The sequence below is a fragment of the Lissotriton vulgaris genome, chromosome 1_1 (genome assembly GCF_964263255.1).
Source record: "Lissotriton vulgaris chromosome 1_1, aLisVul1.2, whole genome shotgun sequence".
Lineage (NCBI taxonomy): Eukaryota > Metazoa > Chordata > Amphibia > Caudata > Salamandridae > Lissotriton > Lissotriton vulgaris.
In genome coordinates this window covers 1,782,902,028-1,783,046,206 of record NC_141685.1, presented here as the reverse complement: position 1 = coordinate 1,783,046,206, position 144,179 = coordinate 1,782,902,028, and positions in this window count along the sequence as shown.

Sequence of the window (144,179 nt, the reverse complement as noted above, 5' to 3'; positions counted from 1 at the left end):
CTGTTCATGGCCTTGGTCTGTTGGCGCATGTACTGCCGTTCCCTGGCACGCTGGAGATGTTCCCTATCAAGCTTGTCGGAGAGGACCCCCATGTAGGTAGAAATGTCAGAGATGCCCTGTGCTATCAGGTCCAGGCTAGTAGCCATTTGGGTAATGCCCTTGTCCATGTTGGACATTGTTGCGCTCAAACCGCGCACCTGCCGCTGCATGGCTTGCAGCGATTTGGCCTGCTGCCGTTGCACCTTCACCATCGTGCCCTCCAGCCCACAGAACACTCTCTGACAATCCTGGCCCTCCCCACCATCACGTGCCCTCCTGCCAAGGACAGTAGTGCGCGCTGAGCCTGCAGACATAGTAGGTCTTGGCCTGTCAGGCACTGGCGCACTCTTCTGGCGGACATCTTCCTCATCCTCTGAATCAGAGGTCTGCAGAATCCTCTGCGGGGGCTCCACCTGGCTACTTTCCCCTCCCGGCATGGGCGTGTTTGTGAGGTCTGGAGACCCAAACAACAGAGGGGACATTGGGATTGGTGTAAAGGGTGGGTCTGGTGATGAGGGGTCCTGGGTAGGGTCGTCTCCACCTTCTCCTGCGCTGTGACGATGTTTCCTTTTTTCTTTCTCCCCTCTTTTAGATGGTGCTGCCCTCTCCTCCCTCGGCGGTGCAGAACTGCGTGACGACTCTCCTGTGGAATGAAATTGACATAGTGTCAATGCTGTAGTTTGACTGTGTGTTTTTCTTAATTAAATGGTCTGCACACCTTTGCACAGTCCACATTGCTTGTTTGGGGATGTGTGTGGCATGCCTTGCTGAGTCTTGTGTGGTGTACTTTGCTTCTGTGTGTACATGACTACGTCTACCATGATGCATTGCAGCAATAATTTCTGACCTCTCGTGCTGTGTCATGTGTGTACACAGTGGGGAGCAGGGTTGGGATAGGTGGGGGTGCATGTGGGTACATGCCTCTTACCTTGTTTTTTGGCTGATTTCGCTGTGCTGTCCAGGTCTCCAATCCCATGGATGCATTCAGACTCCATGGTGGATGCAACTTGCTCCTCAATTGGTGTGAGTTTTGGGGCTTTGGCCCTGCCACCTCCTGTCAAACCAGCATCCTTTTTCTGTCCTGCTATCTTCTTCTTGGTGACTATACGCAGGTCATACTACCGTTTCTTGATGTCCTCAATGTCCCGGTGGGTGACTCCTATGGCATTCACTTTGCCCTGAATTGCTAGCCAGATGTTACGCTTCACAGTCTCTGAAACATGCAGAGACTGCCTCCCAAATATTTGGCTGTAGTGGCTGACAATCTCATCCACAGCCACCTGTAGTTCCTCTGGGCTGAACTTCTGCTTCCTTTTCCTCTCAGCAGCTTCCTTCTGGCCTTCCTGAGCCTCCATTCTCTCAGTCTGCTTGCCTCTGGATGCTGTGCTCCTCTCTCCTCTGCAGATTTGATTGTTCAGTTGATTTCCACCTGCATGGGTGTGGCCACTCCCAGGTACTGGGGTGGAGTGCCTCTCTCTCATTGGTTGGATTCACAGGGCCTTGGCTGTGGGGTGTGTAGGCTCTCCCTGATTGGTTGACAGGCTCCCATGGCATCTTTCAAACTCCCAAATCAGTATTTACCGATTCGGTAAATTCCGAGTCGGTGAAATCCGAATCGGAATTTTCCGAGTCGGTGATTCCCATTCATTCCTATGGGCAATGTGGCCCATGGGTTTGCTTGGGTTTCACCGACTCGGATTTTACCGACTCGGTCAATTCCGATTCGGTAATTAATGATTTGGCTTACCGAGTCATACCGAGTCGGTAACTTTTACCGAATTTTTAGCTACATACCATTTACCGATTGGGGAATACCGATTCGGTATGAGTCGGTATTTTCCATGCGGTAAATGGAAATTACTTACATCTGGCCCTAAGTGAGGTAATTTGGCTCAGACAAATGTTGTGTGAGAACCTGGTAACTGTGAGATTGCACTGGATAAAACAGTGGGAGCTGACCCTTAAAGAAATTTGTAAGGAAGGCCGTCATTAATGTTTAATGTACTCTGTTAAAAGGCCATACACTGGTAAGTTGAATTTTTTTTAAAAATTATTTTAATCCTGAGCCACCAACTCCTGCTGCCAGCCTGTCAGCTCTCCTGGTTACAACTGTCTCCCACGAGAAGCTACGATGGTGGTAGAACAGGCAAGCACATGCACAATCTTTAAATCATTACAACACATCCCCTTTACAGGGAAAAAAGAAGAAAGGAAAGAAAGAGTAAGAGAAGAGACTAAAAGAGAAAGAATAGGGACTTTATAGAGTTAACACATGTACTAAAATAGTTCAAAACATTAGAGTAAAACATGGTACTAAAACAGTTCAAAACAATACAAGAGAAATCAATATATTTCATAGTCTTCATACCTCTTAGGAAAACATTGAGACCTTGGAAAAGATGGCGGAGAACTTGACCTGGTGGGCAAACTTGAATCAGGTGAGACATCTGGGCATAAGGTAAATTTAATAGATCTAATATGGATCATAGATCCCTTGTCAGACCCCATCAGCACTGTACCGTGTGCTTGGTCAGACCACCATCTAATCACAGGTCAGAGGAAGATCAACCTTGTAGGGAATAGACAGAGAACCGGGTGGAAAATGGAAAGAAGATGGAATCACATCAATCAGGAAGAGTTGGTGGGACACCTGTTAAACTCAACAGAGTTAAATATAGCCAATGAGAATGTTGAGGCTGGTAGTCAAAAATTACTTGACAAACTGAAGAATGCCATTGATGCTGTTGCTCCAGCAAAAAAGGTGAAATGGGTGGTTAGAGGGATGGGAGCTCCCAGGTTTGATGAAACTCTAAGAGCTAAGAAACAGGCGCTCCGTAAGGTGGAGAGAGCCTGGAGGAGGGATTATAATATCAACACCCGTAACCTATATGTGCAGGAACTGGCACATTAATAAAGGCCATATTAGCTCGTAAAGCAGAATTGTTTGAGAATAGAATAACGACAGCCCGGGTTCCACAGAAAGAAATTTTTAAAGTACTGTAGGAATTGAGAAACATCAAAGAGCAGAAACCTGAGTTCTCCCAGGAAGACTGCCAGAATTTTCAGGACTTCTTTACAAGGAAAATTGAAGACCTCCAGGGTGAAATCTCCCAGGCGCAAAGGTTTGAATGTCCATTATATATTACGCAGGATCCCCCTGATGTACACCATTCTATAAATACACTACCCTTGATTACCAAGGAGACGCTGGTTAGCTTGGCAGAGAGAGTAAACTCTGGCTCTTAGGCAGATCCCTGCCCGCCCAGTGTTTTTAAGCTTGCGATGTCAGGAATTGAAGAGGATGCACTTACCCTCTTCAATAGATCCCTAGAGATGGGACAGGTCCCGGTTTCCTTTAAAGAGGCCAGGCTGATCCCGCTTCTTAAGAAGCCAGGGGCTGATGTTAAAAATCACAAAAACTATAGGCCCATCTCCCAACTACCTTTCCTGGCTAAAATGATTGAGCAGCATGTTTTGATTCATCTTTCAAAACATTTGGAGACCAACGCCCTGTTAGAGCAAAATTAGGCTGGCTTTCGAAAACATCACAGCACGGAGCTGGTGATGGTATCCATCCTAGACAAACTAAGATGTAGACTGACAAAAAGATCCCGGGGGCCCTGGTGCTCTTAGACCTCTCAGCAGCGTTTGACATGGTGAATTACAACCTACTGCTGAAGCGCATGAGAGATCTGGGCATCGGGGGGGACCGCGCTGGGCTGGCTAACATCATTCCTGCAGGGAAGATCGCAGAGGGTCTCTACACCAGCAGCGATAACATGTGGAGTGCCGCAGGGATCTGCCCTCTTACCGCTCCTTTTTAATATATACCTACAGCCACTGATTTCTGCTCTAAATCAACTGGAATGTCAAATTTACAACTACGCCGACGACACACAGATTATCATACAAATTGAGGAGTCACCTGGTACCCAGGCTAGGTTACATAACATCTTAAAATTCAAGAGTAACTGGATGTCTTCCAACTCCTTGAAGATCAATCCAGAGAAGACCGAAGTATTGCCCATTACCACCTCGGGCAACCCTTAGAACGATCTTCTCTGGCCTCAGGAGTTGGGTAGGACTCCGATACCAGCGAGAGTGGTGAAAAGCCTGGGCATCCACATTGATGGTAATCTATCCATGAAAAATCAAGTGTCGTCGGTGGTTGGCACATGCGTTGGCCTCCTAAGACAACTTCGGAAAATCTTTCCAATGCTCTCATTCCCCACGCGAAGGACGGTGGTGTCCGCAATGATTTTAGGACGTCTGGACTACGGGAATGCCCTTAATGTTGGGCTCCCCCAGCAACAACTCTTGAGATTGCAAATAGTGATGAATGATGCAGCTAGATTGATCTTTGGAAAACCCGGAAACACCCATGCCTCTCCTCTTTTACGTCAATTACATTGGCTTCCTATCAGGCAGAGGATTTTATTCAAAGGTCTGTGCATCACTCATTAAGCGGTTTACGGCAATGCGCCTAACTATATCAAAGCCAGACTGGTGCAGTACACCCCTAGAAGGACCCTGCGCTCATCTGAGGACACTCTTCTGGTAAGCCCGCGCTATCGTTTAACCACCCTCGGTGGACGGGCCTTCTCAACCACTCTTCCAGCAGCCTGGAACAAGTTACCATCAGACCTCAGGAAGGAACCAAATTTATTGCCTTTCAGGCGATTATTAAAAACGGTGCTCTTTCGAGAAGCGTGGGGTGTGATATAACTCCATTGTCTGCTCTCTGAAAGGATTAGTTTGTCAAGTACAAGCGCTTAGAGACCAATCGGTGATAATGCGCTATACAAATGTAATAAATAAATAAATAAAATTTAGACTTGTCACCTTGGAACCTAACACGACCAGACATGCTCCACTTACCACTATTATGAACTGTAACTACATTCTTATAAACAGATGTAATGAAAAATGGGTCCATAAACTGAGTGACTCTCTTCCTATGCCACCATTGTTTCTTAATAAGTACCCACTCCCAACCTTCCATGTTGTGGTTTTGGTAGATTTCTTGAAATCAATCCTCTCTTTGTACCTATTTTGATAGAACTTGATTTTATCATTCACCTCCTCCATTTGCAAGATAGGACCTTCAATGAGAAGTAACCACCCAGAATTGAGTTTGGATAATACAACCTCCCTGGCAACACTCGGAAAGGAGATTTCTGTAGAATGGTATTGATGGCAGTGCGATGATCCCACCAATTGTCCCACAGGCCACCCTTGAGAGAAACCTTTATTTCAATTGCTCTATGAACACATGCTTTGACAACTCTGTTCATGCACTCCGCAAGCCAATCCTTGTCGCTAGTGTTAAAAGGCCATACACTGGTAAGTTTCAAAATAATGTATTTCTTTTATTCCTGTGCCACCAACTCCTGCTGCCAGCCTGCCGGCTATCCTGATTACAACTGTCTCCCACAAGACCCTACCATGGAGATAGAACAGGCTGGCACAAGCACATTCTTTAAATCATTACAACACACTCACCTTATGCATTGTTATTCTTTTAAGAATTCAAAACATTTAGGCTAACTCTGTCATACATGCAAGAGATCTCTGACTAAACTAATTCTAATTTAGTATATTTCAAATCTCTCTGCTGTTGTCCTCCTCTTTGTGAACAGTTTATGCTATGTTATATTATGTCATGTCGTGGCATATTATGCTATGTTATGTTATATTATGTCATGTCATGTCATGTCTTGTCATGCTATGTTAGGTTTGGTTAGGTTACTTTGTGTTATGTTACTTTATACCACGTTATTTTATGTTTTATGTGATGTTACTTAGATTGTTTAGTGCTTGTAAGAAATTGAGGGAGTAGAGAACCTACCTCAAATAATAATCACAATCTTTGAAAGGGTGAATCACTAAAGTCACTAAATAAACCTGCGCTTAACCCTCTGGTAGCTTCACAAAAAGCAGTCAAGTTTAACTTAGAGGAAATCTGTAAAGTACTTATGTAATATTCAAACAACAATATAGTAAAAACACAATTCAAGGAAAATCCCAAACCAGTTTAGAAATACGGAGAATATTTAAAATGACACCAAATCAACAAAAATCCAATAAGTAAAACCAGAGATATGAATTTTTAAAGTTTGAATTAAAAAGGGTGTCAAAAAGCCGAGCCAACTGTGGTTATCTGGTCACAATAGACTTGTTTAAAGTCAAAAGTTGAGGCTGACTCTGCTTAGGTCCTGGCGAAGCCTTCTATCTATCTATCTATCTATCTATCTATCTATCTATCTATCTATCTATCTATCTATCTATCTATCTATCTATCTATCTATCTATCTATCTATCTATCTATCTATCTATCTATCTATCTATCTATCAATGGATAGATAGATAGACAAATAAAAGCCATTTTCCAGCCCATAACTCTGCATCTTGCTCCAAAGGAATGTCGGACTGGCTAAAACAACAAGAAGATCAGGTACAAATAATTCAAAATAAGCAGTGAATGAATAAAAAGTTGAATACGTTGAAAGAAGAGACAACAACAAAAAAACAAACAGAGTTTATATGTGACATGGAGAATTATGAAACAGGAAGATATCTAAATTTCAATAAGTAATTTTAAGGGCATCAAATGCAGCCTAAACAGAAAAGAAACAAAGAAATGCATGATGATATTACATTGGACAAAGGCTCGGACACTGTTAAAGAGAGTGACACATCAGAAACAGGAGAAACCAGTACATCGGAAGGAGGAAAACAATAATAAATCTTTTAAGCTCAATTTAGCATTTTGAGATGAGGGCAGAACCTACAACAACATTCAGTAAAAAGTAAGGTTGATCATGAGGGGCTGGTAGAAGTTAGAGAGGACAAAGGAGAAATGCAGATGGAAATGAGAAGGACTTGGATCAAAGATTGCCCCCTGTAAACACTTAATTTCAGAGTCCGAAGTCCAACAAAAACAATGAGCATGGTAAATAGCACAATAATGCTAAACAACTTAATACTTGAGAACTTAATGTACTTATATGATTTATCTTTCTGTCCTATCACAAGGTTCAATTATAAACAAACAGAAATTGATTTTCTTCAGTGGTAAGAACGTGAATGATTAATTGGGGTGGATGGTAGATACCCACAAGTAATAACATCACTAATCTGTTAGGCCCAATGGAAGGTTTGAATAATTTGGTAACCATGGCAAACAGGCTTGACTTGAAGAAAGTTTGTAAAGCATTTAGACATACCAAATCAGGTAAAAAAGTCAAAGAAACAACACAATACAAATCTCCCTCCAATTTATAAAAAGAGAACATTTTAACAAGTAAAATGAAACCAAAGCAACACACATCTAATAAGTGGAACTAGTAAGAAGAATATTTAAAGATTTAAATGAAAATAGTGCCAAGAAAAATAAAGCATCCAATGTAGAGACTGGGTTCAAGGTACAATATCAGGTTGACTGCAATAGAGAGTGAAAGTCTGGAAATCAAAAAGTAGAATAAGATTCTGAGTTCCATTCCAGGAAGGGACTTTGTCACTTTTTTTAAACAAAGTGGTGAAAGTTCTTCACAATTCCAAAGCAGTCACTTTTAAAAAGAGAAAAATCATCCCTTCCCGGATCGCTATTGAAACTTTAGCTGCCCAGAACAGAATGGGACTTAGCTTTCTGCGATCGGTGCAGTTTCCACACTTCATTAAGGTCAAGCACTGGTTGAGAAGCTACAGTCAGGCTAATCCAAACCAGCATTTTTAGACTCCTCCGTCATCATCAAACTATTTCCCCAATTAATATCCCTTTTCAGAATTTGTTTCTTCAAATCCGCTATCACTGCCTTATATTTGTCAGCCAAATCTGGTGATCATGCATTGTTAAGACCCACTCTAGGTGGTTCCTGTATTGGTCATGACACAGCCACCTTATATTCTAACCACAAGTCTACTGGGTCAACAATTTCAAACAACAAATTCAAATCTGTCCACAACATTGGAGAGAATTGTGTTAATTTATGCGCCTCATCATATCATTTAGATGGGTCTTTCCTCAACTTTGGACGATTATGCGCAAAGGCACACAAATCCAACCTTGTCCAAAGAACATGCACCAGATTTCCTCTGTGTACTTCTGTCAAAGGAAACTTAGCCTCTGTACCTTTTCCTCCTTTCGAATCACTTGCTATGCTTTTCCAGTTTTTGCCTCACTTTTCTTCATCTTCATATTATTTACAGTTCCTTTTTCCTTTTTTTCTCAATATTTTTTCAATCGCTCCAGTCCTATGTTTTATCGATCAAATGTTTGATGTTGGCTCATAATGTAATGAGTCCCATCTCTTTAATTAAGTCAGGATTATATCCATTTGTTTGACATTTTTCATCCACCTAATATAATTGCTAATTTTTCCAATTTGTAATGTGCTTTATTAGCACATCTCTCTGATTCTTTGATCAACTTTCTTATTTCATCAGCATTGTAGGTCTACATTACCCTGAAGCATCTCTCCAAAGTCTATCTTCAGAATGCTAATGCAAACTTCAAGTGGTGCTTTTATCACCACTGTCTCTGTAATTTGCTCCATGCTACTAGTGCTAGGCACAACAACTATAACTGAGGTCTCTAACAAGGCACTTGGTGCAACTCCAGTAACAGGCTGCACTGCCACCGTATCTCCTCCTTTATCAACCCCAATCGTAGTCAGAGTTGGGGTCTTGAAATAAACAATTCACTAAGAAATGTGTCATCATCATCATTATCTGTCTCTTCTCCATCTTTCTTCTCTTTTGTCTTACCTTTTTTTCCTTGCTCGCTTTCCATAGCAATAGCAGAAAACGTCTTAACCGGTTCCATTTTATGCACTCTCCATGCCTTCTCTACACTGTCCAGCTATGATTCTAGCAACCCCTATAGGATTTTTAAATAGATCTATCCTTCTTCTCTCTCTCCTTTTTGGTTGCCATATGGTCCCATATATTAAGCACTTCAAACGGTGTAGTTCATCGTACAGGGCTCATTTAATACATATTCTGTCTCAAGGATTCTAATTTTGCCAAATTTGGTGCACCCTCCATTGGAAAGTGCAATTTTTCAAAGTGTGCTGTATACGTATTCTGTTCAGGGTTCCACACACATGTACAATACCCAATCTCTTCCATCATCTCAAATGCTGACGCGCCCACTTTCAGGATTTTTTGGCCCTTTAAGCTTTTCCTCTTTCTTAAGTTTGAGTTCAGTAAATACTTCTCCCATGTTTATACTTATCAAAAATCCAAAATACAGCGTTATGACCAATACAAATGCAGCTCCCTGGCTGAATTGCCAATCACAGTGAACAGGAAACCAACTTCAGAATCACAATAAACCTTAGAAAATCAATAAACTCCTTGTGTATTTACTCTTGAAAGGAAAATTAAAGCAGTATTTCACATAGAGTACTCTAAACCAAGAGGAAAAGAAGAAACTGAATTCTGAGGTGAACAACAGAAAACAAATACTAGCAAAAGAAGATTGATTCTCAAAACAATCCAAACCACCCACTAGGCAAAACTTTTGACCAGCAGACTTCTACCTCCTGAGTTAATGTACTTTACCATGTGCACTCAGGGAAAGCACAGTGGCCCACATGCATCAAGCATTTTTGTAGTCGCAAACGGTGCGATTACTTAAAATCGGCCGTTTGCGAATGCAAAAGTGCTTTTTGGGATGCATGAAGCAATTTTAGAATTCGCAACATTGTTGCGAGTTCTAAAATTGCGGGTGCTTTTAAGAAGTCGCAGATGTGCGACTTCTTAAAAGCAATGCATCATTACTTTGACAAGTGGAAATTCGCAATTAGGGTTCCAAATTTACCGAGTGGTTGAACCACTCGGTAAATTTGGAAAAAGTGTTTAAAATGCTTTAAATGTTTTTTTTTCAACATTCGGTATTTCTTTGGAATTCGGTAAAAATTGCGATTTTTACCGAATCACAAAGAAATACCGAAAACAAGCACTGGCGTTGCCAATAGGTCTCGCAGTAGGAAAGTTGGAGCTATTGGTTTTGTAAATGACAAAGCCCTTTATGTTTTTTAAATGAAAACAAAAAAAAGGCATCGTTATTTGCAATTGTAATAGCTCCAACCTTCCTACTGCGAGACCTATTGGCAACGCCAGTGCTTGTTGTTCACTGCGGCAAATGCCTCATTTCTACTGATGGAAAAGATGCACTTAAAGTGCTCTGTTTCTGATGTGCATTTTTTTGCGGTTTTCTACAGCGTGAACTTGAAGGCATCAGAGCGCTTTACTCGAGCACCAGTTTCGTTACAGGCGGACACATTTTTGGGCATTGGGAAATTAAGTGATCTACCCAGAATCACAGGATGTTCAAACATTAGCCTTATGCCAGACTCTAAAGTTGTTCCCCACCTTTAGAGACGGCCCTCCAGCCCTTAAAGCCACAACCTAATTGCGTTACACCATAGCTTCCAGCAATATTTCCATGCTAAGAATTCAAATATCATAAAGCTGATTTTGTGAAACGGATGAGCATACTAATTTAACCGTATCGCCAGAAGCAGTATTTAGGTGCCTGCCATGCGATCAGTAACTCTGCCAAGATGGAGCGTCAGCGTCACTCAGAAAACTCCAGTCCGCTTGCTTAAAACTGGGCGTCACCTACCGACCACAAGAAGGTCGGCTAAAAAAACAAGATGGGCATTTAGATATCGGGAGCACTGTACAATAGCAGAAGTCTAGCACAAGCTTCTTCAAATTGTTGGTATTCCTGTCGCATTGGCTAAGATCATGCAATTCGTCGCCACTGATGAACAATGCAGTGCTCCATGAAAGATACATTAATCTATATAACAAGAGGGGAGCTGGGTAGAGGGTGGATTGTTGAAATAACTAGGAAGACAGTGGGTGAGGGGTGAGGGGGGAGGCAGGAGTGTTGCAGGGGGCGAGAGGAGGCTGCGTGTGAAAGAAAAGGCATAGGGGAGGAGAAGCCTCAGAGCGCACGCTGGGCGAAGCCCTTAGATGTGCTGTGAGCGGCCGGGAAAGTGAATAATTAGGGGAGGAGCATCCAGCTTTGCTAGTAGTATCAGTGAGGGACCCCGGCGCCGGTGTGGGGGGAGTTGTAGATTTTGTAATTTTTGTGACCGACAAGAAGAAGCAGATATGGTGCCACTGAGAAAGCCACCGAAGTTCCTTTGCAAGAGTTTTACAACAAAGCAGGAAACAAATTAACGTGGCATGGCGCCAGTGGCAAGTTGAACACATGCTGTTTTACAACAGCGGATGCTAGCACGTGTTTATGAGCGTGTTTGCAAGATAACCTAGTCAATGGAAGAAGGCAGCAGAGGAATTGTTGTAATTTTAGAAAGCATAGGTACGGAATTGTAGTTTAATAAGAAGCTTAACAGGGTTAGAAGACACAGACATAAAAAAATTATATAACGGAAGGGTAACCGGGAGGGTAGAGCACCCTGTGATTAACTTGTAATTTAATGGGGAACAGCAGAGGCAGACGATAGAGGCTCGTAGTTGTAATTTGATGGGGAACATGGCATAATAAACTATAGGTATATAGCTGTGGAAAATTGTTAAGGGACTTGTGGAGAAGTAAAAATGTTTGCAAATGCAACATAATATGGACGGTGTTAAAATAGCAATGCTGTTAGTGACAATGGACATTAAGGGCATATAATTGCAGCACGATAAAAGTGTTGTCCATAATTAAGCGGAGTGAACGGGGCTGTAGCTACATAGAAATAGTGCAGTGTTGAAATAGACAGACACTATGCTGTATGTAAATTTGATTGGTGGCTGGGCTAAACTGAAGGGATGTAAGGGCTAAGTGCGGTACGAGTAATAACAGTTTTAGAGTGTAGAGGTTATGTGTATTGCTAAAGTAAATATAATATTATTAAAAAGCACGCAAAAAGATTGTGCTTCCGTAAAAAAAAAGCACCAGTAAGTAAAGTAAAGAGCAGAAATGTTTTCGACAATCGCATTCATTCAGCTTCTTTTTTTATTGAAACACTTGAGTGGCTCGGTCTGATTTCAGGGAGCTCTGGGCAACACCTGTGAAGGCTCGTGTGTATGTGTTCTATTTATAACATATCTGTGGGTTCAGTAATAAGGTGCGGGTGCTTCTAGAGAATCTGCAGCCGCCCGATAGATCCAATTGTTTTTGCAATTTAGCGCGTGGATGCAATTGTAGCAGGAGAATGATGTAATGTGCCTCGAAGTCCATTTTAGCTGCGTCATTGATTAAAGAAAGGCGTGTGTCTTTTTCCTCCTCTGCCCAGGACAGCTCATAGGTGGACACAGGCTCCTGCACTCCACTGACAGGGTGGACTCACTCACGGGTCTGTGGAGACTGGTGGAGGAGGGGGGGAGAGGGAAGAACAGGAAGGGGGGGCGAGAAGTGAAGGATTGTGGGGAGAGAAAGGGGGAGGGGGCTCTAAGGGTGAGAGTAAAGGGGGAGCTGAGAACCCCACAGAAAAAGAGGGATAATGAGGTGTAGTGGGAAGAGACAGGGAGACAATGGGGGAGACTTGATGAGAGAGTGAGTGACATGACGCAAAGGAGAGAGAAGAGAGTAAAGAAAAGTCACAGGCTGAGCTGCCTTCGCTTCGACGTGCATACACTGCATGGGGGCTGTAATGGCAGAGCCAAGGGCGGGGCGCTGTAATTGGAAGAAGTGACACAGCAAGGCAAGAAGGCAAGAAGAGGGAGAGGGGACATACAGCGAGAGAGAGGAGACAAAATAATTGTAAACTTAGAAAACAAGGCTGTGATTGCGTGGAGAGAGAGGGGAGGTGCTGGTGTGGGAGGGGGAGGCTGTGATTGCATGGAGAGAGAGGGGAGGTGCTGGTGTGGGAGGGGGGAGGTGCTGGTGTGGGAGGGGGAGGCTGTGATTGCGTGGAGAGAGAGGGGAGGTGCTGGTGTGGGAGGGGGGAGGTGCTGGTGTGGGAGGGGTAGGCTGTGATTGCGTGGAGAGAGAGGGGAGGTGCTGGTGTGGGAGGGGTGAGTTGCTGGTGTGGGAGGAGTGCTGCTAGATGAGGAGAAGCCTGATGCCAGATGGGGGCGGGAGAGGCTGGGCTTGCATGCGATGCGCGTGCATGTTCGCGTGAACTTCATGAAAACCGTGGGGCTGAAAGCCCTTTGGTTTGAAGAGAAAATAGCCGACTTGAATTCTCCCCATTTCCCATTCCTGCGGAATGGTAAAGGCGAGACCTAAAAATGATGCATAGCATTTTGCACTTCTTAATTTGCGATTCCTTATTTTTCGCAAATTAAGAAATGCAAAATGACACAATGATGCATGTGGGCCAGTAACCCAGAATTAATCCCTTGACCTGGAAAAAGAAACTTATTGAAACAGAATCGCTATCAATGTATAAGCGTTGCCTCAGCTTTAAACACCACAATACAGAAAAGGTAATAATATCTCAAGATTTTAGTTTTTTAAATAAAAATCCAATAACCTAACATATTTAACTTTCTCTAAATAATATCAAATGTGTTCAACAGTATGAAAAATACATCAAAACAGTGATAAACCCACCAATTCAAGCAACAATCATAATTGTGTAGCCCAAAAACTCACCACGGAAACAGAAATCAAACTTCACAGGACACAGTTAATCATGCACTCCAAACTCATTCAGGACGGCATGGTAATACAGTTGGTCACCTCAGCAGGGGATCCAACACTGGGAAACTGGCAAAAATGTCCAACAATTTTTTCCTTGCATTTGGGCATTAAAGACCAAATACTCTCTAAAAATCTTTTGGGAACCCTTAAAAGAGGAGGTGCTCTAATTCTACCCATCCACTGCTACCACCTTTGTGGGAGCTGAACCCCAATAATCATCTAAACCCCAATGATCTATCACCCAATTTACCATATTATTTCAGCTTCTGAAATCCGTGATTGAGCTAGCTGTTAGTGACTGCACTCCTCATCAGGTAAAGCACATTTTTAGGAGAGTTGAATGGAATAAATATATTTAACACATAAAGGACTGAGTTATAGATCACAAATAGGCACAAGATTTTTTTTACAGAAAAATGAAAGATGACTCAATAGAGAATAGGCAAATATTGTCATTTAATGGTCAGAGCAAAACTACTGGGAAATACATTCAAAATCCTAAAGCTTATTTAGTCATTATTTTACACAAACAAAGTGTCTGAAGAGTACTGAGAGTTCAATAGAACACTGAAAATAGCTAAGTACCCCCATCTATGACAATAAGAGAATAAAGCTCACGGAAAAAGTATGGGCCAAAATAATGATCTCCTCCAAAATACAATAAGTCAGAAGGATTTATTGCAAAACCACATATTTTATTAATAGATTCTGCAAATTCGCAATTCCATGATTATGGTTAGGGCCGCGTTTGACAAATCAGAAACACCATAATAATTAAAAACATGCAATTATTTAAACATTAACCCATTTCCTCAGGTAAAAAAAATTGTCAATTGCTTCCTCAGCCAGTGCACTTCAGAAATGTATAACACAAATGAAATATTTCTTGAACCATAGCTCATTATATTCATGGCTTCTGATACACTTCCAGCAGAAGTGGGTGCTTCATGGAAGCCTCATTCAGAATACACACTTTCTAACATAATATCATACACTACTGATACATTTATGGCATCTGCTTGCCTCTTTGATGAACAAGAGGAGAAATGGATTTGTAGGGAGTCACTGATTGGGAGGGGAAAGAGCTGGAGTATGCTGAATAGAACACAAAAAGGCAGCACTCAGTTTAACATTAATGGTGTTTAACACGAACATATGACGTAATTATTCATAGCATAATCAAGACTTCTATGTGACCCAACATTTAGTTTCTGAAGCAACCTCACAACTTATTTAGTTAGAACTATATGCATCATTAAAACTAAAGCATATAAAAAGAATTCTTACAATATTTGCACATTTTACATATTTTGATAAGTGCTACGACAATGGCTGCTTGAGAAGAAAAACTCATGAAAATGTTGAACCCTAGCTCCGCTGGCACCGAGGGAAACCTAGCAAACCTATACATTTTTAAAAACTAGACACCCAGGGGAATCCTGGATGGGGTGACTTGTCTGGCTCTTACCAGGTTATGTTACCCAGGATCCCTTGCAAACCTCAAAATGTGTCTAAAAAACAGATTTTCCTGACATTTCTGTGGTGTAAAGTTCTGTAATCCGTGTGGATCCACAAAATTCCATGCATTGGAGATATGGTTGCAGACCATATCTCCAATGTTGTAACATGGATCAGAATTTCTGTGTTTATCAGCTTGTTTTTTCATTAAAGTCTTATAGTTATTTAAATATGTTTTGGCTTTTTTTAAATGTCCAGTACATTTTGCAAACAATCAGTGACTGCAGATATAAGGGAATACTCTACAGAAATTGGCAACGCCTTTAGATGACATCCATATAAGAAGTAAAACGGGTTACAATGTGTTGCAGAATGAACACTGTTCCTATAAATTAACTCTGCTAATGGCAAGGCCTTATCTCATTCACTAGTAATGTCAGCCATTAGGCAATGTATGGTCTGAAGTAGTGTCTGATTTGCCCTTTCCGTTTACCCATCAGTTTCTGGATGAAAGGCTGTAGATAGGGCTATTTCCATTTTTAGGTTTTTACAGAGTGCTTTCTAAAATCTAGACATGAACTGACTGCCACGTTTGAAAATAATCTTAGATGGCAGGCAATGCAAACAGACAATATTAGTCATAAAACGTTACTAAATTCAACTGAAGTTGGTATTTTATGCAATAGAACGAAATGTGCCGTTTTTGACAGATTATCTACAACTACAAGGATTGTAGTGTACCCATTGGCTACTGGTAAATTAGTAATAAAGTCTACACTAATAGAATGCCATGGGCTTGGGGAAATAGGTAAAGGTTGTAATAACCCTGTTGGTGCTTTATGTAAAGAGTTATTTCTAGCACAAATGGGATAAGATTCTATGTAGTTTTGAACATCTTTAGACAAGTAGGACCACCAAAATAGTTTCTTACAAATATCTAAGGTCTTTTGATATCCAGGATGACCTGCTAAGGCTGAATCATGATTTTATGTTAACACTTTATTTTGCAATTCGGTAGTTGGTACGAATAAAATACTATTATGGTAGAACTTGTCCTGAATTGTGTTTTTTGCAATTTCTAAACATTCCTGAACATTTAATGTGTCGTATCAAAGTCATGAAACTTTGTTGTACAATAGGTGCTACAATTTTGTTAGGAGGAATAATAGGAGGGATTTCCATCTCTTTCTTTAAGTCAGCTGTATGCCCATAACGTGACAGAATATCTAATTGGATTTGTTTTGAGCCTGGCCTGTGAGTAATGAGAAAGTCAAATGGGCTAAAGAAATGTAACCATTGCATTTGACGAGGTGTAAGTGCTTTGACAGAAAGGAAGAATAGCATATTCTTGTGATCACTAAAAATTGTCACAGGCTATTGAGTACCCATTAAAAGATGTTGCCACTCTGTAAAGACTAGTTTCATTGCTAGTAGCTCCCTCTAAGCCACTGTATAGTCCTGCTCAGCAGGAAGTCATTTTTTGAAGCAAAATGATACAGAATGTAATTGCCCATCCTGTGAATCCCTCTGGGAAAAAACTCCTCCCACTGCAACCGGTGACGCATCCGCTTCCACAAAGAAAGGGAGCTCAGGATCAGGATGCCTCAGTAACGGTGCTGAAGTAAATTTTTCTTTAAATCTGGTGAAAACTTGAGCTGCCTTGTCTGTCCAAGAAAGAGCCTGTCCTTTTTGCAACAGTTTAGTGATAGGCGCAACAGTTTCTGCAAACTGAGGGATAATACGCCTTTAAAAGTTGGCGAATCCCAACACTTTTTGTACTTCCTTAACAGACATCGATTCTGACCTATCCTATATGACACTCCCTTTCTTTGGATCCATCATTATGTCAGCTGGTGATAAACAATACCATAAAAATTGTACAGTATCAGTATTAAATATTCACTTCTCTAATTTCGCCAACAGGTGGTTTTCTTGTAATTTTTTCAACACTGCCTTCACGTGCTGCACATGTTCTTCTTTATTTTTTTAATAAATGAGAATGTCATCTCTGTACACTATTACACAGATGTCTAGAAACTCGCTTAGGCCCTCATTAATAAAATATTGAAAGTCCACAGGGGCATTACCCAGACCAAAGGACATGCATTGTATTTGATTAAACCAAACTTGGCTCTAAATGCTGTCTTCTACTCATCATGCTCTTTGACCTGTATAAGATGATAATCCCCTCGAAGGTCCAACTTTAGTGTACACAGTGGAATGACGCAGCTGGTCAAGTAAGATTGGGATCAATGGTAAGGGATACTTACTTTAAATAGTGGCTATATTCAACTTACAATAGTCAATGCACGCTCTTAAGCCACCATCCCTTTTTGGGATGAAAAATAGCGGCGAAGAAACGGGGGACATAGCATTTCGGATAAAGCCTAGGGCCAATAGAGCATCCAAATAACTTCATATGTTTGGTGTTTCTTCCTCTGAAAGAGCATACACTCTACTACTGGGAAGAGGAGCTCCTGTGATTAAATCTATACAACAATCGTATGATCTACGTGGGGGTAGAGTAGTAGCTTTTACAGGGTCAAAAATGACTTTAAACTCCTGATATTTATTAGGTATAGTAGGAGAAGGTGTTGTGGTGGTGGCGCCATGTAATATCGTCATGGAGTCAATGTGTGCTTCCTGGTAACAATGTGAACGGCAATGTAAAGAGTCTAAAGTCACTGTTCTTAAATCCCAATGAATTTTAGGATTGTGCACCATCAACCACGGTACACCTAAAATAAGTCCAAAGGTGGGTGTGTCTATGAGGACAAAGCCTATTATTTCTCCGTGACCATTCTGACAGACCATAGTGATGGGACAAGTCTGATTGGTTATTAATCCAGATGACAATGCAAAACCGTCAACAGCACAAACTGGTTCTAGTTGTGCCTTAGATTCTGAGAAAATATGCAATTGTTGTGCTAATCGGATATCTAGGAAGTTTCCTGTCACTCCTGAGTCTAAAAGAACTGGAACCGAATGTCTGATTTGTGTACTTTAAATCAATATCACTTGCATGATGAAATGTCTGGGTATGTCCCTTTATCTCTCTCCCTCTTTCCATCTCCCTTTATACCTGTTACTCTCTCTATTTTGGTCTTGCTTTGTGTCTCTCTCCCTTTGCGCCTGTTCCTGTTCCTCTCTTTGTCATTCTGTGCCCATTATTGTCCTTGTCCCTTCTCTGTCATTCTGACCTTCTTTATGTTCCCCTGTGCCTATTAACTTCTTCAAAAAAGAAGTGCCCCTTCTTTATTAGGAGCTGGGGGCCTCGAAGGCCTTACACTAGTGTACAGTGCATAAGGACGGACAATGTCTCATATAAAGTTAAGGAAATTGGAGTAGATATGTACCATTTCTCACCTTACCCAAGGGACAAAAGGGGTTTATAATTTAACTCTCTCCTGATGTTTGTAAGCATTGGGAGAGGTCAAAAAAGAATGCTTGGCAATGGAGTTGTTATTTCACAGCTCTTCCCTGCTTGATAGTTATGGGGTATTATTGACCTTAAGCCATCTTGCCTAAGTGTGGGGGGGTTTGTTTTCTAACCACTTCTGTTGTGACCAAGGGAGTGGGTAGTTTATGGCCTCATCACTTCCCCAAGCCAGTCCTTGCTCACCAGAATTGAATAACCTGCCCACCAAATGTAATGTATATGACCAATATTTACAAAAGAAAGATCATCTAACCACACAAACTTACTAAATAACAAGATATATTCAAAGAAAGATATTATATAGTATCCATTGTTGTTGATTGGGAATTATATTGGTAAAGGAATATGTCATGTCACCAGTGGATGGGTTATGTCACTTTTGATGTCATCAGTCTTATCAAATATCACTGAGTTGGGTACCGAAGAAGTGCACTCCAAAGATTGGTTGGCTGGCCTCTTGTGTGGCTACAGGGGCACAACAAGCTTCCAGGGACCTTCTCTGAAACTGCTTAGCTGACCAACACCAACAGGACCTGCCAGAGCACCGCTGCTGTCCTCTGCCAGGAATGACTTTTGATCCCCAAGAGGTCCTGGAACCGTGTCTGGCTGGCATCAGAGTGTACTCCTCCTGCTGAAAAACTATAGAGATGATGTAAATCCAGAGGTTGAGGGCTCTTTGTCATGCAAGCAAGCTTCTCATGTTAGCACTGATCATGGTTTCTTCCACCAACATGAAGTTCTGATGGTGACCTGCTCTTTGCGTCAAACAGTGACACCCTGCATCAACCTCTAATGGGAATCTCCAGCGTTAATTGCTCCTCGCTCCTACATCGAACTCCTTGTGGCCCTCGCCAATGAGATGATCCTGCTGAGACTCATTGCATGGATTTGGGCTTTGAGAAGGCAAACTCTTCACCCAGACATAGCTGATCCCTGTATCTAACTTAAGGTCTATCACGAGTGGCCTGAATTTGTGACTATAATCCGGTCCAACACGAGCAGAGAGCCAGGAGTTGCACATTTTGCTTCTAGTTACTATTGTTACATTAGACTTTAAAAATTCATACCTCTGGTACTTCTTCCTGCATTTTTGCTGTTTCAGTGTCATTTTATTTATTAAAATGTACTATCTTATTGTAAATTGGTTTGGGATTTTTATTGCTATGTTTCCTCTCTATTACTGCTTGAGTTCTGCATAAATACTATACAAATTGCCTCTAAGTTAAGCCTGATTGCTTTTTGCCAAGCTACCAGAGTGTTAAATACAGGTTTATTCAGTTACTTTTAAGTATTACCCAAGGACTGTGTTGAATAACTGAGCAGGGCTTCAACCACTCTTAACTAATACCCAATTTCTTACATCAAAAAGGATACATTCCAGGAAATTCCAAACTGACCAATGGCAACTGAATGCCCCCAAAGGCTCTTTTAGGAATAGGACTTATACTTTTTTCTTTACTTGTATACTTCCAGGCTTCAGCAGAACCAATCTACTTGGTGTATCCGACATGGGCTAAACTGTGGTCTGCCTCAAATTGTGCATGAGTTTCAGTCTACAGTGATCATTGACTACATGAAAGGAAGTAGAGGACTCGTCAGGTAAGTCAAAGTTCCTGTATTGAAGTCCAAAGTAAGCGACTGGTCTGAGCAGTCACCAACACCAAGTGCTGCTCCTGACCATTCCAAATGCCACCATTCTAACATGGAGCCCATAGACATGGTGCCATGTGCTAGTATTGAAAGATACAGAACCCAACCCAACTATTGGTGCTTTGGTTTTTTCGGCTCTATTTTTACTTGTCTTTGGATATAAATATCTCTGGTTCCCCTTTTGTATTTTTGTTGTTTTGGTGTAATTTTTGTAATATAGCAATTATTATTTAAGTGAAATTTGCTTTGACAAGAATATCTGAATAAATGTGTCCATGTTAGTTGCTCTTAATCTGGAACTTTAGTTACATTTACTCACTTAGAATGAACCAAGACTAGTAGTATAGGCATGGATTTGTTTTTTGAATGAGAGTATGGAAATGAATTCAATGTCCCTTGTGACATGGATACATGGGTAAGGCTAACATAGCGCTTTGTACATAATTAAAACAGTGGTGCATACTATGCCTTTAAATTATGTGATGTGGCAACTGGACACGGGAGCCTGTGTTCTAATTTTACTAAATGATTGCACTTTGTGAACAATGCAACTGGTGATATGCAATTAGATATTGCCTTAGAGCAGTTGCCAGTTGCTGTTTTTAGCCACATTTGTCTGAATTGATGCCCTGGAAAATGTGTGCATTGAACTCTATTTGGCCACTTCTAAACAAAAGGGAAGTACAGAAACTTCAGTTGATCAAAAGCAAAGCTGCAAAACTTTGTATTGATATCAGAAGAGCAAAATACATAAATTTCACTGAGAAGGCTCTCCATTTACTGTAAGTGGCGTAGACAATTACGTTACAAGCTCTTTGTGGTGCATACAAAGTTTACAAAGGCATTACTCTGGAATATTAATTAAAATAGATCCGCCTTACAAGTCATGTTGCAATCTCATTAATCTGCCAACAAAATCAAGGACTATAAAGTACAAAAGGAAAATTCGACAGGAAGCCGGGTCATCGTCACCAAAATTCTGTTATGTTCTTACCAGGCAACTCACTTTTACAAGAGCTATGTAGATAGAACGCTTCAATTAAGCCTTCCAACTGTTATCTGAAGATGCTGGAATGCTTCTGCCCTGCCACTTACAAGGCATCCAGCCTGCAATGAACCCCAGGGCCCCTCCCATAGCCCCAGCAGGACCATCACAAAGTTCTACCAATGCAGACACTGACAGAGCAATGAGGACATTGATGGACCGAATGTTGCCATTGCTGGAAACAATTTTAGCCTTCCTAAATGGCTAAAAACGATATGCTGACATACAGCCACTACCAAAATAAAAATAAAATCAATATATTTGGTTGTGACTGTGCCATCAGAGCAAAGCTGTTTGAGCTTTTAAATTAAGCACATTTAATTGAGAATAAATCACTATATAAATTAACTCTCAACCAAGAAAAAAATAAAGGTTGACCGTCATATAAGTTCCAACTTAAAGGGCCTGATTATGAGTTGAGGCTTTATTTATTGCCTGGATAAATAATGATACCACGGGGTACCTTATGCAATAAATAACGCCTATTATGAGGTTATGGGGAATGGCATGCAGATTTTGGTTTTTAGTGCTGCAAAATCCGCATGACACAATAAATATCTTATGTTTTCCTCTGGTAAATTTCTGCAGGTTTGATCTACCGAATGAATGTTGGGTTATTTAATGTATCCGATAATTATCGGATGCATCAAATAAAATCACACATAATTTAACATTTCACCCACAATTAGGTCCCAAGTGTGGAACATTGTGAGAAGCCTTGCCAGTTTTCTTTAAATGAGGTGTAAGAGTCTTATGCCATAGCGTTTACTTTCAGCATGAAAATCAGAACTGAATTTTTAAGCCTTTTAACATTTTCATTTTGACTGGACTTTGCAGGCTACCTTATGATGAACTCACACATATACAAGATGCCATTTGTGGATTGTGAAAAAAGTGTGAATGTACTACTATCAATGATTGCTACTATCTTTAAATGATTAATTAGTGTGACCTCTTGCATTCTGCTTCTATGTACTCACATGTTTTTGTTCTCACTTTCTATAATGTTGCCACCCATAAATAGCAAAGTGCCTGCTTTCCATCATTCTAATAGTTAAATGATGACACCACTATATAATTGAAACAGCAACAAAGGTCACCTTGATGGTCCTTCGTCCGCTAGAAAGTAGCTCACGGCACCACTGTTGCTTGATGTGACAGAGCGTCTGTCTGGCAGCAATTTTTATATATTTATCATAAAACTGCCTCCTCAGAGGCCAGCAATATACAGTTTACTTAAAAAATATAGTTTAAAATTAGTTATACACTCTCATAATATCAAGAATGCTTTGAAAATATAAAAAGCTGATAGAATATTTGACCGTTTCATTATTAAATAGGAAATATATTGCCTCCTGAGGAGTCACTTAAGCATCTTAGTCTAATAAATCTTCTTCCCTAGATTCTATTTCTGGTGTGGAACATTCACAAAGAGAAGACAGTCGACTGGAATATCCTATTGAAAAATTCTTCGATGCAAACGTGTTAATAATTTTTAAACAGCGTTTAGGAAGCAGACATGTGTAGGTCACATGTTAAAATGTTGACCACTGAAACACTATGCAATCAAAATATTGTAGGTAAATATCGATTTACTAGTCTTAACTTCACATTTATGTATCTTAGTCATACATATATTTCACTAAAAAAACAAAGGTTGAAGTGAAGGGCTGAAATGAGATAAAAACGAATGTTTAAAAAATAAAATTCACCAGTTCTAGTTTACTGAGCCAACTATAAATTGTGCCCCTGCTAATGGCCTCACATATTACATCACTCATGACAATCAAATGACATTATTGATAACATTGGTGATGACATCTCAAATGACATCACTGAAAATATCACCATAGTATTAAACTGCTTAAAGTCGCTGAGTGAACAACTGTGGGTGTATAGCAAGGAAATAGAGTACGTCCTTGAGGCTAGTGAAGCTGTGCATGCTCAAAGTTACATGGTGTACAGTCTGCAAATCACTAGTGTTTTGGATGCAATTAATACTCCATGTTAAACAAGGTAAAGGCTGAACACCTGTGAAATGTGTTACAGAGTATTATTTCAAAGTAGAATATTCGTTAACTTCAAAGCCTATTGCAAAAAAATAGAAAGTAACCCCAAAGGTTTCTATTGACAATAGATTACTAAGCAGTGTATATCTAGGCACATCCCCATGTTAAACTGTTGTAACATAGTGCTATAGGCAAATTCAGTTTAAAGGAGATGTTTATATGGTGTGGAAGTTTATTTTCAGAGCTTTGTAAAAACGTTTGATTCATTGTAGACGAGTCAATAAAGTAGAAATAGAGATGTCACACTTATAAGTGTTGTAAGGAAGTGACCTTGGGTTACCCAGCACATCTTTCTAAATTTTACTTTTTGTGTATGGACCCTGAACACTGGGGCACTTCTGTCCAGCAACCAGTGTATTCTCTCTGCCCCTTAAAAACATGTACAATTAGCTAATTCCTGATTAGCATATGTAAAGTACTTATTAGTCCCTTGTTTATGGTACACATGGTTTGTAAGTTTAATGTCACTAATGGATTGCAGCACCACTCACTAAATGACAATTGAAAACATGACTCCAGATCTAAAACTGTAGCTTAGCTACGCTGTTTTATAGTTGCCATTTTGACTGTTAAAAACACCTTTTTAGCAGACTTAAACCTTCCTTTATATATTGTTAGGTCACCTCTACCAGCCCTGAGAAAGGGTGCATAGTATTAAAATGTAGGGCATTTGTATTTACTGCTTTTAGGTGTTCTTAGAAGTGAAAAAAGCCCCAAACCCATTTTCACTGTAGCAAGGCTGGCTGTGCCTTAGAAAACACTGGGTTCCCCTATTTCACTTACTAAAGTTTATTTCAGAGGGACGCTAGCTAGAAGAATTACTCAAACAGCCATTTGTATAGTTAAATAACGTCCAACTTAAAGCCAAAGTGGAATTTTGTCTAACTATTTCAGAAATATTGACGTTAGAATGTCACAATTTTTCTGTCTAAAGCCTCCTGTAGCTTTTTGAAAGTTCATCCTCAGCTACCGTTTGGCAGCTTGATTGCCTTCAGCCAGGAGGAGTGACTGTCTCCTAGGAAGAGGAACAGAAGGGCCACTATGTGAGAGAAGGTGTGGCCTATTCCTGACAGAATGCCCTGTCACAGGCAGATGTAACTCACACCAAGACCTGCCATGTCCCATTGTCCAGGTAGTCAGGATGGTACCAAATCTAATGGGGTGGGGTGGCTGTTTCAGAACTAGTTTCAGGGGAAGTTTCTCATTTCCCAAGAATTATCTCTGGGGTGTGCCAGAGTTCTGCCAAGGTGGAAAAAAGATTATGTATGTTGGATATTTACAGAGTAGTGCATTGTGGGATTGTTTAGAGATACCCCACAGGACATGATGTCAAAGTGGGTAGAGTTGCCTTTGGGAAAATTTCCTTATTGATCAGAGAGTCTCCCCCCATCCATAAGCTAGTGGGGGCATACATGTGGTACCCTTGGGTAACTTCTTCAGAACACCTCTGGACCTATGGAAGACAGAAGAGTGGACTCCAAGGGCTAACTGGCTAGCCCTCTCTTAATATCCAGAAACACAAAAACTGAAAGAAGTACAAGCCTCTTCTGAGCCCAGATGACCAGCTCCAACTGGATTTGCCCTGATCCCTGCTTGTGACTTCTGGGGGATTGAGTCCTAACCCCCAAGTGGTGCACAAAAGGTCTTCATCTGGACCGACGCCAAGCGGCACCCCCCTGAGGACGATACATTCCTGGACTTGATCTTCGAATTTTGCCCACTTGGAGTTTTTTTGACTTTGATGTTGAAAGCCTTGAACTCCCTGCAAATGCCAAGGCCCCAAGATGGCTGCTGTTGAAAAGACTCTCTTCACATTCAGCTGACACTCTGACCCACTGATGACCTCATTGACAAGGATCTTCTCCTATAAAAAAACTAAATCTGAAGGTAACCTTTCCACCAGACCAAATCTGGCCCCTGTATACAATCCACGCTCCATCATAGTCAGTCTGATCTTTTAACTATGACCTGATATAGCTCTACTAAATACCCATTGTAGGAAGGTGGAATCTGACTATATGGTTACCCCCTCTTTTTTCCTGGTGTTTTGCTGGTTTTTTACTTAGTTGGCCTGGGACCCTGCTATTCAGGGCCCCAGACTGTCGGCTTTCTCTATAAAATGGACTCCTTGTACTTTAGGTAGGTCCCAGATTGGTTACTGGGTCACCCTTGTGAGTCCATGTATAGTGTACCATAGGTACCCAGGGCAAAGGTGCACCTTAGGCCTACCAGGGGCTGCAGCATGTATTGTGCCACCCCTGGTTTGCCTTCCAAACTGACACCACAGGTCTGTTCACACAGTCTGGGTAAGGTGGTGTAATCACCCCTCATTTAGATATAGTATACCTATATCTACCTTTATATATAGACACATATACACCTATAAGCCACTCCTATGTTAGGCCTCGACAATCCTGGAGGCAGAGTGCTTTGTTTTATGTGAGAGAGTGCCCCAGCATGAGCTGAGCCCCTCTGCAGCTTTTGGAACCATCTCCTTATAGCTGTTCTATGATATAGCCATACCATATTGAGGTAATAGAAATTTTCAGGTAGCTAATGTGTCCCCCACTCGCACCCTATCCATGCACCCATGTTCCTTGTATGTTGTGTAACTTCTTTTCCGTACCTGCTAGAAAGACGCATATGCTTTTGCGTCCATTCTTAACATGTCAGCTATCCAGTTCTGCAAGAAAATCCCGTTAATTAGGCTTCTAGGCCTATGGTGCCAACGTCTTTACATGGTACACTTTTGAATCTCGCACACATTTTCTCCATGTTTCCTGGCTCAGTCGAGCTAGGCCCTTAATTGAAGCCCCGAGTCTCATCTCTCCTGTCTCTGATAGCTGTATGCATCCCTGACCTCTGCCTTACTTCCTGCCCGGCAAAGCGGTGCCCGGCTCGGCCTGGCCTGCCTGCCAAAATCGTATTTTGCCTACAGTTATCTGCTCAGCCTCCTCGAAAACACATTCCAGTCTAGTGAAATAGGTAAACATATTCCCGGCTACAGAGCAAAGGGCCCGGCCTTCCTGTCCTCCTTGCAAGTGATTTACTGAACCCGTTACCATGGTAGGCCCATGGCCCCGCGCTTTGCACCAAGACACGTATGCACGCACTAGCATTCAGTATTGAACGGCCTCTGCCCGAGAGACCTTTTACTTCAGACACTACATCCTCCAAACATGAGATACCAGATATGCTATAGGTACAGGTTGCCCTGACATCCCAGACACCAGTCTTCTCTACTAGTGCTAAAGTCAAAGCCCCCTGTTCTCCCCAGTTACACGTCATGCTCAGTTGAGCGCGCATATAGGTCATAAGTTTCTGCTGATCCTGCAAACTTTCTCTTTGCATCCTCCCACTTGTGACGTTTCTTGTGACGTTTCTCTGACATGTACAGTGCACGCCCATGTGTACGCCTTTTTACACGCCTTCTGTTACGCACATGTGTTCTTATCTCTCTCTTTTCACCTGTTACGCCTACTGCATTCATTTCAATTATACTGTTTTACTATATATAATGTGTAATGCTAATAAAACGTTGAATGTCCCTTCCTGAACCTTAGTGGTGATGGAACATGATATCCTGCAACTCGAGTCGCATAATTAAAGCCCGTATGACTCAGATACCACGGACTCTGCCTCTCATTTGATTGAGCTGTCCTTTATTGATTATTAATTATATGGAAAAATGATACGGTGAAATTATTTACCACATAATCTGGCGCCCGAATAGGGACCCCCCCTTCCCCACTCGCCGGCGATGTTACGCAGGCTTTGACCCCTTCTACAGCCGCGACGGAAACCATGCACGCCTGCGGGTTTTCCTGCTATCTCCCTCGGGCCCACGGAGGAGACGGAGACTGCGGTCCGGCATCCAGACGAGGCGGTGAGGAATGCGGAGGATCCCGACCAGAGCCCCAAGTCAAGAGAGCAAGGTCCGAGGTATCTGGAGGCCCACCTGTTCCGAAGCGCATGCGTGGTAGCGTGATGCGTAGCAGCCAGACGTCATAGCAGTCCAGTCCAGTCCAGTCCAGTTTCTGAGGCCTTCAGTTTATTGCTTCCCGGTGAGTACCGTTGTTGGGAACGCATCTAGACGGGTTCATTAATTTGTGCCCGGTCAAGACAGGTCTGGGTACACAGACCTGGTCCAGACGTGTTCACTTAGGTGAATACGGTCCGACGTGTCTCTTTATGGGACCAGTATTGTCTGTACTGTTTTAGCAGTGCATCTAGTTATCCAGTATTCTAGTATTGCATCTCGAGATTTTCAGAATATTGTGTTTTTTATGTAGCAGGTAATTTCAGTCTGACATGTTTCAATGTGTTTTAATGTCGTGGTATGAATGATTGTTTGCTATTCATTACTGTGTTTACTGTGCTCACGTTCAAACCAGTTCGAAAATGCCACTGTTCTCAAAATTACGTCAGATAGGAACTAGGAAAGGGATACTCGAAGAAGCAGTTCCCGTCCCACCTAGGGACACTCCTGGACATTTTATGTAAAATAAGCATGGCTTAGATGCCATACTGTATCTAGATTTATGGGTGGACTATACCAAGGGTCTAGAAGAGAAGTATAGATGGCCTGTCTCAGGGACATGGGATGCTGATTGCATCATGAGAGTAGAAGAAGCATTGTGGAAAAAGAAAGCCAGACAATCCCAGAAAGATGCCATAGAATTGTGGCGTAAAGAATCGCATAGAAGAACAGAGAAAGCAATCAGAAAAGCAGAGAAAAGTAGAGAAGAATCTGAAAAAGCCAGAGAAAAAGAGTTACTAGAAGAAGGAGAACGAGTCAGAATAGAACAACAAGACAGACAAAGAAATGCCCTTATTACAGGACTGTATCCAGTTCTTGCCGAGGGCCTGCCCAAGGCGACCCCGGAAGTACCCCGTAACTTGCCACTACCATTGGTTCCGACTAAACTTCGTCACAAACAGACCGCAGCAGACATTTTCCTTTCTTCCTATTTAGATGATGTAGCTCCAGCATATACTAATGTACGCGTACCACCAACTAATAATGCACAGCAACCTCTCCCGCCTGTTCAAAACGTACAGCAGCCTGCTCCGTCTGTTCATTCCACTGTTCAAGCCACGACCCCTCCATGTCTCCAAGACGCGCTTCCCGCGCCTGTTGTCACTTCCCCTACTGCTGCTGCTACTGTTACTGTTCCCCCTACTATTGGTCCTCACAATCCTTTTGCGACTGCTGCAACCCAGAGTCCACCCCCAGTACATATGCCTCCTATACCCGCTATGACATCAGCAGCTTCAACCCAGTCAGTTCACGCCCTCGCTTCCGCTTCAGGAGGTGCCGTAGGAGGTCACCTTCACACCCCGCCACAAGTGAAACGAACGACGCTTAGAGAGTTAGCATTACAGCGTACCCCCAAAGCAGCGACTTTCCAATCCCTTAAACAGTACCTTACTGATTATAGATATGACCCAGTACCTGGCGAAGAAGAGATGATGTTATTCTCGATACGTTTACGACGTGTTACGAACTATCTGATTCTTTTACCAGAAATGACTAACCATCTAGACAATATATATCATTTTATTAGAACGGGGGAGAGACCAGAATGCATTCGAGAGGCCATGGCACATCAAAAGGTTGAGACACAAAAAATGATCTTACGGTTTCTGATAAATTGTTTGATAAGGGAACGAGATCGGCCAGGTACAAGCAGAGAAGAGATGGACATACTGATAAATTGGAGTAACAACATAGCTGATGGTAAACATGAAAATTGCATAGAAGCCATGTACAGAAAGATCCGTAAAGAAATTGTAATTATACACGAAAAAGCAAATGCGGCTAGGGAGGCCGAGACAGACAAGAATGAGTCCTCAGAGGAGGAAGAAATAGATAATCCAGTAGAAGACAGCCAAGGGATGATAGCGTACGTAGGTAGAGCGAGACTTCCTAAACAGTATTCTTTTGACAGACCTTTTGACAGACCCATCCGTCTAGAAAATAAGAAACGTTTCCTTTCCCCCATACCAGAACAATGTTCTCTTGAACATGTATTTCACGAAACCGATAAAATACTGAAAGAAAGAATAGGTTACCATGAACTTAGTATAATGCGTGATCAGGAACTAGCACGGTCAGCAGTCCAATGGGCTGGAAATGAAAGCATATATAAAGATGATTCAGTAGCGCAAACATTTTTGAGTCTTACCCCAGACGAACAGCGACTAGCTGGTATGTACATGATCCAACATCTCATTACACTATATGAAAGTCAGCATTCTGATCCAGGTCCACTATATAGTTTACTGGAAGAATTACTCCTAAAAAGATGGAGAGGCCTAGGTACTGATTTAATTAATACCATTCTAGAACAACTTCACAAATACAGAACTTTCCTGACTCCACATTTTGTTTCTGTTCCACCCCCAGTAAGACAACCCTTTCACATAGACAGACAGAATCCCTTACGAGAAGTTCATCCCGTCCAGATTCCAGGGGGTGCGCTTCAACGCGTATTCGTATACACACCCTTAAGCAAAATGGAATTATTGGAAATGAAGAAAATAGTGCCAAGTCATGATAAAGATCCGGCAGGCTTTCACCGTGAATTAAAAGACATGTTACTCATGGGAGACTATACGTATCCCGACATTCTTAAAATGTTAAAAGTACTATTGCCAGCCGGTATTTACGAGAAACTTAAAGAGAAAGAATGGGAGGTGGGAGATAAAAAGATTATCTGGACTGAATTAGAGGACGAAGAAAATACACGTATTCCAGGTACTGGTCTCGGGACCAAAACTAAAGCATTACCAGGATTACTAGTACAGGTTTTGCCTAGGTTATTGACAGTTAAAAAGGAAGACTGGGATGCAATCTCAGCCTGCAAACAGAAATAAGACGAAGACACTAGTGATTTTTATTCTAGATTCGAGAAATGTTTCATTATTAATAGTGGCCTGAAAACAAGTGGCGAGTCATATCCACATCTTTTTGTGACCAAATTAGTCGAGAATTCTTTACCCCAGGTTAAAAACAGAGTATTGAAAGTCGAAAGCACATGGCAAGCAAATACCCCTTCCCAAATGTTACAAATGTTACAGTATCACCAGAATAGAATTAGAGAGGAACACGATCATGAACAGAGACGTATGAAAGATACGAAAATGAAAGTACTAGTTGCCCAGTCCGTCCCAGCAGATGGTCAGAAGAGGGGTAACACACAGACTAGTCATTCTGCAGCTCCTTTTAAAGGGAATTGCAATTATTGTAAACAGCCAGGTCACTTCATAAATGAATGTGCCGTTCTAAGACACAATATTGCTACAGGCAAAACGAAAGAAAGACCGCGTCCGCCTAGACCAGAACACGTTCCACAGAATATACCACAGAATACGCAACCTCCCCAGAATGTACAACAACAGACAGTAGCTGTACCCCAGCCCCAACCTATTGCCGCAACGCAACATGTCACACAGCAAATGTACCAGTATGCACAGTCCGATTACCCCGATTATCAGCAGTATACATGAAACAGCCTAGAGAGGGAGGTTGGCTTGCCCCTTATCGAGGTTCCTGTAGATCAAGATGGTCCCTATGTACATAGTCAGGTATTAGGGAAAGACAGAAAAATTTTGATTGACACAGGGGCGAGCAGAACTACCATTAGTCATGACGAGGTTCCAGGGGCACCCCTCTCAGGCTCACAGAATGTTTCCCTTGGATTTTCAGGAAAGCCTATTGTTAACGAAGTATCAAAGCCAGTTCCCCTTGCAGTTGGTCCATTGTCCCGTACTACGGATCTGTTACTTACGAAATCATGTCCTGAAAACTTGCTTGGTATTAAAACGTTAAAAGCTCTAGGAGCAGTAATATGTTGTTCTCCGGAAGGAGTGAGATTATTCTTACGTGACTTTAAGGGTCATTATGTGTTGAGAGATTTTGATCCGAGATTGAAAAATGTTCCACAGCATTTATGGGCGCAAGGTCCAACTGATGTAGGTTGTATGCACATTACTCCCTATCGTGTCACACTCAAGCAAGGTGTTGTACTGCCCTGAATCCGACAATACAAATTGCCCCCCGAGGCTGTAGCAGCCTTACTGAAAATTATTGACGAACTCATTGCCCAAGGAGTAGTTGTAGAAACTGACTCCAATGTATGTAATTCTCCAATCATTCCGATTCTTAAACGAACTGATCCAAATGCACCTCCAGTCTACAGATTGGTGATTGACCTTCGAGAACTCAATAAATGTATAATACCACAGTACCCAGTAGTCCCAGATATTTCGTCACTATTGACTGCCATTGATTCCGAAGCTGCGTTCTTTACTGTAATCGATCTCAAGAACGCCTTCTTTAGTGTCCCCATTCATCCCGATAGCCAGTACCTTTTCGGGTTCTGTTTAAATGGCCGAAGCTTCAAATTTGCACGTGCACCTCAAGGGTTCACGGAAAGTCCTAGCATTTACAGCCAAGCACTGAAAAGACAACTAGACAGTATTCACATGCCTACTGACACTGCTCTACTGCAATATGTTGACGACTTGTTAATTACAGCACGGACCGAACGTGACTGCGAACGCGCGTCACTGACAGTCTTGTATTTTCTGGCCGAAAAGGGGCATAAAGTGTCCCCTTTGAAGCTGCAATTCTGTGCCCAGCAAGTGGTATACCTTGGACACTTGCTGTCCAAGAGGGGTAGACAGTTGACACCAGATCGTATCCAGTTAATTGCACATCTGCCACAACCCAAGACACAAAAGGAAGTACGGGCCTTCATTGGCCTCACTTCTTACTGCAGACAATGGATTCCTCAGTATGCATATCTAGCCAAACCACTCATACAGTTGATAACACAGGAGGCAGCGACTTCGACTGTCCTCCCTTGGACTCAGGAACATACACAAGCTTTTAATGACTTGAAGAAAGCTTTATGTCAAGCACCAGTTTTAGCGACACCATGTTACAGCAAACCTTTTACACTTTTTGTCACAGAACGCGATGGCACAGCATTATCTGTTCTCACACAAGATCAAGCAGGACACCACAAGCCTTGTGCTTATTTTTCTAGTACATTGGATCCAGTAGCCCAGGCTCTGCCTGCGTGCTTAAAGTCAGTTGCAGCAACAGCTCTAGCTGTCAGACAAAGCGATTCAATAGTGTTAGGACATCCCTTGACAGTACAGGTTCCACACTCCGTGGAAGTTCTTCTGAACCGAACCCAGATTCAACACTTGACTATAGCACGACTGACAGGTTATGAACTGACACTGTTCCAGCCACACATAGAAATCAGACGTTGCAACATACTCAACCCTGCCACATTGTTACCCTCGAGTACAATTGATCCAGCACCACATGACTGTGTGGAAGTCATTAATACCGTGACAAAGCCCGACAAGACTTGACAGACATTGCATTGCCCAACCCAGGCCTGACGCTTTACGTGGATGGTTCATGTATGAGAATAAGCACAGGGGAGTTAGTGGCCGCATATGCAGTGACCACTGAAACTGAAGTCATAGAAACACATCGTATTGACACATTATCTGCTCAAGCAGCAGAGCTCATCGCTCTGACCCAAGCTTGTATACTAGCCTAGAACAAGAAAGTAAACATATACACAGACTCACAGTACGCATTCGGAGTCGTTCACGACTTCGGTGTCCTTTGGGAGGAGAGAGTTTTTTTAACTTCTCACGGTGCCAAGATCCAACACGGTCCCCTCATTCAAGCCCTGTTAGAAGCAATACACTTGCCTACAACCATAGCCATTATGAAGTGCAAAGCACATACTAAAGTCACCGACACTATTTCCCAGGGTAACGACCTGGCAGATCGAACAGCCAAACTCACAGCTCAGACAGACATACCGACTGACATGACAAAGACTGAAGTAACTTCACTGACACATTGCCTGACAGTTAAGGATCCCACACTAGAAGTACTCGACATACAGACACATGCAACCCCAGATGAAATCAAGAAATGGACTGAACAAGGAGGGATCCAGACAGATCAGGGATGGATGACGTAGGGAAGAGCCACATGGTTCCTCCCCGACTCTATGGTTCAAGTTATCATTAATACAGCACATAGTCCAGCACACTTAGGAGAGAAAGCTATGTTAGATAGTTTACAGAATCTTTGGTTCAACAAACATTTACGAGCAGCAGCGAAACAGAAAGTGCATACTTGCATGATCTGTTGTCAGTTCAATCCAGGCAAAGGTATTCCCGTGGAACAAGGTGGATTTCATCCTCCTGACCATCCTTTTGAAGTCCTCCAGATGGATTATATCCAGATGGACAGATGCCGAGGATTCAAGTATGTCCTCGTAGTCGTATGTGCTCTTACCCGATGGACAGAAGCATATCCAGTCCCCGATTACACTGCTGTAACAACTGCCAAACAGCTGGTCCGTGAATTTTTCCCACGATATGGTTTGCCCCGTGTCGTGTATTCTGATAATGGACAGCCATTCTCGTCCGAGCTTATGAAACAGGTATCACTCCTGTTAGGTTACCAGTGGATGTTCCACTGCGTACGACACCCAGAAGCCGCCGGTCTCGTTGAGAGACATAATCAAACCCTGAAAACATGCCTAGCAAAAGTCTGTGCAGAAAAAGGTGTAGATTGGATAGTAGCCCTGCCAGTTGCCCTCTTTTACATGTGAATGGTAGCCCATTGCAGAACAGGATTGTCCCCGTATGAGATTATTTTTGGTCGTCCCCCGAATATGTGGGGTACGCCTATGCCCCGAAAGATCACAGATGTTGAAAGTAACATGCTGACAGATTACTTGGCTTCCTTGATGTCTGCACTACAATCTTGTCGTTCACAGGTCGCGGCTGCTTTCCCAGACAACACCCAAGTAAAACCGCATGAAGTCGTTCCAGGAGAATACGTGTACGTGAGAAACTTCGACAGAACAAGTCCGCTGGAACCCAGATGGAAGCAGCCAAAGCTGGTGTTGATGAGACCGAGGACCGCCGTAAAGCTGGAAGGTCGCAAGGGATGGCTGCACTCCAGTCATATTAAGAAATTTCACGGACTGTGTCCAGAGACTTCGATTAAGGACTGCCCCCTTTCAGACACTGACTCTAAACTCCCCCTGCTAGAGAAAACTCCTCAACAGGAGTATCGTTCCAAGTTAAGGTCTAGTAAGTCAGACAGCGTTTAATTGTTTAAGTCCCCCTCGGGTGAAGCGGTTAGACAGGTTTCTGACATGTATAAGATAGACCCAAGTAGTCAGAGAGATAGGCGTAGCGAAAAGAGAAAACAGTATTGTAAAAGTTTGCACAGCAGATGCGTCATCGCATTAATTTTCATGTTTCTCCTGAGTCTTACGATCATATGCATAAGTTTAATGTTACATGTTTTCTTTCCTCTTGATTCTCATGTACATGCTTCCTCTAATGACACTGTAGAGCACACTTTTAGTGACCTGCCTCCCCACGAATTATCCTATCGTCTAGCAATGCACAACAATACATTTATCCGTATGTTACATCATTCTCACCAGACCAGCAATGCCACCAATTGCTGGGTATGTGGCCGACTCCCTCCCTATCAGAAGTACAAGGGAGCTCTGCCCCTCTTTCCTTATCCGTTCACACATAATGGTTCGTGTGGTGCATGGTTTACTTTAATGTCTTCCCTAGATAGTAAGTCCAAGGTTTCCCAAGGCAATTGGATATGGGGGAACCTGAATACAGTTATGAATAAAATGTGTTTCCCAGACCAAGAAGGTCTTCCCCAAAGGACAGGGACCGATCTAGAAAATGAAGTGTATGGATTAGGTAATTTTACACTTAACCTCATGATCCTGAATGTGCAGTCTGAGACTAATTCGGACTTGCCGTTTATTACAGTTTTGCCAGTGAAAGGCAATTATGCGTCAGAAAGAATGGTTCAGTACATCTAGGACACAGTGATTGTAATACTGTGGTCGAATTCAGTGATAAAGGAAAGTCTACTTTCAAAGCTTCCCGCCATTCTTATTTTATATGTGGTCAGACAGCCTATGTATGTCTGCCATTAGATTGGGATGGGAAGTGTTATATTGCGTTCCTATTGCCACCTGTTTTCCTAGCCCCGCCTGATTATCATCGAAATCCACACCTTGTACATGTGAGCCATAAGAGAGACCTTCCTCCCGTTATTGATTATTCTGAATCAGCATGGAATCAGTATAAGGATTATATTAAAGGATACTTCTGGTTCATAGGTCCTGTCCAAAATAGTAAGATAATTCGAAGATTGACCAGAACTTTGGAAGCAGTAGTGAATGAGACTACTTTTGATTTAGGTAACTTGACCGAGGAGCAGTCTGCTATGAGACTTGTTGTTCTTCAAAATCGCCTTGTCCTTGACGTCATCCTGGCAGATAGGGGCGGGGCTTGTAGAGTCATCGGATCCAGTTGTTGCGTGTTTATTCCTAATAACGCGCCATCCGTGTATAAGGCCATAACTCGGCTTCATGAAATTGCTCACCTGATACACCAGAATCCAGGCTCCTGGACTTGGTCCGGTTGGCTCTGGAGTGTGATATCCGCCTGCGGATGGAAATTGTTATCATTCCTAGGAATAATATTGGTCATAGTATTCAGTTGTTGTCTCTGTCTGCAATGTGGGCCAGCGATTTGCGGCTTGTGCACCACAGCTTGTATTCCCCGTCCAAGTACACGTTCCCGTTCCTGAATAAAGAAAGAAGAACAAATGATGCTTTACGAACAGATAGATGGTCTCATGAATATAGATATATCCTAAAGAGTGTAGTAGGGTCCAAGTAGGGAATGAGGTAATAGAAATTTTCAGGTAGCTAATGTGTCCCCCACTCGCACCCTATCCATGCACCCATGTTCCTTGTATGTTGTGTAACTTCTTTTCCGTACCTGCTAGAAAGACGCATATGCTTTTGCGTCCATCCTTAACATGTCAGCTATCCAGTTCTGCAAGAAAATCCCGTTAATTAGGCTTCTAGGCCTATGGTGCCAACGTCTTTACATGGTACACTTTTGAATCTCGCACACGTTTTCTCCATGTTTCCTGGCTCAGTCGAGCTAGGCCCTTAATTGAGGCCCCGAGTCTCATCTCTCCTGTCTCTGAAAGCTGTATGCATCCCTGACCTCTGCCTTACTTCCTGCCCGGCGAAGCGGTGCCCGGCTCGGCCTGGCCTGTCTGCCAAAATCGTATTTTGCCTACAGTTATCTGCTCAGCCTCCTCGAAAACACATTCCAGTCTAGTGAAATAGGTAAACATATTCCCGGCTACAGAGCAAAGGGCCCGGCCTTCCTGTCCTCCTTGCAAGTCATTTACTGAACCCGTTATCATGGTAGGCCCATGGCCCGCGCTTTGCACCAAGACACGTATGCACGCACTAGCATTCAGTATTGAACGGCCTCTGCCCGAGAGACCTTTTACTTCAGACACTACATCCTCCAAACATGAGATACCAGATATGCTATAGGTACAGGTTGCCCTGACATCCCAGACACCAGTCTTCTCTACTAGTGCTAAAGTCAAAGCCCCCTGTTCTCCCCAGTTACACGTCATGCTCAGTTGCGCGCGCATATAGGTCATAAGTTTCTAATGATCCTGCAAACTTTCTCTTTGCATCCTCCCACTTGTGACGTTTCTTGTGACGTTTCTCTGACATGTACAGTGCACGCCCATGTGTACGCCTTTTTACACGCCTTCTGTTACGCACATGTGTTCTTATCTCTCTCTTTTCACCTGTTACGCCTACTGCATTCATTTAAATTATACTGTTTTACTATATATAATGTGTAATGCTAATAAAACGTTGAATGTCCCTTCCTGAACCTTAGTGGTGATGGAACATGATATCCTGCAACTCGAGTCGCATAATTAAAGCCCGTATGACTCAGATACCACGGACTCTGCCTCTCATTCGATTGAGCTGTCCTTTATTGATTATTAATTATATGGAAAAATGATACTGTAAAATTATTTACCACAATATACTCTTAAGTGCATTATAATCCTCACGGTTAATGCTAACTTTGGTTTGGTTTTATCAAAACATGTCGTGTAAGGTGTCAAACACTTTGGAATACTAGCGCCAGCCAATTCTGGCAGCGGGGGTAGCATTCCACCATTCTAGAGGGAGAATACATGTAGTTACTGCTTTACCCGGTTAAAGGTAAACAGAGCCTCTGCATCACAAAATGGATTCCGCTGCCACAGACACGAGTCTGACCTCCTTCTGCTGGACAAAACTCCGGCAGCGGAGGCCTGGACAATAGCTTTCCTCCCCAGACAGGGTTTTGTGTATTGGGTTAGGGAGGGCTGCATCAGCAGATGCTTTTTCAGACACTGCCTGGGGCACACAAGGTACTCCATGCATAGCCCTGTTCAAACCAGTTGCTGGGGCACTCCAGCCCTGCTCTGGCGCGAAACTGGACAAAGGGAAAGGGGTGTAACCACACCCTTCTCAGGTCCACCAATAAGAGGAACCTAGTCAGATAATCCAGCCCCCATCCTTAGTATAAGTGTAGGAGCTGTGTCCCTGGGACTTTAGATTATCCTGGATGAATCTTTGAAAGACATATCTTGGACCTTCAACATTCCATTCTGACTGGAAGACGTTAGACATCTCCCTTGTGGTCAAGGAGTGAACACGCTGTGCAAACAGGTACCAACAGCAACTTCACTGGTCTGCAGTTTCAAGGCTCCTGTCAGAACCCAAAGACTCTGTGACACAAGAACTGGACTTCCAGACTTCTCTGACACCAACCCACATCCAGAGCAAAGCTGAGACCCGTGGCAGACACGAGTGATGTGGGACTAGACATCTTGGACATACTGCATTTTGCTCTCTGCACTCCTTTCCTGAAGCATCAGTAAGTTGTGCATTGGGATATGAGAAGACCCATCCTCGAGCACCATTTGCACCGAAGCCCAGGCCCCCACACTCTGTGAGGGTCCCGTGAGCCCCGTCTTTGCATTTGAGCTTGATGCGTCTACCTGGTTCCTTTCCCGTTGACTAGTGAGCCCCCTGAAGAGGCCATATTGAATCTAACTTGCTTTCCTCGTTGCTCCAGGCTTGCTACAGCTTCTCTGAAAAGGAGGAGCACCACAGACCTTGCTGGTCTGCAACAGAGCCAATCTTGACATCCTGCGTGGGTTGTGGTTGCCAAGACTTGTTGGGTCCAATCTGGATACCAACATAGCAGTCATCTAGATCCATTGTGGGACAGTTTGAATCCAGCGCCTGGTCATCGTCGATGCCTCCTGGACCTCGTGGCTGAAGAGACAAACTCACCTTCTTCACCTTCAAGTACCCAACATCACCTGGTTCCTTCCTGGTACCTTCCTGGTCACTGGCTAGTGACCCAGACTCTGTCCCCTCTGCTTTCAGGTTCTTCACATCACCGATCCACCCTTGGATCCACCCGGACACTTTTCCTCTGGTCGCCTGCAGCACTTCTTTGCAGCTCTCTATAGAAACGACGACGAAACCCGACATGAAAAGACACCTATGCACCCTGCTTCCCTGGGTGAGGTAACACGAGTACTCTGGTGCTCTCGTGCTCTTGACTCTCGAACTCTCTAGTTTAAAAGGGTTCCATCCTAGTCCATCCGGAAGTGTCCTTAAATTGCATATTTGTAACTTCTTCGTTTCCCATAGAAAGTCAATGGTAACCCGCGTCTGTGTTTAGACACTGCACGCGTCTCCCGTGGGCCTCCTACTTCCTAACCTTTGGTTGTTTAGTGTAGGCCCAAGGCCTGCTTTCGAACTCTAATGTGGTACTTATACCACTTTCTTAGTATATGGTTTGTGAGGCCCCTAGGGCATAACGTATACTGGGCAACCTATTGTATATTAACTGTGTGACTTGTATTGTATTTTGACCTCTGACCTCATAAAAAGTGCAGAGGGGTTGTGCTTAGATTAAATACATATATATTTTATATATACCTTGTGTGGTGTCCTTTCATTTGGTATTCAAGGGATTATATATGGCAAAACAACTTGCTTAACTCGCCTACTGAAGTCTTAGCCTGAAGACCGCTGGTTCATGCTACCACTAGGATAGCTTTCTATAAGGTTGACTTTACAACCACCATCAATAAGGGTCGATTAGACTGGTGCGAGGTGCTCACTAGAACTAGTGGACATCATATGCAACACTTACAAAATAAAAAAATATTATGACTGGAAGATGTCATCAGTAAAGTCTTCAATGAATTCATTTGAGATGTCATTTATATATCATGAGTGATGTAACGTGAGGTGATTAGTAGTGCATTGCACGGGTGCATGTTATAGTTAGCTGAGTAAACTACAACTGGTGAATTTCAGTGTCTTTACGTTTTTAAATGATAGTTTTTAATCTAATTTCAACTTCTAACAATAAAGTGATATTTTGGGCCTGCATCCAACCCCCTGTTGGCAGCCAAGTCCCATTGTCAGCCCACATTTATTTGTATTATTTAGTTTTTACGCTGGTTCTAGTTTCAGTTCCATACCTAAAACCCTCATAACCTCATTTTTAAAATGAGTTCCACCTTTTGATTGGCAGGCCCTAGCTAAAGATCAACTCCCCCGGTTATAGCTTGCCTACAGTAAGTGCATCAATATGCCTTGTTGGGTACTCTTCAATTCATTTACTGAACAAAGTAATGATCAATGAGATCTATCTAAGACCTTTGGAAGCTAGCTGTTCACCAAAATCTACTGGTAGCCTTGTGAATGGACATTCTGATTTGACTACATGACTCATAGTCACTTGTGTTTCCTACATATCCTGGCTTGCTGATAGATTCCACACCTTTGATGTAGGTTTACAGTTAAATTTCTAAAATGAGAATTAAATTAACACTTTTTGAATGTGACTAAAAACCTATCACTTCCAGCATATCTATTTCCCATCTGCAGTAACATTCACTCTGACAACACAAACCTTCTATCAGCTGACCGCCACAAATCATCTCTAACTTGTGAAAATTCCACTTTTCATGTTTCTTTTCATCACCTGACATCTCCCTTTGCAGGCCTCAGTTCATCCAAAGGTTGAACTAACATTGACAAAAAGTTATTTAAATGTTCTGCTTTTTTTCCAGAATTCTCAACCAGTTCTAATGTAATGTTATTCTTAAAAATCATTAAGTTTGAAAATATTAATATCCATAACTTCTGTCTCACTCTGCGAAGACAGCCCAGGCTTTGGATCCTCTCTCCTTACATTTGGCTTGCCTGCTCCCACTTCTTGCACTTGCGTGAATCTAATTATACGGCATGGTCTTGCATCAAACCACAATCTATTAGCTCATCCTCTCTGTCAGAATCACTCTAATTCTCTTCCTTTTCATCCTTTTTCTCATTTTTATTGTTATTGTCTTTTGTTCTCTTTTTGTCTGAATGACCAGCAATCGAAAGAAACACATTCATAGTTGCCAGCACATTCTGTTACCACGCCATCTTCCATAATTTAAACAGTTAACATCTTTACCGATCTAACCTGTCAGCATTTTCTTATGTGCTTTCTCATTCACCACATAATCTCATTCATGCAGTGCTTCTAATTGTGCAGGGTTCATATGTGGCTTAATTTCGAATCAAACCTACCATTCACAGGCAAGTGTATTTTTTGTTATCTTTTACAACAATTTTACACCATTCTTTAAGCATAAACACGTATGTACACCATGATCCAGTAGCATTTCATGAGAGGGTACACGAATGGGTGTATTGCCTTTCCTCTGTAAGCAGGAATCTTTAACTTATCCAGGACTGCACCCATAGGAATCACAACCAAGCTTCACAATAAGTGTAAGAATCACAAAACACTATCAATCATACCAAAGATGATTTTTCGAACAGTGACAACTCACACTAAGAGTACGGGTATCTATCGTCACTCACGGATCAAACACCACTGTTCAGGATTAGCACTCATTCACAACTAGATAACTAAGGATTCTATAAATTTCAATTTACACCCTGGCTCCATGCCTTTATTCAGCTGAAAGTGTTATACTTAACTTGAGTTTACATAAAATCATAATATCTTTTTATCAAAAAATGCATAACTTTATACAGTGTTTGCAGATTGCAGGTCTGCAGTTCATACAACACATTACAATGTAATACAGTACAACTTCAAATTTGCGATGCATGCCTATAACCCAATTCCATTGATATAATGTGAAAACACAAATGAAATCACCAAATCACTTTACACTATTACAAGACAATATACACCTCTTTTAACCCCTTGGGCGCGGCCGTGATTCTGCGCCTGTGCAGGCGATTTAGAGAGTGGGCGGGTTCATGACGGCCCCCAGCCGTCATCAGCACACGAGTATCGTGATGCATGAAGGCCGGGGTCCGTCATCAGCATGGAAGGGGTTAATAATCACCCCTCAACAATATCTAAGGCAATCCAGCAATATTCCAAACGACTCCAGAGTTCTAATAATTTTGACTGTCAGAAATTTTCCACTAGTCTAATTAATGAATGTAAATTATGTTAATTACATTAATTAACACAGTGCCTACATTCTCCCCTGGAATTCTGTTGATGCTCCAATTAAGGATCAAGTCGTAGAAGACTAAGCTCAATAACATTAAATAAAACCTGTACAAAACAAGAATTCAAGTATAAACCATTAAGGTTTATTCAAAATTTGAATCATTTGGATCAGTATAGAGGGCAAAAAGTAATTCATTAAACAATGGGGAATTAGCAGTCATAATAAGTCAAAATCAAATAATGCAAGAGAATTAACATATGGTGAAATCCTAAAGCAATGGCAACAAGAACCAATAGATAGTGAAGCAAGAGGACTGACATACACACGGCCTCAAAAGCAAGTGCAAAAAGCTCTGGCACATCCCCCTAAAAAACTATCTGGTCTGACAGTGTTGGACTAGCACTATTACAAGACACAGACCAATGAACATTCAGATACATTCAATACATTCAATAAGATACATCTAGCAAACATCTACTGTAAGGCACATTATTGAAGGATGTGTCTACAGAATATAAAGGAGATGGCAGTGGGTTTCAGAGGGTAGCCAACATTTTCTGTAGTGAGAACTACTTCTGATCAATGAAAATCATCATGAGCTACTGAAGGCTAAGCAACTCACACTTTGTTACCAGATGCCCCCACACCCAGTTTATTTGACTTTAAGCCGAATATCCGTAAAGCCAGATGCCATGGTTTGAATAATATACACTGACTTGGGCACTAAGACAGGGCTTCCATGTGTGTCAGTGAGAGCGTGGTCTTTGGGGTTGTGTGAACATGTGTGCATATGTATGGGATATATGTGACTGAGAGACTGTGTCATATGTACTTGTGGCACAGGATAAACATTTCACCATATTTGGCACTGTACACGTAAAACACATATGGATAAATTTAAAGTGCAGAAACATGTTCTACAAAAATGTTCAGCATATGGAAAAAATGTCTGCACTTTAAATTTCTTCAACTCAAAATAATGGCTGTATTTTCCACTTATACATATGGCACTGAATCAAAAAAATTAAACAAAAGTGTAAACTTTCCATAAAACTCATCATTTACATTTTCTACCATTTCCAAGTGTCACATTTACAAACACCAAACATCTTGCTCACAGTGTCCTATAGAGATGGTGCCATATCTGTTACAGAAAAATACATTTGTTTAAATGGGAGAAATTTTAAGTGAATAAACATACTTCATAAAACATTAAGAAGTGTTTGGCTTAATTGTAAGTAGAGAAAGATAATAATACTTAGGGGCCCATTAGGATGGCGGGCGGACACCGTAGCACCACCACGGAAAGGCTTGTTTCCACCCCCATGCTAATATGGATGGCGGTGTCTAGCAGACACTGCCACCATATTAAACCCTTTTCCGCCAGGCGACTTGTCGACAGGGCGGAAAAGCGGCAGGGAGTTTTCCCGGCCGCCGCAGTACTCCCGCCATACTAATGTGGCGGGGGAAATAGGTGGCGGGCGGGGACTCCTAAATGTTTCATAGAAAAGGCTTTCTTCATTTTACATTTATTTATATTATTCAGCAATAAAAATGGCACAGTGTATATTTGCCCCCTGGGAGCAGAAGGCCTGCTTCTTTTAAATACTTTAAAATGGAAGAAAATTCAAATGAAGAGGCAATAACTAAGGTAACTTTTCATAATAATATGTTCCCACTTAAAAGCATTCATAAATATCATTTTGATCTCACACTCCAATATTGAGAAGGACATTTACTTCAGTGCTTCAGTTCTTCACCTCTGTGACCCAGCCTGGCCCATATATCTGACTAAGCACTGCTCATTATCATTCTCTGCCATCTGCAGCCTGATGATAATAATGTAAAGTAAACACAGCATTTCCTTAATGTGAAAAGAGAAATGTGCCCCTGCACTTATTTAAGAATGAACACAAGGCTGCCAGCTACTTTAAAGGTGTTTGGGGGCTTCTGGTAGCTCACTGGTTGGAGACACATGACTTAGGTAACTTAACAAACAATAATACCTTCAGTGAATAAAAGGTTATTTTGTTCAAGCTTAGGAAAAGACCTTGAATATTGCAACATGGAGGAACATCCTGGACATAACTTTCTTTTGGGGAAGGCATATTAATGGGCGGGGGAAGATGATGGGCTAAGCTCGTCACTGAGAGTTCTACCTTCTCCCTTCGTCCTCGCGGCTCACCTGTGGACACCAAGTGAGCCACTCTAGCGGTGCCGACCGACCACCACCTTCTGCCTGCTTTCTGCCCACGATTTCCCTGAGATTGGGATTTTGATCCAGACTTTCACCACGCATGTGGCAGCTCCTTGGATGTGGGAACCGCAGGCTTCTGACACCGGTCTGGTTCTTCTGCTCAGCTCCCTCAGCTGTGGTAGTAGCCCCCCATCCTCTCACTATCATTGAATCTTCTTTTTTAAGTTCAAAAGAATTTTATTTGATAATAATAAAAAAGAGAAAAACAGGTGTCAAAACAGAATACAATGGAATACAAAGTTAAAGACTCTTAAGCAAAAAAAAGAACATAAGTATATAATGCATTTGCAATAAGAAAGAAATTTGGGTACAAAGTGAAAAATAAGGAAGAGATATAGGAAAAATACATGAGCGTAAAATATGGCAATCATAAAAACATTGGGAAAAGTTAAGAGAGTGATACAGTGAAGGATAAATGGAATGTATCGAGCGATTAAGGGGGTTTGGGAACTTCTTGTTGTGGAGGCAGAGGATGAAACAAACGTTTACTGCAAGAGTCCAAATAAAGTGTAACTGGAGTCCATAAGTCCATGCGTTTGACAGCCAAACATGCCGGGAAAACATGAGTGGTATCGAGTCTGTGGTTATGGCAGACATTAAACCACCATGCTTTGAAAGAGATTTTGGAGAAATCCTTCCAGTTAACTGTTAATTGTTGGAAAGCAGCAGCAAGTAAAAGGTCAACAATCTGGGGTTTTAAGTCAACATCATCCCAGCAAGGGGAAAGGCTACCCATAAAAATATGTGTGTGGGAGAAAAGGATAGAAGTATGGAAAATCACATTAAGTTGAGCCCAAACCTGTAACCAAAAACTACGAACATGAGTACATAAAAATAACATGTGGAATAAGTCAGCTTGTGGAGATGAGCAAGACCAGCATGTGTGAGGAGTGTTAGGAAAGCGTTTGTGTAGGTCAGAGGGTGTGAAGAGGAGTCTATTATAAATAAAAAATAAAGTCTGAGTGAGTGTTGCTGCTCTTGAAGATTTGCGGAGTTTGGTCCAGATTTTGTCCCAGAAGAGAACTAACCAAGAGACAGACAAGTCATGCTCCCAGGACTCCTCGACTTTGGATTTAGGTCTTGGAGTCTCACTAGCTTGAAGGTATTTATAAATAGCAGTAGCTTTTGGTGTAGTGCGTAAGAAGGAGTGGAGTGAGGAAGTGGGTGTGGATGAGGGAGAAGGAGGGTTGGGTTGAGTGAGGAGATCATATATCAATAAAACTGCGTTTTTAAGCGAGTGATATTTGCGTGCGAAGGAGGTGGGTAAGTCATAAAGGATGCGAAGTTCATGAAAAGACAAAAAAGAGGAGTTGGAAAAAAGTTGGGAAATCCATTGCAGACCTCGAGTGTGCCAAGATTTCCAGAAAAAGGGTCTGTCCCGGATGGGTAAGGAGGTGTTATGGCATATGGGGGAGGATAGGAAATCGGCAATAGTGGTAGGGGGTGAATGAGAGGAGGAGAGGAGTATTTTTGTGGTAAACTTATGAATCGGGGTAGAAACAGATGCAGGTTTGCGAGAGAAGGAGAGGTATTCGGAAAAAGAGAAGGGAGATAGAAGGAGGCGTTCAAGTTTGGCCCATAATGGACATGGGGTGTCAGGATCTTGGAGCCAAAAAGAGGCTTGTCTTAATTGGAACGCCTTGTGATAGGCTGGGAAATCAGGGAAGTTAACCCCACCCTCTGATTTAGGACGAATCAAGCGCGCCAAGGACATTCGTGGTTTCTTTTTGTTCCAGAGAAAGGAGATTAGAATGGAGTTGATCTGTTTGAAAAATTTGGATGGGATAGGGACCGGAATATTAGAGAGCGTGTATAAAACAATGGGAGATAGCATAATTTTTATAGTGTCTAGACGGCCCCACCAGGAGAGGTAAAGAGGATGCCATTTGGACGTGAGATCTGTCAATTTTTTAATACATTTGGACATACACAGGGAAACAGTATCTGGGATGGTGGGGGCAACATGCATTCCAAGGTACTTGATATGGGAAGGTTTCCATGTGAAGTTGGAGGCGGCAAAATCTGGCTTGAATGTAAATTTGGTTAAAGGAAGGATCTCGCATTTGTCAATATTAAGTTTGTAACCAGAGATTTGGGAATAAGCATGGACTTCGGTAAGAAAAGCAGGAATGGAGACAGAGGGGTTGGAGACAAATAACAGAATGTCATCCGCATAAGCAGCTAGTTTGATGTGGGAATCTGATAGTTGGTAACCATGGATGGAGGGGTTTTGACGAAGCTTGGAGAGGAAGGGTTCTAAAGCCAAGTTAAAAAGAAAGGGGGATAGGGGACATCCTTGACGAACACCTCTTTTTAAATCAAAAAATGAAGAAATTTGACCATTGGCACAAACCGCTGCGCGTGGGTTAGAATAAAGCAGTGAAATTAAAGACGTAAAAACAGGGCCAAAACCGAACCATTGGAGGGTATGAAACAAATAAGTCCACTCAACCCTATCAAACGCTTTTTCAGCGTCCAAAGCAATGGCCGCAAGAGGGTGAGGTAAAGGGCGGGATTTAGAGAGAATGTTAAATAGGAGTCTGGTGTTATCAGTAATAAATCGGCCTTTGACAAAGCCGGACTGTTCTTCACCCAATAAGTCTGGAAGAAGAAGGTCGAGTCGAGCTGCAAGAGATTTTGCAAAATTTTTGTAATCAATATTGACCAGAGAAATCGGCCTGTAATTTTTGCAGTATTGAGGATCCTTCCCCTCCTTGGGTATGAGGGAGATATGAGCGTCTGAAAAGGAGCCGGAGGAGGAACCCAAGGAAAGGAAGGTGCCAATAAGGGAATGGAGTCTGGGTATAAGAAGCTTTGAAAAGTGGAGAAAGAATTCTACCGTGAAGCCGTCGGGCCCAGGGGCTTTGTCTTTTTGGAGGGTTTGAAGTGCTTTGAGTAATTCTTGTTGGGATATATCGTGTTCTAATTGAGAAAGGTCAAGTGGAAAATGTGATGGTTTTTGTATGGTGGAGAAAAATGTGTCTAGTGAGTGGGAAGATGGTTGAGTTTCAGAAGAATATAAGGTCTTGTAGAAAGTAGAGAATACAGTGAGAATGTCTGCGTCTGTGTGTTTAAGGTTCAAGTCAGTGTCGTAGATAGATTCAATGTTTAGTTTGTTGTGTTTCACCTTTAGATAATTGGCTAAGATCTTGCCAGCCTTATTTTTGCCCCCATAGAACTTGGCACTAGATTTTAATAAATATAATGATGCATCATCAGTAGATTTTTTGTTAAATTTCATCTTAGAGCTGATAAGGGCGGTTAGAGTTTGCTGTGAGCGGGAGGTAAAATAAGAATGCTCCAATTTCCTAATATCTAGAAGGATGGTTTTAGTAGCTTCTCGAGCAGCTCTACGTTTTTTAGCAACAAAGCCAATGATAAAGTCCCTCGCTGTCGCTTTAAAAGCATCCCAAATAGTATGTTTGGGAACAGGAGAGTTATCGTTTAGGGCAAAGAATTCATGGGAGAAAGAGGTGAAGGCGGTAGTAAATTTGGGGTCTAGGAGAAGAGAATTGTTGAAACGCCAACGTTTAGGGCCTGTTGATTTGGGTAAGAGATCCAATTGAACTAATGTAGGGGCATGGTCAGAAAGTAAAATTGGACCTATTTCTGCATAAGAGAGAGTTTGGGCAATATTGTGGGTAACAAAAATGTAATCGATTCGAGATTGGGAATGATGACATGGGGAGTAGAAAGTAAATTCTTGGAGATTCGGATTACAAAGACGCCAAGCATCGGTGAGTTTATGTTGGGAGATGGTTTGGGAGAAGGATTTGTGAGGTTTGTTAGGAATGAAATGTGCTTTGGAGTTCCTGTCTAAAAAGGGATCCAAGGGCTGATTGCAGTCTCCCGCTAAAATAAAATTATCATCAATGAATCTGGTGACATGCTGGGAAAATGAATGCCAGAAAGTGGGATCACCAGTGGTAGGGGCATATACATTTAGAAGAGAAATTGGAACATTCTTAATAGAGAGTTTAACATAAGTCCAACGGCCCTCAGTATCCGACTCTTGAGCAATCATAGAAGGAGAAAGAGCTTTGTGACATAGAATAGCAACTTCATTGCGTTTACCATCCCCAGGGGAGAAATAAACATCACCCACCCAGCTTCTTTTCAACTTAACAGATTCTTCAGCAGACAAATGGGTTTCTTGTAAAAAAGCAATGTCCACATTTAAACGCGAAAGATGAGACAAGATTCTTTGTCGTTTGATAGGTGAGTTGACGCCCTTAACATTCCAAGTGATTATTTTAAGAGACATATCATATCAAAGAAGAAGAAAAAAAAGAAAAGCAGAAGAAGATAATAAAAAAGTACAGAAAAAAGAAGATGCTGAAAAAATGAGAAGGTAGTCCAGGGACATATCATATCGAAGAAAAAGAAGAGAACAAAAGAGAGAGAAGGGGGTGCAAAGGTGACCAAAAGAATTGAAAAGCCAAGAAGAATAAGAGAGTCGATAAAAAGCAGTGCAGTATAATAGAGAGTAAAAGGATGAGGGAAGAAGAAATAGGGTGAGGAAAAGAAAAGTAGAAGCGAGTTGTGTAGAGGAGAGGATAAGGTAGTCCAAGAAGTAGGCAGAATAATAGATATAAGACAACAATAGAAGAGTATTCGAGAACCAAGAAGAAGAGACACCTGTGAAACAGAGAAAATTGGGAGACGTAAAAGCAAAAAAGATACAAGGAGGAAAGTGAACAACTGGGAGGAAAGGGAAAACATACTTACGAAGGGTAGAGATGGGGAGGATTGATCACCAGGGGAAGGGTACGCGAGGAGATGAATGAGGGGGGAGCGCCAGGCAAAGGAAGCAAGCGTCCAATGCAAACGAACCAACAGGTCGGGGGAATGACGCCAAACATATGGTAAAACCTGCAAGGAGAAGGGAGGGAAGACAATAATGAATGAGACGAATGAGAGAGGGTGAGAACAAGACAATAATGAGTAGCAAAAAGGTACGCAAACAGGCGGCAGTGAACAATACTAAATAATGAACAGGGAGAGAAGAAATATGAAGGGGAATGAGGGGGAGAACAGGGGAACATGAGAACAGGAGCCGCCTGAAAACATAACAAGAACAAGCAAAAAGACATTCAACCATGCACGACAAGCATGCAGATTAACTGAAATTGCAAATCTTTAACACGCAGAAATCATGGCGGAAAAGCTGACGATGAGCTAGAGAAGTCCATATCAGAGGCTTGAGTTGCATTCAAAAAGCTTCGTAGGCGAACAGGATATGTCGTAGTTTTGTTGTTGTAGGTCACTCGGAATAGGCATGGGTGGAAAAGACCGTATCTGGCTCCAATGGCACGAAGTTCTGGTCGCATGTCCAAGAAGGCCTTGCGTCGAGTAGCTGTAGCTCTTGCATAATCCTGTGCAAAGAAAAGGTTAGAGCCTGACCATTGCAATCGAGGTGAGGCACGGGCCGCTGAAATAACTTTGAGGAGGTCAGTGTATTCTAAGAAGTACATGATGACACCTCTTGGCCGTGAAGAAGGAGAGGGAGTAGAAGGGAGGCGGCCCAACCGGTGTGCACGCTGGATGTTAAGCGTGGTATCTTCAGGTAGGTGAAGGAGCTTGGGCAGAAATGATTTGAAGAAGGCAATGGGATCAGTCCCCTCGCAATTCTCCGCAAGGCCGTAGAGACGAAGATTGTTGCGCCTGTTACGATTCTCCAATTCTTCAACCTGCTTTTGAAGAGAAGAGATTTGAGATTGCATGTGTGTTACTTTAGAGGATGACTCCTGTAGAGCTGTTAGGGAATGTTCTACTGTAGTCACTCTAGCATCCATCTGAGACCAGTTGTCAGTAAGAACCTGCAACTTGAAATTAGTTTCTTCCATGAAGGGTCTGAGGGCACATATTTCTTCCAATAACAGCTCCATGGAAACAGCCGATGTGGACCCCGTTGGCGATGGAGGATCTTTTTTAGGACGTTTCGACGTGACCTTCCCTGGAGGCTGGATGGGCCGCTCCGTATTAGACTGCGACATTTGAGTGATGATTCCTTGAGAGGCCTCGAGGTGCGCCAGTGCAGAGAAGACTTTGGAATTTTTAATGAAGACGCGGCGTGGAGGTTTAGAGGTGCGAGAGAATGCCTTCTTTTCCATAAAGACAAAGAACAGTAATGTCCACTACTAGTCCAGAGGCAGTGAAGAGTACGCGTCGGAGCTTCTAACTGAAAAACTGCGCAAGGTGCAGATATGCCATGGAGTGAGGAAAATGGAAGGAACAGCAATCAAGTCTCTAATTGAAGAAGTTAGGACATAGGTGACGAGAACAAAGAGCCATCTTGGGGACAAAGTGTAGAGAAATGGCACCTCATGGAGCAAAGAAGGTCCGTCAAAAGGAAGACCTCATGAGGATAAGGGGAGCAAATGAAGGAGAACGCACAAAAAAACCGTGCTCAGCACTGCTCCAAATTGTAAATAGCGTTAGACATATGGCCAAGGGAGAAAGCAGCTCAGTCGATGTAGAATTGAATCAGTCTGAATGCTTTTGCAGGGTGCCTGAGGAGATGGGAGAGCATTTGCTCAAAATGGCCACCAGAGGGAGAAAAAACGCGATCCAAACTTGCCAGAATTCATGTAGAGGCAGATCACAGAATACGCAGGCAGCGGTAAAAGAAATAAGCAGAAATCACCTCACCATGAGGAGTTGGCGCTGCGTAGGGCTCCGTGGTGAATGCGCATTGGTGTGGGACGGGAGCGCCGCAGTCCGCGCTGAAGACACACAAAATGGCGGGCGCGACTTTCACTCAGCCGCGTCCGCTATGGAAACATGAAGAACGGCCATACCGCCGCCTGGCAAGGACCGCAAACCAGAGCCCCGTCGTCGCTGCAGACTCCGGTTGTAAAATATCAGCGTTGCAGGTACAGTTGTGCCGATGGAAGCGGCGAAATCCCCTGGCGACCGGGAGCGCTTACATCTGCGCTGCCGTCCCCGCCGGGCGCCAAGCCACGCCCCCATCATTGAGTCTTCTTGATCAGCCCTGTGCCAAGCCCTAGTAGAGCACATCTATAGGTGGGGGTGAGAAGACAACTGTGCTAGACGCCTCTGAGAGCCCCACTATTATAACTGTAACAAAGCAGCCTGAGGAGCTAACCCTGGGGACCACTAAGCCAGTAGAGGGAAGGTAAAAGCTGTGAGGAAGCTCAAGGGAGGCACCAAAACATCTTCTCAAGGAAAGACTGCCTTTCTGCAAGGGAAAGGTGCGGGCGCTCTGAAGTGGATCAAAAAGTAGCCCCTTGTGCAATTGGGTGAAATCAAAGGGAGAGGTAACGGTTCCCATCACAAGATTACCATTGACTCATTTCCAGGAGGATATGCAAGAGCGCATTAGAGGGGATAAGTTAGCCAAGCAGGGTCAACATTGCCCTGAAATACTGTCAGGGCAATGGTGTCTCATTTCATCACACTAACTTGGAACCATCTGAAATACTCTTGAGGGCTCTAAGCATTAAATGATGCCTCAAATGATATCCCTCCTAAACGGTCCGTCTTAGAAAATTTCACAAACTCCTTTTTGTGAATTGTGAGCACAGACTCTCCTAGCTACCTATATTACAGCCCCTACAAGTGAAGCGGGCAGAAGCCTAACAATACTATGCCCAAGTCCAGGAGGACAGTACAGCTATTCGGCAATCGTTAGCCAAAGTTACCAATACGTTCTCTGTTCTTTCTATGGAGATGGCTGAAATACAGAAACGAGTGTCTGATATAGGAAATGCAAAAGCACTCGCAAACAAGACCATTGCGGGTCACAGTCAGCATCTGGACAAAATCCAATTCAAGACTGAGGAATAACCTTGGTATCTTTGACATTCCAGAGGGGAAACAATGTGTTGATCTTGGACAATTCATTATGATTCTCTTCTTAAAAGCATTTCTGTAACTTTCAGATTAGGACAAGGACTCTCATATTCCGAGGGCTCACCGCCTTCCTCTCAGTAGGTTTAGCAAAACGTGCCCCCCAGTTCCAGGAATAGATCAACAAATCCAAGGCCCATTCTAATCTATATTGGTTACCTTTTGTTAAGACAGGCAATTTCAGTCAAAGTGCATTCTTCTGCCCCTTCCTAATTGACTCTAGGTCCATCTTGATATGCTCTGATTTTTGCAAGAATACCATGGAAAGTGTTGGAAACTTCAACAATTGATACCCTAAAACTGTTGGGGCCCTGGTTTTCGTTCAGGAACCAGCAAGGCTCAAGATCATTAAAAAGGGTCAAATACAGTTCTTCTTTACTTACTATGATGATTCACAGATTCTCGGAAACATGAAAAAGGGGGATCACTAGATGGTCTTCATTTTCTCCAATTGTTTCTCACTGTCTATTGGGGGGGATAATGGGGAAAAGGAGAAGTAAGGGAAGTCTTTATTTTTATGTTAGGCGGAAGGTATAGAGCACATCGTGGGGTAGGCTTGGAAGGTTGGGGTGTGCCTAAGTCTCTGGGCTGCCACTCCAGCCAGAGTCAGAGGGTTGGGTTTGTGTGGGAGGGAGGGAGGGATTGGGTAGTAGCAGGAGGACTGGAGGAGTCTGTTTTTGTTCTTCTTGTTTTGGGGGGTGAACCAAGTCAAAATAGTGAAAAAGTATTGTAGGTTTTTAAATTTGGGTTTCTGCTACACTTGCGTGCAACCAGTGCAACAAAATGTCTCAATTAAGGGTATGATGTTATGCTATAAAAATGGGCAGATTTATGTGTTTATGTTGGAATGTTTTGGGCCTTGATTCTTGCAGCAAGCGACAGCTAGTCCGTGAAGAAATAAGAATGTGTGAGCCTCAGATGGTTGTATTAATAGAAACTCACCTTGCTTACAAGGACCAAGCTTTGTCAAAACAATTAATGTACAACACGATTACATGTACTTCCCAAGCACTTTCGCAATGAAAAGTTGCCATTTTAGCAGATAGTAAGCTAGAATATAAACACTGAAAACAGTGCCGATCAAACCTCAAATATTAGTCTTTGGCTTTAAAATTGTTCTGTGTACAGTATATGGCTCTACTATTGATGAATCCAGCATGATTAATGAGTTACTGGACTGGTCCGGTGAATTAATAGTTATGGGGGACTTTAATTGTGTTATCTATTATAGTAGGGATACTACTAATCATAGGGCTATACCATGGATGGTCAGAACCTTGGCATATTCTTTTAGGGTTGGCCCGGCTACATCAGTTGACAGACATATGGAGGACACTATGGGCCATATGTATCATAGTTCCGTTTTGCGATTTCTAAATAGCGATTTTTAGGGAATCGCTATTTAGAAATCGCAAAACGGTATGTATGAAAAAAATCTCATTTTTTTTGCGATTCCTTAATCTTCCTTATTTGCAAATTCGCAAGTTGCGAATTCGCAAATAAGGAATATTTACCCATTCATTCCTTGAGATTGAGATTGATTTCAAGGGTGCAGGGGTGTCTCAAGGACAACCTGCTGCACCCCTGAAATCAGCATGTGTGTGCATATGGCACACATACATTCCCTATGGGCATGTATGTGCGTCACATCCCACATTCAAAAATGCCAATTAGTGTATTTTGAAAAGAAATCGCAATTTACCACCAGCTGAAAGTTGGTGGTAAATTTCGATTTCTTAAGCTAAATTCGCTACAGTAAAATGCTTCATACATAGCATTTAAGGAATCGCAAAATTGCGATTCCTTAAATGCTATAGCAAAATAAGGAATCGCAAATATTCGCGATTCCTTAAGATGCAATTTTTTGATACATGTCAATTAATGCAAAACAGCCTTTTGCGATTCGCAAAGGCCGAAATTCCAGCTTTTGCGAATCAAAAAAGGCTTGATACATATGGCCCTATATCCAACGAAGCCACGATGCATCTACTATTCTTCACCCTCATCGACATTACTCCAGAATTTACATGATTTGTTCTGGCTGTAATCTTCTGCAAGGTGCTTCCATGAAAGTATGTCCCAAAGTAACCTTAGATCATAATTCAATACTGGTCCAGTTTAGTCTTCCAGCAACTGATAATCGGTGGCACCCGTTTTCTTTTCCATGTCACCTGCTTTGTAATCCAGAGTATCTAAATTTTATTTCAAATGCCCTCTCGGAATTCATTCAGCTTAATGATTGTACAGCGTCATCTTTAATAGTCTGGGATGCTATGAAGGCCTATATTCAGAGTACCACTCTTCAGTTCATTCTTTCTCAAAATAAGACTAATTTAAATAATATACAACAGCTACGTCATTCAATCATAACCCTTGAATTATTGCATACCTTTAATATAGCAACAGATTAGAGACTATTTGATGATGGGCTGTAAATTTACAACCTTGGTGCCTCACTCCGATATACTTAACAGCTTATATAAAGTGCCTCGGAAATCTCACATCAGTTCAGTATGTCTAGTCCTTGTCCAGTATAATATTAATGATATCACCACCCTTGCCATTAATTGGACCATGGCCCTGTCAGACAAATGTTTACCTTCTGAAATAAGCTCAGCTTTAGAAACTATTGATCAATCCATACAATTAATTAATTTGAAATTACAGCAATTAAAAAAAATATGTTTCTTGTACTACATACCTGACAAAATTTCTAAATGGGCTTGGAATTGCTGAGGGATAAGACTAAGGGCCTTATTCCGATATTGGGCGGACTTACGCTAGTCCGACACCATTTCGGAAAAGGAACCACACGACCTTAGGTTGGCGGTTTCAACTGCACTATCATGATGCGACCAACCATAGGGCAGTCGCTAGCCTCCATTTGTCAATGGTAGCTTGTGCAGTGGGAGGAAAAGGTCCGTGGCACATGAAACTTCCATTGACAGATGGAGGCATTTAAACATCCCTGCATCATATGGCAGACACCATGCGGTGCCCCACATGCCACAGAGCGGAGGTTGCAGACGGTTGGGGGCCCTGCTAGAGTCCCTCAAAGACACTTTCTGACAGTGTTTCCATGTCGGAAAGACCGACATGGAATTGCTATCGGAAAGTGACATCAAAATCCTGACGGCAAAGCCGAGGCTGGCTCTGCCGTCATTGTGGATTATGGATGGCTTCTGACGCACTGACAGGCTCCTTGAACCCATCATAAGTGCTGCGGACAGTCCCTCTGCCCTCCGACCCTGCGGCATTAAAATATGTGGGCAGACCGCTGTGTGCGATGTCAGTCAGTCCGACACCAACGTGGCGTCGGACCCACCAACATCATAATTAGGCCCCTAATGTCCAAAGTGTGGCCTTTTAGCAGCTGATAACCTCCGCACCTTTGCTGTTTGCACTATGCTTTATAAATTTTGGACAGGGGTGGGACAACTCTCTAGCTCCAGTATATGTGTGAACATACAGTTTACACAAAAGGAGATCAAGTTAGGCCATAGGCCACATTTAGGCTACAGGACAAACAATGGTATTGTTCAGTGGCAACTTCTATTTTTTATTATAATCACTTTCAAGCTATGTATTGCAAGAGCTTGGATCTCTCCAGCAACCCCCCGCCCCAAGGTAACTCTATGATCTAGAGTTTGCTCTAGCTAAATCTAGGGGGTCTCAGTCCATTAAAAAGGTTGATCTTATCTGGGTTGGTTTTAGTAGGGACCCCTCTAAAAACACTAATCTGAGAAGTGTAACTTAATCTAAGCGATTTGCTTAGTCTTATGAATTTAATACCAGTATGAGCAAATGGGTCTTTTCTATGCATTCTTTGATGTTGAAACCCAACTAATTTTTTTTCCTATTTACATATTTTTAGTACTGGTGCATTTTTTGGGAATTAGTAAGGGAATGATGTATATTAGATATGTCTAGTGATTCACTGTCAACCCCCAGCCCTATTCAAGTCTCAGTCACTGAAACTTTATTTCGATTCGTACAAACAGAATAATAAAAGTATAGCATAGTATTTGTACAATTTAAAATACCTACAATGACTTCAGACCATTATAAATTTAGTCAATACATCATTTACAGGTTGATTTAGAAAAGAACAATTTTCTAATACAAATAAAATGAATTAATATTAGTACCAAACTATGAGCTGATTACATTTATGAGGGTCAATGGTCCATAACAGTAATTAATTAATATCGGTTTCTAATACTGAGTGCTACTCTGATAAAACTAAGAACAGCATTGCATATTACTGGAGTTGATAATGAGAATAAATGTTCATATCCTTCTTTAAAGTTTCGGGATCCAAGTGATAACAGAATTGGTCTGATAAATCTATACCTTGGATCTTTGTACAAGGAACAAAAAAGTATTAAATGAAGAGAGTTTTGAGAAACTTGATTGTTACAAGCACGCATGGGTAAACTCTCACACCAACTCACCTGTTGTGGGAATGCAAATAAAAAATGTAATGTGTTCAGGCGAAACCTAGTTAAATAGAAACGCCATTGTGTCTGCCCTATATATGAAAGGTAAGGTTGCTGATACAGCCTCCCCCTATGGTAGACCGCACTCTCGCTATTTTGCAACATCCCTAAGTCTAAACGGTACGCCTCTTTGGTTACTTGCTTTGTTTCAGCGCCAATGGTCTCCACTTTCGAGAAAATATGGCCCAAGCCTATTCTAAAGAAAGTATCCCTAACATATGATAACCATGGGATACTATCATAGTGTTCAAGGTTAAGACAATCTAGTAGAATTTCCTTAGTAAGTTTCAGGTCATCAGAGCGCTAAACCTTGACCCAGAGCAGCAAAGGGGAAATATGGATAATGTCACTTACAAATTCCAAGCCTACTTCAGTGTGACAGAAGAGATTAGAAGTGCTTTGAGGGACACATAAGAGGCGTATTATAAACTTATTTTCCATAACTTATTATTGCAGGATTGAGTACCCCATATGCCTGCACCGTATGTTACAACCGGGATGCATTTAGCTTTGTATAGGGATTTCAATTCTTCAACCGGCCTCTGCCCCAGTTTAGTGGAAAAACGAAAAATGGCTTCAACAGTTTGGGTAGCTTTTTGTGCACGCGCTGACATTAACAGATCCCAACTTAGGGTTTTGTTGAATAAGTTCCCCAGATAGTTGAAATTATCAACTTTCTCAATAGTCGAGTCCCTTACCACAAGCCTTCGAGATTTAACCCCTTTCGGGCCGCAGACCATAGCAAAAGACTTGGCAAAGTTGACCCTAAGATCTAACCCCTGCATAAAGGTCTCAAAAGCATTTAAGCAGGTTTGCATGCTATTTGCAGTTAGGGTCATTAAGACCGTGTCATCCGCATAGGATAACATCGGTATGCGTTTGCCATTTACCTGGGGGAAATCAGTACAACTTTCTAACAAAAAAGCTTCCAAACCATTGGTATAGACCAGAAACAAAAAAGGGGCCAATATACACCCCTGGCGAACACCCTCAGTTGATGGTATGGGCTTTGTCATCTCCCCTGTGGGGCCGAATCTGATCTTTACTGTAGTGGCAGCGTGGAGTCTGCGAAGTAATGTGACCAATGGCTCCTCAAACCCCATAGACTCCATTATTTGCCATAATTTTCCCCTGCAAACAGTATCAAAGGCACTGGATAAGTCCATGAAAGCCAGGTGTATACAACCACGCTTGGCTCTCACGTACTTACCCATGATAAGCGCCAAATTTAGGCACTGCTCATTTGTGCCTTTACCCCACCTAAACCCATATTGGGATTCGACGATGATTCCATTGGATTCGGCCCAGGTTTCTAAGCGAGCCAGAATCACTCTGCCCATTAATTTGCAGGATGCGTCTATTAGCGATATTGGTCTATAACAACTAGGATCACATTTGTTGCCTTTCTTAAATATCGGGACCAATACCGCTTCTTGCCATGAGGTCGGGATACGACCATCCACAACTGCTTTGAACAAAAGTAATAAGAGGGGTGCCAAAACATCTGTATTATATTTAAAAAAGTCCATAGGCACCGCGTCCGGTCCTGGGGCTTTCAAAGCTACACCCTTTCTAAGAGCAGCCTCGACCTCTGGGAGAGTCAATGAGAGACTAAGCATGTCTGCTGATTCCCTCCATGTGTCTGGGAGCCCTTCGAGACACGTAACAGAAGAAACCCCCTTAGGATTAAAAATACCCCCATAATGTGCCTCCCATATGCTCCCTGGGATGTGCATCTGCAAGGATTCCTTTTCCTCACTTTTTAGAAAGGGACGATTTACAACCTCCCAAAAAAGTTGCCTATCTTTTAATTCTGAGGCTCTTCCCAGATCGTCCCATGCCTGTCTTCTTAGTTCAGTTTTACGTTTAATGATGGCATCTCTATACATTTTTCTTGCCACTCTTACCAAAGCCCTATCACGTGGCACTTGACGTAGGGCCCTCGTTAGACTAGATTGTGCTCTGGAACATTCGTAATCAAACCATTTATGATTGTTACCCTTCCCCCCCCCCCCCATTGGTTTCAAAAGATGGGAGGCCACATTTGTTAAAAGAGCTTCAAAATTGTCAATTATTAGATTTGGCTCACTTGACAGCGTTAAGCAGACTTCAAGCCTTTGTTTATTTAATTTAAAAATCTCTTTCTCCAGGAGTTTAGCGTCAACCTTATCCCACCTTAAGGTGACCCCCTTATTCTGACTAAACTTAATTGGATGTTCTGAAGTCTGTGTGCTTTTAAACGCAGGACACAGGGTCAAAACAAGTGGATTATGATCATTTGCGGGATTAGCCTGAATCTAGAAATCTTTAACAAGATGAACATATTTTCTTGAAACTAAAACAAAATCTATAACACTTGTCTGGCCTCCCGCACCATGGAAGGCAGGAATACTCAACATTTTTGAGAAGCTAGACATATCTAGGACACAAAGATCATTTATTATAATGCTGTTATTTAAGGCCTCACCTTGCTTTGTATGTTTAAAATGTGCAAGAGGCTGCTCCTCTAAGTCTACCAAGCCACAAACCCCACTAAACTTACATAAACAACAATTAAAATCACCTACGCAATGATTACAATAACAATTCCCAATCGGTTCCTAAACTACCGTTTAAAGACTGGAAAAACATAAATCTAGAAAATTTCAAGTCTACACTCATACAAACTTGTCCAGACTTCGTGGATGACCCCAATATAGCTCTCCAGCAATTATACGACTGGATTGGTCAGGCATCCCACCAATCAGCCCCTTCCAAGGAACATTCCAGCAATCGAGCTAAACCCTCCGCCCCTTGGTACAATGATATTCTCAGGACACAAAAACAGATAAATCGCAGCAAGGAGAGAATCTGGAGGAAAGATTATGATGCTGTTAGTAAGTCTAACTATAGGGAAGCCGTTGCCCTATATAAAAATATGATAGTGCAGGCCAAAAGAGAATATTATACGGACCAAATCGAGCAAGCCAAAAATTCTAGTAAACAACTATTCTCTATTACTAAAGCATTATCAGGCAACTCACCGGACCTCACGCCTCCCCCGTCACAATCTCTCTGTGACGCTCTGGCATCTTTTTTCTACACCAAGGTAGATGATATCTACCAAGCATTTTCTTCCAAATCACCTTCTGTCGCCACATCTCCCGTCATCTCCTCCTTGGCGAATGTTTTCCCGTGCTTCCAATCAGTTACCCAGGAACAAATAAAAAACACACTGCTGACCATTAAATCAGGCTCCCCCCTCAACCCTTGTCCCCTATCGGTACTCAGACCAGCTTTAGAAGTCATCCTGCCGGCTCTCACACATGTCTGTAATCTGATACTGCGGTCAGGCCAATACCCTAATTCACTCAAAAACACGCTACTAAAGCCCCTGCTAAAAAAACCTTCGCTCGATAAAAATGAGCTGAAAAATTATCGACCAATTGCCAGCTTACCGTTCATTGCTAAGACCATCGAAAAGATCATGAACATCCAGATCTCTGAGTTCATCGAGGATCACCAGCTCCTGGACGATACACAGTTCGGGTTCCGTAAATTTCACGGGACTGAGACCGCCCTGATTAAAGCCGCGGATGACATCAGGGAGATTAGGGACCAAGGTGGCACTGCCATATTGGTTCTGTTAGACCTTTCAGCGGCTTTTGACACGGTCGACCACAACATCTTGGTCGGCCGTGTCCAAGGATTTGGCATCTGTCACTCTGCCAAAAACTTAATAGCCTCCTTCCTTGCCAATAGAACGCAGGCGGTCATCCTAGGACCCTTTCAATCAGCACAACTCTCCGCCCCCTGTGGTGTCCCTCAAGGCTCATCCCTTAGTCCGACACTTTTTAACATCTATGTGTCGGACCTAGCTAAGACCATCAAAGCTCACGGGATGAGCCTTACCTCGTACGCTGATGACACCCAACTAGTGCTGGCGATCAAGGGGGACGGAGAGCAAGTAGCCGAAAAATTTAAGAAAGGGCTCCTAGACATAGGAGACTGGATGGAAACCAATTGTTTAAAGCTGAACTCAGAGAAAACTGAGGTGCTTGTCTTCGGTCCTTTGTCTCCAGCCTGGTCCACCAGTTGGTGGCCAGAGACCTTTGGTACCCCTCCCACACCGACCTCGAAGGTCAGGAATCTGGGGGTTATCTTCGACGATGGATTGAACTTTATGGATCACGCTAATAAGACAGCATCCACAGCGCACTTAAAATTAAAAATGATTTGCAAAATTCGTCCATTTCTACCCGAACATGCGATTAAGACTCTGGTCTCGGCTCTTGTCCTTTCATCTCTGGACTACTGTAATGGCTTATTTCTTAATGCGCAATCTCGAGTCACCACAAAACTTCAAACTATACAGAATGCAGCAGCCCGTCTCATCACCGGCAAAACAAAGTTTGAACCTATTGCCCAAAACATAAAAGACCTGCACTGGCTGACTGTACAAAAAAGGATCCTCTTCAAGGCTCTCTGTATAGTCTTTAAATCAGTTAACAACCAAGGACCACATTTCTTGAGAGACAAACTTCAATTTTACAAACCGACAAGAGCTTTACGCTCTGCCACTCTCAATCAATTGTCTGTTCCACGCACCAAAACAGTGTCCTGGGGAGACCGTCGCTTTCTTGTGGCTGCCCCCAGAGTTTGGAACACCTTGCCTCTCAACATCAGACGGAGTGCTACGCTGTTTCAGTTTCGTAAACTCCTGAAAACCTGGCTGTTTTCCCATTAATCATGCTTAACTGTCACCCTGTTCATTCTTTTCTTCTGCCTATTCTTTCCTCCCTCCCTTTCAATAATGGTTTTAGCGCCTTGACGCCTAAGGGTATAAGCAGCGCTTTACAAGTGTCAAAAATAAATAAATAAATAAATAAATAAATACCCACATAATAAAAAGAGGAGCTATGCTATTTGTTGCTTTGACAATCTCATCCTGGAGTCTTTGTATAACCACTGTGGATTGGGGGTCAAAAATGTTATAATGCCAGTTAATTAGGAGGGGGGACCAAGAACAGGCCCTTTAACACAAGTAATAGGAACCAAGGACATGACGCCAATATCTCAGTTTTTATGTTGTCATATTTTACAGAGATGGCTGTCATAAGGCCGCCCTTAGTCCTTCCCGATTGTGAGGGTTCTGCTGCAACATTAAAAGAATGGTAGCCATCTAAACCAGGGGAACCCCTGCTCCATGTCTCCTGGAGACAAACAATATCAAAGGGTTCCACAAATTTTAGCCATGCCGGGTCCTCCGTGAAAGACCAGCTATATTCCACAAAATCAAACTAAAAAAGTTGCCATCAGGCATGCTATCTGGATCCTCCATATGTTTTATTGCTTGTGACTGCATTACCACATCAGCTCTCGGGGTCACAACCAATGGGCTACTACGTGAATCCAATAAAATAGATTCTGCCTGATGGGGGCAGTTTTTTTGCCGTGGGGCAAGATACCAGCAGTCTGCCACCCACGGTCCGTCTCATTCCCCTTTGGAGTTGGTGGAGTTGGTGGTCAACCAAGTCTATTATGTAAATAGAAATATTTTCCTTACTTTTGTATGACCATTTTTTTATGAAAAAAAAAGATTTAAAAAAAAAGAAAGGCACATTAATACAATCATATTAATGTTGTAAAGAATGCCATGAATCATGTCCATCCGGAGAATGCTGTTCTCATAAATAAAAGTGCTTTTTCTACAAATGTTGCATGATGTTAATGCAAACTGCTTGAGTCCTAATCAGGCTAACTTAAACACATATAATTGAATCATTATTGTCCAATTAATAAAAAAAGCTTTCACAATAGCTTTTGCACTTGCAATACAAGATTCACAGCACATATGGTACATGACAATGTGCCCTTCATCATTTTTCTTATGTAATGTCCTTCAGTCTATGAATTAGCCAACGGTAAAAATACAACAACATTGATATGCCATACCATTTTGGGATATCTGCTCCAAGGCAAATTCGACAGCCACCTGTCACCACTGTCAATGCAATGCACTTTTTTACCCTGTGTTTTAATCAAAAGAGTGAACTCCCTAGATACAGCTTTCTGGAAAATGCTTTTGAAGGTCAGCTTCATATCCATGTGGAAGCCACATATGTATCACAAATAACTGAAATATCAAAGAAGAAGAATGTAATGTTACCTATGAGATCACACTACCATTCAAAAATTCCGACAATATCATTTTAACGCACATACCAAAAGACTGTGTACAAATATAAATCAAATAATATCAAAAAGAGCGATGTTCGGAATTCTAAGAGGGAGGGGAGTTATCAATTTACTATATAGAAATAACAGCTGTTCACCTCCATTCTTAATCATGCAATTCTCCTTAGAGTTCTTAGACCCTCTAAAGATGTTTAGATCCTAGGACTGAGCCCTAATGGTTTAGTTAGGTTTGTGTATATACTCCTTCAGTGACGCGAGATCTCGGTGGGAATATCACAGGTTGATTGACATGATGTAATAATGCATTACTAAACTATTGTCAATATACAGACCGACATAACAAACTAAAGATTGCACATTGTACTTGCTTTCAGATAACAAAAGAGCTTAATGATGCTCCCTAAAGTGACAGGAAGTTGGATGTCATAGTCTTTCCTCCGACGGGGTACAATTTGTTCCGAACTCACAATCTTTGATGTCAAGAATTCTCCCTCCATAACTCACTCATCAATGTTTGATCAACGCCATTTTATGGTTATAAACTCAGAGCAAATCTTGATTAGATGGAGTGTACAGATATTATGTAGTAACCACCGGAGGTTGTTGCTGCTACTTCACGACTTTGACTTACCTTTATATTACCCTTTATGATGAAGGCTTCCAGTTTCCCAAAGTAGCAGCAAAAGTGGACATAAGAATCCTTTGATCTAGCATGGCCTACATCAGGAATTAGCAAAAAACAAGGGGCACATTTAATAAAAGTTCTAACAGGCAACAAACAAAGTTGCTGAACCTTGTGAACAGGAGAGGCCTGAACAGGGACATCTTATGGTAATTGAACCTTCAAGGGTTTTAATTGTCTTAATGTTTCGAATATTATTTTAAATATCTACAATTGTACGACCTGATATATTTGATGCCGTTAATGCACAACAACTGTGACAAATGTCTTTTTAAGTTAATTTCTGTTTGTCACTGAACAGTGATCTTTTTGAGACAAAAGAGAGCAAGAGAAAGGGTGTATATGAAAGAGTATTCGGATTTAATATTTGTTACAAGGGTACATGATAGATAAACAACGTTGTAAGAGAACATACAAATAAATTGATCTATAAAAATTCTCTATACAACAATTGCAAAAGCTTTTCTACCTATTTACAATCTAATTTATTATCCGGTAGAAAAAGCAATCGTCGACGTTTCAGTCTCTATTCTTGCGTTTCCGAGACCATCCTCAGGAGATAAAAAATCATATCTTGGGAGACCCTCAATCACGAAAATTCTGAATATGGTGGTAATGTGCGACACAGCATAAATCAAAATGATTGTATGTCTCTTAGTAGAATAACCTGTTTGAAGTCCTTATTCGCCTGACTTCATAGATGTATAGAAAAGGAATTGGGCAGATAAGATATCTAAAAAAATTGGTGAAAATCTCCTATCGTATTATTCTGGCGTTTGTAGTTACAACGTTGAGTCTATCGCAGTCAGCTCTCAACAACTGAAATTAATTTGCTGCAGCCCGTCACTTCCAAGTCAGTTCAGTTTCCTTGCTCCTGAACTGACTTGGAAGTGACGGGCTGCAGCAAATAATATTCGAAACATTAAGACAATTAAAACCCTTGAAGCTTCAATTACCATAACATATCTATTGCCCAAACCCTCAAGGGTATATTGGGTTGCTCACTTTTGTGTACTGAACAGGGACATGACACTCTTTATCTCTCTAGGTGTGATGGCTCACTTTAGCACTTTAGCGCAGGCACCTTTTCACCTTGGTGGAAAGATGTTGGCTTTATGGCAGGGCTGATTTTGTGGAGGAATGGATGCCTTCTGATTAACACTTCTGATTATCTCTGCAAGAAAAACGGTGAGAGAGCCCGTTGAGATTAAAATTGTATACTCTGGCCCAGCCACACAGTGGGAGTGTAGTTCAAGGCAGTGTTATCAATTTAACAATTGCACCACACATTAGAGAAAAGGTTGCTAAAAACTAATGACTACTGATGAATCCATGCCAACCATGGAAACTGAAGTTTATTGAACTTTGTTTGGTGTACAGTTACCCCTCTTTGCAGTGTACTTTATGTCTAGCCTCATCTTATGCTCCTCAAAGCTATGAACTTATGACGGCAGCCATGAGGAATGATTTAATGCTTTGGTTGGCCGTAATTCTATTGCAAAGTTGTGAGCTCCGGTCTACCCTCTGTTTGCATGCCACCTTCAAGAATTGTTGAAGTATTTTTCAAGTCATAAAAAATCATGGCTGCCTCTTTTCAGAAAAAGGCACACTTCTTTGTTAATCAGTACACACCAGAGTGTGTAGTGGATGAGAGATCAACATGTATTTCACAAGTCCAAGTATCTGAACATTTTGATTTCCACCGTACTGAAGTTGTGGGGACATTTTCTTGTAATGCCTATGCATATCTCGAAGTAAAAAATCTACACTATCCAGAAAAGACACTTTCTACCTCTCTAAGGGGCATATTCTCAAGGACACATCGCCGATTTAACGGCACTATTCAGCCACAAAAGTGGCGATAGATTTATTGCCCTATTCACAAGCCTGCGCTAACAGCCGATATCGCCAGTTTACTTGCGATAGCTGGCACTAACAACATTGTCAAGGCCCACAACGACAACTAATACTAATCATATGCAGAGTAGGCATTCCCGTCTAAAAACGCACAATAACACCACTGTGCGATAATCTCAATGACCAGCCAGATTGGCGATGCAGGCCAAAAACGGGGGATAAGACACGTTAGCAGCAGGGACTTAAGACCTACTTTTTTCTGGTCTGAAATAGGATGAAAATCAGCAGTATAAAGGGAGCCCAGCCCAGAGCCACATCTGAAGACCAACAGATGCCATGGAGCTACTAATCATGCAGCTTAGAGACCCAAGAGGGCCAAAACACCCACCGCCACCACCCCCAGGACCTCCCCCACCCGCCAGGACCACCCTCCCCAGGACTACCACTGAGGCAGCGCAGAACAAGACAGCGGACCTTTCGAGAATGCACCAGCCTCAGAGACTTATTGCCAAAGGATGTCATTGCCCACTACAGGCTCAAAAGGACAACCCTCCTCTGCATCCTGACCCACATTGCCCACAGGCAGACGGTACCAACACAGCGGACAACCAATATCCCTCTGCAGACAAAGCTGCTGCCTGTGCTGCACATGTTGGCCTCTGGTACCTTCCAGCCAACAACTGCCAGAGTCAGAGGAGTCTCACAGCCAGCCCTATTAAAGTTCCTCACACCTGTCTTGGATGCCATTATCAGCTTGATACCCCAACACCTTCACTTCCCCCCACACTGCGCAGGAACAGCTGGAGACCAAACAAGGCTTCCACACCACAGCTGGCTTCCCGCATGTGTTGGGGGCAATTGACTGCACACATGTCCTACTTGTGCCCCCTGCCGACTATGCACAAATTACTGCAACAGAAAGCACACAAATTCCATCAATAAACAGGCAATAGTGGACCACCGGGGACTGTTCACCAATGTCGTCGCCAACTTCCCAGGCAATGTGCATGATTCCTACTTCTTCCGACAGTCTATCACCAACCAGCGCTTTCAGAATGGCCTATGGAAATGCACTGCTTGCTGGTAAGTACCAACAGAACACACCACACACCTCAACTCCACAATCATACAACTCACATCTGTGGGAATGCACACCTAACAAAATCACATACTGTGGTGTAGTTCCTATATTCCCAGTAGGCTCTGCGCATTGGAATAATATATCCTATAGATTTGACGTAGGACTTAGGTCGACTAGGTCTCTATCGAATATATTAGACTTAATTGTGAGTGCCAGCCAGCTCAGAGGTCACTAGAAACTTTCTCGTATAAACAAGAAGGGATTAGTTTCCGACAACTGCATAAACATGACAACTTTGTTTCCCCAAGATAAAACATATCTTCAGAGTCGTGGAAACAATAGATAGATATTTTACCAAGTCAATCCTGCGTGCTTCGTTTCACCAGAGGTGCAGAGAAATAGAGAGACGGGCGTTTTCAATAAAAGTATTTATTGAACAGTCTTCTTTCTCATACAGAAGAAATTAACTGCTGCAATCGTAATACTGGCTGTAAAGTATAATGCGTGTAACAAGAAGAGTATTATAAAATAATACTGTAAAAGCATGGTATGGTTTTTTAGCCATAAAATACATACATAAATAACATTGACTAAAAGTACTCAACTGGTGCTTCTAAAATACGCCTACCCCAATGTACCTAACCTAAGTCTAGTACGAGGGAAGAAGTAAGTATGGTGTAGCATAGGTTTTAGTTTCTTTGCCAAGAATCTATCCAAGATTTCTCTTGGGGTCTAAACAGCTCCGTACCTTGGTTTTAGAATGAAGGAGATCTGCTATCTCTGTCTCGGGACTCAATTTCCCAACACCCCGCGAGGGGAGCCTGGAAACACTGGAAGCTGGATTCTCAGTGAGAGAAAGGCAGCCTCTCTGTCAGTGCGTCAGCTGGAGGGTCGGCTTCCTTCGGCACTTGCTGTAGCGAGCTGCGCCGGGCAAGTAGCTAGTCCAACTGTTCCAAACCACTGTGTGTTTGCTAGGGCAAGTGGGTGCATATTTATACCTTGAAGGTGCCTGGTTTGACGTAAAGTCGGACATAATAACGTCACCAAAGAACCCCGAGGCAATGGTAGTTCTTTGAAAACGCCATGATTTCTAGGACAAATCAATATTCAAGAAACGGGATGTCCCTGACTGCTGAAGCCAAGTTTTCCAAGAAATCGTTGTGGCTTTTTGGAACTAGTGGAAGTAGCCATGCCTGTATTAGGACTGCATGGGCTATGTCTAAATATGGGTATGATTTCTATACCTATATAATGGTAATGTGAATGATACCTATATAAGGGCATGAATCAGGAAAATTACACTAGGGTACTAAAACGCTATACAACAATACAACATGTCAACCAACATGCCCACCTACCAGATACGACAACACATGCAACTGTGGTAACAGGGGCCAGACATTTAGACAAACCATCCAACATAGCATAGCCCCTCAGACACACAATTTTGAATGTGGAGAGAGGTGGGAACCAAGAATGTTCGAAGGAAGCAATGGATCCATGAATAAGAATGAACACAATTCCAAGTGTGGCGGTAATGTGCTGGACAGTCTTGAGTTTGCAGAGCACAGACATGTCCATGTGGACATATACTGCTGTTGTTTGTAGCGTTGTGGACAGTGGATGCAACCATCTTAACTCAGGCAGTGGGGAAGACCTTGGACTTGTAGCTAAGTCACCCACCCCTGTAAGCGTAAGCGTAGTGGACTGGGCAGGCATACACCAGTCCAGCGTAGGAGTTTAAACAAATAGACCGGGGCTCTGGGCATGGTTCCCTTCTAGGATGACCACCAAAGTAACTACTGCATGTGTCTCTGTCTCTGACATATCCTGGCCATAGGCCTACACACACGTGGCTGACCACCATTAATGGCAAAATTAACAACGGCAGCGAGGTGGCTACGCCACACGCCACCGGCACACATCTCCTCTTTGCCTGCAGGAGCGTGTCTGCCAGGGCGGTGCCCCTCACCCTGCCATGAGACAATCACCTTGATCGGTGATGCCTGCACAATCCTATGCACCTGCTGCACCTCAGCCCGCTGTTCCACAGACCAGTCCGGGGCCCAGCGGTGATTGCCCGCCCCTGCACACTCAGGCCTCACTCCTCACCTGCTGCCAACAGCTTGTCTGCAAGAGAGCCCACCATGTGCCAGTGCAATCTTCAAGCCAAGGATTGGCAGCCTCCTCAACCAATCACTGGCTTCCGTGTAACAGGCCCCCAGCGCACCCTGTGGCCCCACACGTGGAGTTCTGTGTGGGTCCAGCAGGTTTCACACATATCGGATCTGGTCCAGAACTTCAGGCCACTGCATCATCGGAAGATGTACACCTGCTCAGCTCTTCTGGTGGGCCTACCTCAGTGCACCGCAAGTCACCGTCCAGCCTACAGGCCACTGCATCATCGCAGGCTGCACACCCGCTCAGCTCATCAGGTGGGCCTACCTCAGTCACCACAAGTCATCGCCACGTGGCGATAGGCCAGTGCCGGACGCAGTGCCTCAGGTGCCACTACCTCTGCGCACCACAAGTCATCATCCCGTGGGGTTACCCCACAAGTCGGCCTCCAGCAGCCAACAGCATGTCCTCGGTAAAGCCAATGGAGCCCTTCACAGTCTCGGGCCCACCCCAGTCCCAGCCAGGCTGCTGGAAAGCCTGGGTGGAACGCCTGGAGACATACTCCAAAGGGCACGAAATCCCAGCGCCGTGGTGGCAGACCACGAATAGGCGTGTGAGGAGTGTGAAGAAATGGCCCGGGGCTCTGGGCGTGGTTCAGTTCTGGGCTGCCACAAAAGTAACTATGGCGTGTGTCTCTGTTGTAGTGTCGGCGCCACCCGGACCTTAATTGACAATGTTGCAATGTAGCATACACCCTGAGGGCGGGCTCACCCGAATAGAAAAATAAAGGAGCGCAAGACCACTCAGGGTCTTGGCTCATACATGCCAACTGTTGTGTGTGTATCTTCATTGCCACAGTATAAGCCAAAGGCCTAGCCTCAATCGCATACTTGTTTGATCATAGACATGACACATCTGTGTGAATTAGAATGTTTAATCACATTTGGTGGAGTGTTTAAGCTGGACCAGTACATGGCCATGCAAACCCCACTTTACATTGTTGCCCCGTGGAGGGCCAGACATAGTCCTTTAGGGATTGACAAGTTCATCAGAAGAGGAAGAGTTCAGTCTGCAGTCTGATTGCTGTGTCATTGGTAACCAAACCAAATATGGCAGTCCATGTCGAGGGCCAAGATGAGTGTCACAGATTGTATCGGGGGACAATGGAAGGTGTTATTCCAGGGCATGATGCAGAGGGCAGAACCAAGCTGAAACAGGCCATATGGCGGAGATGAATGCTACTGCTTCCTTCTTACCAGAATGGTAGTATTATCCACATCATGGTCCTCTGGTGTGTGATGTTCTTCACATGTGGGTGGTGGTGTTTTGTCTGGAGCACTGTGTGGCACTGACACATCAGGGGCCGAAGGTGGAATGTCTGCCGCACTGTGAGTTACTGACACATCAGGGGGCGGAGATGTGGATGGAGTAGTAGCAACAGCGTTCATCTCCGCCAGGTCTTGTGGCAGCAATGCCATGATGAGGATCTGCAAGGCATGGAAGATCCCAGCTACATCTTGCTGGTGTGCAGCCGTGGCAGCCATTCTTTCCACCTGCATTCGCTCCATGTCCTCCATGATCCTCTGCGTGTGTTCCAACTCCCGGGTGACATCACTGGAGCCACTCTGACTAGACAGTTGTTCTTGTATCAGAGTCATGACTGCAGCGATGTCTGCCATGGATTGTTGGAGTATAAAGAACAATGGATGGACAAAATGCCGAACAATGTAATACATTCACCCCAGTACTGCGATCTGGACCTAAATCCATTGTTTTGTTGCTCACCATTTCATTCCAGTTTGGACCCAGCCATATGCAAATCAATCTTGACCCTGCGCCCAATGGGAACAGTCCAGCCCAAACTGCCAGGCCAGCGCCACCCTGGACTGGAAATAAGCATCCTAGGACCGGTTTGGGGGTTTCACCCCCTTCAGCCAGGATAGCTTGACTCCAGTGGCATGGGTTGTTGGAGAGCATGGAGCGGACTGTGGGTGTCCGTTACGGACTGTAAGTGGTCCCTGTTGGGACTTAGACACCCACTTATGGCATCAAGTTTGGCTGCCATGAGGTCGAGGCCCACCCGCACCTTATCAGCCATCTCCTTCAGGCCATCTAACACACAGCATTGGAATGCCATGTGTTGGTCGTGGCGATCCTGGGAGACAGCTTTGGTAGTGGGTTCTTCTTGCTGTGTGGTCTGTGCCGGGGGTGGGGTCTCCTCGATGCAGCTGGGCTGCCCAGCTCCTGGGGTGGGGTGCTGCGGGTGTCCATGAGTTGTTGGAGGGCGTCGGTGTCAATGGTGTGGAGGTCCTCTTCATCATCAGTGAAGGGATGTACGGTCTGCTCTGTAGGAGGTGTTGATTCTCCCTCTGCAATGTAAAGGGGAGATACAGGTTAACAGTGTGTTCATGTTCACACATTGGACAAGTTTACAGACAGACTGCACGACAATGTACATTGTGACTGTTTGGGAAGCAATGCCTATTTGATTTGGGACAGTGGACATTTCTACACCATCAGGGATGTCCTGTTGTACTTGTACATTATCATCTCACAGTTTCCTGCTATGCCAAATGTGATTGGGCAGTTTCTACACACAAGCTACAGCAGTTGTGAGTGTTGCAGTCTGTACCACATTGTTGTCAATGTTGATGTGCTCGGGTTCTTATGTGTGTGTGCTGCATTGTGGGAGAGTCACCCCTGCAGCCCTGATTTTGCTGGCCCCTAGGGTGTGACCTGCTCCTTTACGGATGTGGTCCACACTCAACCACCTCAGTGTCGTGGTGTGCACCATGTCATTGGAGCTCTCCGTTTGTTATCGAGTTTCAGCTTGGTTTTGCGCTTCACATCATTCAAGTGCTTCTTGCAGCTGTCCACTTCCCTTCTCTTCTACTGCATTCACCTTGGCCAAGATGGACTGCCATATTGCATTTTCAGTTGCCAATGACACAGTGGAGGTTATGAACAGTTGTTGTTGGTGTTCTATCACCTCTGTAATCAGGATCTTGTTTTCATGTGGACTGAATCGCGGGTTCCTCTTCTTCTTCTCTTTGCCCTTCTCCTTCCCCAAGGTCCCTGGCTGGTCTTCAAGGGGGTTTTTGGGTTTCTGGTTGGCCTCCATTATTGCTCCAGCTTCCTCCATGGTGCTTCTCAGTTCTTTGGGTTTTATTTTTTTTGGGGGTGAATTTTCCCACCTAACGTGGGAATAGCAAGCCTGGCGCTGATTATTGTTGATATTTTTATCTCTGTTGGGCCCATCGCGACTTTTTTCACGTGCGGGTTTCCTTTTTGATCGGTGTCCCTTTAATTTTAACGCGTTCATTTGAGGCATTATTGGGGGAACTATCGTCTGTTGGCGGCGTGTTGAGGATACGCCGTTAACACAGCATTAGTTTCCTGCGATAGACGGCGTTATGTAAGATTGCGTTAGCCTAGGTTTGCGATGATTATCGCACGTTCTTGAGAATACCCCCCTGAGTCTTTCTTTGGTTGTGGACCTGAATTCTGCTTCCTTGTGTCTGTGTGATTGGTTTTCTGGCGTATTCGCACCTATTCCCTGCCACTCTTTACAATCATCAAGAATTCTGCAGCACACTGATACCTTATCATGGCCTGGTCTAAGCTATTTAATGTGCATAAAATAAATGAAATAAAAAACAAATCTTGTTTGGAAGGTGTAGGCAGAATCTTTCCTCATCAACAGCGCCTCCTATTCCTTTGAATTACTGAAACAAATACAGGGACTGAGAAGAAGTACAAAGGGAAACAACCTTCAAGTTAGTTCGCTATATTTTAGAGGAGATCCATACACCTTTACATAAACTAGAACAATTAACACATCCGACTCCTTCATAAATGCATAGTATCTGTTTTCATCAATTATTGGGGCATTAACCTTGGTGAGAGCCTCTCTATTATTCCTCTAAAAATCCCCTTTTATGAAACTGAGAGATGGTAAACTAAGCTATTGAAATTTCAATCTGCATGAACAAAATATTGTGGGTATTTTAACAACAGCCTTCATTTGCTGGGCCATTAATATCCTGTTCATGCGGTGCCTGCCTAATTACTTGCCTGCATGCAAAGACCTTTGGACTTGGAGTTCTCCACCTCATGCATTTGCAGGGGTTATTGCTTAATGAGCTCTTCATAGCCTATTAAATCCATACTGTAGGATCTTCCGATTATATTCTTCCAAATCAAATAATAGAATGTGTCCCTAATAGATGGAGTGTATTTGAACTTAGATTGCGCGCATCATTGTACACAGAGTGATCATTATCTCTGTTTCAATTAAATTGTTTCCAGGTTATGAAACCTTAACCTGTATGTTATTCCAAGTGGAGCCGGTGATGGTGCGCCATGTTCTTGGCTCCGAAAAGTACCTTTAGTACACTGTATTCCCAGCGCTGATGCGACGGAAACTGAAAATAGCCTGCAACATGATTTTTTTCAGCAATGTTGGCCACGTAAATTCATCTCAATGATCTCACAGAACATCTGTTTCATCGCATGAGGAGGTGAAGATGAGACCACTGGGGCACTATGTGTTCTTGGTCAGAGGACATATATTTGGTCTTTCATTGATATTCATTGCGCAAGTACTTAGGTACCGTAAATCTGTACTCAAGAGGGTTTTGAGAGCACATATTTAAAACTGCAAACTAAATGACAACATAAATCTAGTAATAGCGTAGTAAGTCGCATGCTCAAAACATCGAATCTCTAGGACATTTACACTTAAGCTTTACATGTCGTGGCAGTGGAGTTGCTTTTCACTGTTGTAGGGCTATCCCACCCATAGACTAACACTGGGTTACCTTTTATACTTAATATGTGATCATGTTAGTTTTGGAACAGATAGAGAAATGCTTCCTCCACTCAATTGAATTGTAATTTAAAACTCTCTGTAATAGTCAAGCTGAATTTTAAATCCCTATTATGATAATGCCACTTTTAGAAAGTTAGCATTTTCCTGTCTAAACCAAATGTGCCTTTCTACCAGCGTCCAGGGTCACATGACTGTGACTGGGTCTCCTGTGTTATATCTGTGGTATATTGTGCATTCCATGGAGACAGAAGGGACCTAGTATTGAGAGGGGAGTGGGCTTTCCTGACAAAATGGCTGACGAGGAGTTTTTCTCCGTCCTCATTATATTTCAAAGAACCCTGCCTGTAGTACACACAAATGAACCTAACATCAGTGCCCATGCCTCTGTCAGCCTAGAGAGTTTGGAGCAAAACTAAGGGGAAGAACGGACCAAAACAAATTAGGGAGTATGCCATGGATTACCCTCTCACAAAGACTGGCACTATATATAAATGTGACACCTTCGAAACCTCCCATCAGAAAACTCATGGACCTGTGGAAGATTCAGAAAAAGCACTGCCCTGCTGTCTGAAGATGGAAGACTGTACATGCTTGCCTTGAACCCAGGATTCCAGAACTTGACCCCAAATGTCAGTTAGGTGACCTCCTGTTTGAGCTAAAGGGACACAACACGCTTTGAGAAGCCTTCCCTGCAACTCCCTGTGTGGACTTGAACTTAAACGTAAACTTCACAAGGACAAACCTGGTCCCTGTATATGACCTGTGCTCCATCGAGGTCTGCCTGAACTTGTCACTTTGACCCGGTCTAGTATGACCAAAAAACTGTGACTGGTGCTTGATGCTTCTAGCTGCTATTGTTACCTCAAAGTTAAAAATTCATAACTCCAGTTCTACTTATTGAATTTTTGTTATTTGGTGCCATTTTATTCATTAAAATGTATCAAATTGGTTTGGGTTTTTTATTGTATTGTATTTCCACTTTGTTACTGTTTAAATGCTGCATAAATACTCAGCAAGGGCTGAAAATTCGTTCCGCTCGTGGAATTTGCGAATTTCTGGCAATTTTGCGATCCCCGAATTGCGCGAAATTGCCTAAAAATGTGCAATTCGCGCTTCAGAAATACAATCTCGCGCGTGCGGCGTTGACTTACCGTGATTCTGAGTTCACCGAGTTGTTTTCCTCCCGGTTTGCGTGTGCTGCGACATTTTGTATCTGGCTGCGTGATCGCTCAAGACTTTTCAACCGCGAGTATGTCATAGAGTCCCGCCATCTTGCACTGCAATACTTTGAGAACGCGAATACGTCATAAGGGCCCGCAATCACATATTGCGAGAGTAAACAATAGCGAATACGTAGATGTGACGCACAGCTGACATCCGGAGGGAGATTTGAACAGCTCGCTTTCCCGTAGTCGCAAAAATTGCAATTCTGCACAAGAAATCTATTGCAGGCAGCATAAACCTTCTGACAATGATGATTTGGATCAGAATAACTCCTCAGATTGACATTTGGCTGAACTTTTTTTGTGCAATGAGTCCTCTTTTGGGGGGGGTTAGAGGAAGGAAGTACATCAATGAGCCTAACTGGGTTGAAGAAGTCTGGATCATCATCATCACATATGAAAATGGTCCAGACCATCATTAAAAGCATGTTTTGGTCGGAACGCATTGGAACGCAACCACCCAACGGCACGTCTGTACAATGCAATGCTGGCTAAAATGTTAGTGCTGGACCTTCTCCCTTTTTCTTTCGTGGAAGGGGTGGGTTTTCTAGAATTTGTGGCAACAGTCTGCCCTAAATGGAAGGTTCCTATCCGGTCCTATTTTGACAGAGTTGCGGTTCCAGCACTACATCAAGATGTGCTGGACGTGATTGGGGCAACTTTGCAGAAGAGTGCTGTTCACACTATCCACCTGACAACAGACATGTGGACCAGTTGCCAAGCAGTTTCTTACATGTTCACACTGGGTCTCTTTTGCAGGGGTTAGAGAGAGGATAGCTGCAGTGTAGTAAATGAATCTAGGACCATAGTGTAAACTTTCCCGATTCATGCCCTTATATAGGTATACTTTATTATATCCTTATATAGGCATAGAAATCACTACCATATTTGGCCTAAGCCTTAAAAGCCCAAATACGGCATGGCTACTTCCATTAAGTTCCGAGAATCAACAACGATTTCTTGGAAAAACCCGCCTCCAGCAGCTAGGGACTTCCCCCTGCTTGAACATTGAGTTCTCCAAGAAATCCTGGAGTTTTCAAAGAATCAAGCCTTTGAGTCACGTCATTAAGTCCAATCATGCGTCAAACTCGCACTTTCAAAGTATAAATATGCCTAGGTTTGCCCAGAAAAACACACGGTGGTTTGGAGCAGATCGAATATTTACCTGTCCGACGCCCTGCAGCAGCAAGTGTCCGAAGGAAGCCGACCCTCCGGCTGACGCACTGAGAGACTTTGTCTTTTCTCCTGCCGAAAAATCCAGCTCCAGTGTTTCCGGGCTACCCTTGCGGGTATCTGGGAAATCGAGTCCTGAGAGAGAGATAAAAGACCTCCTTCATTCTAAGACCAAGGTACGAAGCTGATTAGACCTCTTCGAGAATTCTTGGAATAGATTCCTGGCAGAGAAATACTGAACTTAAGCTACTCCTCACTTACTTCTTCCCTTGTACTACACTTAGGTTAGGTACACCGGGGTGGCATATTTTAGAAGCACCAGTTGAGTAGTTTTAGTCATTGTTTACTACTGTATGTATTTTATAAATGTTATGCACTTTTATGGCTAAGAAACCATATCATGCTTTTACAGTACTACTTTATAATACTGTTTGTATTATATGCATTGTACTTTATAACCAGTGCTACTATTGTAGCAGTATATTTCTTATGATTGAGATAGAAGACTGTCCAATCAATACTTTTATTGAAAATGCCCATCTCTCCATTTTCTCAGCACCTCTGGTGAAACGAAGCATGCACGATTGACTGAGTAAAATTTGTATCTATTGTTTCCGCGACTCTAGAGATTGATTTCTTATTCTTGGGAAACAAAGATGTCATGTTTATGCGGTTGTCAGAAACTAATCCCTTCTTGTGAATTCAATAAAGTTTCTAGTGACCTCTGAGCTAGCTGGCACTCACTATTAAGTTTAATATATTCGGTAGAGACCTAGTCGACCTCAGTCCTATGTCTAAACTACAGTATATATTATTCCAATGCCAGAGCCTATTGGGAATATAGGAACTAAACTACATGGCGCCCAACATTTGGTAAGGCGATAATTTAACGCTAGATTCTAGAGTAACTCAGTAGTGCTTTTCACACAGACCCCTTTTTCCAGTAAAATACTCCAACAGACGTCTGGAGTGGGTAAAAGGTTATTATCCGCCAGAACGAAAATCCTATGTATTAGTTTTTGGTTTATTCAACGTTGAAGGATACAGTGTTCCAAAATATTGTGCACCTAATCTTTGTTTCCTTGAACCTATTCTGCAAAACTCTTCAGTCAGAAAAAAATGATGTCTGACGAAGAATTAGCTACAGCTGCAGCTCAAGCGGTTTTACATGACAGAAATAGGCCGGATACTGACCCGGATGCTATAATCATCCCGGTAAATGTAAGAAAAACTATAACTTACAAACTCATAAATAATGGGGTATCATCGAGAGGTGGTAAAGTAATGTTTGTTATAGAGGCACATGAATACTGGCAAACAGAGGTATTCTATTCATGGATTCATTTTCCTCCGGCAGACGGAGGGACACACGAGTTCCACTACTACAAACTAGGGGAACCTCCAGAGGAATATGTTCCTTATGAGGACATTGAAATTCCATTGTCTTACCAAGAGCATCATCTCTGGTTTGAAGGCGCCCTACAACATCAAAATCACATTACCAGGCTCGGTCCACTAGGTAGACCAGGAGCAACATGGCTGGTACTAGCCAGCTACACACCACATCCTGACAAAGAAAATATGACAGGTCTAGAACTGTTAGCCCAGCTGAAACAGTTAATTAAAATACATAGACAATTGGTTCAATATGTCATGAGGACCTTAACAGTCCAACCTACTGTAAGGATTCCACAGCACACCCTTTCACCAGGGGAACACAAATAAAATGACACCACAGACTATACAATCAGTCATTGGTCAATTACCTGCAAAGAGGGAACAAATTCCGTTCTGATTAGCTCAGAAATTTACTCAAATAGAGGCAGTATTCCCTGATAGTACACCTCATGAGAAACACAGAATTCTAATAATCTGTTTACCAATGGGGATAGCACCACATGTGGAGGACTGTGACACTTGGGGTACAGTCTTTGCTTCAATCTACACAAATACACATGGTGTTCCGTCCATGGCGGTAATACCAGATATTCTGAGGCAGATTCAGAATGGATACGGTCCAGAACCGGCCTTAAATCTAGGTATGAAATTACTAAATGATTTCAAACAGGTCTCGGCTACATTATTAGCTAACATTAGAGGTGAAGCAGCATCCGTGGCAATCCACCAAAAGTTAAAAGAAACAGATATAACAGGCCGACCATATGAGCTTGCTAGACTTATTAAAAAATCTTATGAAGAATTAGGAAGAGATAGTTTGGGTGGGAAACCAGTAAAACCAGAATTAACAGAAAATCCGGAAAACGTATTTATTAAAAAATAATCTCACTACTCCTAAAAAGAAGTGGGAAAATACTAAACTGACACTTCCTAAAGAGAAACGTTCTCATTCCAGAGGAAGATCTCCCCAACGGGGAGGTAGGTCTCCCCAACGGGAGCCCTCTGAAAAAAGGTATAACCTTAGGAATAAGGCTAATTTGAAAAACCCTGACAGATATCAAGATAATGATACACGTCCCTCTCGATCTTTTCAGACTTCCTTGCAGAAATCGGAACGAAGAGGACGGTCAGAACAGAAAGAGGAACACGTCAAGTCCAAAGACAAAGAACCCGTTCACCAAAGCAAAAAAGCTCAATTTACCAAAAAGAAAGCAGCAAGCATAAAGATCAGACATGCCGAGGATCTTGAGGACTCTCCTCACCATAAAACCCAGTTAAGAAAATCAACCTACTGCACAGAGGCAGTATCCAGTTAAGCAAGAAGCTAAAAAACAAGTCAAGGAGATTTTAAATCAACTTGAATACCAAGGGGTGATTGAAACATGCACTTCATCAATGAACAATCCTTTGTTTCCTGTCTCCAAACCAGACAATTCATATCATATCGTCTAGTTTTGGATTACAGATATTTAAACTCCTGTTGCAAAACTTTTGCATTACAAAATGCACACAGTGCAGCATTGATGAATAACATTGTGCGGAGAAAATATAAAACCACATTAGCTATTTCGAATAGGTTTTTCTGTCAAAATATGGCACCTGAAAGCAGGCATTCGACAGATTTCTCAATTATGGGGACACACTGACAATTTTGCCGTCTCCCCCAGGGATTCAAGAATAGTCCAGGGTTATTTTCAGCCAGGGTAACAGAGTTACTACAAACATACGATGAAGAGGCATTATCCTATGTCAATGACATCTATCTTACAGACGGCGACTTGGACGTACACTTGAAAAGAGTGAACACCATAATACTTGGGTTTGCATATGAAGGGAATAAATTCAATTTTAAGAAATCACGAATTGCCCAACTTAATGTCCTATTTCTAGGCTACGAGTTATCAAGTGAAGGCAAAAGCCTGGCAGCTAACTTCCTAGAGAAATGTGTGCTGCTACGACCTCCAAAGATGCTGAAAAACTTACAGTCAATTCGAGGTTTCCTGAATTTTGGAAGAACTTATGTTCTGAATTACGCAAAAAGGGTTAAACCTCTCTACGAATTCATCAAACTTGATTTCAAACCAACTAATTGGACTCAAACACACACAGAAATTATGCGTTCAGTCCAAACAGACATGTTAGCAAAAACACAATTACAGACATGAGAAAACGTGCGCAACCTTGTGATCCGAATCATCCCAAGGAGATGCGGATTCACGTACCTGACCTTTAATGAAGGAGAAACAGTACCAATTGTTTACAAATCACACTTGTACACGCAAGCAGAAATGAAATTCACCTCCACTGAGAAAATTCTGACAGCAGTTCAAACTGCAGTAGCAAAGGAGAGAGCCCTTGCACAGGGTAAACGCATAATGATCGTTACACCTGTAATGCAAATGCAAAAGCTTTACATCCAGGATGGATACAATGGGTTAACTCTCTTGCTGCAACAGACGTTAAATACATTTTGACCCCTACTTGAAAACCCAAGAATTTCTCCAATCCGAACATGAATGTCCTCTGCCGACTGACATTCTGCCTCTAGAACATTACAGCTGTATAATCTATACAGACGGATCAGCACAGCCCGCAATTGAGGGTAAATAAACCTATAGTGCTGAGTGCGCTATTGTTAAAGGTCGCTGGCGTGAAGGCAAATTAAGACCTATGGTCACAAAAACTCATTCACTAGGAGACTGTACATCTCAGCAAGCTGAACTACAGGCTTTTAAGATGGCGCTTGAAAATACTGATCGCGAATTCCCCATACTAATAGTGTGCGATTCGTATTACTGCCTACAATCTCACAATGAATACTTGCAGAACTGGGTTCAGAATGGCTTCAAAGACGCAAAAGGTGGCACAATTAGGCATAAAATGCTTTGGGAACCAGTAGTTCTCTTGCATAAAGAACTACAAAAGACTCACGTGATTCATACACTGAGTTATCAGCGTGATGGCGTTGACGTTGCAGTGAATTCTTTGGCTGATGAAGCCGCGAAGGCAGCTGTGCAAACAGCTGCCGTAGCTGCAATCACTCGGTCAAAAACAAAAATAGACAGCAAAATAATGCAAGCTGTCACTGCTTTAATCAAAGACAGTGGTAAAACACTCCGAAAGGCTTTCCAGTAAAGTACTCATATATAACTGATGCAAATAATGTTCCTTTTGCTCGAATCCCTGGAGTGGGGGACAGAGCAATTCCAAACATGGAACTTAGGGTAGGACTAATCTTAGCAGCACATGAAGGGCTCGTCTCTGCATACGCAGGAGTTTTCGCCACAGTGTCTTTATCAAAACAGAGATATTGGTGGCCACGCATGAGGAAACAAACTAGAAACTATGTTCTAGAATGTCAAATACGCCAAAAAATGAATGTTTCTACAGTGAAGCGACCTGCACAGATGCCCCTTCTGATTTCAGATAAACCACTAGTGTGCGTTTACCTGGACCACTGTGGTCCCTTAACAAGGGATGGCAACTATAAATATATCATGGTCGCAGTGGATTCCTGCACAAGATTTATTTGGATGTGGCCCAAGCGCTCCGCTGATGCCAGAACTGTTATAAAGGATTTGCGAGTCTTTATCGGCACATACGCAAAGGGCACACTACATTCTGACCAGGGTCCTACGTTTAGCTCTCGAGCTTACAAGGAGGCCATGGCGAGTTTGGGCGTTGCAGGGCGGTATTCTAGTCCCTTCCATCCTGAGGGTAATGCGGTAGTGGAAAGAAAAAAACGTGACATAAAGCAGTCCATAACAGCTAAGGTATTAGGTTTGGGTGATGGGTGGGTCAAACATCTAATAAGTGTCCAACTTAGTCCTAATAATCTGCCAAGAAATCCTCTGTGGGGAATCACTCTATACGAATTACTATATGGTACAAGAATGTTAATCAATCACCTCGATTGTCAAACTTCAGTGGTGGAACAAAAACCCTTTGATGTCAAAGATCGTTTGGCAATTTTACAGGACTTAAATGAAACAAGAAGAAGTCTGAGTAATAGGATACAAAAGCCAACAGCCACTGAAGAAAAACCACCTGTCCCAGCAAGTCCTGTCTGGATTCCAAAGATTGGGGATCTAGTCAGGCAAAGGATAGCGGTGAAGAAGGAATTTGGGCCTTCTTACAGAAAAGCAGAACCTGTCTTGGCAATCCAAGGAACAAGATCAGTAGTACTACCACCCCTTGCTGGTAAAAGGGAGAACAGAGTTGTGTCCATCGACCTGGTCAAACCACAACATGTGGCCAATAATAAGTAGTAGGCCCAGTGGACTCCCAAGGTGTAGCAGAAGACCAAATCTTGCTACTATCCAAGAGGTTCAAACTGAAAGACTTATCACCTTTGATAAACCTGCAGTAAGGCTATGTAACAAAGCCATGGAACTCATGCCTCTTGAGACCCAAATAACAGTTCGTCAAGAAACACCTGTCTACAATGATGTCGCCTCTGAATACACCAATATGACAAAGGAAGAAGCAACTCCAAAGATTAATAACAATCCTGATGCAATTCCAACAATTGACATAACTGCCCCAGGCTATTTCATCAACTTTAATACATTTTCGGAGGATCCCAGTGAACCCGAACAAACGCCAGCAAATAAAACTCTCAAAGAAAAAACAACAGAACTCTTTCATCAACTTGAGAAAATATATCTGGTTTCACCATGGATTGAATTTTATATTGGTTTAGGTGTATTTTTTCTCCTGCTCTGGCTGATTTTAGTTTTAAGCTTGGGACAAATGATAGATGGAAAATACAGTAAAATGGACACAGCAAGTCAGAAAATCAACTTGGTCCTAAAACCTCACAAATCATACCATTGTGAAAGAAGAGATCTGTCATCAGTGAACATCACAGCCGTTCCTATACCTGGTGGTATAGCATGGGACAGAACTGATTATGACATCTATGGCCCGGTGGAGCTGCTGAAGATTCTACACCTGTTCAAGATTCCTTTAAGTGACTTTGTATCACCCAGCACATTTTCTGATGATTGGGACTTTGAGACTCTTAATAATATGATTTAGAAATGTCTGCAAAATTTACTGAACATGACTATTTAGAAGGGTCATCAGATTTTGAACAAATGTATTGTTTTAATCATTATTTTCACCACTATTTGCACAAATCTGCAAGTCCTAGGAACGTTTTTACATATAATCAATAGGTACATTGTCCCACGCCCCCAAAAGGATGGCTCGAAAAGTTTTCGTACTTCTCAGGGTTTAATGTTACAAATCCAGAAACGTTTTATTTCAAAAATGTAAATAAGACAGGAATGAAAACAATGTTGACCAATACTAAACAAATTTATTCTGCAAACTTTTATGCTCAGCTGTCTACATTAGGTTTCGACTTTTGGAATGACAACATTAAGACAAAAAGATTGGCAGGTACAAACTTTAGAAGCCTTGTTCAGAGCCTGCAATATTACAGAACAAATAATGTTTTTAAATGACACTTTCAACAGACTTCTTGTCTTGGCCTGGCTAAAATAAAAGATTTAAATAAACCGTCTATACCTAAAACCCACTTCTGAGAGTAATGATACTACAGAAAAGGAGGTAGACGTACCATATATTTAAACACAAAACAGAACTAATCCTGATTGGAAAAAATGGTTAATCTGGCCCACAGACACCAATAACTGTCATGATAGATTCCTGAACAAAACACAGGGGTTAAAACTGAACAGGCCAGATCCAAGATACTCCCAGAGACAACATCCAGGGATAGTAACAACTTCTAGTCTAGGAAAACTATGCCTTGAGTGGCTAAAGACATCCACACTTCCGGAAATCAAACAACACATATCTTTACTTAAAGAAGGCAATGATTTGCGAGATTTCTTAATGGGGCCTCGCAAAAGTTTCATATACGCCGGTATATGCACTGCTTACAATGAAGCTTGGAAAATAACGCAAATAGAAACGGCAGAAAGAATATGAGAAATTGATTGTATTAATTTAGAGAAAACTCTCTCTGTAGTGGACAATGGGTTAACGACTCTGTCCTCCAGGATATATTCCTTGGACAGCATTGTATCCTCTGCAATTGACATAATGGAACAAGACTTGCTAATGTTACAACATGGCCAGTCTCAATTAGTTCTATAATGCAGTTAGGCTGGATGTTGCAAAATCTTCGTCCAGGCTACCTGACATGGCATCTAATCAACACAACATCATTGTTTGCTGTATTTAACCTTACGGATAAACAAAAATCTTTGGCACAAAGGGGAGCAGACTATATGGTGCTGAGCATTGAAAAACTTGAAAGATTACCATTGACAGTTTCTGAGAAGCCTGTCATTGAATGGATAATTCATGGCACCATCATGATACCAGTGACAATATTGCAATTTCAGTATTGTCTACAGCATATACCAGCAGGCCTGTATGAAAGGTTGGGTAAACAATACATTAAGTCAACATGGACTTTACCTTACACACACAAATGTTGGAACAAGGGAAAAGAGGTATTTCTTAGTGGTAAAAATTGTAAGAACTCACTAAGTGGTACACTTTTGTGCAAAGGTATTAATTTACATGGAGCCTGCGATGGTTCTGCAAATAATCTCTCTTGCCACCTGCACGGTACACCCTCCACAGTGATAGAACCCATTTTCTGGCAGCTATCCAATGGCAGTTACGTTTTGTTGAATGATCACAGCTGCTGTGGCATGTTGCCAGGAAAACTTTATCTCGTTAGTGTGTCGTCCATGGTCACTTGTTGTATGCACGTATTGTATCCAACGCACAAGACAAACAGTGGGACTGCATTACGGCCATCACTGAATATCTCTTCTATACGAATTGATACTTTAAGCAGAATAAAAGTCATTCTTTTGCAAAAATCTGTGCCACTGACCTCGTCTAAAGAAACGTATGATCTGCATGTTGCGGGGACATCTGCAGGGATACATGCATTATTACCAACAAACTGCCCAGTACATTTAGCAGAAATATTAAGTCAAATCTTAAATATGTCTGATACCAGTGGCATCTTACATGTATTTAAGACAATTTTTTCGGGACTGTTAACACCATTTGAAGCAGTCCTCTGCATTTTTCCAAATTTCGTGCACTTTGTGTTCGGCGACCTGCCTCTCATCTTGGGACTCGTAGCAGGAATTCTATTTCTATTCCTTCTGCTCCGATATGGCAACTCCAGTAACCGACGATACCCAGACCACCATGAAAGGGACACTCCTTGCCATGAGGTATCGTGAGAGAATTACACAGATTCTTGGCTTAGCTCGTTTAAGAGATCTGAACACAACCTGGTTTCTTTCGTTCAGATCAATCTAGCAAGATTGCATCTTACCTGTTCTACAATGCCTGCTTTGCGGAGAGGAATGCGTGTTGCACATTTGTCTTACACTTCCATTAGACCTGCCATCGGATGTCGACGCCTTGCTAGGTCCGGTAATGACTCATGCATCGTGTTGTCCCCAACGGCTACCAATCCTGATGACGGCATTCATTGAGGTCTCACCAGTACGTCTAACTGAGACTGAGATACCAGTATCAACAGGCACACATGTACCATCTGATATGACCATTGCTAACACAGCAACCAGCGCTGACGGCAATGCTTCTCATCTGTGCACATTTGATATGTTAGATCAAGTAGTTCCACTTTCACCTACTGTGGTAGACGATTTCTTTGCCACCCTAGATGATCTGATGTTTTCTCCTGACAACGAGAATAACTTTTGATTCATGCACACAGCGTTCCCTGAAACTCAGAAATTCGGCCTTCAATTTTTCAAAACAAAGACTTCTAACTTTGGAACTCTATTTTTCCACAACCAATTGAATTTTTCTCTCAAAAACATTTGAACTTTTTGGCACAGACTAATCTGCTTAAAGTAGAACTATTCTTAAAGAACAAGAAATTTATTTCCTTTTTGAACACTGCTAAGAGAAAATATTTGACCTTGTCCCCATATAACAATTGACATGATATGTTATGTTATGAAATGGTCTCGACCTTTTTTTCTGTATTTAAGAGCCATTTTCATAAATGTAATTTCATGATTCATTCAGTTTGCATATTTAGATACTCTATGCTTATAATGACATCACTTCCTTAAAATGCTTACTGTAGAAATGCTCAATATTTTTTCATTTGTACAACCATTTCAAGTGTATGTTATGTATTTTGGGGTGGGATTGTAAACACTAGCTTTAGATATGTTCAGTGCTTATATGTTAGCTTCATTGAACTAAAGATCGTGGAGTGGGTGTTGTAAATGAATCTAGGACCCTAGTTTAAACTTTCCTGAATCATGCCCTTATATATGTATACTTTATTATATCCTTATGTAGGCTAAGAAATCACTACCATATTTGGCCTAAGCCTTACAGCCCAAATACGACATGGCTACTCCCACTAAGTTCCGAGAATCAACAATGATTTCTTGGAAAAACCCGCCTCCAGAAGCTAGGGACTTCCCCCTGTTTGAATATGGAATTCTCCAAGAATTCCTGGAGTTTTCAAAGAATCAAGCCTTTGACCAACGTCATTAAGTCCAATCATGCGTCAAACTGGCACCTTCAAAGTATAAATATTCCTAGGTTTGCCCAGACAAACACACAGTGGTTTGGAACAGATCGACTATCTACTTGCCCGACGCCCTGCAGCAGCAAGTGCTCAAAGGAAGCCGACCCTCTAGCTGATGCACTGAGAGACTCTGTCTTTTCTCCTGCCGAGAAACCCATCTCCAGTGTTTCCGGCCTACCCTTGCAGGTATCTGGGAAATCGAGTCCTGAGAGAGAGATACAAGACCTCCTTCATTCTAAAACCAAGGTACGGAGCTGATTAGACCTCTTAGAGAATTCTTGGAATAGATTCCTGTCAGAGAAATACTAAACTTAAGCTACTCCTCACTTACTTTTTCCCTTGTACTAGACTTAAGTTAGGTACACCGGGGTAGGCGTATTTTAGAAGCACCAGTTGAGTACTTTTAGTCATTATTTATTACTGTATGTATTTTATACATTTTATGCACAGATTAACACAAAATAATTCAACAGAAAGTTATGTCACAGTAGCACTAGCAACTTGCAAACACAGTACATAACATTTGTGGCATGTATCAATCTAACCTCCCACTTCGTCTGCCTCTGCTCTAACATTAGTGGGAGTTTCAGGAATTCTACTAACACTATGGACTCACTACATTAGACTCAGACAGTACACCAGTCTTCTTCTTCTCTCTTGTTTAGCTAAATTAGTGTACGTAAACTTGTGGAAGCCGGCATAATGCCAGCGCAGTCAGCTTGCACCCAAGAAAAACAGACGCAAGCCATGATGACGCAGACTCGCGTTACTGTTACCAGTACATGCAGGTGGGGAAGCTCTTACTTTTCTATTACGGGTGGCACTGGCCATACTCTATTACAACAAGGTCTGCTGCTCAATTAATTTAACTTTAACCCTGCCCTGCCTCTGACAACTACAAAAGGAAAATGAAGAAGATAATATGATCATATATCCCTTCACATGATATTTGCTTATATAAGGGATGACTTTAAGTGCTTTGTTTTTATTGATTGAGTGAACACTGATAGGCCACACATGAATGACATAGTTGAAAAAAAATTATTAACGTAGGTAGTGAGTGGTCCCCGTAATCGACGGAGGAAAGCACTTGTGGCTTGACTTGATAATGTGAACTATACAATATAGATACACAATATATGCTGTGCTCGCAAACTACTGTTAGTCAAGGGAATATTCTTAAAAATTACAACTTCTGCTTTCCTCTGCTTTGCTACTCTGGCACGGACGAGCGGTGTTACATGCTCTTCAAACTAACACTCTTCATCCAGTGACCGTCTACTCTGTCTACTCTACATACACCTATGCTATCTATGAGGAAGATACCATCCAGGCATCCATTTATTCAAAGTGAATGTCAATAATTCTTCCTAATGTCTCAGCATGACAAACCTTACTTTTTCTCACTGACAAACACCCTTTTTATTTTATTTTGTAAACCACTACCCATGCATCCGTGCTTGACTTGCATTAGAATTTGACCCAAAGGATATATTGTGCACACATACAGTTTCTGTTTCACCCACCCAGGCAGTCCTCTTTTCTTTCTCCTTCCACCCATCTTTGCTTCAACAGGCCATGCATCAGATTCCTACCAGCCACCTCTGCCTGCATTCAAAAACACGCATCATTCTTTGCCAGTCATTAATTTAACTCGCTCGTCCTTTCTACTTCCTTACACCCTTCTTTCCTTTTCCGTTCATCCCATCCATCAAGTTCATCTCTGAACTGACTTGGCTTCTCGATAAAACTTTCACAGCTGAGTTGAAGTCAAATTTAGAGGAGGCCATTGGTTACTCGTCAACTCCTGCCGCTAATGCTATTGCTAATGCAAAGTTAAGGGTGACTGTCATCTACCTGGTTGACAAAAACTTAGTTCTAAATTTATTTGTAAGTCTTCTTAACAGGAAAGTGTACTTGTACAGTACAACATACACCCCTGCAGCGAGCCTACTCTGCAATCTCAATAAGTAAGGAATATAATAGCTTACCACTGCCCGCCACTACCGAGGCATTCCCCACAGCAGTTCCTCCTGGCACTGGTGGCACCGCATCTGCCCCTGGAGTGACCACCTCCGTGCTGGCCCCAGCACTGGTGGTTGTCTGTGCCAATGGTGTTCCGCCTAGAAAAAATATTTCATATTTAAAGATGCCATATACACCACTCCCTATTTTGTCTACGAATGAAAAAAATGTTACTACATAAACAAATTTAATTATTTGTGACTCCTAGTCTAAACTAGAAATTCCCCTTTCAGAAGGGGAGGGTGTTTTTATTTATGCTTAGCCATAACATGCTACACTTTTTGGCACAACCGATAAATGCTTGCTTTTTAACGTGCACCATTTTTCTCATAACAGACAGAAGATTCCCTTCTACGAACAAGAGCAATATGTTACTCATCATCATCACCACCAGTACTTTAAGTTCTGACAAGGTGAGGGCTCTCCCACAATTAATGTGTAAATCAGCCACTGTTCAGTTTTCATGAGTTCACCGTTTCTCTTCTATGAAGTTGATTTTAATAAATGTTTTTATATAATGCACAATTGAAAATTAATATACAGAGTACATACAGAGCTAGTTGTTTTACTTTTAATAAAGCTTCAAAACTTACATTGACTCTGTGGTTTTTGGTCATGAGTGAGGGAGCGAAAGGGTTTGCAATTTGCAAGCATGATTCCGTGACTCTGAGAGGTCGGGACTCTGACACCGTAGTCTTATGTTCTGGGTTGTATAATCATTATGAATAATCGCTGCATTCGGGAGCTAAATAATGACTCTGACACACTAGCTAGTCAGTAAGGAGATTGGGGGTTCAACTTCTTTTATGACTGAGGTATGTGGAAAGTCTAACTGCGCCTATTATCACCAATGCCCTATTTCTTGTCCATAGTTAGGTATGTGCAGAATAGTCCCTGCAATGGTAGTAGTATGTCCTCCTATCCAATCAAAAAGTAAACTAGTATCTTATTCTTGGTGGCCATTGACATTTTATTGTTGGGAATTGTCAAAGCAATGGTAGTAGTATGTCCTCCTATCCAATCAAAAAGTAAACTAGTATCTTATTCTTGGTGGCCATTGACATTTTATTGTTGGGAATTGTCAAAGCATAAACATTAAGAAGACTTCAATAGTTTATGGACAACCCAGAGGACTTCACTCAGTGCCTAGAGCTATTACTGAATAGGAGTTTTGTCTAACATCTTTTGCCAACTGTGCAAGCTTAGCTAGCTACACAGACAGACTAATAATTATAATAGTAGTAGCAACAAGAGAGTCATAGTAGAGGCAGGATAAGAATTTAGAAACAGTCTACAAGAAGATCAAAGACGATTTAGGAAAAAATAGAATTATGATGAACGTTTGGAATGAATAGGTGCTGTAAAAGTTATGGAAGTATAATTATTAATATTAACAGGAAAACTTACTATGGTCAGCAGAAGAGCCCTCGGTGGATCGATCCTGGCCTTCCTGCTCCGCCGGCACCGCTACCTCTGTCCTCTTGCCCCTGGGAGGTGCTGATGTACGTGAAAGAAAGACACAAACATGGATGATTGTTGTCAATGAATTCAAACATTTCAGAAAACAATAACAAATTATTTCGGGGAAATAAACAACAATTGTACTAAATTTATTGACCTATCTGATGTGGTCTACTAGGATATTAGTATTGCTGGATTCGCAGACCGTCTACTTGGAAAGTTATGTAACTCACTAAACCAACTACAAAAAGGTTCTACTAGGACTGGCAGCACTCAGCAGCACGCGAAGTGACAGACACAGTCCGCCATGATTGCAGACCATTAAAAAATGTCCTACTAAATACCAAGTACTAATACACTCAACCTATCAAACCACCACCACTATCTATTCTTTGTTGTAGGAGTTCAAAGGAAGGACTGGACTTGAGTCTCTAGTCTTTAGCATTACGCAGTTCTGTAAAGTATACTCATACATAATCACTCAGGCCAAATGAGCACAAAATTGAAAACAATTTAGCATGGTAGCACCGCCACTGAGCAGGCGAGCACCTGCAATCACAAAAGCTTTTGAAACATAATTTACCCGCAATGTAATCGGCAGCATTCTTGCTCTTCGGAAAAAACATATATTTGCAAAATAACACAGAGCAGAAGAAAACAAAGTAGTTATTAAAAAGCTACTAGTACTCACCAAGCCCAGGGATCTCGATGCCAAGCAGGTCGAGCAGGTCTTGTTCCCGGTCCAGTGTGTCGGACCACCGGTGGTTCACCTGGTTGTAGGTGCGCCGGATCCCTGACTCCGGATACATGGCCCAGCACACCTTAACTCATAGCTGGCGACGCTCCCCGAAGCTGTACCCGGTACCGAGCCTGCCGCCTGTTGCGATGGTCTTGGGGAGGTGGCGCTGCACAAAGAAGACAAGTGCGGCCACCTCCACCGTGCTGAAAATCTCCCTTTGACTTACAGACGCCCCCCTTAAACGCCCGCAAGGGAGCCGGCTGCGAGGTGCAGGACTCTTCCCCTTGGAGTACTTGCTGGCTCCTTTTGCCATGGTCCTGAGTTAAAGGAAAAATAGGAAAGAATAAGGAAAAAGTAAATTAAAAAAAAGAGAGTGAAAAAAAGTAGTTATTAAAGCAACGAAAAGTAGAAAAAAACGACAAAATATAGATGTACAAAAGTAGAGAGATAGATAATGAGTAAACAAGATTTTTAAAAAGTTCAAACAAACAAAGGATTACAGAGATTGAAGCAGGATAGAAAAGGCATGCCCAGAACCATAGCAATTAATGAAAAACGAGATGGTCGCGCCCATTGCAACCGCGTGGGTAAGTTTGCGTGATATTTTCCACGCGAGCACGCAAAAACAGACGCCAACACGCAACTGTGACCCGGAACAGGAAATGCGCAACGCGAGCATGCAGCTCGTGACCGGAAACTGAAATTCGCAATGCGAACAGTGAAAAACAAGATGGCCGCGCCCATATACGACCGCATGGGTAACTTCGCGGTAGCCGCGGTGAAAAAAGATCTTGCGAACTTGCAAAAATAAAAAATCTGCAATCTCACGAAAGTTCACGTATTTTGCGAACTGCGAGTACGCTTTTGCGCGAATTCGCATACCCGCGAATTTGCAAAATTCGCCCATACTTAATAAATACTCTACGCATTGCCTCTAAGTTAAGCTTGGCTGCCTTTGTGCCATGCTACTAGTGGGTTAAACACAGGTTTATTCTGTGACTTTTGTGGTTCATCCTGACAAAGAATGTGTTTAATACTTGAGCAGGGATCTCACCCCCCCCTCAACTAAAAAAACTATTGCTTAGAGGAAAGAGGATATATAACAGGTAACATAACAGTTTGGGAGTTTGTTTTTGGAAAATAAAAATGTGTTGTGACTGGCTGCCTGAAACATATCCTCCACTCACCAAACTTTCAATGCCCTCTGAGGAGCCACCATGGCAGAGGCTCCTCTAAAGGTACTGAGATCTCCACAGTGTCTATTGAGATCTCTTAATGTGGTAGGTGGTAATCTAGAAAATGTAGTAGAGGATATAACTTCTCCCACTCAAATGGATGGCAGGCCTCCCACCACATTTTAAATTTGGCCATAAATTGCACATTATCCATTAATGTATCTTTGATACATATGTATTATCGGGCAGTTAGCTGCATGTTTATTTTGAGGCAATTAGCTTGGAAAAGGTGGATTTTTTACGAATGTTTCTTGAAAATAGAAACTAACTGAAATGATGGACTCCGCTGTGTGTTTGTCTGTAGGAAAAATGAGTAAAAATAACACAAATATGTTGATATGAATGTAGAATTTCAGAACATACATATCAATATGAATGTAGAATTTCAGGAAATACATGCACCAGCCAAGTGTGTTAGTCAAACCTCTCAAATGTATCACAATAAATGATAGGGCTTAATAGTACATTATTATGAAATAATAATGCATATCCAAACAAAAACAAATACATGAATGCTTCCGTAGCAATATAATTGATAATGTCAATGGTGGGGTACCATGTAATGTCACAAGTGGTATTTTCAATATCAGATGTATTACAACATGTTTGAGGTTATGAGGCTTGCTGCCCCACTCCTCAAGCCTTAATAAACCCTGGGGACCCACTACTTGGGACCAAATTAAACAAAAAGGAGTCGGGGCTGTGTAGGCCACTCCTGGAGCCTTCAAAAGCCACTGTTACCTCAATCCCCCGGGCTGCATTTTATTTAAAAGTGGAGAGGGAAGCATTGCAGATTCTCCCCGAGCCTTCATAGGCCCCATCCTCTGGGGCCATATTTCATGAAAGGGAGACTGCACAACCCCCCGCCCAAGCCTTCTCGGGCACCAGAGACCCCATCCGCCGAGGCATCTCTTTATAATAGGTGGGTGTCCTAGAGCTAAGGGAGGGGGCCACACACCCCTCCTTTAAATAATTATCCAGCGCCAGGGGATGGGTTCCACTGGGCCTTTTAAAGCTTTGGGAGTGGGGTCGCTCACTGGCTCCATTCAATATTTGCTCGGTCCTTGGGGTTGGGATCCCTGGGGCCTTTTTAGGCTTGGAGAGGGGGAACCACATCCCCTTATTAATACATTTCGGCACCAAGGGATGGGGTCTCCAGAGCCTAATTGGGTGGCAGATCTGTGCAAAAAAATTGTAAAACATTTTGGCCTAGGTGGGGTTCCCACCGTTAGGCTAAGGGGTTCAGAGGATCCCTTCCCTGCCCCTATATCCTTCTTATTACAATTTCCTAGGATAAGGTACTAAGATGACTGCCACCACTTCCGAGTTGATGTGGATGAGAAGGAGAGCTTTTTAACCATAATTCCTCCAAAATTCCTAGATGGATTTACACCAAAACACAAGAAGCACTCAATCTGGACCAAGATCTAGCTTTCTGTCAATTTGGTGTAAATACATTCAGCGGGTAGAACTGTAGGTTTTTCTAAAGTTCCTATGAAAAAATTAATGGGGAGAACACTTTTTTAATGAGCCCTACCTTTATCTCAGCCCCTTCTAAAAACGTTGGCGCCGTTTGACAGATCTCCACGAAACTTTCCAAAAAAGTGCTACATTTTGACTAGTTTTGCATGAAAGGTTTCAAGGTGATCTGTCAAATGGCACCAAAGTTTTTAGCAACACAAAAAGGCATTTCCTATGGAAATATGATCCTAACTATAACTACCCAGTGGCAAATGCCACTGGGCAATATATATATCTTGATCTGTGGGGAGGGTCCTAGAAGTAAGTCGCACTCGAGCGCAGGAAAGCTTTCATCAAAAAAACCTTTCTTTTCAATAAAACAGTCACTCTTGTCAGTTAATCAAGGCATCTGACCACAGCCCAGATGCGTTTCAAGTTGACCTCTTTTTTGAAGGGTGTGCAGCCAACGAACACATGATTCAACCTTATCTTCCTTATACGCGCTATAGTACGCCAATCATTGGACACCTCTGTATGAGTTCAGTACGTTGCTTGTTGGGAAGTGAAGTCCTGATATTGCCTTAAATGGATGCGCTCCCCAAAAAATGCAAATTTAGGGTCTTTCTTGAGCCCTTTTAATCATGGCTGTTAATATCCATTTCCTGTGCCCCACGTTCGGAGCCCCATGAATGAAGGGCTCCGTGGCCCCCATAATTTGGAGTGGTGCGAACTCGGTGGCAGGACAGCCGCTATAACATCTTGGTCAGTGGGGATGGTCCTATAAGTAAGCCGTACTCAAGTGCAGGAAAGCTTTCCCCCAAAAAGCCTTTATTTTCAGTAAACCAGTCACTCTTGTCAGTTAATCAAGGCATCTGACTACAGCCCTGACGCGTTCCGAGTTGGACCTCATCTTCCTTCAATTCTGGCCCAGTCACTCATACATCTATTTACACACCCACAGACACCCACTCACACACCCATTCTGCCACTCTCATATCCATTCACACAGCAAAACAGCCACTCACACACACACCCACTCAAACACCCACTCACAGACCTGTACAATCACTCATAAACGCAGTAACACACCCACATAACCACTCAAACACCCACTCACAGTCCCATGCAGGCACTCACATACTTACAAAACCCTCACAAACTCACTTACAGACCCATACAGACACTCACACACCCGCTCAGACCTATACAGCCACTCACACACCCACACACAGACTCAACCAGCCACTCTCACATCAACTAACAGGCTCATACAGCCACTCACACACCCACTCACAGCCACTCAATTTCAATTTCAATTAGTCAGTGTCACAAGATACAATTCAATAAAATTCCATTAAAACGAAACAGACTAATAATACATGTCATTAAACCTTTTGTCTTGAAATTAGATAATAATTCCTAAAAGGATAGGAATAACCATAAATACGCATATTTACTTTAGAAAGGTCAAAATATTAGAGAAGACTAGAACAGACCATAGCTCATTGAAATCATTTACATAGTTACATAATTACATAATTACATTATTACATAATGCCCTTCATCCTATTCCTTCTAAGGGCCCACGTCCAGCTTCCAAATTTAGCCATAGCAATATCTATGACGTTGCTGGTGTCAGTTTTTAGATTACGCAAAGCCGTTTGGCATGATATTGTTCCTATTTTAGCACAAATTGGCTTCAGCCATTTATGGCGAGGGGCCTTATATGCAGGACAAACAAAAAGAATATGCAGCAAGGTCTCTTCCTCACATAGACAAGAGTGACAATTTATGTCTTGAGCATTCCACCACTTTTATGTAAACGATTTTATCGGGCGAGGACCCACTATAAATTGGTGCTAAAGCTTCCTATCACCAGGGCTGGTAATGGTATCCCAGTAGGCCTCCAGTCTATGTTCAATTTTGTGACCCAAAAAAGACCTGTTAGGGAATCGCCATTCACCTGAGAAAGAGACTTCTGACAGACCATATCCCTATATAAGGCTTTAAATTCTGATTTTTAGGGAAAAGAATTCCCTTTGGGTCCAGCCACAGGTGGTTGAAGCCTATATCCAATAATGTAGCCTTAATCCTTTGTAGCCATGCGATTTTGTTTGATTTATCAGCTTCTCTAGTATGCTTAAGAGCTTGGACATAGGGAGTGGTCAAAAGCCGGCACCAATAGGCAAGAGGTCTAAACCCCGCTGCCTCTTCAAAGGAAGTACACCCCAGATCTAAAAGTAAGGCTCTAAGTGGTGTCGACTGGGGGAGATTGGTCAATGCCCTTAAAAACTTGTTCTGCGCTTGTACTAAGGGAACTAAGTATCCAAAGCCGCAGAGTTTAGATCCATAGATTATTGAGGCTTTAACCTTTCCTTGGTAAATTGCCTAAACCGGAGCTACTGGTTTGGTTTTTGATAAACAGTGTTTTTTAGAAGGGCCCATGCTAGTTGGTTTTGCTTTAGGACCAGCAAATCCATCTGTGGCTTCCAATTCATTCTTTTGCCCATTGCAACAACCAAGTTGGTAAATGAGTCAGTTTGGTCAAGGGATGCAGTATTAATTTCCACTTTGGCTTTCACTGTTTTATTTTTATGCAAGACCATCAACTTTGTCTTGTCAACATTGTCTACAAGATCATGGTCATTACAGAAAAGACTAAATCTGTCAAGGGCTCTTTGCAGACCAGCTTGTGTTTTAGACAAGATTAAGGTGTTGTCTGTGAACATTAATAAAGGAAACTTCGAACTAGCTAGAGTACGGGCATCCGTGGGACATTCAGAGTAATATGAGACAACTTTATTAATGAACAAAGAGAAAGCGGTAGGGGGCTAACACACACCTCTGCCGCACTCCCCTGTCCACCGGAAAACATTCTGTCTTCTCCCCCTGCTGACCCCACCTAACTTGGGCATAGGTGGAAACATGTCATTTTATGATAAATGAAAGGATCTCAGCGGGCATCCCAGCTTCTTTAAGAGTGACCCAAAGTTTATTACGGGGCACTAGATCAAATACAGATATAAGATCTACAGATGCTGCATAGAGGGTGCCCCCAGCTAGGACCACAGTATTCCAATATAACATCACAAATCTAAAAACTTGGTCGATGGTGCTAACATGGGAGTGAAAACCTGCTTGATAGGTGGATAATATTTCATTGTCATTGATCCACCTATTTACCCTACTTAGCACTAATCTAGTCACCAACGTCTGCATAGTGTCTATGAGACTAATAGGCCGATAATTGGAAGGGCAGGCTGGGTCCCCTTTTTTATATATGGGGACAATCTCAGCCCGCACCAGGAGTCCGGAATAGGGGCTCCTCTAGCCAGACCATTTGCGAAAATAAAAATATATTTCAGCCAGTTCTCCCGGTCAGATTTAAATATGCCCGCCGGGATACAATCCGGACCCGGGGCTCTACCTGCGGCTACCCCATCAAAGGCACACTCTATCTCCACTAAAGTAAATATTAGGGTTGAATCTAGAACTATGCCTTGGAATTGCCCAGGATCATTTGCCTGCAAGGAAAACTGGGTCCGATAATGAGCAACCCACGCTTCAGGGGGGTCATTGTTAACAGGTGCCGGACTGACATTATCGCCGCCCCACTAGATTAAATGCCAGAATCGGCACCAGTTTTTCCCATTGCATGCAGCCAACAGGTCCCTCCATCTATTTTCTTTGCCCGTAGTTGGGTTTGCCTTATAATCAGATCTCAATTTCCTTATCTCCTGCCTGGAGCCTTCCCTTATTGTGTTAGACAAAGCACTATAGGCGATCCTGCAAGCCCCGTCGTACCATTTTGCTGACTTATACTCTAGGCGCCTATTACTTCTTATTTTGGGTTTTACCATATAGGATCTCAGCTCGGCGAACAGGGCCTCATGATGTGTCTTAAGGGCTGAAAGAGTATCGTCATTAAAATCAAGTTGGGAGAGGGCAGTAAGGGAATCTACAAATTTTAACTTGATTTGAGTCAGGATGCCCTCATACTCTGGTACCTGTGCCCATTTTAGCCTGCGGTAGTCATTGGACATAATCACATCTGGTGTTGCAGTCTCCAGACTACCACTCCTAGACAGACAACATGTCACATCTAGTGTCAATAAAAGGGAATCGTGGTTGCTCTCTGATCTTTTCACAACCTTCATATCCCTCACCCTTTGCCAGAATTCTAGATTAATAAGAAGATAATCGATCCTACTTTTCCTTTGACCCACTAATAAAAGTGGAATTGCCATTGTTGTCTGATTTGGATCTTCCATTGGCTGCACAAAGCCCCTCTCCAATGTTAGAATTTTAAGCTGGAGAGCAGCTTCTGTCCAGTTCTTAATTGGGGCAAGCATTAAAGACGGGACGCCCCAGACAGCATCCTCGTCACTGGTGAGATTCCCATCTTCTAAGCCAAGTGGCTCAAACGTGCAGTTAAAATCCCCCAAAATAATCCTATTGGAAGCCCATTTATTGATTCGATGAAAGTATCCAGGCTAGAGACGGTCGGTGAAGTCTTTCCACCTACCAGCCCTCTGGCATAGACATTAATAAGTATAAACTCAGGTTCACACACGGAAATTATTTAAATTGCCTGAATACCTAGATTGTCAATCACTAAGTCTTCTACTTGGAGACCTGCCTGTTGTCTAACCAAAATAGTTAGGCCGCCTGATGGACGCCCTTTGGTTCTAGGAATTTCTGGCTTGCCAAAGGCCAAGTAGCCTGGCCGGAAGATTGTACTCAAAGACCAGGTCTCCTGGAACGGAATAATGTCGCAAGACTCGATGAAATTTGACCAGTCAGAAGATCTAGTCTTCGTTAACAACCCAGCAATATTCCAGGATAAGATATTTAATGTTCTGAGGGGGGAACCCTCGCTTTGTTCTAACAGTGCCATGTTCTCGATACCTTCTGTCCCACTGTCAGTAACTAACTGGGAGTTTGAAACCATCAAATGGGAAGTAACGGGATCAATAGCAATGTTCTCTGTCCCAGGTGGATCTGCAGGTATCAGTCAGTCACTGCCATCTAAGCTGGACAATGGGGCAAATTGGTTAAATAAGTTTAATTCGAGGGGGTGCCCCATAACCCTATGATTGGCACTGCGACAATCACCACAGGCCCTCCTTTTAGTTTTGAACAGTAATGTGGTCTGTAGAAGAACCCTAGGGGATAGAGAGATATTTTTACGGGACAGTGCCGTTCATTCCTACCCCCTAAACAGTCCAATATGAGCATAACTACACGATCATTATTGAAGTTGGCAACTACGCAGTCACCCCCCCATCCTTATATACAGCCCCTCACACACCCACTCTCAAAGGTTACAGGTTAGAGTTAGGAAATATAATCTATAAAAACTTCGTAATTCACTAAAAAATCAAGGGTTACAGTGATGTTATAATGAAGGAATAAAATTTAAAAAGCCTTAGAAATTCACTTAAGAAGCCAAAGGTATAGGAATGGTATAGTTACATAATGGCAATGAAAAAACAAGAAATTCACTGCAAAAAACAAAGGTTACAGGGACATTATGGTTAAGTTCACGTTTCACACTTACAAAACCATAGAAATTCAGCAGTTATAGTTACCTGAACTAACTATAACTTACGCTCACGCAGTGCACTGCTTATGCCCTCACATTTTACATCGCTCATGACATGGTCAGTGACATTCCTGTAGTGGAACAGCAGCTTTATAGGCTACGTGCTCTACCCAAGAACCACCCAGAGTGCTCCAGAGTTGCCATCGGACAGGCCCAACAGGTGCTGCAGATGCAGATGTACGTTTTAGAACATGGGCATTTCAGGGCCTACACAGCTCCATTGGTCTTGCAGTTCAAAGCTTGTCTAATGATTATCTTATCTCTAGCTCTGGTTGTAACCATTGTGGTGTTGATGACATGTTCATAGGCTTTGCACTTCTTACATTTAACAAAGCCGTTTTGGGGTTTAACCAATGTTCTTATTTTGATTTTACTTCATTTTTATCCAATATATTTCTGGTGGATCAGGCCCTTCTAAAGATGATTCATGGTTTCCTCCCTACTTCACATCCTATAGCCAGGCCATCTCGTACGAGGTGGCAATGCCTTTGCAGTATGCCTTGCAGTGTGTTGTGTTCAGTTTTGTATGCAGTTATAAACCTACATGCTCTTTTGTCTGAGTCTTGTTAGGTACGTTGCTGAAATAAGACCCTTGGTTGTGTGGCTATTCTGTTCTTGACGGCTGACAGTGTACTTTCTGAATACCCCTGAACTTGCAGTCAATCTAACATTTCTCTCTGAGTGCTGTTGAAGGCTTTTTTAGTGCTGCATAAACGTTTGGCAAGCATGAGCTCACCATGTAGAATTCCGTTTTTTAGAAATACAGGATGTTAGCTGGTAGCATGGAGAGTACTGTTTCTTGCTGTGCTTTTCCTGTGTACTCTGGTAGTCAGTTTAAATCTTTTTATTGTCTTTTTTGACTTCTAGAAGATCAAGAGTACTATAATTGTTAGTTATCACACTCACAGACATGTTGGCCGAATCTGTATCAACTTTCCATAATATAAACAGATTGTCTATGTACCTGACCCAGATGGTGATGTGTGAGACCATTCTTGCATGTCTGCTCCATTGAGCCCTTGCTCCCCCTACCAGCCCATATGCAGATTCGCATAGCTGCGCACAAAGCAAGTGCCCATCGTTGTACCCCTCAATTGTTTAAACCTCTCACCATTGAATATGAATATATTGCATGTTAGGCACCATTTTACAATTTTTAGGAGCATTTTATTATGAGTACAGAATTTGATGGGCCTTGACCTCAGAAAATGTCTTACTGGTCTGATAGCATGTTTATGAAAAATACTGGTATTCAGTGAGGTTACATATAAGCACATCATTAGCATATAATTTTCTGACTGTATATTAAATATCAGTAAAAAAATTCTGAGGTGTTTTTTATATAAGACGAAAGATTAATCTTTAAAAGTTGAAAGAAGTGAGCCACATACTTTGATGCATATTCAAATAAACTGCCATTGGCAGTTATAATGGGCCTACCTGGAGGCTTTTCTCTGTCTTTATGGATTTTCAGAATTGAGTAAAATGCTGGTAATCCATCACCCCCAATCTGTTCAAAATCTACATGCCTCCTGCAGATGTTGTCAGATCCCAGTCACCTTTATTAACGTAGCCAACTGGACGAGAGACAACTACCTCCAACCCAACTTTGACAAAACTGAAGTACTGGTCCTCAGGAAGAACACTTCCACATGGGTCCACAGCTGCTGTCCTGCAGAACTCAGCAATCCAACCACGCAACCTCTGTATCATCCTCAACAGCCGACTGACTGTAAAATGACAAGTCAACACAGCTGCCTCCTCCTTCTTCTACACACTTCACATGCTCTGCAGAATCTTCAGATTGATCCCAGCAAACACCAGAAAGACTGTCACTGAGGCCATTGTCACCAATCCCCTTGACTATGGCAACGTCCTGTACACCGGCATCTCCATCCAGCTCCTCAGAAGACTCCGGACCACTCAGAACGCTGCAGCCCAGCTCATCCTGGACCTCCCCAAATTAACCCATATCGCCCCTCCATCGTGTAGAGATGCCGGTTCAAGATCCTCACAGATGCCTATATATCCCTCCATTCCCAAGGAAGAGCCTACATCAACCATCAACTGAACTTCCATCAACCCTCAAGACACCTGCCCTCCTCTTCATACTCCCTCGCACACACCCACGGCATCTGTTGCAGCCGCAGCAGTGGCCGCTCCTTCTCCTATATTACTTCCAAGACCTGGAATGACCTTCCCCTCCAGCTCCGTACAGCCCCCTTGCTGGCTGACTTCACAAAGACACTCCAGTCTTGGTTCTTTGATGGAGACACAGCACCTAGATACCCCTAGGAGTAACAGTGTAGCGCTTTACAAATGCTGTTCGTCTGTGGTTGGGCCTCCTGTCGTCACACCCTCTTCTCTGTCTGATTCCAACCCAGTGTCTGAGCTTAAGTCACAGAGTGAAACGTCTGTGACTTTTGTTGACTTCTCCATGCCATTGTCTCCGAGTACGGTCATACCTTCTTTGGAGTAATTTCTGTCTCTCTGGAATTTTTGTGCATCTTTGCTTTTATTTTCCCTTCATATTTAGTCATGCACACCTTTATTTCCTCTCTGAAGTGAATTTCTAGCTCCTTGTTGATTTCTTTGTTAAGTTGTACATTAATGTGCTTGATTTAGCCCATTGCAGTTTCTCTGTCGATTGTCGCATATTTTACCAGTGACTGCATCATGTTGCTTGAACGCAGTGAATTAAGCTCAGCTCATTCTTTGACGAGTTCTGTGAGTGAGTTTTAATATGTTAGAGCAATCATAATATGCAGTCCATGCAGGACCCTTCCTGCTTCAATGTCTCTTGTATAAGACTGCATTTCCCACCACTTAGATAGCTCAGTTTGTGTAAGTTGTTCTAGGTTTTACAATAGATTTTGAACTGAATCTGAGTTTCTGTTGTTATCACCCCTGCTGCCTGTTGTAATGTCTGAGGTTATTGGGCCAGTATAGGTGAAAATATTAAGGGCTGCCTTTAATCTTGCCTCGATTTCATCCTCCACCAAGGTTGTTACAGTTCTTTTAAAAAACACACCACCTCAATGGGAGAGACAAAGCTCAATCCCACTCCCGCTACCTTAAATGCATTTTCACGCTACCCCATGAGTTTCCAGGCCCATAAGCGCCCTCCAGCCCTTCTGTTGCTTTCTGACCTGGAGGATGCCACTGGTACTAGTGGTGAATGCAGGTGGACCTGCCAGCTGGAAAATTCAAATAACAGGCTTCATACGCTAGTGGGCGGAAAATCATAGGGGGTGCTCAAAGAGGCATTTGCACCCAAGCTCTTTATATATACGACTTCCATACCTTAGACATGCGGAAGAGGAACAACACTCCAGGCAATTTGTTTTTTGTATTTATTCAGGAGGAAATAAAGGGCCTCATTTATTTTCATAGCTCCATCCTTACGGCACAATGGACGCTCCATATTTAAACTACGGCACTCCATGTCACAAGGATTAGATAGATACGTCAGAATCCCCTATGTATCTGTAGCACAGTAATGACACATTGCTGGGGTGTGTCGCAAAACATACCCAACTCAGCAATGTGTTACACATGGGCGAGTCCCATGCAAAAGGGCCAGCGTCACTCCTTATGCCTGCTGTGCAGCAGACGTGAGGATTTGACGTTGTGAAGTCGTAGAAGTAGTGCAGTAACATCTCATAGATTTCACTGCACCACTTCTACGAGCCTAATTGCATGGGAATGCCCCCCTGCATACACTACTGCTGCATAATGTACCATGAGGAAATGTCTCCAGTGACCTTGTGACACAGGTATAAGGTAGTGTAGGGTTTTAAAAAGTTATGCTTCTGCCTAAATGCGTCACTTTGTGGAAGCAGTGTGGCGCATTTTGTACACCACTGCAGAGTCACAAAAAAGTGACACAACGGCATCGTAAGGCCTCATAAACAAGGCCCAAACTGTCTGGGAATTTTAGCTGGATCAGCCTTTGTCATGACGCCGACATACTTGTTTCAATCCTATTTAACCAAACAAAAGAGATAACATAGAAAGCGGACAAGTCACAGTGTTCTCATACGGTGCCATCTTGGGAGTATGCAATTGATATATTGTGATTCATATACAGAGAGGGTTTTCACATAATTATATTGAACATCATACAATTGGGGCACTTATACTTACAAAACATTAATTAAAGCAGTTTCAAAACAAAAAAAAGATATATTGTTCAACATTCAACCAAGAAATCACATCATCTGCAAGACTTACTGCTCCAGTGGGCTAACTCCATTTGCTAATGTTACTTGAACTGTGTGCGGTACAAAATATATTGTATTTTGATGTAATTGGATATTTGTATTCATATATACAGATCGACAGATAGATAGCTAGATAGCTAGATAGCTAGATAGATAGCTAGATAGCTAGATAGATAGATAGATAGATAGATAGATAGATAGATAGATAGATAGATAGATAGATAGATAGATAGATAGATAGATAGATAGATAGATAGATAGATAGATAGATAGATAGATAGATAGATAGATAGATAGATATTTTTTTCACCGATAAAGCAAAGGTGACAATATACTTAGGTTAGGTGCTAAGTCTTTGACATGTCAAACATAATCCCTGATTACATATTTTGACATCACTACAACACAGATGTAGTCATCCAGTTACTCTGACAGCATCCTATAGGATTTGTGAACTTGAAGTAATTTTATTTTATGGACATTAACATTTACTGCATTCTGGATGTTGGAAATTACACTCTTTTGTATGGCGTCCCACAGAATGTTGCCTTGTTTTTCTGGTTGTAAAGCTCTGTGCACTTTACCCTTCTAATCAGTGGTAAAGTGACTGTGCTCTCTCTATAAACGTTATGAGTTTTGCATATGCCTAACCAGTGTATTTAACATACCCACAAGTCCATAGTAAGTGATGACCAAATTACACATAGGATCTGCAAGTTAAATGTCGCCAGCGGGCTGCAGCACCAATTGTGCCATTCAGTGCACTGACAATACAAACATGACTGTATGCCTTCCACGTGTACCCTTTCTGTGGTGGTATCACCTGCAAATCCCCCGTGTTAATATAAGTCATTTTGACAGACTGAAACTCTCCATTTAAAGATCAATAAGTCATCCCTAAGTAGGCATTACTGTCCATTAGGGAGAGTGTATTGTATTTAAAAGTCGGACATGTAGAAGGAAAGTGTGAAGCATGTTTTTAGTGTGAAAAAGCTCGAAAAGCTGTTTTCGCTGTACCTGGGTTGTCTGTTCCACAGGAAAGCATTGGGATACAATATTACATTTAAAATTGTTATCCATAACCATAAAGTTCATACTTGGTCTTTTTGAAATTTACTGCTGAAGTTGGGTTTGTAATAAATATTTCAGAAAGAATAATTTTAGAAAAGTTACCCTTTGCCCCCTGCCTAAAGCCTCTCACTCTTTTACCCTAAAGCTGAATAACACTTTTGATGAGGTGCGAACTTGCTCCAAGAACTAAGACAAAGGCCTTAAATGTGGGGAGCCATTCCTTTCCTCTGGCAGGCTGACCATCTGGGCTGTGCCCAGGAACTTAATACATTTCAAAGGGGTCTGCCCCATCACAAGTAGGTGCAGCTAACACCTGGGCATACCCCTTTCCTTTTCGTCATAGCCAGTCAGTTACCAGGCCCAGTGGGAGAGAATCTGCCTTCAGACCTGGTATAGAGTGGCACACGGGAGGAGTCGATCACTTTCCCGACATGCCTATGGTGTTGGTACAGGACGTAAGAACAAAGGAAGAAAGGTTCTGCTATGTTGGTTTTGGGCAGAGAGGGGCACTGAGAGATTGTTTGCAGTAAGACACACATGAACTTCTGCTAAAGTGGGTAGAGTTGCCTTAAGAACTTTTACCTCATTGGTTAGGGAGGGGCCAGGAGTCACCCCCACCTACAGGTTTGCTCCAGACATAAATGTGGCCTCAACAGTACCTTCCTCAGAACACTTACGGATTTGTGAAAGAACAGAAGAGAGCTGGAGCTTCTGTCTATGACCTGACTTGAGCCTAGAAGCCAGGACTTGCTCTCCCTCTTGTACGCAGGACAAATAAGGGACTCCAAAGGTCATAAGGGTAACCTCCTGTTCCAGCTACAAGAGGCCTTTAATACAATTACCCAGATAACAATTTCTAATTGGGCATGCCCTGAACCCTGCGGCCCTCTGCCTGTGTGAGTATTAAACCATCCCGAAGGTCCTGGACTCTTGACTGGTGTCAAAGAGTACTCCTCTTAACAAATACTGAAGCCTGGGACTTAAAAAAGTTTTTGCTCCAAAGACCTAAATAGGAAAGGGACCAACCTTCCAAGCTGATTCAGCAAAGGTGTGCTGGCCCTGTGCCAATGATTCAGTACACTTCTGTTCTGTGCTTTTCAGCATCAGCAAATCCTATTCAGTGGAATCTTGCATAGAAGTTATCTTGGACTCGCGGAGCCCTCTTCGACTACAGCCTGCAGTCTTGCTGGAAGAAACCAATCTCCCAAAAAACTGACTAAGCCCTAAGGAAGACATTTCCACTGAGGGATGGTGTGAAAAGCATCCAGCCAGGAAGGGCCCTTCCCTGGGCATGAAATTAACATTTCTACCACTCTGAGCTTTCTGAGAAAAGTTAATGGCTCCACCGAGAGTTCATTCAATGACTATCTGATGACATTCGAAACATCTGGGCCACAACTGCTGTCTTGCCCCAAGTACGATTTTTGACTTCCATTCCAGAGCTTAAATCCAAAGGTTAAACGTCCTACTGGTTTGCTGTATCCAACACATGCTCGATTGCAGTTGGCCTTAACTCGCATGAGTTCAGATCAATGACAACCATGATGGCAGTTGGCGCTTTTAACACTATTTCATCTATAAACTTTCAAAAGGCATAACTCCTGTCCCCAATTTTGAATTTCTGTCATTTTGGTGTTTTATTTGTTAAACTGTACTCTATTTTTCTAAATTGGTTGAGTTGTGTTGAGTTTTGACTTTATGACTGTTTGAGCACTGCATAAATACTTTACACACTGCCTCTAACTTAGCCTTATCTTCTCTGTGCCATAGCTAAGTTAAGCTCATGTTAGTTTAGTGGCTTTAAGGGTTAACTCTGACAAGGATTGTGTTTTTTATTCGAGGAAGGCTATCAGCCCTCCTCCAAAAATACCACAATTTCTTTCACTGGACAAATAGCATATCTGTCAAATCCCCCACATTTGGATGATGCACCCTATTTTTGCTGGTGCTTGTCCTCCTAGCTACGGGACTAATAAAAGCAAGCATTTGAACAGTTGCAAAGATTCCAATTTGGTGCTTTTGACCGTTAAAATGCTTTTTCTTATGTGCCAATCCTCTTTTATGAGACTGACATTTCATAAAAGGGAGATTTTTTAAAGAGCATAAAAATGGAACGACATTGAGTTTAGAAAAATATCTGACTTTAAGCTTAATTCTTTGGGAGGAAATGAGAACAGCGGCAGTTATCTGACTGCCATAATAGTACGAGGTTCAGGTTTTGGTTCCTTAGGTTTAGAAGAAGTCTCCAAATATACCCAGTATTAGAAGATGATGGAGCAAACATCATTCTAAAGATGTTATTCAAGCACCTCCATAGTGACAGCGGGCAATGGTACAGAATTCAGCATCGAAATATAGAGGGACCTCTACTTTCTCATCACTGATCAACCTGAGAAAGCAACGGCGAAATTGCTATTAACGATAGCCTCGAAATGTCACTATTTACTTGCAGACTGTTTAGAGCATCTTATGTTAGGATGATTGAATTCTTTTCAAGGGGGTTGCTTCAATATACCCCTAAAGAAATCAATAGGCTGTGTTCCACCTCTGCCCTATTATTCTTTTAGATGTCAGAGAATAGGTTGGAGGGTCGGCTTCATGTAATGGTTCTTGTCCTAACCTTCGTTCTTTTGGAGACAGTTGTTTCTGTACTTATGCTTGAGGCAAGATAGGCCTATCGTTCCCATCATTCCTAATACATTTACCATTCTGTTCGTTTATCTAGGAAATAATAATGAACTACCCAGTATAGAGGGACGGTTTATATATGTTTCTATGTCTATTGCATGTTCACTTATATTACAAAAACTCTCATTTTTCACATTGGCCTGCTAATATAGAATGAGTGAGATTTGTGGAAATAATTAATGCTACATTGAATGATTAGGTGGTTACACATCAAAAAGATTGGCAACTTTTTCATTTATTGTAATCAGTGCTTAAGAGCAGGATGAAATTACTCATTGGACTTTCCATATTTTTCTCTTTTATACTCAATGGAAGAATCAAAATTTTTAACTACCTAATTTATCTACTCTGCAATTGATCATTTAAAGTTTCATATTTCTATTTACAAACTCTTTTGTAAATGTAAAATACCTCAAAGCATCAATGTTAGTGATGAGACTGGGCAGCTATCAGTGATGACGCGATCGCGTGTTGGCACAAAGGTCCGATATAGCCCAGTGTTTTATCCCTGTCAACAATGTTACCTTCTGAAAAGTAGGCGAGGAATCTCAACTGGACAACTGCTCCCAAACTTTTCAATTGGTCCATCCTCTTTCCGAGCTCCCATTGCCTGTTTGAAGTGGTGGCTGAAACAACTGATCTAAATTTGTGTTTTACCCCCTCCACTTCTACAGATTTCAGGCTCAGAGCCTTCAAGAGTATCTTTTCCTTTAATGAGAATGTTAGGAAGTTTAGCAGGATTTTTCTAGGCTTTGTCTTATTTGTATTTAGCTTGAATGGGTCTCTGTGTACATGCTGAATGTCCTTACCTATTTCCTCTTCACATTCCTCTAGCTGCAGCTCCTTTTTTATCAGGTGTACTACGAAGGCTTTGATATCTTCTCCCTCCCTACCTTCGAGGACTTTCAAGATTTTTATGTTATTTCTCCTCTGAAAATTTTCCAGCCTTTCGACTCTGTCTAAATACTTGGAATCTGATGACTTTAACTTTGTAATCTCGGCTGTGTTTGTGTTGACCTTCTCCCGGAGCTCCCTTACCCCTCCTTCCAGTAGGATTGTTCTACTACTAAGGTCATCCATCTTTCTCTCCAAAAAGTCACAGGCTTGTCTTATTTCCCTCTGGTTCCCTTCCGATGTCTCAAATCTTGATCTAATCTCTACTGTCAGGGCTCTTAGCAAACCACTCAGCGGTAGGTCCTCACTCCCTGAGGCCCTTGAGGTAACCAGACCCTGGCCCGGAGCTGCTAATATAGCTCTCTGCTGTGACCCTCCCAGCATAGCCGGGGTGCTTATACTTTCCTCTGTGAAAGGCCTGGCCAATATTTGATACCTATTAGGAGAAGTGTTATCACTCCAATCTATAGCTTCAATTGAGACAGATTTTTCAGGGGATATTGCTTTCTCTATGGTCTTTTCTTTGTTTGCCTCTTTTTCCCCCTCCATCCTGCTCTCTGCTAAAAGTACAGTTTGGGGCACGACCTTAAAATACGTTTTAAGGTAGGGAATAACCTTGATCTCCTGGGCAGCCTTCCGCTTCTGAACAGTAAGCTTATTCCCCTTTGTCTTACTTAATGTTGCTTTACCCTCCACCCCCACTTCCCCCCCGGGGCTTGTTACCTCTTTTTGCTCCCATCCTTTAGCTCCTTTAACTCCTTTACCTCTTTTTAATTTTCTAAGAGCATATCGAGGGTGGGGGGCGGGGGTGATTGCTACTTACCACTGGACTGAGGTGAAGTCTTGGCAGGACCAGAGACCAAAGTCGTCCACCCAGGAAGAAACCCAGGAATCCGGTCCTCATCTGAATCTCCCCTGTTGAGATTGGCCGGCTTCTCCAAACACTCACCTAGAACACAGCTCCTCTCGGGCAGTCCTTCCAGCCCGCTGGCTCCGCGACCTCCTTTCTTGAAGGTGATGATTAATAATAAAATGCTTATCTTTCACTCCTGTGAGAAGGTAGATGAGTTCTTAAAAGACTTCTAAGTGAATGGAAAGTAATCTTATCTTTCCATTGCCCTGCTAAACCTGTTTACTTTGCTTAGTCAATCAGGAGAAGAAGCAGTAAAGTGAACCATGATAAGAGGATTAAGTTTAAGGGAAAGGAGGGGTGGAGATAGAGGAAGCAAAGACAGGGAAATAAGGGGAAAACATGAAGATGAAATAAAATACTAATAAAAAGAAACTAAAAAGAAAAGAAAATTTGTGAGGAAGCTCGTATTAGTGAAAAATAGCTAGGAGAACCACAACATGATTCCTCGCTTTCAAAAAACGTTATTTTCTTTCCCTTGTTGGGACCCTTGTTATCCAATATAAAGGGGGACCTCTGCAAAAAAGTGATAGGCAGGCGGAGCAGGGGAATTATTTAGAGAACCAACACTAACAGGAGCCACGTGCCTATATCTTCGGATAGCAAAAAACGGCCCCAAGGAGGGGTCCCAATATAATATTCAAATGACTAGGGCTGACAAATAAATATTGGCAAACAATTCAACCATAAAGTTAATTAGCAAATATATTTTTCTTTTATTTTCATTGTATCAATTGCAGTTACCAAGCTTTAGCAATACATAAATAAATACATAAATATCATCAATATTAATATATACTGTCCCACAGCTCACATTCATAATCATAATTCGTACTAACATTCACTCATAATGACATTCATTTGTTCAACGAAACAGAACAACTTCCTACAGCATCACACATTAATCAGTATGGTAAGGCTGCCAACTGATGGTGAGATGGAAAGATCTTGTGTATCATCCCAGTTGTACATGGGAACGAAGTCCAGAAACAAGGGAAGAGTTAAACGCCTGTGCGCTTTTCACTGTATGGCCCAGGACAGGGCAACACCTTCATTAGGGCAAAGATGGTTAGACAGTGTGGGACACACAGACACACCTAAAATCACAGGAAACATGTATCATCAGCATCTACATTTGTATAGTTATGGAGCTACTGTGTACATTAATTGAAGCATAGACAGAGTCAGCCCCAGAGGAAAACACAATTCATTTTTTCATGACAAAGAAAGTGCAACAGTCTAAAACCGGAATAGTGTGCACCAAGAAGCTAGGAACAGTTAGAAAAGAGGAGCACCCTGTGTTCATTTAAATGCTATGGGGCCCATTAGGATGGCGGCGGGTTGCCCCCGCCAGGCTGGCGGTAGCCACCGCCGGCCTGGCGGGGGCGATCCGCCCGCCATCCTACCATTAATCACCCCTGCCATATTAGCATGGCGGGGGTGACCGCGGCGGACGGAAAGACCGTCCGCCGCTTTTCCGCCCCGGTCGCCTTGCGGCCGGGGCGGAAAAGGTTTAATATGGTGGCGGTGTTATTAGCATTGCCCAAAATAGATGCCTTTCCGTGGTGGCGATGCCGCCATGGAAAGGCATGCGGTCTTCACTTCGGAGACCCCGGAGTGAAAGGCCAGGTGGGGGGTGCACACGGGGGTATCTGAGGTACCCCCCTGCATTTACATTAACAAAGCGGCTGGCACTGCGCGGTGCCTGCCGCTTTGTTAATGTAAATGCAAATGTGCATTTTTATCATTGTGGCGGGCGGTGCTGAGAGCACCGCCCGCCACAATGATGAAAATGCAGGATGTGCCCGCCACTGTGGTGGGCACATCCTAATACCCCCCACGGGACCCCCGCCCTTATGGCGGGTGGTCCCGATTTCCGATAGGATGGCGGGCGGACTAAGTCCGCCCGTCATCTTAATGACCGCCTAAGTGTGCTGTCTGGATAGTTAAGAATACCCAGTTCACAAACATGTGATATAAGTTAAATAAACATATAGTGCAAACATTTTTTATTGTAGAAAACCCAAAATGATAAAGCTCACAGCATGCTCAGAATATACCTGTAGAAATATTCATTAGGATTCTTTTAATAAGGTCAGGGGAGACACCCGACGATACGATAAAACAGGATCTGTAACGGGGATCAATAAATCAAATTTTACCAAGCACTTAACACAGAAGCTGTCCCATCAAAGAACAAGGAAAGAGAAGAGGTAGTCATGCATGGACAGTAACCTACCGCAATCTACAGAACTGCAGCAAAATCGATTTAGAATCAGGTCCGGGGGCCTTTCAAGCTGCCAAGGACATCATAGAGAGAAAGGTTCATAGCGATATACAGAGAAAGAATCAATTAATTTAATTGATGCGGGCAGCAGTTCTGGAGGGTAAAAAAAGAAAAAAGTGGTAGAACACTGGTAAATGACAAGACAAGGATTTCACATAACTATACAGGAGACCGTGCCCATTTCTAACATGAGCGTCAAAAATAGTAATGGGGGGAAATGGCTTCTCTACCTTGTGGGATCGCAGGGGACGTAAACAAATGCTCGAGCCCCCCAGCTGGGTCTCATCAATTAGCACGGGTCTCAATATAGTTACATAACTTGCGTGTCGTCAGATAAGAAACTAGGCAACAACCTCATGCACGAGGGTATTAGGTGACCCATCAAGTTTGCAAAAAACGGGGGGGGCTCGAGCATTTGTTTACGTTCCCTGCGATCCCACGAGGTAGAGTAGCCATTCCTTTCCATGACTATTTTTGACGCTCATGTTTTAGTTCAGTTCAAAATGTAAGTTTTTTTGGACCATTGTCCTTAAACAGATAAAAACATCATAAAAGCAATAGTTTTTCCATAAAAACTTTAAAACAGTGTATGACTTATATCTCATTAAAATAGATCACAAGCGACGTAAACTAATCACAATTCAAATTTTGTTTAACTTTTTGCATAAATCTCCCCAAGGCACAAGCAATATCTAAATTCATCATTTCTGTTAGGAGGACACTTGCAAAAAGTCTGTTATGTATACTGTATTTTTTTTAAATGGGCGTAAGATCTCTTTCCTTGGTTCTAAAAACTTTGAACAGTCCAATAAAATATGCATCATATCACATGTAGTTCCCAATATAAACTTACAGTTCCCAATGTCTCTTTTATTACTCTAGTATTACAATAGCAAGGATTAAATCCAATTCTTTATCTTAGGACTTCACTCCTCAGCCATCTGTTTGGTAGTCTATCAATATAAGGAAAATGTACATCTTTTAGCCAGGATTGGGTCATAAACTGTACTGACTTTTTCGTCGCCAAGTAATCTTGGTCCTCGGCTCGGGATACTTCATTTCCAACTTCCCTAAGAACCCTCCTCGCAGCCTCCATTTGGAAGGTCACGGGGCTTACACCCAGTCTCAGCAGTTTGTCAACTAACCTAAGGGAGTTTCTAACACCTTTAGCCCATGATAGTTCACTCATCATGGCTTCCCTCCTGCAACATTGCGAGACTTTATGATCTTCCTCAAAGCCCAGGCGCTGCCAGAATCTAACTAAGGCCATACAAACTGTTATCTTCCATGAGGTTACACATGTTTCTAATCTTACAGCTTGCACCATTGAGCATTTAGGGAGTGAAAATAGATTTTTCAAAGCTTTTCCCTCCTCGGCGTCCCAACCATGTTTACCACCCAAAAGCAATAACTCGGCCCCATATAGACATTGCAGAGGGACCGTAGCTAAATATGCCTTTAAAACCGGCCTTTCAGATTTTTCTCCATAGATTCCGTTAAGATTCTTTAGGCCGTTTATCAAGGCTGCTGACCTTATTTTTAATGCGTCAAGGTGGGTGGTCCATTTCTCAGATTTTTCTGAAACCACATGCCCAGATACCTATATTCCTCTACTGTTTCCAGGTTCACAGAACCTAAAAACCAGCTATACCTTATTTCCCTTCGCCCAAAACATAAAATCTTTGTTTTATCCATGTTTACTGCTAACTTTTTATAACTACAGTACTCATAGTAGTTATTCAACTTTCTTTGTAACCTGATCTCTGTTTGGTCGAAAATCACCAAATCATCTGCATATAAAAGACATGCTATATGTTTCCCATTTATCTTAGGGCTTGCCCCCCTTGCTCTACATAAGATTGAGGGTAAGTCTGCTATAAAAAGTGAAAAGAGTTGAGGGGCCAGATCACACCCTTGTCTCAACCCATTTCCAATTTGAATTTTTTGAGAGATACTCCCATCTGTGTCTAAAATAACCCGTGCCCAGTTTGCATTGTGCAGAAGTTGTATTAGGCTCAACAAATCTCTAGGAATATCATAACCAATCAACGTCTCCCACAACTTCCCACGGTTCACTAAATCAAATGCCACACGGAAGTCCACAAAGCAACAGCACAACCTACCATTCTGCTCCATGGACTTCCCTGCAATGGACCAAAGTGCGAAACAGTGGTTGACCGTCGAATGGCCCTCCTTAAACACCCCTGTTCTGGAGGTACAACTTGATTTATCTCTAATCACTCCTTTAGTCTTTCCAGGATCAATTTGGCAAAGACTTTTTCGCCTATATCCAAGAAATTAATTAATATATAATTTTTAGAAGAAGAAAGGTCATCTTTTTTATGGATCACTGATATAATATCGAGGGACAAAATATCGACCATCAAAAATATCTTTGAAAAAATATCAACAGACAGAATATCGAGTTTCTATCTACAAGCAGGTAAGTACAAAAATATTGAGTAAAAAATATTGTTTACTAAAATATAGTTTATAAAAATATCGACTTTATTAAAAACAATGTTAAATTAAATTATTATTAAAAATTAATTACTAAAATATACTTAAAAATACTTAAATTAACTTATAATAATTAAATAATTAATGAAAGTTATTTAAAAAAATGTATTCATAATGGTTAAAACATATATATATATTAACAAAATATAATTAAATAATATCCAATATTATTAACGTACAATAGCGGAAGTGTAAAAATTACTATTCCCACTCCAAAGAGTGCAATCGTAGGGAAAGTGTTGGATAGCGTAGGGGTTAAAATTACAATTCCCACTCCAGTGGGTGCAACAGTAGGGAAAGCGTTGGATAGCGTAGGGGAAAAAATTAATATTCCCACTCCAGTGGGTGCAACAGTAGGAAAGCGTTGGATAGCGTAAGGGTAAAAATTACTATTCCCACTCCAAAGAGTGCAACAGTTGGAAAACCTTGGATAGCGTAGGGGTTAAAATTACTAATCCCACTCCAGTGGGTGCAACAGTAGGGAAAGTGTTAATAACGTAGAAGTAAAATTTACTATTCCCACTCCAGTGGGTGCAACAGTAGGGAAAGCGTTGGATAGTGTAGAGGTAAAATTTAGTATTCCCACTCCTGTGGGTGCAACAGTAGGGAAAGCGTTGGATAGCGTAGGGGTGAAAATTACTATTCCCACTCCAGTGAGTGCAACAGTAGGGAAAGCGTTGGATAGCATAGGGGTTAAACATTACAATTCCCACTCCAGTGGGTGCAACAGTAGGGAAAGCGTTGGATAGCGTAGGCGTTTAAATTACTAATCCAACTCCAGTGGGTGCAACAGTAGGGAAAGCGTTGGATAACGTAGAAGTAAAATTTACTATTCCCACTCCAGTGGGTGCAACAGTAGGGAAAGCGTTGGATAGCGTAGAGGTAAAATTTACTATTCCCACTCCAGTGGGTGCAACAGTAGGGAAAGCGTTGTATAGCGTAGGGGTAAAAATTACTATTCCCACTCCAGTGAGTGCAACAGTAGGGAAAGCGTTGGATAGCGTAGGGGTTAAACATTACTATTCCCACTCCAGTGGGTGCAACAGTAGGAAAAGCGTTGGATAGCGTAAGGGTAAAAATGACTATTCCCACTCCAAAGAGTGCAACAGTAGGGAAAGCGTTGGATAGCGTAGAGGTAAAATTTAATATTCGCACTCCTGTGGGTGCAACAGTAGGGAAAGCGTTGGATAGCGTAGAGGTTAATTTTACTATTCAAACTCCAGTGGGTGCAACAGTAGGGAAAGCGTTGGATAGCTTAGAGGTTAAATTTACTATTCCCACTCCAGTGGGTGCAACAGTAGGGAAAGCGTTGGATAGCGGAGGGGTATAAATTACTATTCCCACTCCAGTAAGTGCAACAGTAGGGAAAGCGTTGGATAGCGTAAGGGTATAAATTACTATTCCCACTCCAAAGAGTGCAACAGTAGGGAAAGCGTTGGATAGTGTAGAGGTCAAAATTACTATTCCCACTCCAAAGAGTGCAACAGTAGGGAAAGCATTGGATAGCGTAGGGGTCAAAAATACTATTCCCACTCCAAAGAGTGCAACAGTAGGGAAAGCGTTGGATAGCGTAGGGGTCAAAATTACTATTCCCACTCCAAAGAGTGCCACAGTAGGGAATGCTTTGGAAAGCGTAAGGGTTAAAATTACTATTCCCACTCCAGAGAATACAACATTAGGGAAAGTAAATACTTAATATATTATTTAAAAAATTATAAATTAATATCTATAAAAAAATATTTAAAAGTAATACCAATTTAATATAATATAATAATTAATCTATTTAAATTACTAATTAGTTACCTATTAATACTAATTAATTACAGATTAACAATTAATTATTTAATAATAAAAACGTATTAACAATTGATTCGTATTAAATACAATTAAATACATTTAATTATTTAATTAATTAATTAATAATTAAAATTAATTAACAATGAATTCGAATTAAATACAATTAAATAAATTTAATTATTGAATTAATTATAAATAAATTACTTCCCACCCTATTCTCCTATAAACCCACAACCCGCTACAGAAAATACATTATTAAAATTAACATAATTATCAATTAATCAATTAAATTAAATTAATTGACAATTAAAATTGTATTAATTACCCATAAGAACTTAATTAATAATTAATTCTAAATAAATACCAATAAATGATTTTACATATTTAATTAATTATAATTAAATTACTTCCCACCCAATTCCCCTATAAACCCACAACCCGCTACAGAAAATAAATTAGTAACATTTACATAATTACCAATTAATCAATTAATTAAAATTAATTATCAATTGAAATTTAATTATTTAACAAATATAACTTAATTAACAATTAATTAAAAATTAATACCAATAAATACATTTACATATTTAATTAATTATAATTAAATTACTTCCCACCCTATTCCCCTATAAACCCACAACCCGCTACAGAATTAAATTACGCAAAAATTATAAAAACAAAATTCATTAATTAAAATTAATTATAACATAAATACACACTTTTCACACATATTATAACATTAAAAAAACATATAAAAAATTTGATATTATTAAAAAATCGATATTTTCAACACTCTATATTATATACTTCGATATTTTAACTTTCTATATTTTTAACAATCGATATTACATCACTTACCTTAAAAAATGATATTTTTGATATCTATATGCTGTCCTGTCGATATTTTGTCCAATCGATATTTAGAACTCGATATTATGTCCAATCGATATTTTGGACTCTATATTATGTCTGTGCACCCTTTTTTATGGATAGGTCTTATAATTGCACCTCTCCAATTTTCGGGGATTTGACCTGAGGTAAGTATCCCCTAGAACATTTTTGAAAATAAAAGAACCCACCACTCTGACCTCTTTTTTATCACCACTGCAGGGAGATTGTCTGGGCAAGCTGCACGAGTCAAATTTAGGTTAGATATAATTTTTTTTACATTAGCAACAGAAAAATGATCCTCCATTTCTTTACTAACTCCAGACAATACTATTGAATTTAGACATTCAGTTTCTTTCCAGTCCCCTTAGATTTCGCCCAAGTATATTGCCCACTCATTTTCAGGAAGCACACATTTCAAGACTCCCCTTACTTTACTTGAGCTTTCTTGTACCAATCTCCAAACCCTTTCAGATCCTTAGACTCTATTGCAATCAGCAATTTATCCCAGCAATCTCTCTATAACATCGTTTTTTAATCCTCACCAACATTTTATAGAGTCTCCTTTGCTTCCGGAGATTATACAACAATTCTATATTGTATTTTGACCTTAATCTTCTTTCCTGTTGCCTAAAAAAGGTTTTGGCCTTCCTACATTCCTCATCAAACCATTCCTTCCCTTTCTTATATACTGTGTTTTCCCTCTCACATCTGGAATTTCCTTCTTTAATTTTTACCCACAGACATTCCACTAATACACTAATTGAGTTCTGAAACCAGGAGCTGTCACATACACTCAGGATATCTTCTACCAGCAACGTCTGTTAAACACCTTTTCCAAATATTCCTCCATAATCCGAGTTGTTAGTCGTCTGGGGTAATCATCTTGGACTGGCAACACTTTATCCCTTTTTTTTTGCTTTAGCTCACACATTTCAAATCTTAACGGGACGTGATCGCTACCTTCTTCACAAAGCACCTCAAATTTTTTGATCAGCTCAAAATTCCAAGCTTGTATATAAACATAATCGATTGGGCAGAATTGCTGGCCTGACTTAAAGGTTCGCTTTGCTGGTCTATCTACATCAAATATACCATTTGCACAAATCAACCCCAAGGCCCTCAACATTTGACCTGAAGTCGAGTCATGTTCTGACATTGCCACCCTTGGAAATATTGCATTCTTAATTTTGTAGAAGTGCAATAGATCTGACACCATTGATCAGTCCTCACAGGGTTTATCTTATGATTGAAATCACCCAGCAGTAGCAATACATCTCTTGGATAGCTCTCAGTCATAGTTGACAGATCTTCATTTAATTTTTCCATATCATCCTTGTACGACCTCTCTTCCCCCTTCTGAATGTACACATTTACAATAATAATACAGTCAAACCGAGGGTCTGGGTTCAACAATAACACTCTACATCCTATCACCCATTTACATTTTACATTCATCAGAACCACTTTCTTGGCAATTTTGGTCGATACCAATGTCGCTTGCCCTGCTGAGGGTCTACCAAAGCATCTTCTTACCGCTACCTTTGTCTGCTGAACAAACCCTACACTTACTTGGGTATCGTCACACAGCCAGGTCTCTTTCAAGCACACAATTTCGCAGCTATTATTGATCATTTTAAAATTTGCCTGATTTTCTATTCTTTTAAACCCATATATATATTCCAGGATAACTCTGTCAGGCTGTGCGACGACCCAGATACCTAGTCAATTTCATTTAGGCTCCTGTTTATATCATAATCAGGAAATGCCAAGGCTCTATATCTATTTCCAGCTAATATTTCTTCTTCGCCTAACTCCTGATCCCTATTTCTTATCTAAATTTCTATATCATCCTTTTCTTACCAGCAGGCACCAATCATTCTGACTTGCCTTTGTCCCAGACCTGCATGGTTTAATAGGAATGGTCTCTCCTGTGTGATTGATGCTTGCATTTCCATCTTTTTAACCAATCTAATACCTACTTTATGTAACTCTGGTTCCGCCCTAATAAATGCTGACTTAACTAATTCAGAATACAGCAGAACCTTAGTGACTTCAGTCCCTTTATTGTTCACAGAGAACCCCACTTCTTTAAGATCTGCTGAGCCAATACTAGGTAAACTTTTACAGTTTGCAAGAGAGAAAAGCAATTGGGATCTATTTAGCCGGATTCATTTCCTCGCCTTTTTCCCTGCTTTTCCATGGTCACTCGGCTCAAAATATAACCATAAATCTGAACTACCTCTTACCTCTGACTCTCGGGGGATCCTTGATGGGTCACTTATACTTACACTTCTCTCATGGAGGATACCAGTCTCCACATGCCCTTTGGTAGAGCTAATACTTTCACCAACTTGCAGTCTCACTCCCTTCTTATTAGCCTTTAACCCCTGGTCTGGTACCACACAATCCTTATCAGGACTATCTTTCTTGTTCTTAGGATTTCTTATGCCTTTTTTACTTCTGCCTACCGTTTCGAGCTCATCAGAGGCAGTTCCTTTACCTCGCTTATTTTCCATTAACTGGGCAAACCTTACTGACTCTTTTTTACCCTCTTGTTCTTTCTCAGAAACTTCATTTATTGGTCTCTGCTGTGTAGGAGGTTAGGTCCATCTAATTTTTTTCTTACCCTCCCACACTCATAGACGTAGGATACGCAGTGTGAAAACCCTCCTCTCACTCCTTTTTTTTATTATCATTGGGTATCTTGAGACGTACACGCTAGGTTCGGACTTCTCTATTGGTATATTGGGCAGCTGTCTACCCCCCTCTCGAAGTTCCTCCCCAACCGGTCTAACCATGGAAGGCATAAGATCTTTAATTTGTTTTAACTCCCCTATCATAATATTAAACTGGTCCCTTTGAGCCTTTAAGGCTTCATTATTTAATACTGCTACCTCTAATAAACCTTGCAAAGTATTTTGCAGTATCATCAACTCATCCAACATTGAAGCACTAGAAGACCCCGTGACCTCTAAATTAGACACAGATGTTCCGGTGGAATCAGTTATTTTTTCCTGATAGGTTTCCACTCCGTCCTTCTCCCTCCCATCCCGATATTCTTTTGAAGAGTAGATATTTCCTGAATACTCCTCTGCCTATATCCCCCATTCCTCTACCTCCCTTCCTATCTCGTGGACACTTGGCGAGGCGTTTGGCGAAGCATAAAGTCTTGTGGATAATCTTGGGGATGAGGACAGTTTTGGGTCCAACTATGCTCCGGAGAGAATAAGGTCGAAAAGGACCTGTGAATTTTGTCCTAGACATACTGTATTGACTGAAGTAGAGCATACCATATTTGCTGAGGTTGGGAGATTTATATCCGCACTTAGTTCACCGTCCTTCAAGCTCTTTCCTTTATAATATTTCCCCTCAAAGTCTTTAATTGATTTTGTAGCAGAAGAGCTGCCCTTTTCCCTCCTTTGGCAGGCCTGCTGCAGTATGGTATCCGGGGGTATTTGCTCCTTCAGTGGGGCTTCTTTACATGCCGGTATCTTGCCATGTATACCTTTTGTACCTCACTTGGCCAACTCTTTGCCCCTTTCTTCCAAATCCATAACTTCTCCTTCCGTTATACTAAGATCAGGGTTTTGTTTCTTCTTTTTTTGAATGCCCTTCTGGGCTCTTGTTCTCCCAAGGGCCATCACCTTCAATGCCCTATCCAGCCTAATATATACTTAGTATCTAATATCCAATCTCCGTATAAACGTTGTCTCCTTTAGTACCCCCACAAAATTCACTTGGCGGTATTTCCTTCATTTTCCCCACTCTGTCATTACACTCACCTCTGTTCCTCGGCTACAGGCTGCGCGCTGCACGCTGACCGACTGCTATTACCGAAGCAGAGTCCAGGGCTTCCTGCTTCCGTCCTTCGCACCCCCACACTACGTACAACTAGTTCTTTGCATCGCAGTTCGCTAATTCCGCGTTCTTATTAGCTTCTAGTTTTTTTGGTACCCTGCGCGGTACCTCCTCGATAATCACAGCATTTGGCGTTCTTTTTTTTTTTTTAAGCCTTCAACGCACCTCCGCCGTTCTCTGCTCCACAATCCGATCTGGTCCAGTCCGAGAGTGCCGGTCACGTGGTCACGTTGAGCAGCTTTGAGCATCGTTGAGCAGCGTTGAGCAGCGTTGAGCAACGTAAAGCAGCACAGCCGGGAATCAGAGACCTCGAAATCAGCATGTAGCCTTATGACTAGGTTGAGGATCCATAACATGACGCTAGGAAGTTGTTCTGCTTCGTTGAACAAATGAATGTCATTATGTGTGAATGTTAGTACTAATGATGATTATGGATGTGAGTTGTGGGATAGTATATATTATTATTGGTGATATTTATGTATTTATTTAGGTATTTCTAAAGCTTGATGATAACTACAATTGACACAATGAAAAAAATATATATATTTTTGCTAATTAACTTTATGGTTGAATTGTTTGCCAACATGTATTTGTCAGCCCCAGTTATTTGTATATACTATTGGGACCCCCTTTTGGCCTTGTTTTGCTATCCCTAGATATAGGCAGGTGGCTCCTGTTAGTGTAGGTTCCTTGTTAGGTCCCAAAAAATAAAACGAAAAAAAGAAAGTTCATTGGGATTGCAAATTTACACTAGAAGTTATTCGCTCTAAGGGGAAATCCATATGACCTTATCAGCCTCCTCAGGTATTCAGATTTAGGTCCTTGTTGTTTTGTCTGCCTGCTGGATAGTGAGAGGGAGAAATCAGGCAAATGGACATGAGGGTAGATGAAGTCCGACTCCAAGGGCCATCGGAAATCTCGACCTCCCTCTCTAATCGTACCTACCCGTACTGCTGGAAAGCATAAGAGCACAGGCATCCAGGTGCCCATCAATATGTGCAAGTGGAAGAATGTCATTGTTTTTTCTCTCCACTAAAGAGGCTTATGAGGACTGAATAAAAAAATTAAAATGTTACCTTCTGACTGACAAGAAAAAATGGAAGTCAAAATCCTCCAGTGGGTTAAGACAGGACGTGATGAATTTGAAATCAATTGAAGCCTTTACTTTAGATGCCAAAAACTCCAAATTACACTGACTTGGAAAAAAGTAGCTACCAAGGCAGGGGAATTGTATTTGTTTTAATAGGGAATTTCATAATAGTCCGGGAGACTCTGTACTTTGGATACTGAAACTAGGTACCAAAGTACCTATTTTAGCGGGAAACATCCTTTACGACGCAACTTTTACAACGCAGTGCCTTTACAATGCGGTATTTACAACGACAACCATTACAACGCATTGCGCTGGGGGGGCGCTCTAGGATAGGGAATACGTTTAATTTACTATCCAACACCTTCCCTAGTGTCCACGGGGACTGGAGTTGGAATAGTAAATTAAACTATTCACTATCCAGCATCCCAAAGCACTATGCGTTGTAAAGGTTTTCGTTGTAAATACCGCGTTGTAAAGGCATGCGTGGTAAAAGTATGCGTTGTAACGTCATACATCCTATTTTAGCACTTGATTCTCATAATAGTGAAGCAGAGCAGGCAAAGTCTCACTTACTAAGGTACTGCTGGCTTGAAACTTATAACTTAACAACACACAATAATAACTAATAATAACTCTTGATAAATCAATGTCTAGCCATTGCTGTTACTTTAAAAAGAAAAAGTACTTTAACACACGCATATAACTATATGCATAAAATTAAAAATGGATACGAAATTACAGTGGGAACAACAGTTTAGTTCTTCCTTAATTGTTCCAATTTTCTTCTTTTCCCAGAAAAATGAGCAGTTCCATCGAAGCTTTTAGCTTTAACTTCAGATGCACGTGCAACATTGGGGTACCAGAAAAACACTTCTACCTCTATGGCAGCAGAATGCAGGGGGGGGCCATGTGGAAGTGATCTTGAACTCGACAGTGCTGCTGGCCCCTTTGACCTGGTGACAAGGGGGGACAGAGTTCCCTGTGCCCTGGGGGTCCCATGCCAGTAGAATTGTGTGATGAGACCTTGGGGCTCTTTCCAGGCAGGGACATAAAGGCATTTTGTTGTCTAAGATATTGAATAACCTGCCAGGCCCTCCTCTTACTCTGAAAACGGGATATTAAATAGCATTTGGTCGAACCTGAGATTTCAGGATGTTGGATCGCCTCCAGAGGCATATATCCGTAGTGCAGGGGTTTAAATGGTTCCCGAGGGTGCCCAAAGTTTCAAGCCATGGCGTAATGAAGACAAGTAACAAGCAAAGGTGGCAGCTCTCGTTCAGATATCATGGCCATCATTGAACCTATTTTCTGCGATCAGCATCAGCAGGAAGGAACCTCCGGGCCCAACAACAAAAGCAGCTTCAATGTACCTGATGAGTGCTTGTCCTCATTCTGATCTCCTGACCTGACACTCTTCAGTTCCTTAGCAGCATCCCATTGTTCCTCCAAAGCAGACTGCCCTCTACGCCTCCCTTCCCCAGTAACCCAAGGCCAAATTTATCAAGGTTTTGCATCACCATTGCGCCACGCATGGGGGCGCAAGGGCAACGCAAACTCTAAGTGAGATTTATCAAGCCACGCAAGGGAGGCATGTTATGGGTGGAGCGTGGGTGTCTCGGTGCATCCACTCATGGATTTTGGAGCATTCCCTGATTTATAATTATTGATAGACCTGGGAATGTGTCAAATACTACGCCTTTCCTAGGTGAAGCAAAACAAGGAGAAATATCTGTATTTCTCCTTGTTTCTTACTCATTTTACATATGCTGCATTCTGCAGCACACACAGAAAGAGGAAAATGCCTCTCAAGATTATTTTTGTGCAGGAAGGTGTCCTTTTCTTCACTAAAACAATCCTGCCTACAATGCAGGCACCCTTGTACCATGACGCAAGGGTGTCTGCATTGGCTCTAAGCAGCCAAAAGTGTGCAAGAGCTGGGAAAGGAGAGGAAGGCACAGTATAATAGTAAATACTGTGCAATCCTGCCCTTTCCTTTTTACTCAGTATAGCAAGGTGGCTTGCTGAATTGCACTACATGAAAGAATTACAAATCTGCCCCCCAGTCTAAAGGGCTTTTTGTGATGGAACTCTGCGGAACAGCCAGAGTCCACAAGGCCCACTTCTCTAGGCACTACAGAAAGTCCAGTCTTAACCAAATTCCACAGAATCACTTCCTTCAGGGCACTTTAAAAGGCCAACTCCACACCGGTCTTGCTGAGAATCATTGGTTTCCACTAGCCATGGAAATAGAGCCCCAAACAAATTCTGAAGTACAAACCTGGAGTGGATGCACCTCCAACAATTCCAACAGCATCACATTGTCTTTCCTATCCTTTCCAGGCGCATGCTCTGCTCTTCTATCCTATGAAGTGATGTAAGAAGACAGATGGAGAATTCTCCCTCTGGTGAAGCACCCACCTTATCTAGAGTAGTATTAAAACTGACAGCCTTAGAGTGGTGTTCTCCAAAATATTTGCCAGCTTACCTTCAATTTTTGCTTTATTCTTTTTGTTGGCCTTAAGACTTTGAGCATTTTACAACTGCCAACCATTGCTTAAGCACATGTGCTTCTCCCTGCATGTGCTTAGGGCCTGTAAATAAAGTGCTACTAGTGGACATGCAGCACTGATTGTGTTGCCCTTTAAATATGTCTTAGTCCTGTCATTGCAGAGCCTGTATGTACAGTTTACACTGTCATGTTGACTTTGCTTTGGAGACCCCTTGCCAAGTCTTAAACTTTCCTTTTATTACATATGTCACCCCAATGTAGGCCCTAGGTAGCCCATAGGGCAGGGTGCTGTGTGGTTAAGAGGTTTAACTTTTAAATGTTGCATGTCCTGGAGATGATAAATACCCAAATTCATTTTTCACTGCTGTGAGGCCTACCCTTCTCATCGGTTAACTTTGGGAGTACCTTATTACACATATTAGCTGTAATTCATGATTGAGAAGGAGTAGCTCTGTCATGTTTAATATAATTGGAATGGTAATGAGAAATCCTCTTCGCGGACAGTTGGACTTTGTGCATTCCCTCTTGACAGCCAAACACAAAGGAAGGTTAGGTGTGGCTGATTGCCCATCCATATGCTGATGGGTCATTCTGAGCATGGTGGAAAAGAAGAGGTGACTCACCTAAATAGGCAGGTTCTGTCACCACACGAAGAGCTGCATACCCCCCCTTGTAGCGAGTCTGAAGCCAGGGCTGAGAATGGAGGACCTCTGTGCACTTCAAAGCCACTCTTTGTAGTCACTACCACTTCAAAGCCACAATTTTGCATAAGAACTGGGTCTCTGATGCCAACAAATCAGACACTACTAGACCTGTTAAGAAAATCTGCCAGGAAAAAAGAACTGCTGTGCTGCTACAAGGACTGCTACACCTGCTGGACTTCTGCTCTGAAAGTACAGATGTTTTGCTGTCCTACCCTGCTGTCAGCTATCCTCTGCACTGCTGATGAGGAACTGGACTACCTTACTTGAACCCAGAGTATTCTCCAATGTCTTGCTGGCTTGCCTCCTGTTCTAAGAGTCATGTATAACAAATCCTTCCCCTGCTCCTGTGCCTGGTCCATTGGAAATTTATCCAGGTGCCTGTTCCAGTGGAGCCTACACATTCTCTGCTATGTGAAGCAGAATTGGCGCATCGCCGCTTTTGTGGGAACAGAACCAATGCATTGCACTTGGAATCAGCACATCACCAATGGGAACCGACGCATCAGAACCACTGCATCGCCACCACTACAAGGGAGATGATCGCGCATCCCTCGACTGCGTGGAGTAACCCAGCACATCGCGTTGTGTGTTGAAAATTGACATATCACCTTGACTGCGGAATCAACACTGATGCAACGCTTGACTGCACTCCTCATCTCTCTCTTGTGACCAGGATCAATGTACTTTTGTTCAGCATGCCTTGTGTGGTTCATGTACCCAGCCCATGCTCCATTACAATCAGCCTGAACTCTTGACTTTGCCCCGGTCCGGCATGATCAGATAACCCCCGTAGTCGCTTATTGCTTCTAAACGCTACTTGTACTTCAAATCTTTAAAAAATCATATCTTGACTTCTATCTATTGGATTTTTGTCGTTTTGGTCTTGTGTTATTTATAACATAAAAATGTATGCTTCTAAACTGGTGTAGAGTCTTTTCGTCATGTTTTTACTTTACTGTTTGAAGTGTTGCACAAAATAGTTTTCACATTGCCTCTTAAGTTAGGCCTGCCAGCTCTGTGCCAAGCAGCCAGAGGGTGAGCACAGGGTATTTGATGGTGTGTATCTGACTTACCCTGACAAGGAGTGTGGCTCCTGCTTGCTCAGGGTGCATACCTCTGCCAACTAGAAGCCCAATTTCTAACAAGTAGTCTCATCACTCCCTCACCTTTATCTGACACTAGCAGGCCAAGCCCACTGACTGTGCCTTCATGTACATAACCTTGAAGAAATTCAATAGCACCACTGTCAATGCCAAAAGCAATACCACCACCAATACCATCATCAACAATATTGTCATCAATAGCACTAGTACCCCCATGACCACCAACATCACCAATGCTACCACCGATACCACCATCACAAATATCATCAATGCCATCATCATTGATTTATTTTAATATAAATCACAGTGATAACACCATTTGGGTGTAATGACACTAAATGGAAAGCAATTAATCTACAGCAAAATACAAAGAAAAAATAACTTACTTCATTTTTTTCCTAAAAGCAGATGAGCAAGAGATGGATTTGAGAGGGAGGGTATTTCAAAGCTTGGGAGAGATGGATGTGAGCTGGAGGGCATTCCAAATCTTAGAACTAAGAAATGAGAATGAGTGGCTACCTGTTGGAGATTGCCCTCCTTGCATGGTCATCCCAAAGTTTGGCGACTTGTCCTCCATTTTCTTGCTGAAATTTTAGTTTTTTGGCCTTAGTACTCAGTGCACTTTACCACTGCTAACTAGTGCTCATGTGCTTGAGCTCAGCCACCTAAATGTGGTTTGATTGGCTTACACCTAGTTGGCACATTTAATTAAATTATAAGTCCCTTGTAGAGTGGTGTACCCTCTGCCCAAAGCCTGTAAATTAGATTCTACTAGTTGGCCTGCAAAACCTATTGTGCCACCTGCTTTAATAGCTCCTTAAAACATGCCCCAGGTCTGCCACTGCAGCCTGAATGCAGTTTTAAATTGCCAATTCAATTTTGAAATATAACCCCTTTGCTAAACCTTAAACTCCCCTTTTATTTCATATTGGTCATTCCTAAGGTAGGCCCCAGGTAGCCCAAAGGACAGGGTGCATTGTAATCAAACGGCTGGATATGCAAGTTTAAGTTTTACATGTCCTGGTAGTGAAAAACTACTAAATTCGTTTTTACCTACTGTGTGGCATACCGCTCATGTAGGATAAAATTTCATGTTTAGTATCAATGAAATTGTTATTAGAAATCAGTTTTAGTGATAACGTTGGATTTTAAATTACAATTTTGAAAATGCCTCTTTTGGAAAGAATGATGGACGGAATGTGGAGCAAATCAAACATTCACCCCCAGTCAAGAGATCTGGGTTAAATCCATAGTTGTTTTGCTCACCATGCCACCCCAGTTTAGACCCAGCCACATGCAAATCTGTCTTGACCCTGTGCCTCATAGGAACAGTCAAGCCCGAACTGCCAGGACAGGTCCTCCCTGGACCGAATATAAGCTTCCTGGGACCAGTTTTGGGGCATCACCCCTCAATCTACCAGGCTAACTTGAATCCGGTGGCACAATGAGCTTGGGACCCACGTCTGGGCATACCTGGCCCACTTACGGTGAGAAAGCAAAAGACACACAGATGATGGCTGGAATGCAGAGCAAATAAAAAAAATTCCCCCATTCAAGAGATCTCAATTAAATCCATTGTTATTTGCTTATCATGCCACCTCCGTTAAGACCCACCCACATGAAAATCAATCTTGACCATGTGCCTCATGGGAACAGTCCAGCCCGAACTGCCAAGCCAGGTCCTCCCTAAACTGGAAACAAGCATCCTGGGACAGGTTTAGGGACTGGGGTGAATGTATGACATTGTTCTGCATTGTGTCCATCAAACGTTCTTTTTGCATTCATCACTCCAAGTAGGACGGGTATACCCAGACGTGGGTCTCACGCTCCCCATGCCACTGGAGTGAAGCTATCCTGGCTGATGAGGGGTGAAACCTCGAAACAGGCACTAGGATGCTTGTTTACAGTCCAGGGAGGACCTGGTCTGGCAGTTCCGGACGGACTGTTCACATTGGGCGCTGGGTCAAGACTGATTTGCATATGGTTGGGTTCAAACTGTAATGCCATGGGGAGCAACAAAAAATTTATTTAGACCCAGATCTCTGTACTGGGTGAATGTACGACATTCTTCTGCATTTTGTTCATCAATCGGTTATTTTGCATCTTTTAGAAAGTTGCCATATTAATGGCCTTTGCAATGTGTTACCTGCATCCTGCCCTAGTTCACATGACTCTATGTAGTTGGCAGCTGGGCTTTGTGAATTCCTCGCAGCCAGTTACGCAATAGAGGGAGTAGATGTCTCAATGGACCATCTGCTGACAGGATGGGGGTGGAGCTGGGCACATCCTCAATTGCAAAAGAATAGGCTGTGCTCTGCCTTCACACAAAGGGCTTGTCCCCCTGCATTTCCCCTGCAGCCCGCCTCGATCCAGGGCAGGGGAGTTAGGAAATTCCAAGCACTTAAAAGAGAAATATCTAGAAACTTCTATTTCAAAGAAGGCATCATGCATAAAAAGGGAACCCTCAAGCCCACTCTTCTGCTCACTTTTCTGGACCTGCAGAAGGACTCTCAGATGACTGCCTGCTGCTGTGGCCTGCTGTTTACTCCACAAGACTGTTTTGCTGCACCTGGAAGGACTGATTCACTACCTGGAACCTGCATTAAACCCTCAGAGGTCTCCCCTGCTCGCTGACCCCTTGTTCTTCACCGAACAAAGGACTACCAGAGTGACTCCATGGGCTAGTTTGCGGGCCTCCTGTTTGGAGCAACAGGGACATAGCAGCCTTGCATCGTCTTGAACTTACACCTGGCCCCAGCCTGAGATATTCCTGTCCCCCCCCCCCCCAATTGGTGGTGGAGCTAAAGGTGCCCAGAAAGCCAAAATCCAAACCTTAGGACTTAGGAAATGTTTGGCTAAAAACTGCTCTGAGAACCGGGGAAAGACTGGGACATACCTGCTCATCTATCTGCTCAAGATACCGCCCCAGTCAGCCTGACTTCTTGGCTGCTCCTGCTACATTCTTCTTTGCAGCAGCAAATCCTGCTCAGCGTTCCTTCACCAAATGGACTTCCAACCTACTGGATCTCTCATCGGCTACTGCCTTTTGCCTTGACCAGCTGGAGATTTTCGACTTCGGAAAAAGTGAATGAGTCAGAACATAGAAATCTTCACAGCAACTTCATCTAGCAGCTTCCCGACAACAAAGCTCCTTCATCCTTCAGTGCCTGCATCCTTTCTCCAATTAACTTTACCTTCTCTGAACTTTTTAAAGAATTTCTTTTAAATTTGAAGAAAAGCGCCAGCAATCCCAATCCTCTCCTTCTATCTTACTCATGCTCCATTGGGGTCGGCTGTATTTTTTTACTTTGACCAGGCTCCTACAACTAGAGGTCTGCAGTGGATGCTTTAATCTTATAGGTGCTAGTTTTTACTAAAAACTTTAAAAATTAATAACTCCAGTTTTACTTATTGGATTTTGTCATTTTGGTGTCAAATAATTTATTAAAATGTACTTTATTTGTTCTAAATTGGTGTGCTATTTCTCTTGTGTTGTGTTTTGTACTGCATAAATACTTTACATGTTGGCTCTAAGCAAAAAGTTACCACAGGGTTAAGCGCAGGTTAATTTAGGACTTTATATAGTTCACCCTGGTTGTGCCTGTTGCTTGAATAGCCCACCCCCCTTCACCCAACAACCCAATTTTTCACACTGCCCAAATGAGACTTATTAATATGAGGAAACAGAAACAGTTTGGAAGAGCAGGACCGAAGATAGCAAGAGGAAGGAGAAGGCCAAGTCTTGGTCTCTAGCTTGCCGGGACCAGTAATGTAGACCGAGACTGCTATATGGATTAGACAAGGAGCCTTAAATTCACTGCATAGTTTGATAGGCAGCCGATGAAGATATTGAAGGCGAGAGTTGCTAGGAGCAGAAATGGGTAGGCTTAGAATAAGCCGTCCTGTGGGGCTTTGAATGATCTTAGTACTACATAGGTAGTCATCGCCATGTATGAAATGACCATAGTTTGCATCGTGTATCCCCAGATTTTTGCCTTAACTGTTTTAGCTGGCTGTAGAACTCTGTGCACTTTACAATTGCTAACCAATGGTAAAGTGGATGTGCTCCTTCTTTTAACATGATGAAACCAATGTACCCCTAATTAGCAAATGTAATTTACCTGTACGTCCCAAATATATGGTAAATAATGAAATTAGGCCTCTAATTTAAAGGCCACAAGCAGATGCAGCATCCATTGTGCCATCCACTACAATGGTAGTGTGAAACATGGTTACAGGAATACCATTGAAGCCCTACTAAAGCAAATTTTAAACTGCAATTTGACCTATCAAAATAGGCCCTTTTGACAGGTCTTCACCATCCTTTTAAATATTAATAAGTCACCCCTAAATAGGCTTTAATGCCCATAAGGCACAGTGCATGGTTTGTAAAAGAAGGACATGTAGAAATTTGATGTTAAACATGTTTTTATAGTGAAAATGCCCCAAAAGCTATTTTCATTGTAGCAAGGTTGGCTGTACCATAGGAAAACACTAGGACACATATTACATTTAATAAGCTACCTCTGGCTTAGGAACTATTACAACGTTCATTCTTGGACTCTTTGTAAAGCTCAATTTGCACGGAAACGCAGATTTTAATAAATGTTAAGATAATGTACATTTGGGCAGTGCCCAAGAAATGTATTATCTTCAAAGGGGGTCCCCTGTTACAAAAAGATTACAGATAACACCTACACAGGCCCCCTTTTTTGTTCCGCAAGTCAACCAGGCTCTGCATAAGAAGAGAAGGGTTTCACAGTCTTTGATTTGACAGAGAGCGGCACTGTATTGGTTGTTGTAGGGCAAAGAGGAAATGCTGCAAAAATGTGTAGAGTTACCCTTGGAAAAGGTTTCCTGCTGGTGAAGGTACTTCCTTTGGCATAAAATTCAAATTTCTCCAACTAGGAGCTTTCCCGCCAAAAGTTAATGGCTTCATTGAGACATCACCCAACGGATAACCAACATCATGGAGGACTTTTTGGCTACAGCCTACTACCTACTGCCTGCCCTGTTGAAGATTTTGGACTTCCATTTCAGAGTCCAAGTCTGAAGTTAAACTATTTGCTTGGGTTGAACCTGGTTTCTTTATGTGACTCATGCTTCATCGCAGTCAGTCTCAAATCCCACCTAGGTCCAATCTAGTGCAAGCAGTTGACCACTGTGGCATGCAACCCTTTTTGACTCTATTTTAATTTTAAAAAATAATCTCCAGTTCCTCTCATGGATGTTTGGCATTTTAATGTACTTTAAGTTATTGAAATGTACTCAATTTTTCTAAATTGGTTCTGGGTTTTCTATGTGTTGTGTTTTGCCTTTATTACTAATTTGGTACTGCATAAATACTTTATACATGTCCTCTAAGTTAAGTCTTTCTGCTCTGTGCCATAGCTACCAGAGCATTGAGGTAAAGTTTATTCAGTGACTTTAGTGGTTCACCCTTATAAGGATTGTAATTATTACTAGAGGTAGGTACTCGCCAATATCAATTAATGCCCCACACCACAAATACCACCACCAACTACAGCACCACCAACTCCACCGCCAATACTGATAATACCACTCCTACCAATGCAATCACCACAAATACCAACAATATCACCACCAATTCGAATACAAGCAATCCCTCACACCAAATTCCACCACCATCAATATCATCTCCAATAACCCCACTACTAATGGGAAGATCACCAGTGCCACCAATATGCAATCATCACCAAGTCCACCACTGCTAAATATAAACAGTATCACCACCTCCACTAATGTTATCAATATTACCCAGTCAGCACAACATCACCAATGCCATCCAAAAATTCTCCAACAAGACCACCACCAATATCAACACCACCAATATGCCATCACCAATAACACTACCAACACCACTGATAATCCCACCAGTACCACAGTATCACAAAAAATATAATCACTACAGATACCACCAACCTCCAATATCACCCAAGAAAGACGACCACTAACACCACCACCATGCCCACCAATACAGCCAAAGCTAGAACGTCCAATACAACCACCATCCCCAATACCACCAATACTGACAACAATATCCCCAACTCCGATTAATACTATGAATTGAAGAACAGATAATGGACATTTGTCTGTAGCACAATTGAGAGCCCAAATAAAACCAAGTCTGAGTCCTCAAGAGAATCCCGGGAATTGTTGGGAATTCGAAGCGCTTTGGCTGTTGAGTGTGGGGGGAGGTAGAACAGGGTTTGCCACGAGGGGACTGAATAGAAATGATTTCCCCCCTTTTTCTAAGTTGTCACACCCTTAAGTAGGATATGCATCCCCACCCTCCCTTAGGCAGGACAGTAGACATGTGTCTTTGAATGAGAAATTGTCTGCCTTGTGTTTTCAGTGCAAATGCAGGACTGGCTTAATTTCAGGCTGGCTCACATCATTTCTCGATGTTTGTCTTGTGATCATTGGTTTGCTGTATATATTTTTGTCACAAACAATATTTTCGTATTATGTATGTGTTGTATATATTGTCTCACAAAAGAAATGGTTCTAAATCACGCATAGAAATGTGTTACAATTGTGTGCTTTACTAATGTGGTGTTTCCTTTTAACCCGTTGCATGCTGATGACGGAACCGCTCCGTCATCAGCTGCGGTTGGGCTGTGCTGATGACGGAGCGGTTCCGTCATGGCCCGGCCGCCGCGCCTGTGCGGCGCGTTCTATTGAGCGGGGCGGGCCATGACGGAACCGCTCCGTCACGAGCACAGCTCAACCGCGGCTGGTGATGAAGCGGGTCTGTCACCAGCATGCGGCCGCCGCGCGGCCGCCCCGCCCTGTTAGCGCTGCAGCGGAATAGCCGCCGCAGCGAAAGGGTTAAAAAACATGTTCCCGTGATTTATGAATATCTTTTTGAAGTATCAAAACTAAGCAGAATAAATGTTCAAAAACCTCCGAATTAGTGGTCTCAGGTTTATTGCGAATATTTAAAATAAACCTCCTTTGACACCTTTCTGTGATTTGAATACTTGGGTGGTCCAGTCTGGGAAGTACAAGACCCAAGCCTTCCCTGTTTTCACTAACAATTTCCCCAACATCATCACTGCCAATACCAGCACCACCAACACCAGTACCACCAATACCACAACCCCTTCCTCTTTCACCAGTAACAACATCATCACCAAAACCATGACCTCAGCATCATCAGTACAGCCAATGCAAACACCACCAACACCAATGCCACCTCCATCAAAAACACCCCCAATAACAGCACCAGCATATTCACACCACCACCAATACCACCACCGCCAATATGACCACCACCAACTCCCTCACTTACATCACATGCAACATGAACATGATCAATACCTCCAACTAGAACTCCGATATCAAGTAACAATTGCCACCAATACCAACACAACCAATACCATCACCAGTACAGCCACTACCAATACCAATTTCTAAGTCATCGATATAATCACCACAAGACACCACCAAAACCTACAGCAATACTACTAACAATACCACTGCCTCCGAATCAACCACTGTTAATATTAACACAAACAATGCCACATCTCAGATATCACCACCACAATATCAGAAATGCCACCACAAATACTACACCACCACCACTTGCAGCTGGTTCAAAGCGCCGCTGCAAGGCTGGTTCTGAATCTTCTTAAGCATCAATCGGTCTTATCTTCTCTCAGTCTATTGTAGTGACTCCCGGTGGACCGTAGAGTTCTGTTTAAGACCCTTTGCCTCACCCGCAACGTATACTATGGCTTGGGCTCATCTAGCCTTAAAGCCATTATTAAAAGGTATACGCCTTCAAAGAACCTTAGGTCAGCAAACCGCAATCTCCTCGTGGTTCCGAGGTTTAAAAGATTGAGATGGGGGGGGAGCTTTCTCGCTGACAGTGGCCAAGGCGTGGAACTCTCTCCCTGTTTCTCTCTCGGGGCAACAAGTACATTCTGTTTTTTGCAAGTCCCTTAAGACCTGGTTGTTTCCCAAGAGGCAGGTCTAAGCATGAGTTCCGAAGTTGCTTGTGGGTTGTCCGTATACAGCGCCTTGACGCCCTTGGGCTCAATTTGCGCTTTACAAATTGCTCATTCATTCATTCATTCATACCACAACTAATTTCCTGCACTGCTACCAATACCACCATCGCCAATACCACCACCACCACAATAATATCCCCCTCATCAGTATTGTCTTCACACCCATAGAATCAACGTACTTTTCTATGTCGGTGACAAATAGCTAATATTCTCCCTATCAGGCTAAACTAACACCCAGACCAAGTTCACTGCCTGCATGATCAAATTCATCGACTGGATGAAAAATAACTGTGCAAAACTGAACACAGACAAGGCAAAAGTTGTAAGTTTTACCCACCTCCACCTCACATGCCAAGAACCTCGGCATTTTCTTTGACAATCAATTAACCCTGACAGCCCAGGTCAATGCTGTCACCGCCTCCTACTTCCACACCCATGAAGATACTGAAGAAAATTTTCAAATGGCTAGTAAGCACCTGCAGAACCGTCACCCAAGCCCTTATCACAAGCACTCGGACTATGGGATCACACTCTATGCTGGAATCAGCACACATCTAACCACACAGAACTCAAAAGTCAGGTTCACATTGAACCTAACAAGCCGCACGCATATCATCCAGTAACCCGGGGAGCTCCACTGGATTTCCATACACAAACAAGCTCTTTTTGAACTCCTTGCGCACACCATCAGAGACTTACACAACATGGGCCCAGCCTACCCAACAATCGCATCTCATTCCACAACCCACCAGATACTGCCATCTGCCAGATTCCAACTCACACACAACCCTTACATACACTGAACCAGATGAGGCGGTTGTGCTTTCTCCTACATCTCTCTTACTGCCTGGAATGAACTGCTGTTTCACATCAGAGCCGCGTCTTACAGTCTTGAATTCCGTAAGAAGTTGAAGATGTGGCTTTTCGATTAACCTCACCAGCCAAGCCTACATACCAGGATACCTTTCTAGGTGATAGATCGCTCTACAAATACACGTACCATGAAATTAAATGAAATGAAAAAGGTTCTTAATAGAGCGCACTGTGACCAAGCGGCTTCCTGGCGCTAGAGGTGGGGAGCTGAGGGAAACAGGGGAAGCCAGAACTGTTTACCATAGCGTAACATAGGTGAAAGGGCGAGATATTAGATCCCTATCTTATCACTCAAGATCTAAACCTCGATCTGATCATCTGAACCTTTATTGCGTGTCATTGAGGAAAGAAAGTGCATCCAATACCAGGTTAACTTTACTAATGATGGACTAGACTCTGAAAAACCACAGACTGCTTCTAAGTTTAAAGGTTTATTACAGAGTCATTGATAACTGCAAGTACAAACATCTCAGAATGAGATTCAAAAGATACAAGGGCACTATTACATACATGTGTTCTCTGAAAGCTCTTAGGCGGGCAAAGAACACTACTAGGACTAGCTCCAGAATCAACAGGGCTGCAAGCATAGACACGAACTGCGATCTGTCCGTCATTTACAGGAGGAAGGAAAGAATCAGGTTAGGCTATCCCTACCCTGTACTAGATGGTATCCCTACTTAACAAAGTCCCTACCTATCAAAGGTGTCAGCCGTGAATGTCTTCCTGAGAAGATCACCCACTCTTAGTCTCTAAGTGAAAAAAACTATGATCTCCAGTCATGACCCCTCTCTGCCTACCCATCCGCTCTCTGAAGGGTCCTCAGGCATCTGCTCTAACTCCACCCAGGGGTGCTGACCCTAATACAAAAACACAGTTTACAATTGAAACGCCCCTCACGAGACGCCCCTCACGTGGTGTCGATTCTGGCTTTTTCCATGATGATCTTCCTCTGGGTCTTGTGTTCAGCGTTGACCTTGCTTCTCAGGCTCTTCTCCGGCCCGCTGATACCCCCTAAACATTCCTGAATCCTCCTCCATGTCTGTACCAGTCTATTCGAACAAAGCTCTATTCATTAAACTTTAATCAAGACCCCCTCGCACCTGGTGACAGACATCCACAGCTAGGATCCCAATTCTCATAAGCTTTTAACAGAAGTTTGCAACAATTCTCCCGTCTCAGCTCGGCCTGTACCAGCACGTGCAAATCAGAAAACCTGTTTACCACTTCAGGCTTACAACCCTTTTCGCAGAGGTTTTATTCTCTTCATATCCTTTTGTGATTTAAAACAACAAGTAACTCTTTAATCATTTGCTATGGAAACACATCTATGGAATATAAACCTTAACTAATAAACAAAATCATTATAACATTAGTGCAATCCATGTATATGCCTAAGCGTATATTTCCAAACACTTCTGGCCTGGCCATGAGGCCTGTTCCCTTCTATGCCTTGCAGCATGACATTTCCCCATTAGCAGCTACATAACATGGATCCTGATTAATCACGTCTAATAAGAATACATTTTCCACACATTTCTGCATCAGTCTCATTTCTTATGTGAATTTTCTATCTTAAACTGCACACGTTTAAGTATAACTGAATACATTTTCAACATTTATAAGCACTTCTATTATACTTGTGCGACTAACTTGCACTTATGGTGCACTTGTGCATTTTAGTTCAGTTTGCGCTCTCTCAGTCCCCCCTTTGATGACCTCTCCTGGTAATCATCAAAATTCAAACTGAACTGGTGGCCATCCTCTCTCGTTTCAACACTTCTAGAGCCCTCAGACTCTTGTACTGATTGTCCTGCATGACAGCTAATCTCCGTTCTTGTGCTTTTCTGGCCCTCTCCAGCCTATTTGACCTGTACCATTGGTACGACCTCACCAATCCCCACAACATGATCACACAGATCACTATTATGATGATAGGTTCCACACAAAGCTCTTCCCTATGTTGGCAAGCCAACCTCCAACTTTACCCATTCCATGACCCACATTTTCCCAAACATTTACTCTAGTCAGGTCTTCGATCTCCTTGTGAATGTGAGTTATGTTCATAATGACTTTCTCAAGAGGTTTTGAATTGTCTGGAATATAAGTGCAACATTCCTGAATCTTCAAAGCCTTACAGACTCCGCCTTCTTTTGCTAGCAGAACGTCTAATGCAAGACGATTCTGAAGCACCATGGCCCTTATCGATTGCATCTCTCCCTCCACCAACATTAAGGATTGTGCAGTACTGGCAGACAATCTATCTACGACTGTTGCCAGCCTTCTAATTTTGACATCATTGAGGATCAGTCCTAGAAGAGGAAATGCAGCTCCGAATACGTCTCCAACTATCTCTGCATCCCCTACGTCTCTCCTCCCTCTCGCTGAGACCTTGCCTTCTATTATCTCTAAGTCTTGGGCGTGGTATATTTTTGGGAAAACAATAGCCAAATAACATGATCCGTACCAGTTGTCAGGTAGTCTCACATAGGCATTTCTTCCACAGACAAAATATACATTTGGAATTACTTGCATTCCCTTCAAGAAGTTCTTTGTGTAATATTCTAGTCTAAAAGCATGTTCACAACTGACCTCCCCCACGAATACATTTTCGTAGTACGTTTTACTTCTGTGAAGGCATAACTTCCCTCTTTGTGTACGATCCAAAGCTATTGGACCACTACTACCCTTCCTTTTGTGTGCCTTCTCCTCTTCTGTCCAATCTGTCTTCCACTGTCCTGACTTTTTAAGAATCTTTTGCCTTCTATAACGATCATCCACTTGCCCTATAAACTTCTTCTCGACTTCTGACACTTTGCAAGTCAGATTATTTCTGCGGGCATGTGAAGTATCTAAAGTATCCCAAGGAATGAAGAACTTGGCCAATCTGTCTTCACTCTTGTAATAGTCCCATTTATTCATCTGCTTATAATTCGGGACCTCAGGTAACACTGAATCAAAGTTAGAAAAGTAATACTCAAAACTATCTCTACCATAAAATATGCTAAGCAATAAGCTACATGTAATGCCATAAGTCAGCGGCAGGTGATGATATCAGATGCCTTCATCTACAGACGCAGGCAGCTGCATGCAGACATAGCAGTCCTTAACGTCCATGGCATCTACATATTCGTATAATAATTTGGCATAAGCATTTGACCTAAAGTCACCCTGGGACTCATCCATGTGTAACCTACGGACCTCTGCTGCTAATAACGCTTTCTCCTGCTCAGTTTCACCTTTCTTACCAGCTGCAGTAGGGTTTGGTGTCACTACAGATTTTACGTCTGTTACCTCTGCCTCACTTTCGTGTCCCATCACTATGGCCTCACACCTCTCAATGCTGACACCCGTTGCAGCAACGGATTTGAGACATCCGGGCAACGCTGCGGCTACTGGGTCTAAGGTAGCCGAGAAATAGGCAACTGGTCTACGGGCATTCCCATGGATTTGGACCAGGACTGACAAAGCACAACCCTCTCTTTCACAACAGTAAAGCAAAAATGTATTTTCGTAGTCTGGCATTCCCAGAGCAGGAGCACGACACAAGTCCTCTCTCAGCTGCAGGAATGCCATAAAACAATCTTTGTCCCATGGTACCGGATCACTCACCTCCTTGTGCGTCAGTTTTTGCAAGGGTTTTGCTTTCAGTGAGAAGTTCGCTATCCACTGTCGGCAATAACCCACCATCCCTAGGAACATCCTGACTTCTCTCTGCGTTTTAGGCGCGTTAATTTTCATGATCGCCTCTAATCTGTCTGGTGACACCTTCCATTTTCCTTTTTCAATTCTGTGCCCCAAGTACTGCACTTCTGTCAGGCAGTACTGCAGTTTGCTTGGAGACACCTTGTGCCCGTTTGCGGCTAGGTGATTTAGCAAAGCAATGGAGTCTTCCCTACAAGCTTCTTCAGTTTCTGATTCAACAAGTAGGTCATCTATGTACTGGACCAGAACCGAATTCTGGGGCAGCACTAGACTTTCAAGATTTTTCTTCAAAAGCTGGTTAAAGATCGATGGGCTCTCTGTATACCCCTGGGGGATACGACACCATGTTAATACGCGACCTTCCAGCTTAAAAGCGAAAAGGAAGTGGCTATCTTCGTCCAAAGGGATCGAAAAGAAAGCCTGACAAAGGTCTATCACTGTGAACCATTCTGCTTGGAACGGTATCTGAAACAATATCACTGATGGATTCGGTACCACTGGGCAACATGAAACCACTATGTTATTGATTTTTCGAAGGTCCTGCACTATTCTGAATTTCCCACTTGGTTTCTGCAGACCCATAATCGGGGAGTTACACGGACTACCCACAATTTCCTTCAGTATTCCCTGCTTAATCATGGACTCGATCACGGGTGTTATACCCGCAATCGTTTCTGGGGTCAATTTATACTGGGGTGTTCTCGGAAACTCAGCATTCGGTTTCACTATGATTTTCACTGGGTCCACTCCCCTGACTAGGCCAATCTCTTCCCCAGTGAAATCCCACACTTCTGGTGACACGGTCTCCCTCAGATCCCACGGAAGCTCATCCACAGTTAAAGTGGGGTACAGCTCGACACATGTTCTTGAGTTTGCGACCTTAAAGTCAGCATCGTCATCATTCGTCAGTACCTCCACTCCCTGTGGCGTGCAGTATATTGTGCAATTTAACTTGCACAATAGATCCCTTCCCAATAGACATACAGGGCTGGAATCGCAAACCACAAACTGATGCTCATCGCTGTATTTTCCTATTTTCACTAGCACTGGTTCTGTCAATGGGCTTGTCATTCTTCTGTTTGCGACCCCCCCCACTTGTATCGTTTCTCCGGACATGGGCAGACCTGGAACTACGGCTGATCTTATCGTGGATCGAGTGGCCCCTGTGTCTACTAAAAAGGTTGTGGGACACCCTGCCACTTCGGCTTCAACATACGGTCCCCTCTGGTCCACCTTTAAAACAGCCCCGAGGGTACAGTCCTCTTTCTCCACTCTCTGTCCCGTTAGGGGATCAACGTAGTAACACTCTTCTCCCCCTACGAAAAGAGGCATCTGTCTAAAGGTCTTTCCCCCTGTCGCTATCCTGGGTGGTTGTGGGAACTGGGCTCGTGGAGCCGGGGTCCCCCCTTTGACCACCCTTCCTTGGTATGCGTTTGCCCCTTTTCCTGGAGTCTCTTGTACCTCCTCCTCTATCCCTTGCTCTCCAATTTCAACGTTGTAGGGACACTCGTGTTTCCAATGTCCCACCTCGTTACATTGATGGCACCGGGTCGTCTTTTTCAATGCCGCTATGTCTATCCTAGGTCTAAAGTTGGAGTTCTCCTCATTTCCCTTGTTCTGGTTATTCTGTCTCCTGCCCACTGTCCCAGTTCCCTGTTGCTGTTGCTGTTGTCCACCTTTACCAGTGGACTGCATCTGTACCACCATCAGCTTTTCTTTTAGCTTTTTGGCTTTTGAATCTATCTCATCGCTGCAGTACCTAGCATACCTCAGAATTTCGTCCAAAGGTTTGTTTTGCCAACAAATCAAGTGTTGCTGAATCATTAAACAAATATCCGGCCTTAAGCCCAAAACGAATTTAGACACAAACTGCCCTATGTCTTTAGGGTCCATTACGTCCAACCCGCTATATTGCTTAAACGCCTTCAGCAATCTCTCGTAAAACTCGTGAACTGTCTCCTTCGGTTCCTGTCTAGTTCGATCTATTTTGACCCAATCTATGTCCTGCATTGGCACCTTCTCCTTCAGCCAAGTCATCACTCTCTCATATTTGGTCATGACTGTCTCGGAAGGTCCATTGGTCCGTGCGTCCCTCTCTGGTTCTGCTGTGGGCCATTCAGCACTAACCTTACATGCTGACCACAAGTCTCCTGGCACCACGATGTCAAACAGGGTGTTCAGGTCAATCCATAGTACTTTGGAGATTTTTACGAATCTCTCTACCTGCTTGTACCATTCCACTGGGTTCTCCCTCAATTTAGGGAAGGAATTGGTAAATGCAGCTAAGTCTCCCCTACTCCAGGGCACATGCACATAGTTCCCGTTTGCAACCTCACGCAAAGGGTACGCCTCTATCTTTTGCAGCCCTCCCTCTGGGGATATCCCAAGCATGCTTCTCCTGACGGTCCCTTTCTTGGACCATCTTTCTTCCCACTTATCAAGCGCTCTCCATGTCCTTATTCCAATGATCAATTCCCTTATGTGTGTTTTTAATCCTATTGTCCTTCTCTCGTCTAGGTCCTGATCTGAATAGTGTAGCCTGTGATTACCCTGTAATGCTTTGGTCCTTGACAAGTCTACCATGTATTTTCCTGCCAGCTCAACTAATTTCTCATGTGCTACTCCCGCTTTCCGAGTGACGTCCTTTGCTACGAACAGTATTTCATCCTGTTCGTACATGTCCATCCTTTCCAAAGGCAAGGTACTATCTACCATGTCATCCAGATCTGACCTTAAACTGGCGACATCAAACCTTTTTGCTTTTATCTCGGCTTGCAGTATGTCTTTCCTAGGATGTTCACTGACATCTCTCCCATCCCAGCTACGAGTCCTACGCCTAGGCTCAGGGGCGTTAAGGAGAGTCCTCCCTTGTTCCCATCTTTCCAAGTCCCATGCTCGGCCATCTTCCCTTGGAAGGTGGTGAAACACTGGCTTGTTTCCCCCCATCTCATCTTGTCTACTCTGCCTGTTATCCTTGGTCCCACGATAGGACTCTCTGCTGTTATCCATCCTGTCGCTATTCCCTCGTTGCCTAGTGTCACTCAGTATCTGGTAAGTTCCCTCTCGGTTCTCCATGTCCCCCGGATTTCGTTCAGGCCCGTGATCACAGGGGTCATGGCAAGCCCTCTCGCAACTCTCATTTTGTCCACTATTGTCAGACACATAGTGAGTGCACTTAAAGCTGTTTTTATACTCCTGCGTCCTTCTGTCCCCTTCACTGTGAACGGGGCGGGACACCCCTCCACACTCCGGGCTTCTGGTCTCTAGTACTGGTCTACCTCCACTCCTGGTACGACAAGTACCTTCTCTATTTTCCTGACACTTCCCGTCCCACTCTGGACTACTTTCGCCGGCCCCGCAGTGGGTCCGGATCCTGCTATCTTGGCTTTCCCCTTTAGCTTCCGCTGCTATCAGGCTCTTGTGAACATCTACTGCCGCATCCCATTCCTTCATGTACTCTCTCAACTCCTGGAAGGATTTCGGTCCAGATCCCCTCAGATCCATCGGCCACCTCGGGCCCCCCGGATCTCCTGTGGGATCTTCTGCTGTATGCACTGGGGTACTCCAGTCTCTGGGTCCTGGCTGCTGTCTCGGAGAATTAATTGTCTCGTTTCTCCTCGCCATTTCTGCTCTCTCCCTGTCCACCCGTACCTGTTCCTCCCCTCTAGCTCTTTCTGGGTCATATATCGACACTATAGGACCTATAGTAACAGGTACTTGCAGGGTAGTGCATAGGATGTGGCACGCTCCGTTTCTGGCGCCCTTTGTACCACAAACCTTCCGACCACCTTCTGCACCGGACTAAGTTGGGGCAGTTCTTTGTTTGCAGTGGGATCCCAATCTGTGATGGGAAGCGGTCTGTACTCCCCTGTGTCAACCCCCCCTTCTCTGCTGAGCGCGGCGCTTTCTGTCTCCTTATTGTACGGGGGTGGCCTATCTGTTAGTAACCTATTTATCAGGCTGTCCTCTGATTCGCTCTCCTCATCATCCTCGAATGGGCTCTTATTTTCCGTCACCTCTATCACTGGGTACAATTTGTTTACTTCTAGGTTATGCACTCTCCATCTTTTAGCATCCGCATCCCATTTGGCATCCTGCACTGCTCTTACCGATCTTTTCACCCTTTCTTGGCGTCTGTTCTGGTTTCTTTCGTGCGCCGCCCTAATCCATGCATTGAGGGCTTCAAACTGAGTCGGTCTAGGCAAAGGTTTCATTGAGGTCATAACTACTTTTAATCGATGCAATACCTCTAATCTAAACGTCCCGTACTTTGGGAACGTCAGTTCCTCATTCCCTTCTGTAATCTTAGTCCAGTTTGAAATCCACAATATAGTGTGTAACCCAACATTTGTCGCCATATAATTTGCCGGCGTACCCTCCGGCGGGGCTTCTTCCCCATCATAAGATCTCCGCCTATCTCTTTTAAACGCCGCTCTTAACCATTTAAAACATTTCATGATTAATCGTACAATTTCCTGCTTCGCTATTCTGTTTACTTCCTGGTAACAATCCACCAATCCTAGCGCGGCTTTGCTAGCTGGCCTATCGCAGCGCGGTCTCTTTCTTGCCGACCAATCCCAGCGCGGCTCTTTCTGACGTCACACGTCTCACAGCGCGGTCTCACCCATACCGGCCAATCCTAGCGCGGCACTTTCCGACGTCACTCGTCTCCCCTTTGCAGCAGTTCCCCTCCTTTCTCAGCTCGTCTCCCGGTCACGCATGCGTCCCATTCATACACCGAAAAATGACTACTTCCGACCAAGCGATCACTTTTCTTGACTGTACGTCCACAGTCTATCTGTAATTGTCACCACAATTGACGAAATGCCTTTTCAGGCAATCGTCTCTCTGATAGGTTGCTTACACACCGTAACTTCCGACCAGCGTCCGTTACTCACACACTCACTCTTCCGTTCCCCCTATCTCGGTCTTGCGGGCGATCAATGGTACCTCATGACCCCCTTCACACTGGTTTGACAATTACTCTGGATGTCCGATACACCCGAACCACTTAAGCTCTCTTCTGAACTTAAGATTTGCACCGGTTGCGCGCGCTCACAACCTGTTCCACAGTCACTCTACAGGCATTCAACTCCGCCAGACATTACAACATAGATGCAACACAAAAACACCGCAATCTAACACGCATGACCCTTTATACTCACTCTCGACCGTTACTGCTGCTTTTCTTTCTCGCGCCGTCAGCACCCTCTTCGGCGGGCGGTTCTTCCGATCATCGATCTCTAGGGGCCTTGGGGTAAACTAACCTGGCCTAGATCACCTTCCTCAAGAAGGCAACCATCCTCTATAGCTACCAACTGAAAGGGCGAGATTTTAGATCCCTATCTTGTCACTCAAGATCTAAACCTCGATCTGATCATCTGAACCTTTATTGCCTGTCATTGAGGAAAGAAAGTGCATCCAATACCAGGTTAACTTTACTAATGATGGACTAGACTCTGAAAAACCACAGACTGCTTCTAAGTTTAAAGGTTTATTACAGAGTCATTGATAACTGCAAGTACAAACATCTCAGAATGAGATTCAAAAGATACAAGGGCACTATTACATACATGTGTTCTCTGAAAGTTCTTAGGCGGGCAAAGAACACTACTAGGACTAGCTCCAGAATCAACAGGGCTGCAAGCATAGACACGAACTGCGATCTGTCCGTCATTTACAGGAGGAAGGAAAGAATCAGGTTAGGCTATCCCTACCCTGTACTAGATGGTATCCCTACTTAACAAAGTCCCTACCTATCAAAGGTGTCAGCCGTGAATGTCTTCCTGAGAAGATCACCCACTCTTAGTCTCTAAGTGAAAAAAACTATGATCTCCAGTCATGACCCCTCTCTGCCTACCCATCCGCTCTCTGAAGGGTCCTCAGGCATCTGCTCTAACTCCACCCAGGGGTGCTGACCCTAATACAAAAACACAGTTTACAATTGAAACGCCCCTCACGAGACGCCCCTCACGTGGTATCAATTCTGGCTTTTTCCATGATGATCTTCCTCTGGGTCTTGTGTTCAGCGTTGACCTTGCTTCTCAGGCTCTTCTCCGGCCCGCTGATACCCCCTAAACATTCCTGAATCCTCCTCCATGTCTGTACCAGTCTATTCGAACAAAGCTCTATTCATTAAACTTTAATCGAGACCCCCTCGCACCTGGTGACAGACATTCACAGCTAGGATCCCAATTCTCATAAGCTTTTAACAGACGTTTGCAACAATTCTCCCGTCTCAGCTCGGCCTGTACCAGCACGTGCAAATCAGAAAACCTGTTTACCACTTCAGGCCTACAACCCTTTTCGCAGAGGTTTTATTCTCTTCATATCCTTTCGTGATTTAAAACAACAAGTAACTCTTTAATCATTTGCTATGGAAACACATCTATGGAATATAAACCTTAACTAATAAACAAAATCATTATAACATTAGTGCAATCCATGTATATGCCTAAGCGTATATTTCCAAACACTTCTGGCCTGGCCATGAGGCCTGTTCTCTTCTATGCCTTGCAGCATGACATTTCCCCATTAGCAGCTACATAACATGGATCCTGATTAATCACGTCTAATAAGAATACATTTTCCACACATTTCTGCATCAGTCTCATTTCTTATGTGAATTTTCTATCTTAAACTGCACACGTTTAAGTATAACTGAATACATTTTCAACATTTATGAGCACTTCTATTATAATTGTGCGACTAACTTGCACTTATGGTGCACTCGTGCATTTTAGTTCAGTTTGCGCTCTCTCATAGGTCACATAGCACAGCATAACATAACAACATAACATAACATCACATAACATAAGTAACATAGCATAACATAACATAAAATCACCAATATATGAAGCCTATGAAGCACCAACCTATTAAGCATTGGCAAAGATCATAAGTCTGTCTTTCAATACACTACGGCATAGAAACATAACTTTTG